Source organism: Dendrobates tinctorius, unplaced genomic scaffold, assembly GCF_039654945.1.
Source record: "Dendrobates tinctorius isolate UK_male_01 unplaced genomic scaffold, ASM3965494v1 ptg000196l, whole genome shotgun sequence".
NCBI lineage: Eukaryota > Metazoa > Chordata > Amphibia > Anura > Dendrobatidae > Dendrobates > Dendrobates tinctorius.
The window spans coordinates 6,769,976-6,914,154 of NW_027361863.1; the positions used below are offsets into that span (position 1 = coordinate 6,769,976).

The 144,179-nt window shown below is 43.2% G+C and overlaps 1 protein-coding gene across 1 annotated transcript; it reads left to right on the forward strand.

Annotated features, from left to right (window-relative positions):
• The first annotated feature begins 10,582 nt into the window (after positions 1-10,582).
• SFRP5 (secreted frizzled related protein 5) lies at positions 10,583-114,412 on the forward strand. The gene is made up of 3 exons (XM_073552844.1): positions 10,583-11,395; positions 57,051-57,128; positions 109,581-114,412. Exons 1-3 carry the CDS (start codon positions 10,888-10,890, stop codon positions 109,925-109,927), a joined length of 933 nt encoding a protein of 310 aa, XP_073408945.1. The 5' UTR covers positions 10,583-10,887; the 3' UTR covers positions 109,928-114,412.
• Positions 114,413-144,179: the final 29,767 nt, after the last annotated feature.

Here is a 144,179-nt window from a genome sequence, read left to right on the forward strand (position 1 = left end):
AAAACCTTCTCTAATGTCTTTGTCAGACAAACACATTCAGGGCATGGAGGTAATACAAGAGAGAAACTTATCTATGGAGAATGATTACAACAGATAGACCGCTCTCATGAATAAGTATCTACTAAGTATCTCATGATAAGTAAGGTCCTGGCCAAAGCTTTCTGCAAGGAGTTATGTCTGGATAACCTGTAGATGTTGGTGAGATCATCTGACTATCTACTGTTCAGGGATGCATAATGCTGGAGGTCTCTCAGGAGCTCCTTTTTATCAAAGCTTGTCCAAAAAAGGTTCACAAGTTGGAGGTTTGTAGGTACTGTACATAAATGCAAAGAAAACCTTCATTAGAAAATTTATATACATAGTAACATAGTTAGTAAGGCCGAAAAAAGACATTAGTCCATCCAGTTCAGCCTATAAAATTCTGGCAGAATAAATCCTCAGATCTACGTCCTTCTAAAGAACCTAACAATAACTGTAAGATACAATATTGTTACGCTCCAGGAAGACATCCAGGCCTCTCTTGAACCCTTCGACTGGGTTCGCCATCACCACTTCCTCAGGCAGGGAATTCCAGATTCTCACTGCCCTAACTGTAAAGAATCCTCTTCTATGTTGGTGTAAAACCTTTTCTCCTCCAGACGCAGAGAATGCCCCCTTGTGACCGTCACCTTCCTTGGTATAAACAGATCCTCAGAGAGATATTTGTATTGTGCCCTTATATACTTATACATGGTTATTAGATCGCCCCTCAGTCGTCTTTTTTCTAGACTAAATAATCCTAATTTTGCTATTCTGAGTATTTTAGTTCCTCCATCCCCTTTATTAATTTTGTTGCCCTCCTTTGTACCCGCTCTAGTTCCATTATATCCTTCCTGAGCCCCGGTGCCCAAAACTGTACACAGTACTCCATGTGCGGTCTAACCAGAGATTTGTACAGAGGCAGTATAATGCTCTCTTCATGTGTATCCAGATGATAGATCTATGTGGATCTTTGTCTGGAAGAGAAAATTTGAGTTCATTTTGACTTTTTAGAGGTGGAGAGGCAACAAAGAGTTACCAGTTCATAATGATGAGGAATTATTAAGAGGTGAATTGCAGTAAAGTCGGCCATACACACTACATAGCTGTCAGCTGAATGATGCTTTGGCTGATCATTTGGTCGACAGTCAACTCAGCCGACATTCTTGCTCAGCCAAGCGCTCCAGTGTTCTCTGTTAGAAACATTTGGAGAACAATGTAATCGGTTGTCCAAAATCGGAAATGCGTGCTCTACTTCTCTCCCCGCAATCAGCCATGGTGACTTGAACATATTTTTCGAGCACGCCGAAGACACACTGTTAGCCACCGAGCATGTGGATAGCACCTTATCCGAGCATGTTCACTCATCACTAGTAGCGATGTGTAGCTGATAGATCTAGTCACTTTGGTTGGAGATGATTGTGTTCATCTCCAAATCTACAGTGGGCTAAAATTTTATTCCACCTTGCTACCTACCGCTTAAAGGTCTCCGACACATGGTGCGTCCTGTCATCTCTATGTCAGCCTGGAATAGAGCCAAAGTCTGCTTAGCTGGGACCTTCATTCCAATACAGGAGTCTCTCTCTCAGGCCCCCCGTTTGGCAGCTACCAGTCCAGCTCTGTCGTTAGACTTCCCAAAATGCTCCATTCAGACCTGTCAGGCCTCTTGACTAGGGATGAGCGAATATACTCGTTATGATTCCGTACTCGGAGAGTAATGCGGTACTCCCAGTACTCGAATCTTAACGAGTAAATTTCACTATTCGCCTCACAATATTCGGATCTCCCGCCCGGCATGTGTTAGCCAATCACAGTAAAGCCGCCACCTTCTTTGTTGTGGCATTACTGTGATTGGCTGGCCATGCAGCGTCACTGTATCCCTGGAGAGATCAGTCGCATCATCTGATGCGGCTGCTTTCCACGGGAGATCGACGTGGGACCCTCATTATTAATGGGATTACGGCGGAAAGGTGAGTATAGGTTGCTTTATTATTTTAATTTTTTTTTACAGGTGATCGATGGCTTCAGGGAATTAGGTGTGTGCGGTGAGTATGTACTCTATGTTATGTGTTGTATGTTATGTGTATGTACTGTATGTTTTGTGTTGCATGTTCTGAATGTCTTTTTTTTAATTATTTTTTTACATTCACAACATTAGCCGGATGATGGGAATACTGCTTTCCCATCATCCGCTAATGCTGTCACTGTATCAGACATGGCCGGATGGGACATTTAGTCCCATCGGACAATGCCTGCACAGGCCACACAGCGCTGGTACAGTCCGCACAGGCCCAGCACAGAGCCCGCACACAGTCCGTCACAGGCCCTGCACAGCCCGGCACAGTCCCGCACAGCCCTGTACAGGCCCCGCACAGCTCTGCACAAGCCCGCACAGCCCCACATGGGCCCGCATAGGCCCCGCACAGCACCGGCAGAGGTTGACACAGCACCACACAGGTCTGGCAGAGCCAGCAGAGCCCGACACACCCCCACACACACAGCCCCACAGACCCCTGCCCACATTCTCGGCACACATTCTCCACGCACACATAGTCTCCGCCCACACACATTCTCTGCCCATTACTCGCCTTTCCCATAGACTTACATTGGACTTGCTACTCGTTACGAGTGCCTGAGTATTAGGAGCTACTCGTAACGATTACAGTGAGTCCAAGTATTTCACTACTCGCTCAACCCTACTCTTGACCCGTGCCACTGTAGGTTGTACGTGTCAGAGACACCGCACTACACTTGCTCATAGAGCTAGTGCGCGTGTCCTGAGTACAGAAGCAGTGCTAAGAGTTACCTGGGGAGCAGGGCAGCAGAGGTGACAATGCGTGCTACAAGCTAATAGTGTCAGGGTCCAGTCAGCGCTGGAAAGTAAAGAGGCACGGGACCTGCGGACACTGAAAATGAGCAAGCTTGCACGGGACCTATGGTCATGTGACTGCAAGGGGGCGGGGCTTAGCATCCTGCTTTCAGATATGACAGTACAACTCAGAGTTAGGCAAAACGGAGGTCACAACAGTACGGGCAAACGGAGTACAGGAGGGACAAACAGACGGGAGGTCAGACAAAGCCAAAGGTCATACACAGGATCACAGTACAGTACCAGGGATGAGACAGAGCGGATAATCAGGCCCAAGCAGAGATCAAAACCAAACAGACATAGGAGGTACCAGGCAGAATCCAAAGCGATATCCAGAGTCCAGAGAACAGACCGAGTCATACACAGAGAATCAAGCAACCAGAACACAGCACAAACACACTCAGGGGTCACCACACAATGCCAAGGGCAAGAGTATAACTGACAGGGATGGGAGCGTCCTGAAGCTATAAGAAGCCTCCCCAGAACCAGGGAGAGGCCACAATCATAGCCCCAGGTGTGCAGGTAAGCCTGCATCAGGATCACAACCTTTAACCCCAGAAATGCCAGTCATCAGCACTGGTTCCAAACATTAACCCCACGTGTGCGAGTCAAACCCGCACTGAGATCATGACAGTACGCTAACTGCAGACGATATATACTATAGGGATTTAGCTCATTAGTTAATGGCAGTGTTCACACAGGCACACAGTTTATTGTCCAAACAGGAAGGTTTATTAACTCCATAAACTTCCAGCAGAAAGTAACAGCAAAACAAAGCGTCCATGCAGTATGAGAACACAGCTGTTCAGCTGCTCAATATTCACAGTCCAATACTTGGCCTCCTGCAGAGTCTGAGCAACTTACACAGGTCCGCCACCTTACATACACAGACCCGAATACCAGAGGTGTTTGCACCTCTGCTCATAAACAAGAAATGAACAGTTCAGCTGCCCTTATAAACCAGCTGCACCTCCTGGGTTGGAGGGTGGGAATGACTAGTTCCGCCCATCTCATATAATCATTCCTAACAAAACTGGACCCATATATAGTTCGTATTACCCGTCTCCTATCCAGAATTCTCCCAGCTGCTTGTCTACAATACTTAATCAGGAACATGCACATTGCCAATTTTTATTGTCATTATACCCCTGTATACCAGGTGTCCAGATCCTGCCACATAATGCTGTAATACAACGTCTACAACTTTGCATAGTGGCTCAGGATCTTCTCAATGGATGATCCACGCAAGTGCCAAAACTCCTATGACATTAACAGGGGGCTATTACAGGAGGTTATAACAGGGGGCTATAACAGAAGGTTATAACAGGGGGCTATAACAGAAGGTTATAACAGGGGGCTATAACAGAAGGTTATAACAGGGGGCTATAACTGGGGGCTATAACAGGAGGCTATAACAGGGGGCTATAACAGGAGGCTATAACAGGGGGCTATAACAGGAGGCTATAACAGGGGGCTATAACAGGAGGCTATAACAGGGGGCTATAACAGGAGGCTATAACAGGGGACTATAACAGGGGGCTATAACAGGGGGCTATAACAGGGGGCTATGAAAGGGGGCTATGACACATGGCTATAACAGGGGGCTATAACAGGAGGCTATAACAGGAGGCTATAACAGGGGGCTATGAAAGGGGGCTATGACACGTGGCTATAACAGGGGGCTATAACAGGAGGCTATAACAGGGGGCTATGAAAGGGGGCTATGAAAGGGGGCTATGACACGTGGCTATAACAGGGAGCTATAACAGGAGGCTATAACAGGGGGCTATAACAGGGGGCTATGAAAGGGGGCTATGACACGTGGCTATAACAGGGGGCTATAACAGGAGACTATAACAGTGGGCTATAACAGGGGGCTATAACAGGGGGCTATGAAAGGGGGCTATAACAGGGGGCTATAACAGGAGGCTATAACAGGGGGCTATAACAGGGGGCTATAACATGAGGCTATAACACGAAGCTATAACAGGAGGCGATAACAGGAGGATATAATAGGAGGCTATAACAGGGGGCTATAACAGGAGGCTATAACAGGGAACTATAACAGGAGGCTATAACAGGGGGCTATAACAGGGGGCTATAACAGGGAACTATAACAGGAGGCTATAACAGGGGGCTATAACAGGGGGCTATAATTAGGGGTCTATAACAGGGGGCTATAACAGGGGTCTATAACAAGAGGCTATAACACGAAGCTATAACAGGAGGCGATAACAGGAGGATATAATAGGAGGCTATAACAGGGGGCTATAACAGGGGGCTATGAAAGGGGGCTATGACACGTGGCTATAACAGGGGGCTATAACAGGAGACTATAACAGTGGGCTATAACAGGGGGCTATAACAGGGGGCTATGAAAGGGGGCTATAACAGGGGGCTATAACAGGAGGCTATAACAGGGGGCTATAACAGGGGGCTATAACATGAGGCTATAACACGAAGCTATAACAGGAGGCGATAACAGGAGGATATAATAGGAGGCTATAACAGGGGGCTATAACAGGAGGCTATAACAGGGAACTATAACAGGAGGCTATAACAGGGGGCTATAACAGGGGGCTATAACAGGGAACTATAACAGGAGGCTATAACAGGGGGCTATAACAGGGGGCTATAATTAGGGGTCTATAACAGGGGGCTATAACAGGGGTCTATAACAAGAGGCTATAACAGGGGGCTATAACAGGAGGTTATAAAAGGGGGCTATGAAAGGGGGCTATGACACGTGGCTATAACAGGGGGCTATAACAGGAGGCTATAACAGGGGGCTATAACAGGAAGTTATAAAAGGGGGCTATGAAAGGGGGCTATGACACATGGCTATAACAGAGGGCTATAACAGGGGGCTATAACAGGGGGTTACAACAGGGGGCTATAACAGGAGGCTATAACAGGAGGCGTCATGATTCAGTTCCCCAGTTGAACTCCATTTTTATACAGTAAAGTACTGTTACAATTAACAGGGAAACGCACATCACATATACATATACAATATTTTTGGGACAACACAAAAAAGCCTAAACTCCCCTGATACCCAATAGACAAGTAGTTTTTGGAGTACATGGGACCAGTATAGATAGAATATCAGTGATCAGGCTCCAGAAGTGTGCGATTCTACACCGAGTGCAAGTTTGCACCTGGGTCTTGGCATCCACATTACGCTGAGTCAGAGAACATTTTGTATTGATTGTCATCACAATATGGCAAAACTCAAAGTCTGGAATCAGTGATGGAATTAAAAAACAAAAGCCCTGATGTGGGTTTCAGTAATTACTGCTCTCCCTCCCATCTGAGCTAATCATTACCCAACAGAGGACCTGCTCCTCCACCTCTACTCTCATCAGAGTCCTCTCACATAGTGTGCACAAGCCCAAGATTAAAGGTGGAAGAATATATACCGTATATTTTCTAGACACATGCACATGTATTTAAAGGAAAGCTATCATTAGATTCATGTTTTACCCAGTGCAAATGCCGCTGTTCTCCTGAATCCGACGTTGTTTTTCTTTCATTTCTGCACCCCTCCGTTCCTGAGATATGGCCCCTTCGTCTTTTTCTATAAATCAAGTTTTCTCATTTGTGTTTTCTAAGTGGGCGTGGTCATCTACTCTTCTTTGTGGGCGCCTTCCTGAAGACCACGCCCAGTTGTCTAGCAAGACTAAATTTATATACAGAGATAGAAGGCAATATCTCAGGAACAGAGAGGCGTGAGAAGAAAAGAAAAACAACGCCGGATTCAGCAGAACAGCGGTGTTTACACCAGATAAATCTATTACATATTTATAGCAAGTGATGTATACTCTTTAAAGTGCTTTTGTCATTTTATTTTTATTGTACAGATGTGTTGGGGACATGAATTTGAGCATTGATTTATACTTATTACATTTTCTCTTTCCTCACAGACTGCACTGCTCTCCTCTTCTCAAAATGACAGCTGGTGGAGGAGCACGTGACCAGACCTGTCAATCAACCTCCATCAACAGTGCACATGGGAAAGCGGTTTTTCAATTGGAGGAGGTTGATGGACAGCTCTGATAAGATGCTTCTATATCAACAGCCATTTTCCATGTGCCATCTATTTTACCGGTGTCTTCTTATGTGGCAGAGGCGTTGTTGGGCCCCCTTAGGTACCAAAGACGAAATTCAACTTCAAGTCCTACATTCCCTTTAACTACAACCAAGTGACTATGACCCAAACTTGGCAACTTTAACGGAAGGAGGAGACCTTTCAGACTATTGGAAAATCTCACAGGTCTTGGTGAAAATATCCGGAAATTCACTGAATCCAGAGATTTTGGAAGGGTATCTCAGGAATGCAGGGACTAAGATGTAAAAGAACAGGAAAAGTTGTGAAAAGGGGCATCATAAAGACAAAAATAATCATCCACCTACCACTCAACCAATCACTATGTAAGCGAGCCAGGCTTAGGGAGTTTGATTTTCCAGCATGGCTTTTTACTATTATCTTAGTTGTATTTGTAAATGCATTAAATGACAATATGTAAGGAAACTGGTTAGAATGCACTTCCATAATACCCAAGGGAAGGTTCACCTAGGGTGAGCCATGCTCTGTCCTGATAGATATACTTTACATTAAGCCTAACTGTAATCTCACAGACGCTAATAGCTGATTAAGTCGTTCAGTTATTTCATTTGCACAGTCAATATCTGTAGGGAGAATTGTTTACATTACTGTCAATTACAGGAATCTCTGGTAACGGGAACACAAGGCGCCCTATGATGTCGGCCATTACTGACTGTTCACTAACACAGCAGGAGGCCTGGTAAACATTAACAGGATTTATTAAAAAGTGCATATTAATCCATAGGATGAGTAATATGAGCCTAAAAGTACTAGTGTCAAGCATAAGCCGCGTACCTGTTACCGGGGTTAGACGGAGACCTCAGATGTGCGCTGTCTCAAGTACTAATAATTTATAATCCTGGGGTGCATGAGTGTTAAGATATGTGCACCCCACAGTTGGTACAGCGAACTGTGGGGTGCACCAGCTCAGTGCCTTCATGCAGCATTTAACAAAGTCGTGCAAAATTATCATTGCTTGACTCAAGTGTATTAACACTGTGAATAAGGGAGTCAGGCGCCCCAAAAATGCCTTTTAGACTAACTATACAGGAGTATAGTGAACGTTACCCCTTTAAAAATCATGCTAGCATTGTACGTGTTACTTGCACAGATGTTTTAATCCATAGGCAAATGAGGGGGTTTTGTTGCACCCATGGCGGGACCATGAGCTGAGAGCACCATTACTCCCCTTCTATTTGCATTTTGGGCTTGGATGAAGATCACTCACTCCTCGAGCTAAAACTGCCCTGCATGTGTGCAAATGTGCACTGATACTGGCCGTGCACCCAGCTAATGATCATGCTATGGGTGCACCAAGGACCCTTATATCACTGTATAGTTATTCAAAAAGGTGAAAGGTTCCCTTAAAGAAAAATTTCAGAGCTAATCCCAAATTAAGCATCTGAGTCTATGTGCATGCAGAGTTCTTCGAGAAGTTTTTTGGAGCAGAAACTGAGCAGGAAGTCTTCGAATCTCAAAACTCTTCAAAAACTTGTTTGCTCTCAGTTTCCACAAAAAGAAAAAACACAGCAGAAAGACTCCATGTGTACATACTCTTAAAAAGAGTCTGTCAGACCAACAGGGCTGTTCAAACCAAGCACAGTCACTCGGTGCTCCCTAGGTGTGACCGAGCAGCTCAGTGCACATTCATACCAACTTGTTTTGCATTCATTTATGCCATCCTCTTGCTAAGATTGTAGCTATCCATCAAGGAAGAGGGGGTAGAGATAGATGAAAAAGAAGTAGGTAGGAAGGTGGACTGAACTGTTTGGCCACACCAAGGGTGCACCAAGCGAATGAGCTTTTTTTGAAAAGTAATTTTATACTGCCAGACACCCCCAAAACAATAAACAACTTGTGCCAGCACAACATTTCAGTGGAACTAGCAGATTATCGTATGCGTATTGGGTCATGTTGAATTTCGATCCTTTCGTTCGCTAAAGAGATAAGCCTTCGACAAACAGAATGTCGGCCAGCAACTTACTCCAATCCATCTGTTGAAAACACATGCATGCTCAGTAGAGATGAGTGTCCATGTTTGCTAATACCACTTTCAACTTTATTTGCATCCTCAGGTCCAAGAATTGCCCTGAGAATCGAAGGACTGTAGTTACTTATGCCCAAGTTTTTCATATATGCTGATGTCGTGTGTCACAAGTGACATATGATGCATTGATGTCTATGCTTTCACCTTGTAGAGGGACACAAACTACAATGACCTGACTGTGCCTCTCCCTCCTATTTTGCTTAAAGTCTCTCCCATTGCTCTCTTCTGCCTCTATGACATCTCAGGAAAATAAAGAAATTATTATTGTTCTGGCTTTCATATCAATTCTTTGGATACAAAATAATAAAAGCACTCCTGAATAACGCCGAGCAGATGTATGGAACAAACTATTCTGACATTACCAGGTACAATCTATGGATTTATCAAGGACAATGGACAATAGGAAAGAAGGCATATTTATACCACAGCCTACATCGGGATATGTTGGATGGATCTCCTGATGATTCCTCCCACAGAAGGCTCGATAGATAGATAGATAGATAGATAATGGATAGATAGATAGAAATTAGATAGATAGATAGATAGATAGATAGAAATTAGATAGACAGATGATAGATAGATAATAGATAATAGATAGAATCATAGAATGGTAGAGTTGGAAGGGACCTCCTGGGCCATCTTGTCCAACCCCCTGCTCAAAGCAGGATTCGCTAAATCATCCCAGTCAGATGTCTGTCCAGCCTCTGTTTGAAGACTTCCATTGAAGGAGAACTCACCACTTCTCGTGGCAGCCTGTTCCACTCATTGATCACTCTGTCAAAAAGTTTTTTCTAATATCTAATCTGTGTCTCCTCCCATTCAGTTTCATCCCATTGCTTCTAGTCTTCCCTTGTGCAAATGAGAATAAAGTTGATCCTTCTACAATGTGACAGCCCTTGAGATATTTGTAGATATTAGATAGATGATAGATAGATTGATAGATAGATAATAGATATATGACAGATACATGATAGATAATTGATAGATATATATTAGATAGATAGATAGATAATAGATTGATAAATACATAGATATTAGTTAAATAGATGATGGATAGATAAATAATAGATAATAGATAGATGATAGATATAAGATAGATAGGCAGATATTAGATAGATTGATATATAGATAATAAATAGATAATAGATAGATCGATAATAGATAGATCGATGATAGATAGATAATCGATAGATAATAGCTTGTGCAGTAGAGAATGTCCGGGCAGAAGATTAGATACACTGCAGTTCCCAGCACTACAATGGCGGAGGACATATAGGGAGCACGGTGCCTATAGGTGAAAGTCCCCAGAGGAGTAGAGGCTTCCGCGCTCCCTATCGTATCCGTATTCTGCAGCTGCACAGAAGGAGCCGCCGGTAGGACCGTCACCAGAGTCCAGGCAGCAGGCGGAGGCTTGGCCACTGTACACTGGCTGCTGGCTAATCCTTCAGGGCTCACTTAAAAGATTAGAGGTGGGTGGTGCTAAGATTCCCTGAACTGGGTAAGGATTTTGGAAGCAGGCAAACAAGCGCAGACTTTTAATTCACTTCTGGAGCAGCCTACAAGCTCCAGCTGTCTCTCTCGCTCTCTCTCTCTCTTTCTCCCCCTCACTCTTTTTCTTTCTCTACCTTTTTCTATTTGCAGCTGCACAGAACCTGGCAAAGAAGAAAGTCACCGAGCAAGAACAGAAAGAAAAGTGTTTCCGACTAAGAAAAGAAGAACTTTTACTTTTTTGTTTTCTTTTTCGTACTTAATGTACTTTTAATCGAAGAAAGTTGAAGAGAAGGTAAAGTGTCTTGGGGCGTTTCATGAATAAGTCTTGAAGGACCTTTGGCCACTCGTGGTGCAGTTATGCATTTCCATTGGAACGTTGTGGCCCTTCTAAACTTTGGATTCATCCTCTGGAGTTCTGCGGAAGAATATGATTATTACAGCTGGCAATCGGACAATTTCCAAAATGGACGATTCTACACCAAGCAGAGCAAATGTGTGGACATTCCCCAAGATCTTCATCTCTGCCATAATGTTGGCTATAAGAAGATGAGGCTTCCTAATCTACTGGATCACGAGACCATGCCTGAAGTAAAGCAACAAGCCAGTAGTTGGGTTCCCTTGTTGGCAAAGAGATGTCATAGAGATACCCAACTCTTCTTGTGCTCCCTATTTGCACCAATTTGCTTGGAGAGACCCATTTATCCATGCCGGTCGCTGTGCGAGGTTGTGCGTGATAGTTGCGCACCAGTCATGGAGTCGTATGGTTTTCCTTGGCCAGAGATGCTGAACTGTAATAAATTTCCTCTCGATAATGACCTCTGTATCACTGTGCAATATGGCACCAAGCAAGTGACTCAACCATCAGGTAAGGCATATATCTTACCAATGCTGTATGTGACAACACTGTGCAAAATTTTCCCTAAACTTTCCTCTTGAGCATTCTTTATGGCCTATGTTATGTGAAGCCAATAACCTAATCACATTGTGGTTGGAAATTGGAGTAACCAGATGAAACCAATGGGAATAATATGTTAAAATCGGGCAACGTTGTGTCTAGTAATTACAAATTTTAATTTGGCGGTAACATCTATGAAGGACTGAAACTTATACTAAAAAAAACATTTTTTAGTAGTTTCTTAGGATTGTGTTAGAGGCCTTGTACTTTTTGTATGGCCGACTAAGCTATTCTTAACATCAAAAATACCAAAATGGCCAATCGAGACCGTCAAGGAGGTTCAAAACCTTATAAAAATTAGTGTCTTTTTCTTTCATCGGAATCAAAATTGTGACCTCTGTTTAACTCAAACTTGGGGCACAAGTTGATCTTGTGGATAGGTGATGACAGTTTTTGGGATACCCCCGATAAAGGTATATCTTCACTGAATGAACTCACCTTTCACCTTGAACCCTTGATACCTTCTTTAAAAAGTAACATTTATTCTATATCTAACTAGCAAAAACTATAAAAATGCAACAACAAAAAGTTATGATCAGATTTGAATTCTGGATTAAGCCCGTCATACACATTCGATGGCTGTCAGCTGGAATGGTGGTTCAGATGATCGTTCATCTTGGCAGCCACCTCGGTTGACTCTCCCGTGCACAGGAGCGCTCGTTCGCCGGCTTAGCTATGGGAGACAATGTGATCACGTGTCCAAAAACGGACATGCTGGATCGATAGAATAAATTGTCCAAGGCTCCCATTCACATTAGACCATCGTCTGAACCCGTTTATCTCCGACATTAGTCTTATGTGTTGGTGGGGATTTATCATGTCCATGTTGACTATCACTACTGGAATTGCTGCCAAAGGTGGGATATAGTCCATTGGGTCAATATCTGATACAACTTATCACCAATGGAAAAATGGTGGTAAGAAAGGTGTCCTGGAGAAACATTCAAAAATGTTATTATCACCATTGTTCTTTTTTTTTCGACAGCTAAAATTATCCAAGTCTACTTTGTCATGTGTATTTGTAGGGGTACGTGGGGCATAAAAAGTGAACTGCCCTATGAATACTCCCAAAATCAGGGGTGAGATGGTGTCTTTGTAATCCCCTAAAACGTTTCCTTTGCCAAGGTTCCAATAATTTATGTATGTTAAGTGGTGCCCAACCTATGGCTCACGCATTGCGGAAGTTCCGCAACAGCTGAGAAGCCACAGGTCTGAGTCCATGTAAGTAGATGATTACCGGTAGTTGTTGAGCTCCAGGATCATAGAAGCCACAGACAAATAAGAAATTATGCCAGCATTTACCACTAGCTTGGGCTCATACCCAATGGAAATCATTTCCATCAATGTTTAGTCCTTATAACCTTAAGTATTTACCCTAGAATTTCCCACAGGCAATGCAAAATATTCATTTTTTTTGCCAAATCAGAAACAATTTTAAACAGACAACAATATATACCATATATATTTTAATAATTGAATATAAATCTATATTGTTTATATAATTATTTACAAGGACATTACTGTGTAGTAAGGATTACATATGGTTAAAACTTAAAAAAAATAAAAAATAAATATTTTTTAATTTTTTTTTTTTTTACAAGAAGGACAGTACTATGTAGTAAGGATTACATATGGTTAAAACTTAATAAAAACATTGAAAAAATTAAAAATATATATTTTAATTATTTTTTTACTCTTTTGCAAAAAGGGTAATACTAAGTAGTAGGGATTAAATATGGTTAAAACTTAAAAAAAAACAACAAATAATTGAAAATTGAGAAATATATATCTTTAGTTTGTTTTTTTTTACTTTTTTTTGCAAGAAGGACAGTACTGTGTAGTTGGGGGTACGTACGATTAAAAATTAAAAATATAGTACCGCAATAAATTAAAAATATATATTTTTAGTTATTTTTACTTTTTTACAAGAAGGATAGTATTATGTACTAAGGGTTACATATGGTTAAAACTTTAAAAAAAATCAAAATTAAAAATATATAATTTTAGTTATTTTTTCCCAGAAGAACAGTACTATGTAGTATGGATTACATATGGTTAAAACTTAAAAAAATATATATATAAAAATGTAAAACATATATATTTTATTTATTTTTTACTTTTGTTTACAAGAAGGATAGTACTATGTACTTGGGATAAAATATGGTTAAAACTTTAAAAAAAAAACATAAAAAAGTTAAAAATATATCATTTTAGTTATTTTTTTTTCCAAGAGGAACAGTACTATGTAGTAAGGATTACATATGGTTAAAACTTAAAAAAAAATATATATAAAAATTTTAAAAAATATATATTTTAGTTAATTTTTTACTTTTGTTTACAAGAAGGATAGTACTATGTACTTGGGATAAAATATGATTAAAACTTAAGAAAAAAATTAAAAAAATTAAAAATATATAATTTTTGTTATTTTTTTTTCCAAGAAGAACAGAAGAACAGTACTATGCAGTAAGGAATACATATGGTTAAAACTTAAAAAAATAGAAAAATTTAAAATTGTATATTTTTAGTTATTTTTTTTTTTACCTTTTTTTTACCTAATAAGAAGGACAATGCTATGTGGTAAGAATTACATATGGTTAAAACTTAAAAAAATCACTGAAAAATGTGAAAAAAAAAAAAAAAAACCTGCATTCCGGTGTTGGTATTATTTGCTGGACAGATAAGAACGCAGACAGTTCCCAGGAGACTCGTGTGAGTAGAATATATTGGAGTTTTACAGAATGAGAACACAAGAGTCAAAATTGTAAATATGAGCAATTCTTGTAGTGACTTCATACTCCCCCAAAATGTTGGAAAGATCATAGGAAAAATAAATAAAGTAAAGATCTGACATTGAAAACGAATTACACGAATTTTAAATACTTTTTAAAATACAAAAAAAAATGTATTTCAGAATTAAAGAAAATATGAAATATAGGGGATAGAGAAGATAGAAAAGATCAAAGATACATTGGGTCCTATGCTCAAAGCTCACATTCTAAGGATGGGTGAGAAAGGGCATTTTGGGGGTTGACTTTTTTTGGTGTATAGATAGATGATGGCTATGACCCAAATGAGAGAGTGTGATTTTCCTTTCCTTTCCTTTAAAAAAAAAAAAGTCTTGGAAATGGAATTTTAGTGATTTTTTTAGGTGATGAAAATTTTTGCATTTAATTTATTTTTTAAATTTTTTTTAAAACTAAATAATTGATTTTGCAGTGAAGATTTAGAATTGGCAGTTCTTTTTTGCATTCACCTTGTGATGACTTTTTTTTTATTTTTACGATTTTTTTTTTCTCCATTGAGAAAAAAATGTATTGGAAAAAAAAACAACGACATGCAACAAAATGTATGGGATATTACACGGAGTATCCCAGAAATGATCTAGGACCATGTTATAGAACTTTAAATTAAGGATAACTTTCCTCTTGTTTTGGTAAAATGTAATTTTTTGTGTTTTTTTTGTGATAGTAATAGGGGTTACTCACCCCCACTTTTTCCATTTATGGGCCACATGTATAAATGATGCCCAGGGGTACATGCACACATGTAGGTTTTTTTTTTTGTCTTAGATTTTTGTAGGTTTTCAGCACAATATATATATAAAATGATTGTCATTTTTACTAAAAAATACAGAAAAATATCTACATTAGACCACGTCGCCAATTTTTCCAACTGCGTTTTTCTGCAGCAAAATAAGCAACAAAAATCTGCTCTGATTATTAGCTTTTTTGCTGTTTTATTTTGCTTTATTTTCCCCCTTTTAGATAACTTTTTCTTGGAGATTGGATATAGCATCTTTTAAGAGAATTTTCTAAATGCATAAATGCTGGGATTCGGCACTTAGCGCAATTGCATTTTTTTTACGTAGAGATTTGTTTGGAAAAAAACGCTCCAAAAAAATTCAGAGTTCATCAGTCTTTAAGCACATAGTGGGCATGAGTTTTCATGTAATGCCATCCCTTTGCTTTACTTGTTAAATGCAGGAGATTTTATGCTCAAAATAAATGGCAGGAAAAAAAAAACGCAGCATGCAGGTTTCATGGGAACATGGGCTTAAAATAAAAAAAAAAATAAAAAAATACATGAAGACATACATGTGTAAGGTGATCTTCTCTATAATTGTGGGTATATTTAATAATCACCAATATTTACTTTTAATTTTTATCAAAATCAATTTCCAGATTCTATAGAATTAATTCTTTTAGCAACTATTTTACTTACTTGTATATTTTTTTTTACAGTTTTAAAAAGATTTATCGCAGCTAAATGAAAACGAGATCAACAATAAAGACAACTACTAAAGTGACAAAGAAAAAACAAATAATATAATAAAATAAAAATAATCCAATGTGGAAATGAGATAATTCATGTTGATATCAAAATTAGGTATTTTACATAGGACTGCACAGTTTTGATACACATTAAGCTCTACTGCATCGGGGCAATAACTACTGTACATCTCAGATTCTGGAGGGGGCAGATGATGCTTATTTTACTTGCTGTAGTGTTGACTATATAAATTACTGAAAGATTTTAGATAAACAGATGTACAGTACCATCGATCAATCAAATGATCAAACAATCCTTAAATGTTGATCTCGAAATGTCTTGCTATGTAATCCGAGAGCAGCATGATGTTGGGACAGAGATCCCGATTCCAGCGATGTATCACTTACTGGCCTGCTTGCTGTAGTTTGGATGTAATCACAGTTTTCTCTACTGAGGATGCAGCAGTGCTCAAATGCTGAGCCCTGTATAACCCCGCCCACACAATTGGCAGCTTTCTGTGTACACTGTCTTGAAGCTGCTAATCAGTGTTGGGGGCAGGGTTACACAGATTAGCTGGACTAGCCTGCCCAAAACACCTAGTCCTGTAGTGATAATCTAATGCTGATATAATACTAATTGCATTGAAACTGCATCACCCAGTTCAGTAACTGACACATCCCTGGAATCAGGGTATCTGCCTCATGCTGCTATTAGATTACATAGCTAAATCCTCCTTGATAGATTCTCTTTAACAGGACCTCAGCTCTACTGCATCTGTAGTACATGTTCCTTCAGCTCTGCAACATCTGTAGCACATGTTCTTACAGCTCTGCTACATCTGCAGCACATGTTCCTTCAGCTCTGTTCCAGCTCTGCAACATCGGTAGCACAATGAGCATCCAGCTCTGCAACATCTGCTGCACATGTTCCTCCAGCTCTGCTGAACCAGTAGCACATGTTCCTCCAGCTCTGCTACATCTACAGCACATGTCCCTCCAGCTCTGCTACATCTACAGCACATGTCCCTCCAGCTCTACTACATTTGCAGCACATGTTCCTCCAGCTCAGCTACATCTGTAGCACATGTCCCTCCAGCTCTGCAACATCTGTAGCACATGTTCCTCCAGCTCTACAACATCTGTAGCACATGTTCCTTCAGCTCTGTTCCAGCTCTGCAATGTCTGTAGACCAAGGTTCCTCCAGCTCTGCAATATCTGTAGCATATGTTCCTCCAGCTCTGCAACATCTGTAGCACATGTTGCCCCAGCTCTGTTGCAATGGTAGCACATGTTCCTCCAGCTCTGCAACATCTGCAGCACCTGTTCCTCCAGCTCTGCTACATCTGCAGCACATGTTCCTCCAGGTCTGCAGCATCTGTAGCACATGTCCCTCCAGCTCTGCTACATTTGTAGCACACGTCTCCCCAGCTCTAGCTACATGTGTAGAACATGTTCCTCCAGTTCTGCTACATCTGTGGGACATGTTCCTTCAGGTCTGCAGCATCTGTAACCCATGTTCCACCAGCTCTGCTACATCTGTAGCACATGTATCTCCAGCTCTAGATATATCTGTAGCACATATTTCTCAAGGTCTGCAGCATCTGTAGCCCATTTTCTTCCAGCTCTGCAACATCGGTAGTCCATGTTCCTCCAGCTCTGCTACATCTGTAGCATGTTCCTCAAGGTCTGCAGCATTTGTAGAAAACTCTTCCAGTTCTGCTACATTTATAGAACATTTTCCTCCAGGTCTGAAGCATCTGTAGCCCATGTTCCTTCAGCTCTGCTTCATATGTAGCCCATGTTCCTTCATCTGTAGCACATATCCCTCCAGTTCTGCTACATTTGTAGTACATGTTCCGCCAAGTCTGCAGCATCTGTAGCCCATGTTCCTCCAGCTCTGCTACATATGTAGCCCATGTTCCTCCAGCTCTGCTACATCTGTAGCACATGTTCCACCTTATTCACTGTATAATTTGTGAACACTAAATAATATGTTTCTTTATTGGGTGGCAGATCCTGTACAATTATATTCTTTAGAGGGGTATCGCCAATATAAACCTCACACATGAAGTTCAAGTTATAGCATCAGATTTAATCTGGGCCGTCTGTCTATAGGGTCGCTACCCTTACATATGAGTTTTCTACTTATACTTTCCTAATGCTGTTCGATAATCTAGAATATTTCCAGAATATATCCAGAATAATCCTACATATATAAGGGCTCATTAAAGGGTTTTTTTCCTCATCATCTAAAATGGATGCAATTGCATCAAGCAAATTTGCAATTTTTCTCTTATTGAGAAAATCTTATTGATTTTTTATTCTTTAATGTACTACTCATTACCTAAATTAACGGCCATAGGTTTCCTTAACAACCTACAAATGGGTTTTCCCGGTTTCCTTATCCCGTAGGGTGCAGTCAGACGGTGGTATAAATCGGACGGAGATCGGAACACAGTGCACGGACTGGCCGGCGGCTCTACCAAGCCGAGCGTGACAGCTGCATAGAGATACATGAAGCTGTCACGGTTGGATCGGGAGACCCGCCGCCCAGTCCGAACATTGTGGTCCAATTTATACAGCCATCTGACTGCACCCCTAAAGGGAAGACATAGTGCTAGTACATGCCCTCCTTTATGATTTTGATGATCCAATATTTGGGACAATGCAGACCATAAAAAGGGAACGGATTAGTCTTTTGCCACCTACGTTTTTGCTGCACAGCGGCGGCATAGCTAACTGCCCTTCAAAGCCGGAAGCGTTGTGCAAGATAAACAGTGTATGCCACACCAGTGCAGGATCCATTAAAGGGGTACCACCAACAATAAAAGATATCCAAGGGATAGATGATAACTAGTGGATAGGTGGGTGTTCGGTCATTGGGACCCCCACTAATCCTGCAGTATGATAAAACCTAATTTCCCACAAGTTTGTGGAGTTGAGCACTCGTCGCAGAACAGAAAATAGGTCCACATGTTCTGCAAATGCTCCCCGGGATCACGAGAGTCAGACAGCACGGTAAGGGTCATGTATTCACTCAAAAACCATGGCACACAAAGCGCCAAAGATGACAGATGATGAAATACAGGAGTGGTCACAAAGATACAAACTGTTGCATCACAAGGCAGTCAGGCAATATGTAATAACAGAAATCCATATAGACCAGACAGACGTTGGAAGGTCCAGTCTTATATGATCTGTTTACACCCAACATGCGGCATTAATGACTGCCGATCGCATGCGCACTGAACGATACGTAAAAGATCAGTGCACTTAGGCTGCCATTGTTCTCAGTAGGACAAGAACTGTTTACACAAGACAATGTGCTGCCGAGGACGAAGATCGTGCAGCACAAAAGTATTTTGCCCAAATCATCACATCCACACAAAAAATAAGCATTTTGCTGAAAAGAAAGAAAAGAAAAAGAAAAATAATAAAGATCGGTGGATAGATAGATAGATAGATAGATAGATACAGTTGTGCTCAAAAGTTTACATACCCAGTGAGAATCTTTGCTTTCTTGGCCTTTTTTCAGAGAATGATAACACCAAACCTTTTTCTCCGCTCATGGTTAGTGGTTGGGCGAAGCCATTTATTGTCAAACTACTGTGTTTTCTCTTTTTAAATCATAATGACAACCAAAAACATCCAAATGACCCTCATCAAAAGTTTACATACCGTGGTGATTTTGACTTGATAACATGCACAGAAGTTGACACAAATAGGTTTGAATGGCTACTAAAGGTAACATCCTCACCTGTGACCTGTTGACTTGCAATCAGTGTGTGTGCATAAAAGCTGAGTGAGTTTCTGGGATCCAGACAGACTCTTTAATCTTTCATCCTGCCACTGTTGTTTCTGGATTGTGAGTCATGGGGAAAGCAAAAGAATTGTCAACGTATCTATGGGAAAGGGTAGTTGAACTGTATAAAACGGGAAAGGGATACAAAAAGATATCCAAGGAATTGATAATGCCAGTCAGCAGCATTCAAACTGTGATCCTCCCAGTGGATGGCCATGGAACAAGGAGGTGGAATAAGATTCTGCAGGTGAACAACTGGCTACGTCGATGGTGCCGTCAGCAACGATTTGGATTTCTGGATCACGGAGTGAACTACTTATACGATGGACTACTTGCTAGAGATGGGGTGCACCTTACGAAGACTGGAAAGCATGTATTTGGAAGTCGCCTTGCTACACTTGTAAGGAGAGCTTTAAACTAGAACAACATGGGAAGGGAAGCAAAAGACCAGAAAAAGCCATACACCTGACAAATGCTATTGAGAACTCTGCTATTAGAAGTGGAAAGGAAGAACAAAGACGAAAGAATCTAATTAATAAAAATATTGGAGAAAGAGAAACCAATCACAAACTAAAATGTTTCTATACTGATGCACAAAGCATGGGCAACAAACAAGGAGAATTGGAACTACTAACACAGGAACAGAAATATGATGTAATTGGAATTACTGAAACTTGGTGGGACAATACACATGATTGGAATACAAGAGTAGAAGGATACAACTTATTTGCAAGAAACAGACTTGATAAACGAGGAGGAGGCGTCGCATTGTATGTTAGAAACGCGTATATCTGCACAGAGATTGAAGCTTCAGAGACTGGGAGTTCTGTGGAAACTGTTTGGGTAAGAATACAAGGACAGAACAATGGAAAGGACACCATTGTAGGCATTTACTACAGGCCGCCTGTGTAAGCCGAATATATAGATGAACTCTTTATGCATCAGATGGCCAAGTTCTCCAAAAAATATGACATAGTTGTCATGGGAGATTTCAACTATCCAGACATTTGTTGGGAATCTCTCTCAGGCAAAACTAACAGGTCAAGGAAATTCTTATCCTCTCTTGCTGACAACTTTATCTTCCAAAAGGTAAGGGAGAAAACAAGGGGAACTGCTACCTTGGATCTAATCCTTATAAACAGGGAGGAAATGGTTGAGGAGGTAAAAGTGGCTGGGACCCTAGGAGGTAGCGACCATGCTATTTTAGAATTTTGGATTACTAGAGGTGGAAGACCTGTGAAGACTCAGACGTCAAGGTTAGATTTCAGAAAGGCAGATTTTAAGGGATTCAGAAAGAGAATTGGAGGGATCCAATGGCTGGATATCCTTAAAGACAAAAATGTCCAGGAAGGATGGGAAATCTTGAAAAATGAAATTCTCAAAGCACAGTTGTTAACAATTCCGAAAAGAGGGAAGAATAGGAAGCATTTAAGGAAACCAGGATGGATGAACACAGAACTTAAGCACATGCTAAAAAGGAAGAAAAAAATGTTTATAAAATGGAAAGAGGGAGGCATATCTAAAGAAGAATATAATGCTGTCTGCAGAACCTGCAGGGCACAAATCAGATTAGCTAAAGCTGAAAATGAACTGAGGCTTGCAAGAGATGTCAAAAGCAATAATAAAGGATTTTGGGGATATGTCAAAAGTAAAAGAAAAGTCAAAGATGCTATAGGATTTTTACAGGATGAAAATGATGAAATGGTAAGACAGGATGTTGAGAAGGCTGAACTTTTAAATTCCTATTTTGCATCTGTTTTCTCTCAGAAAGGAAATGCAACATCAACTGTTATTCACTGTCCTATTAAGGGAATAGAAGAATCCAGGATATCTATAAACAGAAAGATAGTGAGGAAACACTTAGCTAACCTAAATGAATTCAAGTCTCCAGGTCCAGATGAATTACACCCCAGAGTACTGAAGGAGATAGCAGAAGAAATTTTTGAACCCCTCTCCATAATCTTTGAAAATTCTTGGAGAACAGGAGAAGTGCCAGAAGACTGGAGAAGAGCAAATGTTGTTCCTATCTTCAAAAAGGGGAAGAAGGTGGACCCAGGCAACTATAGGCCGGTGAGTCTGACTTCTATACCAGGAAAGATCTTTGAACAAATTATTAAACAACATGTATGTCAATACCTGGATAAGAATGAAGTGATTAAACAGAGTCAGCATGGGTTTCTAACTAATAAGTCATGTCAGACTAACTTAATTTCCTTCTATGACGGTATCACTGATTGGGTGGATCAAGGAAATGCTGTAGATATAGTATATCTTGACTTCAGCAAAGCATTTGACAAAGTCTCTCATACAATCCTTATTGAAAAAATGACTAAGTATGGAATGGACAAGGCAACTGTTAGGTGGATTCATAACTGGCTTAGGCTAGTTTCACACTTGCTTTTTTTTGCAGCGCGTTTTTCCCGCAAAAAAACGCATTGAAAAAACGCATACAAAAGCATACAACTGCTGCGTTTTTTTCAAGCATTTTTATGAGCATGCATGAAAAAAACGCAGCGTTTTTATGCGTTTGTATGCGTTTTTAGTGCGTTTTTACCACGTTTGCGTTTTTTTCCAACATTAGGTGGCCCCTCACACTAACCCAAACCATGACTTTACTAACCCTAACCCTGACCCTAACCCTAACCCTAACCCTGACCCTAACCCTAACCCTAACCCTGACCCTAACCCTTAACCAAATCATACTTAACCCTAACCCAAACCCTAAACCCAAACTAACCCTAACCCTAACCCTAACCCTGACCCTAACCCTAACCCTAACCCTGACCCTAACCCTTAACAAAACCATACTTAACCCTAACCCTGACCCTAACCCTAACCCTGACCATAACCCTAACCCTAACCCTGACCCTAACCCTAACCCTAACCCTGACCCTAACCCTTAACAAAACCATACTTAACCCTAACCCTGACCCTAACCCTAACCCTGACCATAACCCTAACCCTAACCCTGACCCTAACCCTAACCCTGACCCTAACCCTTAACCAAACCATACTTAACCCTAATCCTGACCCTAACCCTGACCCTAACCCTTAACAAAACCATACTTAACCCTAACCCTGACCCTAACCCTAACCCTAACCCTAACCCTGACCCTAACCCTAACCCTAACCCTGACCCTAACCCTTAACCAAACCATACTTAACCCTAATCCTGACCCTAACCCTGACCCTAACCCTTAACCAAACCATACTTAACCCTAACCCTGACCCAAACCCCAACCCTAACCCTGACCCTGACCCTAACCCTAACCCTAAACCCCCTTAACTAACCCTAACTCTAACCCAAACCCCTAAATTCCATGGTTAAAAAAAAAAACGCATATGCAAAAAAACGCATACATGAGCATGCTAGTGCGCACATATGCGCATCCATAGGCTATAATGGCCATTTTTAGCGCAAAACGTGCGCATATGTGCGCATGCGCTTTTTTGCAGGGCCAAAAAATGCAACATGCTGCGTCTGGAAAATACAAACGCACACCCCAAAAAAACGCAGCGCATGAAAATCGCATACATGCGCTTACAAGCGCGCAGGTATGCGCACCCATGTTAAATATAGGGGAAAAAATGCATGCGCACATATGCGTTTTTTTCCAGCGCTAAAAAACGCAAATGTGAAACCAGCCTTAGTGATCGGACCCAAAGAGTGGTCGTAAATGGCTGCACATCCAGTTGGAAGAATGTCTCAAGTGGGGTACCACAGGGCTCTGTCCTGGGCCCTGTATTGTTCAACATCTTTATCAACGATTTAGATGAAGGAATTGAGGGTAAACTGATTAAATTTGCTGATGACACAAAGCTAGGAGGGATAGCTAATACTAGAGAAGAGAGAGAGAGGATTCAAAAAGATTTAAATAAACTGGAGAAGTGGGCAGCAACTAACAGAATGGTTTTTAACAGGGAGAAATGCAAAGTACTACATCTGGGCAATAAAAATGAAAAAAGCATATATAGAATAGGAGGAATAGGGCTAAGTGACAGCACATGTGAAAAAGACTTGGGTATACTAATAGATCACAGACTGAATATGAGTCAACAGTGTGATGCAGCAGCAAAAAAGGCAAATGCAATTCTAGGATGTATTAACAGAAGCATACAGTCTAGATCACGTGAAGTCATTATTTCCCTCTACTCCTCTTTGGTCAGACCTCATCTGGAATATTGTGTCCAGTTTTGGGCACCACATTTTAAAAAAGACATCAACAAACTGGAGCAAGTTCAGAAAAGAGCGACCAGAATGGTGACCGGTCTGCAAACCCTGTCTTATGAGGAAAGGTTGCAGGATTTGGGAATGTTTAGTTTGCAAAAGAGAAGACTGAGAGGAGACTTAATAGCTGTCTACAAATATCTAAAGGGCTGTCACATTGTAGAAGGATCAACTTTATTCTCATTTGCACAAGGAAAGACTAGAAGCAATGGGATGAAACTGAATGGGAAGAGACACAGATTAGATATTAGAAAAAACTTTTTGACAGTTAGAGTGATCAATGAGTGGAACAGGCTGCCACGAGAAGTGGTGAGTTCTCCTTCAATGGAAGTCTTCAAACAGAGGCTGGACAGACATCTGACTGGGATGATTTAGCGAATCCTGCTTTGAGCAGGGGGTTGGACCAGATGGCCCAGGAGGTCCCTTCCAACTCTACGATTCTATGATTCTATGATTAACAAATAGAAAATCAGGGGCTCTGGAAAAAGAAAACCACAGTCAGGAAGACCAGCAAAAATGTCGTCCACAACTGCCAGGAAAATTGTTCGGGATGCAAAGAAAAACCCACAAATAACATCAGCTGAAATACTGGACTCTCTGAAAACTAGCGGTGTGGCTATTTCAAGATGCACAATAAGGAGGCACTTGAGGAAAAATGGGCTGTATGGTCGAGTCGCCAGAAGAAAGCCATTACTGGGAAAATGCCACAAAGTATCTCGTCTACAATATGCAAAACAACACAGAGACAAACTTCAAAACTTCTGGAACAAGGCAATTTGGAGTGATGAGACCAAAATTGAATTTTTTGGCCACAACTATAAAGGTTACATTTGGAGAGAGGTCAACAAGGCCTATGATGAAAAGTACACCATTCCTACTGTAAAGCATGGAGGTGGATCGCTGATGTTTTGGAGATGTGAGCTACAAAGGCACAGGAAACTTGGTCAAAGTTGAAGGAAAGATGAATGGAGCACGTTATCAGCAAATACTGGAGGCAAATTTGCGCTTATCAGCCCGGAAGCTGCGCATGGAGCAAACTTGGATGTTTCAACATGACAAGGATCCAAAACACAAGGCCAAGTCGACCTGTCATTGGCTACAGCAAAACAAAGTGAAGGTTCTGGAGTGGCCATCTCAGTCTCCTGACCTCAATATCATTGAGCCATTCTGGGGAGATCTCAAGCGTGCAGTTCATGATAGACAGCCCAGGAATTTACAGGAACTGGAGGCTTTTTCCCAAGAAGAGTGGGCAGCTTTACCATCTGAGAAAATAAAGAACCTCATCCACAACTACCACAAAAAACTTCAAGCTGTCATTGATGTTAGAGGGGCAATACACGGTATTAAGAAATGGGGTGTGTGAACTTTTGATCAGGGTCATTTGGGTGTTTTGGGTTGTCATTATGATTTAAAAAGAGAAAATGCAGTAGACTGACAACAAATGGTTTCACCCAACCACTAACCATGAGTGGAGAAAAGTTTTGGTGTTATCATTCATATTCTCTGAAAAAAGGCCAAGAAAGCAAAAATTCTGCTGGGGTATGTAAACTTTTGAGCACAACTGTAGATAGATAGATAGATAGATAATAGATAGATAATACATAGATATATAGATAAATAATAGATAGATCAAGTAGAAGCTCAATTAAAGGTAAAAGTTTCTCCATTATGAAAGCTCTGCAGGTTGTGCACAGATCGTGGCGGTGGCAGCAGAGCCGACACTTTAGAATGACAGCTCGTCAGCATCAGGAGTTCACATTAGAGATGTTCAGCCCTCAGGGAGATTTCGGGGAGTTCGCATTATATTGCTCTGTGTGCCTGGAGAACATGTAAGAACTTCCTCGGCCTCTTGGAGAATCCAGTTCTCCCTTTATTAGCAACAGATAAATATTTTCGGATGTTCCCCATGGAAGCAGCTTTACCTCCCTATCTGTATTCGTCTTCCTAAACATCCGACCTCTGGGAGCGCGGGTGAGATGTAAAGGATGCTGCCGCAGGTCCCCAGTGTCAGGGGGAATCTGACAAGCCTTGGATATTTACACGTTTATTGCTAATGTGCCTGAATCGTGCATTTTTTACTCATCCGGAGAGACCTTTGCTGCAAGCGTAATATATACACAGATAAAGTACAATAACAAATATATCATGACATGTCTTACATTTCCTCCACCCCAGCAGAACAGAACATTCCCTATAGATCAACTCATAGAAATTTTATATACGTCAATTAAATAATCATATAGGCTCCAGTGAACGGTGAGCGGTTTTGCCAAGAGATTCGCATCGGCGCAGCTTACTCTTTCCGGCTTCCATCAGACCGCCAGTTTATACTATATACTGCAATGCTGTCCTTTATGATATAAAGGATCGGACAATTGGTCTTTAGAGACTAAAGAATAAAGTTAAAAAATAAAGTTTTCAAAAAATAAAAAAAAGAGTTCAAATCAAGCTCACCTTTCCCCCCCATTGAAAATAAAGAAATTAAAAATATAAACTTATTTGGTATTTCCATGTTCATAAAAGTCTGATCTATCAAAATTTTAAATTAATTAACCTGATTGCTAAAAATATCGCAACATGAAAAAAAAATCTAAATGCGACAAATTTGGTTTATTTTGCTCACTACTCTTCCCTAAATAAAATGCAATAAAAAAAAATTCTTTACTTAAATAAAATAAAAAAAGATTCAGGTTTTATATGGCTGTAATCGTACTGACCTGGAGAATCAGGATTCAGAGTAACTTATATCTCAATATGTACATGATAAAAACAAAACCCAAAAACTACGACAATCTTGCATTTTTTTCCCAATTTCACCACACTTGGATTTTTTTTAATTCCCCCCCCCATTTTCAGTACATTGAATGGTAATATGAATGGCGTCATTCAAAACTACAACTCGTCCCACAAAAAACAACCTGTTATCGACGACGTAGATGGAACAACAAAAAAAGTTGTGGCTCATGAAAGAAGGGGATGGGGAAAAAAAAGTGCAAAAATGTAAATTAGCTAAGGAGGGAAGGGGATAAAGGGTCACTAAACTTAAAAAGTTTAGAAATGCTGTAGCTATGGTGAGGCAGTGACCCCTGTTACAGCTAGGGGGCGCTGTATGTTCTCAGGATACACACGGAGACGTAACTGTGATGGTGAGACAGTGACCGGCGTTATTGTAAATGGCCGGTATATGTTTGCAGAGGAGGTTATCTGCGCTGTAAGCCAGTAATGTTGCTCTGGGACCTGTAGTCCTACGAGCCTTGTTTGTTTAGTTTATAAGGGGGGCTTACAGTCAGAGAGCTGGGCGGGACTGGCTAACCACACACACCTCCTACCTACAGAGGTGGCTACAGCTACATAAAGTGACTGAGGTCTGGTCACATGGTCTGTAATGTAAGGTCCTGGAAGGCCTGTGTGTTGGAAGGTCCTAAATTCCTGAAGAGCACATGGTGAGGCCATGGACCTGGATGGGTCGTGTTTTAAGGTCCTGCAAGACAGGACAGGCCTGTGTGCTGGAAGGTCCTAGGAGTGGACTTCCTGAAGAGCACATGAAGAGGCCGTGTATGTGCAGAGCCTGTGATGGCGTTGCGTTGGGGAAGCTACTGTCCTTCTGAGGGTCTGGACTGTCAGAAGTGCCCTGGGCCCAAGGACGGTGATCCCTGTAAGGCAGCTTCCCCAGGAGAGAGGACTGACAAGGAGTCATCATGTGGAGCAGGAGCTCCAGGAAGCTATCTCCAGATAAAGGGGGTTTAATAATGACAGACAAGTATCTGCCATTGGAACAGACTCTTGGTGCTTGTTGTGTTCCATGGACGTTAGTGAACTGTTCAGCATGCAGTAACCCAGGGTAACGGGATGAAGTGAGAAGTCCGGTGTATTTAGTGACTGCGAGTTAAGTCTTGAACTTTGAAATGCTATGGACTATGTGTTAGGTCTGTGAAGTGTAACATGGCCTACGGTGTGGTTTATGATACCTAAATAAACCAAATAGACCATTTTGTGAGAAAAACATGCCTGTGTGCCTTCATCCCATTGCCAAGCAAGTGTCCCCCAACACATGCAGTAAATGCTGTCTTATACCATTGCTTTGTAGTTTTTCTGGGTGGTGATCTTACTGATTAGACCACCACTGAACACTTAAAAAAGGGGCAGATTATTCTCAAGCTTGTGTAAAGCGGTGAAGGAGCTTAGTTTACTGGTCCCCTTGTCTTTAAAGATATAGGCTTTCTAAAACATTTGATAGCTGAAAACCTGAAGATCGTTTGCCCACCAGGCATCTCACTTGGCTCCTCCATACACAGTTACATTCGTCTTGGCCGAGATCTCATGTGTTCTGTATGAGAGAGTCATTGTGAGACTCCTCTGGCAATGGTTTATCTTCCGAAAAAAGAATTGGTCTTTGGAAACCCAACAGGTAAGATCTTACTCTCTATTATCGTCATTTATCCAGGGAGTCAAGAGGACCCCATACAAATTAAGCTGGCCATACACATTAGACTTATGTCAGTCAAACCCACCAAAATCAATGGGCTGGGCCAACAGTCTAATATGTAGGAGGGCAAAAGATGATGATGGTCGGGAGAGATGTCGATCAGGCATGTCTGATTTCAGACTACCGACCACAAGTTCTCCATGAGATAAGTCGCTGGCCGATAGGTCATATGGTGGCTTTCACATGGAGAACACAGGAACGCTCAGCTGAACGATTGCGCCTGTGTATTGGAGAGTCGGTTGAGATGGCTGTCAGCCGAAGGATCTTTGTGCATAGCCGGCCCTGGACTGATGGACAATCCCAACCATATCCAGCCCACTTTAGTATAATGTTGTAAGTTGAACACATCAGCCCCTTTCTTCGAGAGATCAGGAGGGTCTCATGACCTTGTTCCCTACTGGTCAGCACTACTAATTAAAGGCTATTTATGAAAACTTTTCTTAAACTTTTTTTTAAAGTTTAGGTAGTTACCCTTTAAGAATAAAATGGTAGGAATTGGTGCTATCTCTCATTTGTTGCAACCGATGGGCATCGGTCGATCACAGATGTCGTCCCAATGGTATCGCTGATATGCCACCAGTTGTGTGAAGCGGTTAAAATTCTGCAAACTTTAATATAAAGTCTACCCACATTAACCACAGTGAGCATTGCCAAGTCATTATTCAATCACTCCACTTCCCCGTCCTTCACTAATTAAGGTGATTAGACTTAAATTAAACAATGTGAAGCTCCAGGAAGCTGAAATCACAGAAGTTAAAGGGAAGATCAATCCCATCAACAGTTAGTTATTCTCCATGCACTAATTGTCATTAGCGACATCATTGCACGTAGAATAAAAGCCTCTCTGAATAGCTCCCACTGCGTTTCGGTGACTCATAGGAAGTTAATTGGTGATACAATAATAGAAGAATCCACCAAATTCCGGCTCATAACAGAAAGAGAAACAATGACTTCACCATACAAACAATACAAGACGAAGACCTGAAAGTAGGAACCTCGGGGGCATCTATTTGTCACCCTGATGTGTCTCCTAGTCATTAGTGTCCAGTGAATCGTTCGCCTACAATGACTTCTTATCTGCAGTTAATGATGGCCTTTTGTATGTAGATGCGACACAATAGCAACGAATCCATTTTTTGTTTCTTAAAGGAAATCACTTTTGACATAAAAATGTACAACCTTTCAAGATTTAAAGTAGTAAAAGTGCTATTATTTTTCTACTTTTCCTTTTTCTTCTTCATTTACATTCAAAGCTGAATTCGGAGTTCTGCTAGGAAATTTACAGTAATTCGAAAAAGAATAAATTCAACATATATAAATAATAAAAGGAACCTGACAGCAGGTGTAAGCTGCACGAACCACGGGCAGCATGAATCAGACATTGCCTGTGTTATTACAGCTGGAAGTGTTTAAAGCTGAAAACACTTTGGCTTTTTGGAGAAAATTATCCCTTGAGAATCCGGCTGGGGACCATGTTTTTCAAATGGCTGATCTGGATCAGAAAATCAAGTCAAGGCTATTTGAATTTACCTCGGATTTTACCAGAAGTTCAAATTTTCCTGAATCTAAATTTTTTGTGATTTGGTTTGTGTAAATTCAGCAAAAAAGGTTTCCGCAAGCAAATTTTCTAATTTGAAGAAGATCCAAAAAAGAAGCGATAAAAAAAAACAAAAAAAAACCCCTCACCTCACTTCGCCCTTCCCACAGTCACAGCTTCCCATCCGGTCCTCCGTGGAGTCCTCCAGCACTGTGCCATGCAAGTCCTCTTTGGCAATTGGGGGGGTATTCACTTGGTGCTGTATGCATCTATTCTCATGACGTGCTTTGAGAGAGGAGCTGGATGATGATGGCATCCCAACACCGGGTTAAGATGTTGGAAAAACCGAAGAGGACTTTGGAGTCCCAATACTGCAGGAAGCTGCACAGAGGACCAGACGGGGGGCTCTGGCAGCATTACTGCTCGGTGGTAATATTTTTTTTTAACCTATGTTTATTATGCTCTAGAGAGACCCCAGACTATAAGGAACATTTGATTTGCATTGGATAACTTTGGTGCTAATTAACTTTCCTGACTAAACATGTACATGTGTTGTTTCCTGAAACCATAAGAAGTTATAATCTAAAAAAAAACCCAGTGAAAGTTGCAAGATTTCTGCTCATCTCTAATGACTAGTCCAAGAGGCAAGTTCCTTCTCTCCCCATCTCTCCTACACTGACATGCCTACCCTTACATACACATAAGGAGAGACCTGTCAGTCTAAGAGAGCGGGGCAGGAAGTAGTCACCGGAAACCAACCTCTGGAACTTGTCATCTGAGTTGCATGGTTCCTGTGTGAGGAGACTGCAGGCACATAGGATGCAGTAACGGACTGTACACAGACCAAGGGTGAAAGGGGATTATTATACAGTAGAAACTCCATTCAGGGAGAAAACAGAGGGAAAATATTCCCTAATACAGCAAAAGGCTAATGGGGATAACTTAAGCTACAAGGACAAGTAAAGCCGACAATACAATAAAATATAACTTATCACTCAGGCACCAGTCATGGTTGAACTTCTCTCTGTGGGTGGTGCTACCTAAATTGCGTCACACTGGGGGTCTGTCACAACACCTGAGGTAAATGATGTAGTATCTTTTGACGTTGGCGGTTTCCTCCCGTGGTCCTGACGATGGCGGCGAATCCTGGGGACCTTGATGCGGGTCTTGGGTCCAGCAGATGAGGTGATGAAGAGGGAAACGTCCTTATCCTCAGCGGTGAGTGTCCCAACACTACGGCAGCCCGGTTCACTGTGCTGAATCGACACATGCCTAAGTCCCATTCACAGACCTTGTCTCTCACGGTCAGTACTGTCAGCGGGGGCGGCTGTGACAGCGTTGTCGGCTGTGTCAGCGGTCTCAGCGAGGGCAGTGATGTCGGCTGGGACAGCGGTGTCTGAGCGGTACTCCGTCGACGGTCTCCTGTCAAAGCGCTCTGCCGTCCCAGGCTCTGCTCTGCTCTGCCCAGATGCCTCTCAGCTGATTTTACCTCACAGGAGTCCCGTGCGCCCGAAGTTCCCGCCCAAACTGTCTGGTCACTCGCGTGCTGCAGCTCTGTCCACTTAGCCACGCCCCCTTTTCTCAAACACAGAGTACGGTCTGGAGTCTCAAGCTTTCTACCCCGCAATACAGGTGACAGCCCCGACGGTTCCGGACCCTTCACGGAGGAAACATGCCTAGTTAGTTCCTTCCCCTTACACCTGTAGTTTTAATAGTTTTTACTGACTTACCACAGCGTATCAGAGTAAATCATACACGACTGCAATAACGCAGCCACACTCTGAGTTATGGTGTTCGTGGTTTGGGCAAACTGAATCTGTTGTCAGATTTACTTTAACTCCAAAAACATCATCTTCTTCTCTGGAAGACCCACAATGGTCATGTATTACAAATGCAACCCATTGATTTTAATAGGGAATGTGTAATACTTCATTTCTCCTGTGGCGGTGCTGCAGGGAAATTGAATAGTTGTTGCTGTGATCCCCTATAACTGATCACTAGATCTGATGGGCTCATCACAGAGGGATCATTTTTTCAACTAGGGATAACTAAGGGATAGCAAATATGGCACTGTCCTCGGTAAAAGTCTTCTCGATGCATTTTATGGAAGAAAAAAAACAGCATAATTTTCTTATTTCAATCTTTATTAAAAAAAAAACCAAACATAAAAACTAAATTAGTAATCTTGTAATTTTTAAATTAGCTACCAGGGCTTTTTTAGACTCGTACTTTCTGTACTTTCAATAGTTTACAGCACTCTTCTTATCATCAGAGGCCAGATAATAATGACAGATAAAACGTCAATACCCAGCTGGTAACACAGAATCAACAAATCACAAAAGGTGATATCACAGCTCACCTCCTCCACATGTAAAATGACTTATTACACCTCTATACACAGCTGATAACGCAGGGACAACCAATCACAAAAGGTGATATCACAGCTCACCTCCTCCTCCTGTAAAATGACTTACTACACCTCTATACACAGCTGATAACACAGGGACAACCAATCACAAATTGTGACGTCACAGCTCACCTCCTTTTGTACAATGAATGATAATACATCTTTATAGAGTACATAATACAGCATCCACCATTCACATTAGGTGATGTCACAGCTCACCCCCTCCTCAATTTACAATGACCTTTTCACATGCTTATTAACACTTTAATACAAAAAGAAGGGTTGGGGTCTGACCATTGTGGCTGATGTAAGTATGTTGTTTCTTGAAGCTATAAGAAGTTAGAATCTAAAAAAAATAACCAATGAAAGTTTTAAGATTTCTATTTCTGATTAGTAATACCGACTTTTATATGAATAAAACACATTACCAAAAAGAAATAAATACATTTAAAACAAAAATATGATTTAAACAAGAAGTAATTTTCTGACAATGACTTCCCTTTAGCCGAGTTCTACACATCGGTGTAATGTTAAGTTGTGAAGAGGTTGCAGTTGCACCTCAGTCCTGATGCCTATTAGGGGTCGAAAGGTCCTTCTACCACGGAAGGTTAGCACAACATCTAGACTTTTGGAGCTAAGACATTTTTCAAACCTTGAAGGGGTATTCACATCTTGGGCATTTATAGCTTATCCACAGGCTAGGACATGAATGTCCAATTTGAAGCCGACCCGACCTCTGGGACAAAACCTATATTGTGAACGGAGGTCCGTCAGCCTGTCTGTGCAGAGTTTCTGGCACATGTGCGACTCTTACCATTGACTTCTGTGAATAGTGGATCAACTAAAAAAATCGCTTCAACAGAGCAAATTACTCGACTTGAGCAATATCTGCAGATTATGCATGAGCACTGATGCGGAAATTACCTGTTCTGGAGAACCCTGCTAATGACTCCATGCTTTTACTAAACCAGGTCACTGTCCTAGTCTTGTATCTAATGACCCTGGCCAAGGTGAAGCCAATTATTAGTGCCCCTCTTAGTGGGCAGAAAGTACTGTGTGTGCCTGCCAGACCCCTACACCCCTGTTCATGCCGAGATTCCAGGCTAGAACAGTCCAGATTTGCAGCAACATATTTACTGAGCGTAGACGCCATATACTGAGTGTAGACTCAATATATTGAGCATAGACTCCTAATTACTAGTGATGAGTGAGTATACTCGTTGTTCGGGCTTTCCCGAGCATGCTCGGGTGTCCTCTGAGTATTTTGGCGTGCTCGGAGATTTAGTTTGTGTCGAAGCATCTGCATGATTTGCAGCTGCTGGACAGGCTGAATACATGTGAGGAATGCCTGTTTTTTAGGGAATCCCCACATGCAATCAGGCTGTCTAGCAGCCGCAAATCATGCAGATGCTTCGACACAAACTAAATCTTCGAGCATGCCAAAATACTTGGTGGGGACACCCGAGCAACGAGTATACTCGCTCATCACTACTAATTACTAGTGTGACCATGAAAGGAGCCTTGCTGGGGGAGTGAATAATAACAAATTGCGGGTGAATTATTGGTCTGCTTTAACATATTTACTGAGTGTAGACTCCATATACTGAGTGTAGTCTCCATATACTGAGCGCAGATACCTAATTACTAGTGTGGCCATGAAAGGAGACTTGCTGGAAGTAATAACACTTTTCGGTGAATTTGTGGTTTGCTGTAATATATACACTGAGAGTAGACTCTGTATACTGAGCGTAAACTCATTGTTACTAGTGTGGCCGTGAAATCAGCCTTCCAGGGAGTGAGTAATAACACTTTTCGGTGAATTGATGGTCTGCTGTAACATATATAATGAGCGTAGACTCCATATACTGAGCATAGACTCCATATACTGAAAGTAGACTCCATATACAAAGCGTAGATTCCTAATTACTAGTGCGGCCATGAAAGGAGGCCTGCTGGGAGCGAGTAATAACGCTTTGGGTGTGAATTATTGGTCTGTTGTAACATATATAATGAGCGCAGACTTCATATACTGAGAGTAGACTCCGTATACTGGGTGTAGACTCCTTATACTGAGCGTAGACTCCATATACTGAGCGCAGACTCCATATACTGAGAGTTGACTCCTTATACTGAGCGCAGGCTCCATATACTGAGAGTAGAATCTATATACTGAGTGTGGACTCCATATACTGAGTGTAGACTCCATATACTGAGCGTGGACTCCATATACTGAGCGCAGACTCTATATAATGAGCGTAGACTCCATATACTGAACATAGACTCCTTATACTGATGGCAGGCTCCATATACTGAGAGTAGAATCCATATACTGAGCGAATACTCCATATACTGAGCGTAGACTCCATATACTGAGGGTGGACTCCATATACTGAGCGTAGACTCCATATACTGAGCGCAGACTCCATATACTGAGCGTAGGCTCCATATACTGAGCGTAGACTCCATATACTGAGCACAGACTCCATATAATGAGCGTAGACTCCATATACTGAGCGTAGACACCTTATACTGAGCGCAGACTCCATATAATGAGCGCAGACTCCATATACTGAGCGTAGACTCCATATACTGAGCGCAGACTCCATATACTGAGCATAGACTCCATATAATGAGCGTAGACTCCATATAATGAGCGTAGACTCCATATACTGAACGTAGACTCCTTATACTGAGCGCAGGCTCCATATACTGAGAGTAGAATCCATTTACTGAGTGCAGACTCCATATACTGAGCGTAGACTCCATATACTGAGCGTAGACTCCTTATTCTGAGTGCAGGCTCCATATACTAAGAGTAGAATCCATATACTGAGTGTGGACTCCATATACTGAGCGTAGACTCCATATACTGAGCGTAGACTCCATATACTGAGCGTGGACTCTATATACTGAGCGCAGACTCCATATACTGAGTGTAGGCTCCATATACTGAGCGTAGACTCCATATACTGAGCGCAGACTCCATATACTGAGCGTAGACTCCATATACTGAGCGCAGACTCCATATACTGAGCATAGACTCCACATACTGATCGTAGACTCCATATACTGAGCGTAGACTCCATATACTATGCGCAGACGCCATATAATGAGCATAGACTCCATATACTGAGCGTAGACTCCATATACTGAGCGTGGACTCCATATACTGAGCGTGGACTCCATATACTGAGCGTGGACTCCTTATACTGAGTGCAGACTCCATATAATGAGCGTAGACTCCATATACTGAGCGCAGACTCCATATACTGAGCGTAGACTCCATATACTGAGCGTAGACTCCTTATTCTGAGTGCAGGCTCCATATACTAAGAGTAGAATCCATATACTGAGTGTGGACTCCATATACTGAGCGTAGACTCCATATACTGAGCGTGGACTCTATATACTGAGCGCAGACTCCATATACTGAGCGTAGGCTCCATATACTGAGCATAGACTCCATATACTGAGCGCAGACTCCATATACTGAGCGTAGACTCCTTATACTGAGCGTAGACTCCTTATACTGAGCGCAGGCTCCATATACTGAGCGCAGACTCCATATACTGAGCGTAGACTCCATATACTGAGCATAGACTCCATATACTGATCGTAGACTCCATATACTGAGCGTAGACTCCTTATACTGAGCGCAGGCTCCATATACTGAGAGTAGAATACATATACTGAGCGCAGACTCCATATACTGAGCATAGACTCCATATACTGATCGTAGACTCCATATACTGAGCATAGACTCCATATACTGATCGTAGACTCCATATACTGAGCATAGACTCCTTATACTGAGCGCAGGCTCCATATACTGAGAGTAGAATCCATATACTGAGCGCAGACTCCATATACTGAGCGTAGACTCCATATACTGAGCGTAGACTCCTTACACTGAGCGCAGGCTCCATATACTGAGAGTAGAATCCATATACTGAGCGTGGACTCCATATACTGAGAGCGTAGACGCCATATACTGAGCGTACACTCCATATACTGAGCGTAGACTCCATATACTGAGCGTACACTCCATATACTGAATGTAGACGCCTAATTACTAGTGCAGCCATGAAAGGAGGCCTGCTGGGAGCGAGTAATAACACTTAGCGGGTGAATTAATGGTCTGGTGAAAGTCTTTACTGTAAATTATTTTCACAACTCTGCAGGTTCCTCAGATAAGTGTGCAGACATTAAACAGACATTTATCAAAAGTTTCCCCATGCGGTCACATCTTTCACCAAGTAACTCCGGAGGTAGAAAGATAAAGCTGCGCTGCTGAGGCACAAGTCTGAGTCGCGCCGCGACGTGCGCCAGTAATCCTGGGTAGCTGAAGCAAATATTAGGAAGAGTGGAAAAATAAAAAAGGGCATTGCGGAATTTTCAAAATGGCTTAAAATAATAACTTTACTTCCACGATCCAGCACCATCGCTACGGTAGCCCCTTTCTTTCCTTCAGTAATGATTTCATGTCCATCATTCACGTCACTACTGCAGCCAATCACTGGCCTCAGAGGTGCTATGTGTTACCACCGACGCCAGTGATTGGCTGCAGCAGTCACGAGAATGATGTATGTGAGGCGCTCAGAATGGTAGATAACAGTAATATAACTGGGAAGATGATTTTTCTGCTCCAGTCACATTGCCTTTTAGGAAATGGACTGGGGTATATTAGGTTGGAAAATAAAGGAATCAGCTTTTTTACTGCCAGAAACAGCGCCACTCTTGTCCATTGGCTTCATCTGGTATTGCAGCTCAGCACCATTAATCCTGAAAATGGTATTGCAGGATAAATAGTGCTGAGCTGCAATACCAGGTTCAGCCATTGGACAAGAGTGGTGCTGTAGAATAAAAAATTGAATATTTCCTCTAACCTCATTCAACTTCTTGTAGTTGTTCAGAGTAAAGTTTGGTGGGTACCCTGATGTTCCTATCCCTCAGGAAAGGGCGAAGAGGGGCAGACTACCCGACATGTTGATAACTTTGCTGACCTTTCAGCACTCGGCAGACACCACATTCCAGTATCCAGCTAAAGCCTTCTTCAGGGTGGGAGACATTTCACAGCAATGTTCCGGCTTATCAGCACAGACAGATTAGGACTTGTTCGTACATACAGTAGATATTGCGCCCAGGAGAGAGCGATGAATGAAATGTTACCGACGAGCAGCAAAAATTGGTTAAATTCTTTGCCAATGTTAATATCTCTGCTTGCTGTTAAACCCATATAGTTTTTGAAAAGAGCAGAATAAAAGGATTTAAATGAGACTAGGACAAAAGGATCCGCTTTTTCTTCATCTCTAGCACCACTCTTCTCCACTGGTTGAGTCTGGTATTGCAGCTTATTCACAGTGAAGTGGAGCGAGCTTCAATACCAGATATAGTCAGCGGAAAGATAGAAAAAAACAGACTAGTCATTTTTTTTATAACATAAAACCCCTTTACAGGGATTCTCTCATGATCAGTCTTCAGGAGCACACCGCTCCTCTGCCTCCCGACTTCCTGCTTGCTGGGGAGCTGTGTGCTCCTGATCGACAATTTACCCTGAACTGTGCAGAAGCATCCTTGTCTCGGTATCATCGAAGGAGTGATAGAAATTAGCGCTTACAACAATCTCTATTGGAAAGATCTTGCCTCGATAACTGGCTACCACTGAGAGACTGCAGAGGTGGACAGTAACCGAGCCGATGAGCAGTAAACTATAAAATTTAGAATCCTTCCATTTTTGAAAATAGTGAGGATTTTTAAGTATCAAGTAAATTTGCTTGGTTTTACAAGCCCTTAACAATTTTCCTAGAGAAAGATTCTGTGAATCCCTTGAGTGTCAGAAGTATAAGATTGGAATTATGAAGTTGTTGATGTAGCATCTATTGGTGGGTGACACTAGAGGTTCCCTTCATTCTCGAGCTATGGTTACAAGTTTATGGACACCTGATCTTCACCCCACCGTTTGACATTGCCTCCAAAAGTTAAGAATCGTTGAACCTCAACTGAATAATTTGGAGGGTTATCCACATACCCTTGTCCTTAGGCTGGTTTCACACTTGCATTTTTTTGCGCTGTTATTTAGCGCTAAAAAGCGCATGCGTTTTTTTCCTATATTTTGCATGGGATGCACTTATGTGCGCTTACCCATGCGTTTTTGTGCGCATGCGGTTTTTTGCAGTGTGCGCTCGGGCGCACAAAATGCAACTTGTTGCATTTTTTGTGCGTCCGACTTGCCCCCAAAAAATGCATGCACACGCTATGCGTTTTTTTACAGCAAGACACCCATTGTAAGTCTACGGGTGCGCATATGTGCGCATTGGCATGCACATGTATGCGTTTTCTTGCGCATGCGTTTTTTTGTTGTGCACTGGTTAGACAATGGTTATGGTAAGGGTTAGGGTGAGTTAGGGTTAGTAGAGTCAGGGTTTAGGGTTAGGGTTAGGTTAAGGGTTAGGGGTTAGGGTTAGTTAGGGGTTAGGGTTTGGGTTAGGTTAAGGTTTAGGGGTTAGGGTTAAGGGTTAGGGATAGGGTTAGGTTAAGGGTTAGGGTTAAGGGGTAGGGTTAGTGTTAGGGTTAGGGGTTAGTAGGGTTAGGGTTAGGTTAAGGGTTAGGGGTTAGGGTTAGTTAGGGTTTAGGGTTAGGGTTAGGAGTTAGGGTTAGTAGAGTCAGGGTTTAGGGTTAGGGTTAGTACTACTAACCCTAACTAACCCTAACCCCTAACCCTAATAATATCTTGATTTTTTTTGGTAAGGACAATGTTGAAAAAAACGCAAACGCACTAAAAACGCACTAAAAACGCATACAAATGCATAAAAACGCTGCGTTTTTTTCCTGCATATGCTTGAAAAAAATGCAGCACTTGTATGCGTTTGTATGCGTTTTTTCCACGCGTTTTTTGCGCAAAAAACGCGCAGCAAAAAAACGCAAGTGTGAACGTAGCCTCAGGATATGTCCACATGGGGCAGAATTGTTGCAATCACATGGGACGAGTCACGAGACATTGCCAAAGGAGATTGGGCTATACAGAGACCAATGGAAGAGCCTAGGAAGTTGGTAATAGTGATCTTCCTTTACAGAACAAACGTTTTTTAGAAGTTTCAGATTTTGCTGAGTGTGATCCACTACACAATCTGCAACTAAAGGTTTTCATTTCACGAACTAGGAAAAATGTGTAAAAAATCCTCTGAGATGCTACGGTAACATGGTGCAGATTTTCCACCAGGCAAAAAATTCTGTCCCGTGTGAACATACCCATATATTGTACTTTTTTCTATGCAGTATTGTCCTAAAAGCTCAAAACTTGCTGGATCTGCACAAAGAGGATCAGTACCATTGTTATAACCCCATCTGACACAGATGGAAAGAAGATAGTGCTCATCTGACGCAGATGATCGCGCACATACTATTAGAGCAACCAATGGGATGTCAAAAGATTGTCGCTGATGCACAGCCGCACGCATGTGAACGAGCGCTAAAAGTATAGGTGCATTTATTTAATAATCGTTAGTCCTGTGTTGTGCGAGAGGTGAAAATGACTTGGCATCCATCGATGCAAGGAGCAATGCTCATGAACATGGATGGATTAGATGTGCACAATGTTGAGCAAATTAAATGTATATTGAATATAACAAGGCTCACAAAGCATTTGCAAATTGGTTTTCTGTGCTCGGCTGGTTACTTGATGCTTACTTATTTGTACCGGGACTTAACATAAAACTCTGGGGCATAGAAACACCACTTAAGAAGTAGAACCTGGCAGGCCACAGCTAGTAATTTCCTGCACTTTCCAGCACGTGTCTCGTGACCTGTCAGTGCTGTTTAGGGTGATGAGTAGTAGAATCGCTGTCGTGCTCGTTACTAGCCGCCTGGAGGCAAACAGTAGTTGCTATATTATCCACATAAGTGCACAGACCTGATCAAGGTGTAAAATGTTATAAATAGGATACGATGGAGGAGAATTATTATTACTTTCCTAAACTTAGCTCCAAACTAGGTCAGACTCAGACAGGCATTAATTGCGAGGCACGCCATGCCATAGATTGGGCGCATCTTACTAGGCTTGATTGACTCTTTTCCTTTTTACCACCCCTTGACTTAAGTTACATCAATATTTTTTTCAAAAAAAAATATTGGCAACATTTTTGGTGCTTTTTGTCATATTCGAAGACACCCCTTTTTTCTCAAAACTATGAAGGAAGTAGTGGTGGTCACCACAGAAGATCTAGGACCTAACAAAGGTTCCCGAAAGGTTGTAAATGTCTTTAATGGTTGATATGAAGGGTTGGGGGTGTAAACATTACCCTATTAATATTTATGTATACGTGTCTGATGTCCATAATTGTATATAATTCCACATGTTTGCAATATTGACAATTGTTTCCGATTCTAACCAAGGTATTGACACCTACACCACGCTCGAGTAAAAGGAGCTAGGAGAATGTATAGAAGGTTGTGCATTTTGGCGATACTGAGTGGGCAGGGTTAGCGACTTATGTGGGTGGGGATATGAGGAACCTATAAATAGTCGACATGTATTTAATGGGCCATAGCCTACCAAAGTAGGGAAAAATAAGTGCAACCAGAATGGCTGCTTGCTCAAAAACTTCTGTAGGCAGAAAAGCAGAAATAGCCATGCTAGATGTGTGTAGATGAGAAGATCATCCTTGTTATTTTGGTGGCCTGAGAAAAAGAGTAAAAAGAGTTACCTAGTTTTGATATCGAGTGGTTTAAACTGAGTTGTTACTTTGGACACCTCTGTGGTAGGACTCAAAGTTTTTGCCTCAAAGGCGGCTAGTAGTGATGAGCGAGCGTGTTTGGATAAGGTGTTATTTGAGCATGCTCGGGTGCTAACCTAGTGTCTTCAGCATGCTCGAAATATATGTTTGAGTCCTTGCGGCTGCATGTCTCGCGGATGTTCAAAAGCTATAACACATGCAGGCATTGCCTAACAAACAGCCACGAGACATGCAGCCTAACCCAAGCACATTCACTCATCACGAAGAAGCATGATGTGGACTGTCGCCAAGGTGGTAGAGGTTGAGAGCATCATCAAGTCAGTAAAGGGTAAGTTCAAAGGGGCATCAGGTTGAAGACCAAAAAAGTTGGCTCGAACCAGGTAGGAAGAGTTACTGGCATTGAAATAGACCTTATGACTAGTCATAGAGATGGGTATCTAGAAGCTTAAGTGAGCTTGCTAGGTATGATTGGTGTGATTAAAATTGTGAAACTACTCTGGATCTGTTGACCTTTTCTGTGTTGCAGGTTGCTTCCAAGTTACTTTATGCTAAAAGATTAATCCGTATCACCTATTGGATGCTAATATATCAGACCTACTTCTGAGATTGCCAAAGATCATCATAACCAGGGTGTCATGGGGATATAGTGACAGAAAGGTGCCAGAAGATTGTGGCGTCTGGTTGTACAAACCTCTGCACATATTAGAATATGCTTCACATTCCTTTTAGCAGTGCTGGTCTTCCTCGTTCTGTTTTTGCAAGAGTAATCATTTAATCAGCTATGTCTATGTCCTGGACCTCTCCATCATGAATTGCCTCAACTGTTCTGTGTTTGCCACTCCTCTCAGGTATATATGCTCACCTCTTGTACTAGGGATTTACTGGTGATAGTTTACAACTTACTGGTTTGGTGGGGAAGGAGAGTTCTGTATTTGTAGCAGTCGGTTGATATTGTTAACAGGAAATATTTCCTTGGATTTGGTATTGTGTGTTAATCTTATCCTCTATCCTATTTGGTTTGTCCCTCCTAGTATTTCCTTGATTTCTATTTAGTTTTTTTGTGAGTGTTGTGAGGTAGCGCTGTCATTTAAGTAGGGGATCACTCGCTTGACAGCCACAAAATCAGATCCGGCACAGGTTCTCCATAAACCAGTATAGTCCATGCGGTTTATTAAACATCATAAACCATGACCAGCAATATATAAAGGGCATAGCGTCCATTAGCAATGTCCAATATGCAGGCTTTTCAGCCTCACAGTTATATCTCAACCCATCAGGGTTCTCTCATGGTTGCTTCTCCATACTGCAGACATTCATTCCCTCCAGGGAACTCTCAGGCACTTGCAGCCATTACTCACAGCATCCACACGTGCTGTCAGGCAGGAAGCCCCATCTCAGCGGGACCTTCCACACTGGACCAACTGGGTCCAAGCATTCACCACATGTGACCTACCCTGGCCACGTTATATGGTCCATAGCCACGCCCACCGGGTCACATGTCCATGACCTCATCACAGGTCCTTCAACCACTCACACTCTTTACAACAGTGTTCTTTAAACACACCCCCCCTGGGTGGGTTTGTAGGTAACTAGTCCCTGACACATTCAACCAGCACCTGAGCAGTATCACTGCTGATTAACACACACATAAATCTCCATCTCAAGGCCACCCACCTTGAGATACATAATGGCCATTCAGTATCTTGCCATTCATCCACTCTCCTGGGACATCCATACAGCGCCCCCTAGTGGACACAGTGGTCACTACACCACAGTGTGTTTGTATGATTATAGTTTTCTTTTATCCCTGTCTGGTAGGTATGTGTTGTCCTATACACTTCTGTCCCATACCTCCCTGGGTGGGGGAGGAAACAGATCAGCGTGCATATAGGAGCATAACAAGGTATGAGACCCCAGCATCTCCACCATCAGGGGTAATCTGGAGGACAGGGATAGTCTAGGGTCCTCCTAGCTTGAGGGACAGGGAAAAAGCTCATTGCCCCGGGAAATCCCGCTACAGTATTGTGACACAGGGTACACTAGCATACACTAGCATACACTAGGTATTGTGATACGACACTCCGGGATCGCCTTTGCTGGGGTCAAAGGTCACGTGCGTTCAGCATGAAACTCAGGCGCAGAGCTGGGATTCGGGTGTAACTGACACTGGGTCAGGTTTATTAATGGTGAAAGCAATGCATAAAGGAAATAAAACATAAAACAAATCCTTGCCTGTCCGGCACTAACTAAACAAGGTACAACCTAACTACCAACTGGCGGGCTTCTCCCGTCCAGCCAAACCACAGTTGCAGTGGGCACTGCTTTCACTCACGTGTGTCTCTCACACAGACAGGCTCTCTGTGTTCCCAGGCTGAGACACTCACACAACCACCTGGCATCCTTTTATATCCACCTCCCATTATTCATTAGTAACCAGGTGCGATACTGACCAGACTAGGCCACATAGGAAAGGTATCTGGGTGAGATATACCTGCCCTCATCCACTATTCCCACATGATTCTCACATATCACCCCCTCTGCTCAGACCACTCCGGTCGAGCAATGACACCCACCAAACAGTGCACTCGGGACAGGGCATCTGCATTCCCCATCTGTACCCCTGGGCGGTGCTCCACCGTAAAAGTGTAGGCCTGCAGGGCAAGGAACCACTGGGTCACCCGGCTATTCCGTTCCTTGTTCAAGTGCATCCACTTGAGAGGGGCATCATCAGTGATCAGCCTGAACTTTCGGCCCACCAGGTAATATTTGAGGACCTCTAGAGCCCACTTAATGGCTAGGCACTCTTTTTCTATGACTGCATACTTTTGCTCATGTTTGTTCAGCTTCCTGCTGAGATAGAGGACTGGGTGTTCCACTCCGTCCCTCACTTGTGACAGTACGGCCCCGATACCGGTATCAGAGGCATCCGTTTGTACCACAAACTCGCTGCAGAAGTCCGGAGTCACCAGTACTGGTTGAGAGCAAAGTGCCCGTTTTAGGCTATAGAAGGCTTCTTCAGCCGCTAAACTCCATTTAATCATGACGGAGTCTTTCCCTTTTGTAAGATCCGTCAGGGGGGTAGCGATGGCTGCAAAATTGGGTATGAACCGGCGATAATAGCCGGCGATCCCCAGAAAGGCTTGCACCTGCTTCTTGACAGGTTGCGGTCAGTCCTGAACCGCCTGAATCTTATTGAGCTGGGGTTTAACCATACCCCTCCCAATTACATACCTCAAATACTGGGCTTCTTCTAGCCCGATGTGACATTTCTTGGGGTTGGCGGTTAGACTTGCCTCCCACAGGTCGTCAATCACAGCTTGTACTTTCTGGAGATGAGTCTCCCAGTCCAAGCTGTAAATGACAATGTCATCCAAATAGGCCGAAGAGTACCGCCTATGTGGCCTCAGGACTCGATCCATCAGTCTCTGGAAGGTTGCCGGTGCCCCGTGCAGTTCAAATGGCATATACACATACTGAAATAAACCTTCCGGCGTAGCAAATGCCGTCTTTTCTCTGGCAGCCTCAGCCAGAGGGATCTGCCAATACCCCTTTGTTAGATCTAGGGTTGTAATATACCGGGCTTTTCCTAACCGATCTATTAACTCGTCGACCCGGGGCATAGGGTAGGCATCAAATTTTGAGACTGCATTCAGTTTCCTGAAGTCATTGCAGAACCGGATGGTGCCGTCCGGTTTAGGAATTAGCACAATCGGGCTGGACCAAGCACTGTGCGATTCCTCAATGACTCCTAACTCTAACATTGCCTTCACTTCTCGGGAAACGGCTTCACGGTGCGCTTCCGGGATTCGGTAGGGTTTTACGTGAACTGTGACACCAGGTTCCGTTACGATGTCATGTTTCATTAGCGTAGTCTGCCCGGGTTTTTCTGAGAAAAACTTTTGGTTGTGAAGTAGAAACTGCCTGACCTCAGTCTTTGGCCGCTCCGAGAGAGTCTCTGCAACCCGTACCTCCGGTACGGTATGCGAGCAGACGAGACGGGCCAGCTCCACTGACAAGGCAGACCGATCTTTCCAGGGTTTTATCAGATTTACATGATAAATCTGTTCAGGTTTCCGTTTACCTGCCTGGTATACTTTGTAGTTTACTTCACCAACTCTTTCCTTAATCTCAAAGGGGCCCTGCCACTTTGCCAGGAACTTACTGTCCACCGTGGGGACCAGGATCAACACCCTATCTCCGGGTGCAAACGTACGGATCTTGGCGCCCCTATCATAGATTCTTTTTTGGGCTCCTTGAGCCTGCATCATGTGTTCTTTGACGATAGGCATAACAGCCGCAATACGGCCCTGCATCTGTGTGACGTGATCTATCACCGTTTTAAATGGAGTGACCTGACCCTCCCAGGTTTCTTTTGCAACGTCTAACAGTCCGCGAGGACGTCGGGCGTACAATAACTCGAAAGGCGAGAATCCCGTGGAAGACTGGGGTACTTCCCTGTGTCACGTCCGCCATGTCTGCCATGTCTGTTTGTCTCAAGAACTCCTGGAGCAATGTGCATGCGCATGTTTTGTCTGCTGTCCTGCATGTTCCCTAGAGCAGTGTGCACACTCACCTCATGTCTGAGCTGCAGGATGCCTGCGTTTCTGCTCTGCCTTCTGTGATCTTCTCGTCATGTCTGGAGTCCTTGATCATGTGACGTTTCCTAAGATCCTGCACTGTCTGGTTCTGCTATCATCTCGTCATGTCTAGAATCCCAGAAGTGCTCCCCTGGTCCTGACCTGGAGGAGGAGGTGCTATGCCCTATATTTGGCCGATTCTCTTCCTATGCTCAGGGCCTGAGTATTGTGTTGCTTCCCTGCAAGGCTCTGGGTCTGTGGGGTTGCTCCCTCTATTCTGTGCCCTTGCACTCTGCTCTGTAGTGCGTCTCTGCACATGCTCCGTGCTCGTATTCCGCCTCTTGTCTTGTGCCATGTCTTGTGTTGTCTCTCATGCCATGTTTGTCTTTGCCTTGCTTTACCTTGTAGTCCTTCTGCTGTTCTCTGTCTTGGTCTGTTTTGCTATGTCTCGCCTTAGCTATGCTTTGACTTGTAGTCCTTCCTCTGTTCTCTGCCTCGCCTGTTTTGCCATGTCTTGCTTTAGCTATGCTTTGACTTGTAGTCCTTTCTGTGTTCTCTGCCTTGCCTGTTTTGCTATGTCTTGCTTTTGCTATGCTTTGACTTGTAGTCCTCCCTGTGTTTTCTGCCTTGCTATTCCTTGCCTTGAGTTCCTCCCTATGGTCTCTCTTCGCTTGCTCCGCCTCGCTCTCTCCTATGGTGCTCTGTAGTGCTCCCTGGCACATGCACCATTTCTCCTCTCCTTAGTGCTCTTTTCTATGTCTAGTCCCAAGGTCTTCCCTTGGCCCGGCTCTGGGCTTCTGCCTACGCTCCGCTGCTAGACTCTGTCCTCGCTCTGACCTGGCTCTGTTTCTGCTTGTGTTCCCTGCCTTGTCCTTGCATTGAACCCCGGCGTGGGTTCCCCTTGGCCGTCTCCTGTGCCGTGGTAAGTGCCACGTGTTTGTGTACAGCCGTGTGCACTGGCAGTGTGGCGTGCCCCCTGCGTGGCTCCTAGCACGCAGCCCTTCTTTGTGCCCTGGCGTGGCTCCTAGCACGCACCCTGCCTTGAACCCTGGCGTCGCTCCTAGCACGCACCCTGCCTTGAACCTTGGCGTGTCTCTACACGCACTCTGTCTGGTACCTTGGACCCTGGCGTGTCTCTACACGCACCCTGTCTTGTGCCTTGGCGTGTCTCTACACACACTCTGTCTTGTACCTTGTACCTTGGCGTGTCTCTACACGCACTCTGTCTTGTACCTTGTGCTTTGGCGTGTCTCTACACGCACTCTCTTATCTTATGCTTTGGCGTGGCTCTACACACGCACCCTGTCTCGTTTGTGAACCTTGGCGTGTCCCCTACACACGCACCTCGCTTTGAACCCTGGCGTGTCCCCTACACACGCACCTTGCCTTGCACTTAGCCTTGACCCCTGGCGTGTCCCCTACACGCGCACCTAGCCTTGGACCTTGGCGTGTTCCCTAACACGGGCCCTGCCTGGATATCTTCATGCCTCCTTGCCTGGACCCTGGTTTGCCTGCCGGATGCCTGGAACCTGTCGATCGCTGCCAGAGATCACGAGCTGGATGACTGCGGCCTGACCTCCGGAGCTGATGTCCGCAGCCTGATGCCTTGATGATGTCGATCGTTGCCAGCAGTCCGGAGTCTGATGCCATCATGCCATTACCTGTACCTAGGCGTGCCACCTGGCACGTACCATGTTATGGACCTTGGCGTGCACACGCGCGCACCTTGCACGTTTTGCTTGTTTACACTGTATGTGATCCTGAGTTATTCTAATGAAGTTACCTTGCACCTACGTCTAGTCTCGTCTTGCTTCCTGCTCGTCCTTGTCGTCAGACATTCGTCTAGTGTCCCCTGAGCCGGCCGTCTGGTCCCAGCAGTCGTGGTGGCTCACCCCCTTGGTCTTGCCCCTGACACTCCCTGTATAGGGGGTGGATTCTCACAAGGTCAGCTCGCCCTCGGTGGGTGGGTGCCATGACCCAGAGGGTCCACTCAAAAAATGGGCTCAGCAGGAGCTGAGTCCGTCACACCCTGATGGCAGAAAGCAAATACGCTTCAGAGTTTTATTGAACCGTTCGACCAACCCGTCTGTTTGAGGGTGATACACGGATGTGCGTAACAGTTCGATTTGTAACAATCGGCACAGCTCCTTCATTACCCTGGACATAAAGGGGGTCCCCTGGTCGGTGAGTATCTGTTTTGGTATACCGACCCGACTAGACACATGCACCAGTTCCTTGGCAATCGTCTTGGTGGCCGTGTTACGCAAAGGGATGGCCTCCGGGTAACGAGTGGCATAATCCAAGATGACCGGGATATGTTGGTGTCCACGTGCAGACCGTGGAAGGGGCCCAACTAAATCCATCCCAATCCTCTCAAACGGGACTACAATAATAGGTAGGGGTACCAAAGGGCTACAGAATCGGGGCTTAGGTGCAGAGGCTTGGCAGTCAGGACAAGACTCACAATATACACGAATATCGTGATGCATGCCTGGCCAAACAAAACAGTGTAATATCCTTTCGGTGGTTTTCTGGACTCCCAGGTGACCTCCCATCACATGTCCGTGGGCCAGGTCCAGGGTTTTGGCACGACAAATAGTTGCACCGTGTCTTCCCCCTTTTTCTCTATCTGATAGAGTAAATCATTCTCCAGAACCATGTAAGGATATGCCAGCCTAGAGCCAGGTTCTACGAGTACCCCATTTATCACTTTTACGTTTGTCCTAGCCTGAGAAAGGGTAGGATCCTTTATTTGCTCGCTTTGGAAGTCATCTTTCTGAACTTCTATATCTGGCAAACGGGGAGGTGGACGGCTGTCGGCCTCCTCTTCCCCGGTCTCCTCCGTATCACCCGCCATGACTGAAAACGGGAACTGCAGGTCATTTCCAGCAGACTCTTCCCCCCGAGTCTTCTGGGGAGACCTCGTCCAGGGGTTCGGGACCCACACGCGCCCTGGGAGAAGAATCATGTACACTATTACCCTGGGGAATCATCTGATTCTCCCACAATTGCCAGAAGTGGGGAAAATCCCGGCCCAGGATAACATCATGCAATAACGCCGGGACGAGTCCCACTTTATGTTGCACAGACCCATGCACACACGTTACAGAAAATTTGTCTGATGGTCCAGTCGGGGCTGACACCAGACTGGCCTTCACCAGAGTCACCACACTTCCCGAGTCTAACAATGCCACCACATTTTTTCCATCAACAGTTAAATCACACAAGTGTTTTTCCACATCATTTTGACCAGCATTCACACTCACTACCCGTGCAACCATAGACATGCGGGTTTTAGAGTCTGTGACGTCGCACTGCATGGGTACAGGAGTGAGCGGACAGTTCGCAACAATGTGTCCCATCTCTTGGCAGCGGAAACACCTAACGGGTCCCTTGCTTAGACCATAGTTCGTTACTCTCGGCCTCGCAGTGCGGGCAGTCCCGTTTTCCTCCCCCACTGTCTTAGGGATTTTTCCTTCTCCCCTACTCCCTGGAACAGTCTTATCGGTTCCACGTGGAGATGATGAAGAACGAGGTGGGGTAGCGTCGTCTCTGAGTCCTTCCGCCGCTGAGTAACGTTCAACCAGAACCACCAGTTGATCTGCCGTCGTAGGATTTCCATGGCTTACCGACTTCCTCAGGGCTGGCGGTAGAGCTATCAGGTACTTGTCCATGATGACTCTCTGGATTATCTCTGGCGCTGTCAACACCTCAGGTTGTAGCCACTTCTTCGTCACGTGGATCAGGTCGAACATCTGTGACCGCGGTGGTTTATCCGGCTGATAAGTCCATTGATGCACTCTCTGTGCACGGACAGCGGTCGTCACTCCCAGCCGGGCCAAGATCTCGGCTTTCAGTTTGTCAAAGTCCTGCGCAGCTTCAGGCTCTAAGTCATAATAAGCCTTTTGGGCCTCACCGGAAAGAAACGGGGCAATCAGGTCGGCCCATCGTGCCTTCGGCCTTTTTTCTCGCACCGCCGTCCGTTCAAACGTGGTCAGGTATGCCTCGACGTCATCTTCGGTCGTCATCTTCTGCCAGTACCGACTCACGTGAATCACTCTCGACTCTGCTTCCAGGTTAACCTCAGGTAAGCTTGCCAGGCGCTGCGCCACCAGCTGGAGAAGCGAACGATCGGTAGCTGTCATGTCCACCAACTCCTTCAGCTGGGCCATCATCACCCAATTAGCTTCTTGCTGGACGGCGGTGGACTGTACCAGCGCTTTCAACATGTCCTCCATGCTCATGCTTCCAACGTGATGCCCGCGTTCTCCACCACAATGTGATACGACACTCCGGGATCGCCTTTGCTGGGGTCAAAGGTCACGTGCGTTCAGCATGAAACTCAGGCGCAGAGCTGGGATTCGGGTGTAACTGACACTGGGTCAGGTTTATTAACGGTGAAAGCAATGCATAAAGGAAATAAAACATAAAACAAATCCTTGCCTGTCCGGCACTAACTAAACAAGGTACAACCTAACTACCAACTGGCGGGCTTCTCCCATCCAGACAAACCACAGTTGCAGTGGGCACTGCTTTCACTCACGTGTGTCTCTCACACAGACAGGCTCTCTGTGTTCCCAGGCTGAGACACTTACACAACCACCTGGCATCCTTTTATATCCGCCTCCCATTATTCATTAGTAACCAGGTGCGATACTGACCAGACTAGGCCACATAGGAAAGGTATCTGGGCGAGATATACCTGCCCTCATCCACCTTTCCCACATGATTCTCACAGTATATTATGCCACCGAACACCATAATCACAAGTGTAGGAACGGTTTGACATTTCCTTGTGAAGGCCTCTTCATGCCGCTACCCACCTGGTCTCCAGACTAATCTCTCACTTTCAGTGACTCCAAGACAAAAGCAAGACTCAACACTGATGAGGATAAACCTCCATTTCAGCCTCCAGTGTCATGTCACCTTTGAGAGAACAGGTGTGAGTTCAATGTAACCTGTAGCTGAACTTCGGCTCATAGATCAATTCCGTTCCAACCCTTTTTGATAATACTGTGTGACGCCTTAAGCTTGTTATGTGATGTCCAATTTCATTTAAAGTACAGAAGGGATTAATCGTGGAACCAGTGGTGCGGCCATTTCTTCAAAGTGTCCGCCGCTTTTCAACACAACAATGCCAGGCCGCATATTGCTCATGCTACTGTGAGCAGCCTGCGTGGCCTAATTGAGTTACCATGATTGCAGCATCTCCGGACATCTGGAACATCATTGATCAGCAAGTACAAAAGTAGCTGCCAGCAGCGGATCTTGGTGATTGGCCTGAGCACATTCGGTGGCAGGACATTCCTCAGACGACCATTAACAACCTCATTGATAGAAGCCAAGGCTGTAAGTGTCGGGATTTCTGTGCCTGGTGCTCATATTTGAGTAAATCGAAATGCTTTGCAAATTTATTTTCCATTTTTTTTATCATATTAAGCCTATGATTCTCATCATTCCATGACTTTTTCATCTTGGTGTTTCCATTTCAATGTTGAGGAGTATATATCGGGAGAAAGAGATAGAAATGAGAGCAGAATATTAATTCACATCCATAACATAACATTCCCTATAAAATAACTTATGCTGAAATATGTAAATACTCTCCGTGCCAATACCTGTGATAAAGCTGCAGAATTTGCATTTCAAAGTCTTCTGAAATCTTATTATGAAGCTCTGAACGCTGCCGCTTTGTTTCTAAAATGTCCTTTTATTGCTTGGATAGAAATGCAAAAGAACTGGCAGATAAACAACTGTACAATGAAATTACCGCTGACTCCGATCCCCAGAAATGGCTGCAATTATACAAGATATTCTGTGCATATACGTGAAGCAATATTTAACCCCTTAACGGGTCATTTTCATCTTCACAGATGGATATTGTTGGATAGAAAAAAAAAAGCACTTTTGCAATTTCGGTTGTTAAAATTTGTAGCCGTTTTTGAGATATCATATTATCACTTTTTTTATTCTTTTGTTGCTTAGGACACCGACCACCGCTGCTGTCTAGCTGGTAAGCACTGGCAGGATTAGAAGGTAACAGCGCCCCAGCGACCTCGGCCGACTTCAAAACCGTGCTTGAAAGCGCAATCGAAAAAAAACTTGCATGTTCTGATTGTCTAGCAGCGGTGGTCGGTCTCCAAGGCGATGATTTGTAAATAAAAAACAGCTGAAAAATGTACTAAACAGTAAAAATTGTTCACTTCACATCAAAGGAGATCCGAGAAGATATGTGTCATTGATAAAAAATGACCTGACGACATGATTCTTTGGTTCGGTGCAGTTATACTGATGTCAAACTTGTAAAGTTGTTTTCTTTTTTTTACTATTTTAGTGTTTTAAAAAGTTCAGAACTTTGTAAAAAAAAATAATAATAATTCTGTTTGTGTTGTCATTTTCTGAGACCCATAACTATTACTTTTTTTGTCCATAGAGCTATGTGGCAGCTTATTTTTTACATGCAGAGTTGTAGTTTTTAATGGTACCATTTTGCGTCATACTTTTTACAGACGGTACGTCGAACAAAAGCAGCAATTCTGGCTTTTCCATTTTTCTTCTTTTCTTTTACAAGGTTTTCAGCATCAGCAAACATTTGTATTGCACTTTTCTCCCATTAAACTCCACCGCAATGGTTAAATAATGTTATATTTTGATAAATTAGACTATTTCGGGCATGGTAATATCGAATAAGTTTACTTTTTTTTTTTTTACAATTCTCTGATTTTAATTGCGGAAAAGAGGAGGTGTTACAAATGCTTATTTTTTTATTTTATTTTTTAAGTTTTTTTTTTAAATGCCTATAGGGGGACTTAAACCAGTGATCATTTGATCGCTTGTTCTATATACTCCAATCCCACGACTAGATAGACTTTTGGACATTGCATTTATAGGCATAAAAAGACAAATACAGTGGATGACATTTTTGTCTTTTCTGCTGAGCAGAGATTCCCCCTGTCCTAGATTAGATTTCCAAGGACACCTGTGCCAAATGGAGTTTCTGCAAACCCCTCCAAATACTGGATGTTCATGGTGCTTATCCAGTGCCTCCTATGGAGGTGACCAGTGCTGTTAGCGTTACATTGACGATGTCTTCCCAGATTTCATGCAATACTTCCTATTCTAATTAAAAAGACAGGTGCACATGACCCACCCACACTTGGCATACAGCTCCAAATGCGGAAGAGAGAGGTGCTAAGTCACTCAGGATGTCCATCATTTTGTAAATGCATGTATTTTGGTTTAAAAAATTGCTTTTACAATCGGATTTCATTAATAATTTTATTTTGATTAATTCTTTATTTTTCTGCACATTCAACTTTGATGTGGTCTGTGGTGATAAATCAGCTGAGTGGGGCTCAGAAAAATTTAGATAAAAGATTTACAATTTCTCCTGTCAGATCGTCAAAGTAAAATCACTGATGGATCATCAGTTTACTCACCCTGCAGCCGGCAATAGACAGTGCAACAGAGAATGTAAATTATGCAAAATTCTTTGTGAAACACAATTTTTGTTTAAAAAGTGTTCCTGAAAGTTGTAGACCCTCTATAACCCCCAATCTGCAACTACAGCTCTGGCAAAAATTAAGAGGTCACTGCACAGTTTTCTAAAAATCAGCTTCTCTCCGTGTCTGACAGCCATTCCATTCCAGTGTCAGTTGAATTCCAACCAGAGTACACCTCATTCTACTTAATGTGCTTCTGATTAGGTGATCACCTGAACCAAATCTTATTTAATGACGGAAAGTATAAAAACCCTGCTCTGGTGTTCACAATCCTCCTGCAATAGGACAAGCTGGATGGCAAAACAAGTGCTAGTAATATCCCAAAAGTAATAGGAATGAAAAAATAACTTTTAACCATGCCAAAGGAGTTGGAAAGAAAAGTCTTGAGAAAAGAAGGGCTCAATTCTGGCTTTACTAGCAGAGGGATACAGTGAGCGTCATGTTGCCTCCATCCTTAAAATTTCTAAGACAGCAGTCCATTACAACAAGGTCAAGCAACAGACATTTGGGACAACAAAGTTACAGACCAGCAGAGGGCAAAAATGGCCGGGATGACTGTCATCTTATTCAAATGTCACTCAGCAACCACAGGATGACATCAAGTGACCTACAAAAGGACTGGAAAATGGCAGGTAGGGTGAAGTGCATGAGAAGAACAGTTCGTAACAGGCTCCTACAGGCAGAGCTCAAGTCATGTAAAGGTAGAAAAAAGCCTTTCATCAATGAGAAGCAAAGGAGAAACAGGCTGAAGTTTGCCAAAGACCATAAGGATTGGACCATAGAGGACTGGAGTAAGGTAATCTTCTCTGAGTCTAATTTTCAGCTTTGCCCAACACCTGGTTGTCTAATGGTTAGACGGAGACCTGGAGAAGCGTACAAGCCACAGTGTCTTGCACTCACTGTGAAATTTGGAGGAGGATTGGTGATGATCTGGGGATGCTTCAGCAAGGCTGGAATTGGGCAGGTTAATCTATGCGAAGGACGTATGAATCAAGCCACATGCAAGGTTTTACTGGAATAACAGTTGATTCCTTCTGCTCAGACAATGTTCCCAAAACTCAGGGGACTGTTTTTTCCAGCAGGACAATGCACCATGCCACACAGCTAGGTCAATCAATGTGTGGAAGAAGGACCATCACATCAAATCCCTGTCATGGCCAGCCCAATCTCCAGACCTGAACCCCATTGAAAACCTCTGGAATGTAATCAAGAGGAAGATGGATAGTCACAAGCCATCAAACAAAGAAGAACTGCTTACATTTTTGCACCAGAAGCAGTGTGAAAGACTGGTGGAAAGTATGCCAAGATGCCTGAAAGCTGTGATTAAAAATCATGGTTATTCCACAAAATATTGATTTCTGAACTCTTCCTGAGTTAAAACATTAGTATTGTTGTTTCTAAATGATTATGAACTTGTTTTCTTAGCATTATTTGAGGTCTGCATTTTTTGTTATTTTGACCATTTCTCATTTTCTGAAAATAAATACAAAATTTAGTGCTTGGAAATTCGTAGACATGTTGTCAGTAGTTTATAGAATAAAAGAGCAATTTACATTTTACTCACAAATATCCCTATAAAGAGAAAAATCAGACAAACTGAAAAATTTGCCGTGGTCTCTAAATTTTTGACAGAGCTGTACATAATTGACAATGCCACTGCTTTTGTACAGCAATGTTGAGGTTTAAGCCTTCCTGTTAATTGAGGTGAAGGAAATTATAAAGTAAAATTTTTACCGTTTTGTACCGTTTAAAATATTACCCCCACTGATTTTTGAGGTCCATGAGGATTTGGTTGCAACAATTGCGTCTCTGTAAAAGAATCACTTTTTGAACCTTTGACTACAATGAAACAATGAGCACTTAACATAGAAACTCCCAGATCTGTAATAAGATTCTGCGAGATGTTACAAAATGATTTTCAGATGAATTTGCTCCAAAAGTCATGCACTTAAAACGCCGGCTGATTGACCTTTTATTTGGCACGGCTTTTCTCCTCTGCAAACGCATTAAGCAAATTGCTATACAATGGCCGTGCTGGGAGCGTGTAGCACAATCCGTGCCATGCAATCTGTGTAAATGACTGCTAATATAGTAAGCGGCCAGCCAACAGAACTGTGCCAACTCTGACATGCACCAGAAACCTACAGCGAAAATCTGGCATCAGTGGACCACAGAGCAGGTCTCGTGGAGGAAACTACATAAATATGGAATAATATTCATATTAGACCAGTTTTCTAAAAGTAGCAAATCTTTTTTTTTTTTCTTAGATACAGCGCCACTCATCACTTACAGGCTCTTTCTGGTATTGCAGTATTAAAGTGAAGAAGGCTGAGCTCTAATAACAGACATGGACATCAAAAAGATGTTTAAAAAAAAAAACATGTCTGATTTGGGTTTTTTTTTAGCCCCCAAATATCTGAACTCAGGTTTTGTCATATAAAATATCTCCTGAAATAAATTATTTCCTGAAAGTGCTTATCTAGATATAAACTCATATGTTTGATATTGAAAAGCGTAAGACACAAAACTAACAAAATAATAAAAAAAAAAAATTATTATGAAAAAAATACAAAATTGAAGCCTATGATAATAACGCATGATTAATGGCTTCCATTGCGTAGTTTGAAACAAATAATGGCAAACTAACCTCTCATTTGTCCTTGCCTTGTAAAAGCAAACTAGGAACACTAATATCACCAAGCACAAGCAGTCTAAAAGGTAGAGGGGTTAGGGGAGAGGTAGAAAGTTAGAGCTGTTCATGCTGATAGTATAGATGAATCCTTTGCTGTAATTACAAAGCAGTGGATGACGATATTGCAGCTGACAAAGGGAAAAACAAGGGGACTTTAATTCCAGCACAATCAACTGGATAAAAACTAGAAGTTTATTGAATCAAGTTAAAAGTCCATAAAAGTGAAAAAGCTCAACACCTGACGCGTTTCTGGCATACTAAGATGCCCTTAGTCATAGGAGTCTAAAAGGCACAAAACTATTTCCAAAGCGAAAACCTTGGCATCCCGGTTTTAATAGCTTAGAAAGTCATCAGGAAGTTTACTACTTAGTCAAGAACCTTCCAGAATGCGGAGGAAAATTGATGCGAGAACACTATGACAGTTAACTTGAATTGTTGTAAAGAAACCATAAAGAAACCACCTAAAGAAGTTTTTGTTAGGCTGGAGAAATTTGGAATAAAGGTTTTATTCCACATCATACGCAGAACGCCGAACAAAGCGGGGATCTATGGGCAAAGGAATAATAAAGAAAGGCGCTAAACAGAGTAACTAAACTTTGCAACTAGCTACAACTGTATGGGTCAGTAAATTAAAGTAAAATACAAAAGGAAAGAATAAAAAATTAAAAATCCTTTAGGAATAAAAAAAGATATATATTATGAATTTGAAAAGCGAAATAGTAAAGAAAAAAATAAAAAAGCAAAAACACAATAATAAGTTTCCAATTCAGGATGACATACTAAAAACAAGTGTGTTATCCTCACCATTGCAATGACAAGTACAGTAAATGTGAAGCATCATTTATAAGTTAGGCATCAATACAAAACATGTAGCAAAGTTTCTTGGTGCCTTTAGTTCTCTTTAGGAATCATAAAGGTGATAATGAAACGTACCTGTTGATTCAAGTGATTTTTAAGAAAAAAGATGTCTAGTGTTAACTATATTTCTAGCCATTTTTCACCAATTCTCCCCATTTCCGGTGCAAACTGTCTTTAATTTTCAGTTCTCTCTGAGCTAGTGGGTAGAGACTACCTGCTATGATGTCTTTCATAAAGAGCACACCCAGACATGTGGGATTCCTGCTCTCCTGTCTCTATGTAGTACATGTTAAGAAGCAGCAGCAGCAGTATGGAGGACATTATACAGCAGAACTGAGCAGTGTAGCTGTGCATCCTTATATTTACTTGTACTGTTTATATTTGTTTAGGTTGTTGATATCACAGTATCTATTTAGTTAAGCAATGATACACAGCGACTGAAATCCAACTTTCCTTTTTTCGTTTGTTTGCAGGAACCAAGATTTGCACACAGTGTGAAATTGAACAAAAATCTGAAACCATGAGGGTTCAATATTGTGCAAGTGATTTTGGTGAGTAACGCCCCCTATAGCCCAGTACAGTAATGCTAATTGATGGCTGCAAAGAGACATAACCGCAAATGATTGACTTACTTGGCCAAAGTATGAATTTCATGTAAGAATTAGCACATTGTGAATATTCAGCCAATTCTTTCTGAAGTCCAATTGCTGCAACACAAGAAACATAATTAGTCACATGAAGAAAGCAACCAAAGCAATGGAGGATTTATTAGTTATAAGAATGAGCTAATTACATAGTAACACATTACAGACCATTTCAAATCATAGAATAACATGACATAGTAATAATAATTAATAATAGAAATGCAGCACGAGCAAAGCTGCAGTTTAAAGCATAGAGGAGAAACAGCACATCCACCTAAGCCACTGATCAGACAAGGGGTACATTTTATTTTACTTTAATTAAAAGTATTTTTTTTTTATTTAGTTCACAGTTTAGCATTTTTCTATCTTTGCTCTACTAGAAATAAGATCTGTTACTTTTTTTTCAATATCATTGGAAGTGTAAAGAATGGGGGAGGGATCGAGCAGTACGAAGCGGTACACTCCTAAAAGATGATCGATTAAGATCATGCTCAGCCTGGACATAGGTTTTGGGCAGACTGTTAATAACTCTACAGCAGTGATCTAGAGAAGATTGTAGAGGTGCTCTACAGAAATGGCTAAAGGGAATGTGTACATTGAATATAAAAAAGAAACAATATCTAGTTATTTTCACACTGGTCACTAAGCTGATATCAGACTCACAGCTCCTGTTCTGTGAATGAATGATATTCAGGCTGTGGGCACACGTAGCGTATTAAAACGCTCACTAAAAACCGCACTCCTTCCCAGAAATCGCGCGGTTTTTTTCCGCGCAATTTCACCGCGATTTTGCCGCGATTTTCGCGTGCGATATTCAAGCACTTTCCAAGCGATTTGAAGCATCGCTTGGAAAGTGATTGACAGGTTGGTCACACTCGTCAAACATAGTGTTTGACAAGTGTGACCAGGTTTTTACTATTGAGGCCGCCTATGCAGCATCAATAGTAAAGATAGGATGTTAAAATGCTAAAAAAAATAAAAAAATCGCTGTATATTTACCTTCCGACGTCCCGCGCTGCCATCCCGGGCCTCAGCGTTCCCAGTAATGCCTTGCGAGACCTGTGATGACGTAGTCTCGCGTTGCTATAGCGATCTCGCGAGACCGCTGGAGTCACGCGAGACTACGTCATTACAGGGCCTTGCCGCAAGGCATTACTGGGAACGCTGAGGCCGGGAATGCAGCGCGGGACGCCGGAAGGTAAATATATCCCGATTTTTTATGTTTTATTCTTTTTTTTACAGGGGTATGGTACCCAGGGCCTGGAGGACAGTCTCCTCTCCTCCACACCGTGGGTACCAACCGCACATGAGACGCTTAACTTCCCGCATGGTGGGCATAGCCACATGCGGGAAGTAAGCGATTCTCATGCATTCCTATGGGTGCGGAATCGCGGCAATTCTTTGCGATTCCGCACAAAAGAATGAGCATGCTGCGATTTTTTCCGCGATGCGATTCTGCCACGGAAAAAAGCGCAGCATTAGCACAGCATGTGCGGAATGCCATAGGAATGCATGGGGTGCATTCTGTACACGATTTTTAAGCGTTTTCGCGCCGAAAATCACGGCAAAAACGCTTAAAAATCGCTACGTGTACACACAGCCTTAAGCAATCTCTTTATCACCACAGGCAGGATAGCAATAACAGATAACACCTCTATATACAGTAGAAAACACAGGATCCACCATTCACAATAGGTGGTCACAGCTCACCTCCTCCTCCTGTACAGTGACGGATAACACCTCTATATGCAGTAGATAACACAAGATCCACCATTCACAATAGGTGATGTCACAGCTCACCTCCTTCTCCTGTGCAATGACTGATAACACCTCTATACACAGTAGATAACACAAGATCCACCATTCACAATAGGTAATGTCACAGCTCACCTCCTCCTCCTGTACAATGATGGATAACACCTCTATACACAGTAGATAGCACAAGATCCACCATTCAAAATAGGTGATGTCACAGCTCACCTCCTCCTCCTGTACAATGATGGATAACACCTCTATACACAGTAGATAGCACAAGATCCACCATTCAAAATAGGTGATGTCACAGCTCACCTCCTCCTCCTGTACAATGACGGATAACACCTCTATATACAGTAGATAGCACAGGATCCACCATTCACAATAGGTGATGTCACAGCTCACCTCCTCCTCCTGTACAGTGGCTGATAACACCTCTCTATACAGTAGATAACATAAGATCCACCCTTCACAATTGGTGATGTACTACTGAGAGTGTCGCTCTTATCCCAAGTTAATACCGTGTATTGCCTCCTCTAACATCATTGACAGCTTGTAGTCTTTTGTGGTAGTTGTGGATGAGGTTCTTTATTTTCTCAAATGGTAAAGCTGCCAACTCTTCTTGGTAAAAAGCCTCCAGTTCCTGTAAATTCCTGGGCTTTCTAGCATGAACTGTGCGCTTGAGATCTCCCCAGAGTGGCTATGTAAACTTTTGAGCACAGCTGTACCTGCTCACAGCTCGTGCAACCCAACATGTAGCCATAGACGTGACATCACTGGCCGCACAATAGTTACTGATTTGGCAGGTATCTGTATGCAACATCATTGACCGCAGCCATGTCCAGATGAGCAGAAATAGATTCAATCCCATTATGACAAAATCCTGTCTTTCTGTGGTCACTATCAAGAAAGGGTTTATAAACTTACTGTATTTTATTTATTAAGCTTAAAAGGAATCTGTCAGCAGGTTATTGCTATGAACAGTCATCTGAGGGCAGCATGAGGTAGGGACTGAGACACTGATTTCAGAGATGTGTCACTTATTAAGCTGTGTTCTGTTCCAATACAATAAGTATTTTATCAACAAGAGATGATCACTACAGGACTACAGCTCATGTGCCTCCTGGTGCAGCTTCGCCCCACCACTGATTAGCAGCTTACTATGGATATACTGTGTGCACAAAAAGCAGCCAATCAGGGGTGTGGGCGGGGTTAGCTTTCTCAGCTCTGCTACGTGGTACATCTAAAAACTCTGATTGTATCACAACTGCTGCACCCAATAAACTATGTGAAATGTCCCTGGAATCAGGGTCTCTTCTCCTACATTATGCTGCTCTCAGATGAAATGGCAAAAAGCAAGTGACAGAGTACCTTTAAACGAAACCTCTGACTTTATCCTATCTAGAGGTAGTGTTTTATAGAGCCGGAGGAGCTGAGCAGTTTGATTTATATTTTTTTTTAGAATTTTTTTTAGCAGAACTTGACATTTATTTCTTTAAATCCCTGGTGTTTCTGTCACGATCCATGTTTGGATCTGTGGCAGATCTGGGCTCATATATAACCTTTTTTTTCTTTCAAGCCTCTGGCTTAATGTTAGTTTTGCCCCTGGTGGCCGCCGGTGTTATTACAACCTAAGTTGCTGCTAATGGGTTTTTGCCCCCAGTGGCCACTGGGGTTACTACACGTTTAAATTAGCCAGCAGGTGTTATCACCCCCGCACCTTCCTATAAAAGGTTCTCAGGTGCTCTGGATCGCTGTTGGTGATACTGGTCATTTCCTAACCTACCTTGGAGGAGAGAGGTAGTACTTAGGAGCAGTGCTGTGCAGTTCATCTGAGAGCCTTGGTGTTTCAGCTTAAGCTGTGTCCGGGTGCCATACTCTGTTGCCTCAGGAGCATTGGCAACAGAGAAAGCTAAGTTGTTTGTTTTTCCCTGTTTGTTATTTTTCCTGGTGTTATATTAGTACAGCGGTGGGACCAGTGTCCGCACTAGCCAGTTCCCTAGTAAGGGATAGGTGCAGGGCTAGTGAGGGACTAAGGTATCCTGGTCGGCGACAGGTTGAAAGAACCTGTATAGGGAAAGTGAGGAGTGTTCAGGGAAACAGCCTCAGGAGAGCGCAGGAGGTGTCCACGTCCCCGTTCCCTATTGTAGGGCCCACCGTTGTAATTGTGTCCCCGGTGTCCCCTTGTTTGTCTTGTCGTTTTAGTTACCGACCGGCTGGTCGTGTCACACAAGGAAAGTCACATCGTGACATTATCACCAACCATACCTATTATTCCTGGTGAGCCATGATCCAAATACAGGCCGTTGCCCAACTGCTTCAGCCCCTCAGTGATGAGCTTAGGGTGCTGTGTGGTGAGGTGGTGCAGCAACTGCAGCTGTTGGTGGGCTTTGGGGGCTTGGTTCAGGAGCAGGCTCAACCAGAACCCAAGGTATCGCTCGCTGACAGGTTTTCTGGAGGGAGAGATAAATTCTTGGTTTTTCAGGAGGCCTGCAAGTTATACTTCATGCTCTGTCCTCGTTCATCAGGGAGTGAGGAACAACGGGTGGGAATCATTATGTCTCTTCTTAAGGGTGATCCCCAATCCTGGACCTTCTCCCTACCGGTCAATTCACCATCCCTGCGATCAGTGGACGAGTTTTTTCCGGCATTAGCGCTGGTGTATGGAGATCCTGATGGCATCTCCCTGGCGGAAACCCGACTCCATAAGATCAAGCAGGGAGGCCGGCCTGCTGAGGAGTACTGCTCAGAGTTCACGAGGTGGGCCACTGACACGCAGTGGAATGACCCTGCACTTTTGAATCATTTTGTGCAGGGTCTGTCTCCAAAGTTGCAGGATACTCTGGTGCAGTACGCCGCCCCCAGGTCGCTGGAGGCCACCATGTCCCTTGCCATCCAGGTGGATAGACGCCTCAGGGAGAGACATACACCATATGTGCTCCCTATAGTCCTTGCTAGGGAGGAGGACACATCAGTGCGGATGGAGGAACCCACGCAGCTCGGAGAGTAGTTGATGCTAAAAAGGGGTTGCCTGCGGGTCACCGTGGTGTGGGGGCATGTTTTTTCTGTGAGCAGACTGGCCATTTTATAGGAGCCTGCCCAGTGCGTGCCAAGCCTTCGGATGAAACCATGCAAGTAGGAGGAGCTAGTTTCCAAACAGTGTCATCTACGGTTCGTGGAGTGGTGGGGGCATGTTTTTACTGTGGGCAGACGATCATTTCCTCAAGGCCCGCCCTGGGCGCGGCACATCATCTGTACCAGCTAAGAAGCCTTGTTCCCCTGGTCGTGTGGAGGGAGATGACCAGGGAGTGTATATTTCCTCCATTTCGCCCTCTCAGAGTACTTTATCAGCTGAAGTGGTGGTTGGCGGGGTACCTGAGGGCATACCGGTGATTGTAGACAGTGGAGAAGGAGTCAATTTGGTGGACGCCCACTTTGCCCAGACTCATGGCCTGAAGTGTAGGATGCTAGCCAAGCCCCTAAGTGCCCAGGCCATTGACTGTATCCCACTGAGCAAGGGGAGGTTGACCCAAGTCGTGGATAACATACATCTGCGTATAGGGACTCATCATGAAGAGTCCCTGTCATGCTACGTCTTGGGGGAATTCCATCACCTATCGTTTTAAGCCTCCCTTGGTTGAAAAAACACAACCCGGTAATTGATTGGCGGTCTAGGGAAGTAGTCGGCTGAGGTCAGTCGTGTGAGGGCTGCTGCCTGGGGGCTACTGTCTCTGCCGTCATTCTACAACCGTCCCCTTCTTCTCCAGTGGGGGCAGCAGAGGTGCTGCCAAGGAGTAGGGGCAAGTCTCAACCCTTGCCATTAGCCAACCCTGAGAGGCGGAGTCCTCCTGGGAGGAGGGTGGTGGTTTCCTCTGTGAATTGCGAGGGTGTGAGTGTGGTGACACAGGGGGACGCCTCTGTTGTCAGTCCCGTAAAGAGTTCACCGTCTTGTGGCAAACGTGTGTGTGGCAATTAACGTTCAGGTCCGGACCTGTGTGTGAACGAGTATGTATGGGTGGCCACCAAAAACATCCAGTGGAAGTGTGTTGATGGGGTCTGGAGTTCTCGGGTGATTGGGCTGTATCGGGTGTCGGCCATCCTCGGCCCGGGGACATACCAGCTGGAGTTACCCCCAAATATGCCCATACACAACTCATTCCCCAGGTCAGCGCTCTGGAGATTTGTGGTGCCTCCGGAGCATACATGGCCACTTCCATCTGCCCACGTTTGCCATAAACCTGAGAGTCAAGTAGTTGCTGAAGTGAACCCTGGTGGATCTGGGCATCCTCACTGTAGGTGGTTTTCCAGTGAGGTGCGGTGTTGAGGGTCCAGAGGCCCCTCATTGAAGGGGGGTACTGTCACGATCCATGTTTGGATCTGTGGCAGATCTGGGCTCATATATAACCTTTTTTTTCTTTCAAGCCTCTGGCTTAATGTTACCCCCGGTGGCCGCCAGTGTTATTACAACCTTAGTTGCTGCTAATGGGTTTTTGCCCCCGGTGGCCGTTTGGGTTACTACACGTTCAAATTAGCCAGCAGGTGTTATCACCCCCGCTCCTTCCTATAAAAGGTTGTCAGGTGCTCTGGATCACTGTTGGTGATACTGGTCGTTTCCTAACCAACCTTGGAGGAGAGAGGTGCTACTTAGGAGCAGTGCTGTGCAGCTCATCTGAGAGCCTTGGTGTTTCAGCTTAAGCTGTGTCCGGGTGCCATACTCTGTTGCCTCAGGAGCATTGGCAACAGAGAAAGCTAAGTTGTTTGTTTTTCCCTGTTTGTTATTTTCCCCGGTGTTATATTAGTACAGCGGTGGGACCAGTGTCCGCACTAGCCAGTTCCCTAGTAAGGGATAGGTGCAGGGCTAGTGAGGGACTTAGGTATCCTGGTCGGCGACAGGTTGAAAGAACCTGCATAGGGAACGTGAGGAGTGTTCAGGGACACAGCCTCAGGAGAGCGCAGGAGGTGTCCACGTCCCCATTCCCTATTGTAGGGTCCACCGTTGTAATTGTGTCCCCGGTGTCTCCTTGTTTGTCTTGTCGTTTTAGTTACCGACCGGCTGGTCGTGTCACACAGGGCAAGTCACACAGTGACAGTTTCTATGTTTAGGAGTGCAGTAGGCGGTCTCATTGACAGTCAATCTAAGTAGGTCCGCCCACTGGACTCTGACTCTATAAACAGTACTGTATTAAAGCACCGCTCCAGCGTTTTTCAAGGATACTTCTTATATACTATAGTTAGTCGTGTTTGCCAGGTCATAGAAAAAAATCTTTAGAGCGACTCGTGTGTTCCTACTTTCCAATTTGCCTCTTATCAAGAATCACAGGAAAATTGGTTGCAAAAGTCTAAATACTTTCCTTTTCAGCCCCACCCAATGCTGAACATGGAGTTTTGAGATGGAGTTTTACTTTATTCTTACCTAGGGATAAACTTTCAGTCTTTAGGTAGTTCTTGCTTTGGAAATATGTTTGTTGTTTTCTTTTAATTGCTCCATAATTCTTCTGATAGAAAAAAAATCTCCTATTTATTTAGTCAGTCTCACATCCTCTCCAAAGTTCACTATCCGAAAATCTAAAGCAAATATACTGAATTTTTATTCCAGGGCGGCTTTGGTTTTAATTTTGCGATTTTTTTGTGCATTGTGAAACGCTGCGGGCGATCGCTGTCTCTGATTAATACGGCCGATAATGTATTTGGTATAAAGGAGACGGAGTTATCAGGCTCGGTTCATTATGACATTTTGGCAACGAAGGATCAAACAGTTATAATTTGTTTTGTTTCTTGCGATGTAGAACAACATCATACATTTATGAACAGAGAGCGTTTGTGTACGTAGTGTAAGTGAAATAACGTACCTTCATTTACCACAAAAGTTTATGCAAGTGCGGAGCAATTCCTAATAAGTGATTTATATACATACATAAAGTTAATCGGTAATAAAGATAAATCCAGTGACATTCTTTTTGAGCGTAGTCATTAATTTTACTTGTTGTTCTCCATACGGCCCGGACCACCATGATGACTTTTTCTATCTATGTCTTCAAAATGCATAAATGTTTGGCTCATCACTTTTCTGATATCCTCATCACATTTACCCACCTCTAAGCAGGTCCGTATTTGCCACTAGGCACTTGAGGGCACGTGCATGGGCGCCAGGATGCAGGGGTGCAGCACCTGAGCAAGGTTGCAAGTTTTTTTTTTTTTTAAATCCGGGGTCGGCCCGCCTACCCACCTCAGTCTTCTGGCTGCTGCAGTGGTTTTCCAGGCTAAATATACCTTATTCATCGTCCTCTTCACAGCATCAGCACAGGCGCCATAAGACCGCGTCCCTGGTGCCTGTGACAACTGTGCGTCACTTCCGGTCCTGCGTACTTGATCGGCCGTTCACTACCAAACACGCATGCCCTGCCGGCGCAAGGCCATTCCTCTATCCAGCCGGGCTACTGCTGAGACCTGCATGGGGCATGAGCTAACCCCAACACTGCCCGGGACATTGGGGGCACCGGGGAGAGAGAGGCTGCAGCACCCGGACATCTGCTGCTGCGTGCATCTGCCTCCTGGCTGTAAGTACAGCGGTACCACTCATCCGCCTCCATTGTGTGCCATGTATACAGAGCCGGCCCCATCACACTGTGCAGCTGTGTACCGGTCACCTATAGGAGATGATGATGCTGCTGCAGAACCTCTTTGTGGGCTTCTCAGGCTACAGAGCTCTATGCTATTGGAATTTACATTAATGACTTATGGCTATTCTAAGAGGTTCCGCAGCAGTTTATACAGCTTGTAAGATCTTCTGTGCAATGTACAGCTATTCCAAGAGGTTCTGCAGCAGCATATAAGAATTTTTAGAGGTTCTGCAAAGTGTATGAGAATGCCAAGAGGTTCTGCAGCAGTATTTGGCAATGTCAAGAGGTTCTGCAGCAGTGCACGAGAATACCAAGAGGTTCTGCAGCAGTGCACGGGAATACCAAGAGGTTCTGCAGCAGCATATAAGAATTTTAAGAGGTTCTGCAGAGTATATGAGGTTGGTTGGCTGTGTGATCTGTTACACGGTAGATGTGGAAAAACTGCCAGAATGGCAAGAATCGCTCATGTGAAAGTAGCCTAAGTCACTGCCAACAGTGTCTGCATTAGTCATACTCACCAATGGGGGAGGCAGCACTAAAAGTGCCTAGGGCAGCAAAAACTCGAAATACGGCCCTGACTGTAAGTAAACTCCATAGAGGCCTATATAGTAATAATTCCACCCCCCAATGCCATACACTAGTTTTGTTTATTCCATAACTAACAGTGCACCTCTTGCACCTCCACACAATTATATAGTGCCCCTCTAGGTCTCCACACAGTAATAGGTTCTCCTTTGCTCCTCAAGAAGAAGTTTCGTTCTCTTTGCAATGTTCCCCTTTTCAACTCTACACAATAATACTGTGCCTTTGTATCTCCGTACAATAATAATGTCCCTTTGTGCCTCCATACAATGATAATGTCCCTTTGTGCCTCCATACAATAATAATGTCCCTTTGTGCCTCCATACAATGATAATGCCCCTTTGTATCTCCATACAATAATAATGCCCCTTTGTATCTCCATACAATAATAATGTCCCTTTGTGCTGTCCCTTTGTGCCTCCATACAATAATAATGTCCCTTTGTGCTGTCCCTTTGTGCCTCCATACAATAATAATGCCCCTTTGTATCTCCATACTATAATAATGCCCCTTTGTATCTCCATACAATAATAATGTCCCTTTGTGCTGTCCCTTTGTGCCTCCATACAATAATAATGTCCCTTTGTGCTGTCCCTTTGTGCCTCCATACAATAATAATGTCCCTTTTTTTGACTCCATACAATGATAATGTCCCTTTGTGCCTCCATACAATAATAATGCCCCTTTGTATCTCCATACAATAATAATGCCCCTTTGTATCTCCATGCAATAATAATGTCCCTTTGTGCTGTCCCTTTGTGCCTCCATACAATAATAATGTCCCTTTTTTGACTCCATACAATGATAATGTCCCTTTGTGCCTCCATACAATAATAATGTCCCTTTGTGCCTCCTTCCAATGATAATGTCCCTTTGTATCTCCATACAACAATAATGTCCCTTTGTATCTCCATACAATAATAATGTCCCTTTGTATCTCCATACAATAATAATGTCCCTTTGTATCTCCATACAATAATAATGTCCCTTTGTATCTCCATACAATAATAATGTCCCTTTGTATCTCCATACAATAATAATGTCCCTTTGTATCTCCATACAATAATAATGTCCCTTTGTATCTCCATACAATAATAATGTCCCTTTGTGCCTCCATACAATAATAATGTCCCTTTGTATCTCCATACAATAATAATGTCCCTTTGTGCCTCCATACAATAATAATGTCCCTTTGTATCTCCATACTATAATAATGTCCCTTTGTATCTCCATACAATAATAATGTCCCTTTGTATCTCCATACAATAATAATGTCCCTTTGTATCTCCATACAATAATAATGTCCCTTTGTGCCTCCATACAATAATAATGTCCCTTTGTATCTCCATACAATAATAATGTCCCTTTGTATCTCCATACAATAATAATGTCCCTTTGTGCCTCCATACAATAATAATGTCCCTTTGTGCCTCCATACAATAATAATGTCCCTTTGTATCTCCATACACTAATAATGTCCCTTTGTATCTCCATACAATAATAATGTCCCTTTGTATCTCCATACAATAATAATGTCCCTTTGTATCTCCATACAATAATACTGTGCCTTTGTATCTCCATACAATAATAATGTCCCTTTGTGCCTCCATACAATAATAATGTCCCTTTGTATCTCCATACAATAATAATGTCCCTTTGTGCCTCCATACAATAATAATGTCCCTTTGTATCTCCATACAATAATAATGTCCCTTTGTATCTCCATACAATAATAATGTCCCTTTGTATCTCCATACAATAATAATGTCCCTTTGTATCTCCATACAATAATAATGTCCCTTTGTGCCTCCATACAATAATAATGTCCCTTTGTATCTCCATACAATAATAATGTCCCTTTGTATCTCCATACAATAATAATGTCCCTTTGTGCCTCCATACAATAATAATGTCCCTTTGTGCCTCCATACAATAATAATGTCCCTTTGTATCTCCATACACTAATAATGTCCCTTTGTATCTCCATACAATAATAATGTCCCTTTGTATCTCCATACAATAATAATGTCCCTTTGTATCTCCATACAATAATAATGTCCCTTTGTATCTCCATACAATAATAATGTCCCTTTGTGCCTCCATACAATAATAATGTCCCTTTGTATCTCCATACAATAATAATGTCCCTTTGTATCTCCATACAATAATAATGTCCCTTTGTGCCTCCATACAATAATAATGTCCCTTTGTGCCTCCATACAATAATAATGTCCCTTTGTATCTCCATACACTAATAATGTCCCTTTGTATCTCCATACACTAATAATGTCCCTTTGTATCTCCATACAATAATAATGTCCCTTTGTGCCTCCATACAATAATAATGTCCCTTTGTATCTCCATACAATAATACTGTGCCTTTGTGCCTCCGTACAATAATAATACCCTTTGTAAACCCATACAAGAGTAATGTCTCCTGTTTAAGGTCCCCCATTCTGCTCCCACACACTAATGATGTCGCTCTTTGAGATCTCCTATTCTCCTATTTTCAATTAAAAAAAACTGAAGTCAAACTCATCGCCTACCCTCTTCCCAAGAGGAATGATCAGATATGAAATCCTCCCTGCACTCTCAACTTCTGGCAGGCTGCAAAGATAAAGCAGCTGATGTTATTGCAGAGCAGAGAGCCAAAGGCTCTCTGCTCCACCAGCTATTAATTGTATCTCCATCTTGAAAATGCAGATACAACTAAAAGTACTGTCTGTCCGGGGATCAGGATGGACCCACTTCTTCCCTGAACCTGATCGAGGCCACACACCCCACTACTACAATCGTAATGGCACTGTTATTTGGTATATAAATAGTACATTTATTTGAGTGTGCACATACTACTAGCCCATATTATACCACCACATAATGGTTAGTTCGTACCTTCATACAATGTTCACATGCTACACATACAGCCAACATAATGCTAACATTTAATGCATAAATAATACCTCCATACAATGCCAACATAGTATTACATATACTGCCTGTATAATATCACCATATAATTCATAAACAATACCTCCATACAGTGCCAACATAGTACTACTTATACATTCTGTGTAATATCACCATATAAGGACTAAATAATACCTCCATAAAGTCCTTATATAGCACTACATATACAGCCCACATTATACCAACATACAACACCTAAATAACACCTTCATACACTTACAAAATGCTACACATACAGCCAACATAACACCTCCATACAGTGCCAACATAGTACAACATATTAATCTTGCATAATACCATAATACAGTCATATGTAAAAGTTTGGGCACCAATATTAATGTTAACCTTTTTTCTTCATAACAATTTTTGTTTTTGCAACAGCTATTTCAGTTTCATATATCTAATAACTGATGGACTCAGTTATATTTCTGGACTCAAATGAGGTTTATTGTACTAACAGAAAATGTGCAATCTGCATTTAAACAAAATTTGACTGGTGCAAAAGTATGGGCACCCTTATCATTTTCTTGATTTGAACACTCCTAACTACTTTTTACTGACTTCCTGAAGCACTAAATTGGTTTTGTAACCTCATTGAGCTTTGAACTTCATAGCCAGGTGTATCAAATCATGAGAAAAGGTATTTAAGGTGGCCACTTGCAAGTAGTTCCCCTATTTGATTCTCCTATGAAGAGTGGCATCATGGGCTCCTCAAAACAACTCTCAAATGATCTGAAAACAAAGATTATTCAACATAGCTTTTCAGGGGAAGGATACAAAAAGTTGTCTCAGAGATTTAACCTGTCAGTTTCCATTTTGAGGAACATAGTAAAGAAATGGAAGAACACAGGTACAGTTCTTGTTAAGCCCAGAAGTGGCAGGCCAAGAAAAATATCAGAAAGGCAGAGAAGAAGAATGGTGAGAACAGTCAAGGACAATCCACAGACCACCTCCAAAGACCTGCAGCATCATCTTGCTGCAGATGGTGTCACTGTGCATCGGTCAACAATACAGTGCACTTTGCACAAGGAGAAGCTGTATGGGAGAGTGATGCGAAAGAAGCCGTTTCTGCAAGCACGCCACAAACAGAGTCGCCTGAGGTATGCAAAAGCACATTGGGACAAGCCAGTTACATTTTGGAAGAAGGTCCTGTGGACTGATGAAACAAAGATTGAGTTGTTTGGTCATACAAAAAGGCGTTATGCATGGAGGCTAAAAAACACAGCATTCCAAGAAAAACACTTGCTACCCACAGTAAAATTTGGTGGAGGTTCCATCATGCTTTGGGGCTGTGTGGCCAATGCCGGCACCGGGAATCTTGCTAAAGTTGAGGGTCGCATGGATTCAACTCAGTATCAGCAGATTCTTGACAATAATGTGCAAGAATCAGTGACGAAGTTGAAGTTAAGCAGGAGATGGATATTTCAGCAAGACAATGATCCAAAACACCGCTCCAATTCATGCAGAGGAACAATTACAATGTTCTGGAATGGCCATCCCAGTCCCCAGACCTGAATATCATTGAACATCTGTGGGATGATTTAAAGCGGGCTGTCCATGCTCGGCAACCATCAAACTTAACTGAACTGGAATTGTTTTGTAAACAGGAATGGTCACAAATACCTTCATCCAGGATCCAGGAACTCATTAATAGCTACAGGAAGCGACTAGAGGCTGTTATTTTTGCAAAAGGAGGATCTACGAAATATTAATGTCACTTTTATGTTGAGGTGCCCATACTTTTGCACCGGTCAAATTTTGTTAAAATGCAGATTGCACGTTTTCTGTTAGTACAATAAACCTCATCCAGAAATATAACTGAGTCCATCAGTTATTAGATATATGAAACTGAAACAGCTGTTGCAAAAACCAAAATTGTTATAAAGAAAAAAGGTTAACATTAATAGGGGTGCCCAAACTTTAACATATGACTGTATATTGTCTAAATAATGGCTCTACAGTTTCCACATAATGCTACATACTGGTTTGAGCTTATATAATGCCTTCATACGGTGTCCATATAATACTACACATACAGCCCACCTAATACCACCACATAATGCATATAGAATACCCCCAAACAATGACTATATAGCACTACTTATACTATTTACCCCATATAATACCACCATGAAATGTCTAAGCAATACTTCCACACAGTGTCCACATAAAACTACATATACTATACACCCCATATATAGACATGGCCCAAAGTGTTGGTACTCTTGAAATTGTTCCAGAAAATTAAGTATTTCTCCCAGAAAATTATTGCAATTACACATGTTTTGTTATACCCATGTTTATTTTTATTGTGTGTATTGAAGCAACACAAAAATACATTTGAAAAAAACGGCAAATTGGACATAATGTCACCCAAAATTCTTGGCACTTTCCAAAATTGTGGTTAAATAACTTTGTTTCAAGCATGTGATGCTCGTTGAAACTCACCTGTGGCAAGTAACAGGTGTGGGCAATATGAAAATCACACCTGAAGCCAGACAAAAAGGTGAAAAGTTGATTCAATCTTGTGTGTTTGTGTGTCCCACACTAAACATGGAGAACAGAAAGAGGAGAAGAGAACTGTCTGAACACTTGAGTACCAAAATTGTTGAAAAATATTAACAATCTCAGTGATCTTCATGTTCCTTTGTCCATGGTGCGCAACATAATAAAGAAGTTTACAACCCATGGCACTGTAGTTAATCTCCCTGGCAGAGTAAAATTGATGAAAGTTTGCAACGCAGGATAGTCAGGATGGTGGATAACCAGCCCCAATCAAGTTCCAAAGAAATTCAAGCTGTCCTGCAGGCTCAAGGTGAATCAGTGTCAGTGCAAACTATCAGTCAACGTTTGAATGAAATTAAACGCTATGGCAGGAGACCCAGAAGGACCTCACCTGACACAGGGACATAAAAATCCTTCTGCGAAAGAGTCTTGTGGATAGATGAGACCAAGATAGCGCTTTTTGGTAATGCACATCATTCCACTGTTTACCGAAAACAGAATGAGCCCTATAAAGACAAGGACATAGTACCTACAGTCAAATATGGTGGAGGTACAAAGATGTTTTTGGGTTGTTTTGCTGCCTTTGGCACTGGTTGCCTTGACTTTTGTGCAAGGCACCATGAAATCCGAAGATTATCAATGGATTTTGGGTCACAATGTAGTGCCCAGTGACAGAAAGCTGGGTTTGTGTCCTAGGTCATGGGTCTTCCAGCAGGACAATGACAGCAAACATTCTTTAAGAAGCACCCAGAAATGGATGAAAACAAAGCTCTGGTGAGTTCTGAAGTGGCCAGCAATGAGTCCGGACCTATATCCCATTGATCACCTGTGGATCTTTAACTTGTTGTTGGGAGAAGACGCCTTCAAATATGATTTGACATGGATCAGATTGCAAGAGAAGAGTGTTCCAAAATTCCAGTTGAGAGGTGAAGGAAGCATACTGATGATTATAGGAAGCGATTGATTGCAGTTATTTATTCCAAAGGGTGTACAACCAAATATGAACCCCTTTCTTCCATTAGACGTACTATCCCGTCCATGTGCCCTGGGACTTAATTCCACAGGACGGGATAGTACGTCTAATGCGATCAGCGGCGCCCACGTGGTGAGCGCCGGTGATCGCGGCCGGGTGTCAGCTGATTATCACAGCTGACACCTGGCACAATGTGTCAGGGGCGGTCACGGACCGCCCCCGACACGTTAACCCCTTGTACACCACGATCAAACCGGGGGTTAAAGGGAAGCATCGGCAGGGAGGGGGCTCCCTCCGTGCTTCCCTGAGCCCCCCACGGCAGCGCAATGTGCAGCGCTGCTGTGGGGGACTCCTTCCCTACAGGCCCCCGGATCCAAGAGGTCGACGGGGGCCTTCTGGGACCTGTAGGGAGCTGACTTCCTCACTGCCTGCAAAGCGCAGGCATGAGGAAGTCTGCAGAACTGCCTGTGACAGATTGCCTGTCACTGTGATCTGTGATGTGACGGATCAGCGATCTGTCATGGGACAGTGATGTCCCTCCTGGGACTATGTAATAAAGTAAAAAAAAAAGTGTAAAAATAATTTTAAAAAAATCGCTAAATAAATTAGTAAAAAAAAAAAAAAAATTCCCCAATAAATTCATTTTTTGAAAATAAAAAAAACCAAAACAATAAAAGTACACATATTTGGTATCGCCGCGTCCGTAGTGACCCGCCCTATAAAACTGCCCCATTAGTTAACCCCTTTAGCGAACCCCTTAAAAAATAAAAAACGAAGCAAAAAATAATGATTTATTATCATACCACCAAACAAAAAGTGCAATAACGCGCGATCAAAAAGACGCATATAAATATCCATGGTACTGCTGAAAACGTCATCTTGTCCCGCAAAAAACGAGCCACCACACAGCATCATCTGCAAAAATATAAAAAAGTTATAGCTCGCAGAATAAAGCGATGCAAAAATAATTATTTTTTATATAAAATTGTTTTCAATGCAAAAAACCGACAAAACATAAAAAAACGACATAAATGAGGTATCGCTGTAACCGTACTGACCCGAAGAATAAAACAGCTTTATCTATTTTACCGCACGCGGGACGGTGTAAACGCACCCCCCCAAAAGAAATTCATGAAACGCTGGTTTTTGTTCATTCTGCGTCCCAAAAATCGGAATAAAAAGCGATAAAAAAATTTCACATGCCCGAAAATGGTATCAATAAAAATATCAACTCGTCCCGCAAAGAATAAGACCTCACATGACTCGGTGGGTCAAAATACGGAAAAATTATAGCTCTCAATATGTGGTGATGCAAAAACTATTTTTACAATAAAAAGCGTCTTTTAGCGTGTGACAGCCGCCAAACATAAAAACCACCATAAATAGTAAATCAAACCCCCCATTATCAACCCCTTAGGGAAAAATGATAAAATTTAAAAAATGTATTTATTTCCATTTTCCCATTAGGGCTAGGGCTAGGGTTAGGGTTAGGGCTAGGGTTAGGGCTTGGGTTAGGGTTAGGGGTGTGTTGGGGTTAGGGTTGGAGTTAGAATTGGGGGCTTTCCACTGTTTGGGCACATCAGGGGCTCTCCAAATGCAACATGGCATCTAATCTCAATTCCAGCCAATTCTGCGTTGAAAAAGTCAAATGGTGCTTCTTCCCTTCAAAGCTCTGCCATGCGCCCAAACGGTGTTTTACCCCCACATATAGGGTATCAGCATACTCAGGAGAAATTGCAAAACAACTTTTGGGGTCCAATTTCTCCTGTTACCCTTAGGAAAATAAAAAATTGGGGGCAAAAATATCATTTTTGTGGAAAAAAATGATTTTTTATTTTCACGCCCAGGCGTTATAAACTTCTGTGAAGCACTTGGGGGTTCAAAGTGCTCACCACACATCTAGATAAGTTCCGTGGGGGGTCTAGTTTCCAAAATGGGGTCACTTGTGGGAAGTTTCAATAGTTTAGGTACATCAGGGGCTCTCCAAACGCACATGACACCCGCAGACCAATCCATCAAAGTCTGCATTCCAAAACGTCACTACTTCCCTTCCAAGCCCCGACGTGTGCCCATACAGTAGTTTTCTCCCACATATGAGGTATCAGCGTACTCAGGACAAATTGGACAACAACTTTTGGGGTCCAATTTCTCCTGTTACCCTTGGGAAAATAAAAAAATTGGAGACTAATTGATCTTGTTTGTGGAAAAAATATGAATTTTTTATTTTCACGCCTGGGCGTTATAAACTTCTGTGAAGCACTGGGGGGTTCAAAGTGCTCACCACACAACTAGATAAGTTCCTTGGGAGGTTTAGTTTCTAAAATGGTGTCATTTGTGGGGGGTTTCCACTGTTTTGGTACATTAGGGGTTTTCCAATCGCGATATGGTGTCCGATCTCAATTCCAGCCAAAAACGTCAAATGGCGCTGCTTCCCTTCAGAGCTCTGCCATGCGCCCAAATAGTGGTTTACCCCCACATGTGGGGTATCAGCGTACTGAGGACAAATTGCACAATAACTTTAATGGTCCTGTTAACCATGGGAAAATAAAAATTGGGGGTGAAAAGATCATTTTTGTGGAAAAAATATGATTTTTTAATTGTACCGCTGTACGTTATAAACTTCTATGAAGCCCTTGTGGGTTCAAAGTTCTCACCACATATCTAGATAAGTTCCTTGGGGGTCTAGTTTCCAAAATGGGGTCACTTGTGGGGGGTTTCCACTGTTTAAGTACATCAGGGGCTCTCCAAACGTGACATTGCGTCCGATCTGAATTCCAGCCAATTTTGCATTGAAAAAGTCAAACGGTGCTCCTTCCCTTCTGCCATGCACCGAAACAGTGGTTCCCGCCACATATCAGGTATCAGCGTACTCAAGACAAACTGCACAATAACTTTTGCAGTCCAATTTCTCCTGGTACCCTTGGGAAAATGAAAAAATTGGTGACTAAAAGATCATGTTTGTGGAAAAAATACGATTTTTTTATTTTCACGCCCGGTCTTTATAAACTTCTGTGAAGCACTGGGTGGTTCAAAGTGCTCACCACACATCTAGATAAGTTCCTTGGGGGGTCTATTTTCCAAAATGGTGTCATTTGTGGGGGGTTTCTACTGTTTTGGTACATCAGGGGCTTTCCAAACGCGACATGGTGTCCGATCTCAATTCCAGCCAAAAATGTCAAATGGCGCTGCTTCCCTTCCGAGCTCTGCCATGCGCCTAAATAGTGGTTTACCCCCACATGTGGGGTATTATCGCACTCAGGACAAATTGCACAATATCTTTTAGGGTCCTGTTACCCTTGGAAAAATAAGAATTGAGGGTGAAAAGATCATTTTTGTGGAAAAAATATGATTTTTTAATTGTACGGCTGTATGTTATAAACTTCTGTGAAGCCCTTGGGGGTTCAAAGTTCTCACCACATATCTAGATAAGTTCCTTGGTCGGTCTAGTTTCCAAAATGGTGTCATTTGTGGGGGGTTTCCACTGTTTAGGTACATCAGGGTCTCTCCAAACGCGACATGGAGTCCGATCTGAATTCCAGCCAATTTTGCATTGAAAAAGTCAAACGGCGCTCCTTCCCTGCTGAGGTCTGCCATGCGCCGAAACAGTGGTTCCCCCCCACATATCAGGTATCAGCGTACTCAGGACAAATTGCACAATAACTTTTGCAGTCCAATTTCTCCTGTTACCCTTGGTAAAATAAAAAAAATTGAACCTGAAGTTTTTTTTAGTGAAAAAAAGTTAAATGTTCATTTTTTTTTTAAATATTCAAAAAATTCTTGTGATGCACCAAAAGGGTTAATAAACTTCTTGAATGTGGTTTTGAGCACCTTAAGGGGTGCAGTTTTTAGAATGGTGTCACTTTTGGGTATTTTATATCATATAGATCCCTCAAAGTGGCTTCAAATGTGATGTGGTCCGTAAAAATAAAATGGTGTTGCAAAAATGAGAAATCGCTGGTCAATGTTTAACCCTTATAACTTCCTAACAAAAAAAAATTTTGGTTCCAAAATTGTGCTGATGTAAAGTAAACATGTGGGAAATGTTAATTATCAAGTATTTTGTGTGCCATATCTCTGTGATTTAAGGGCATAAAAATTCAAAGTTGGAAAATTGCGAAATTTTCAAAATTTTCGCTAAATTTACATTTTTTTCACAAATAAACGCAAGTTATTTGAATGAAATTTTACCACTAACATGAAGTACAATATGTCACGAGAAAACAGTGTCAGAATCACCGGGATCCATGGAAGCGTTCCAGAGTTATGACCTCATAAAGGTACAGTGGTCAGAATTGTAAAAATTGGCCCGGTCATGAACGTGCAAACCACCCTTGGGGGTGAAGGGGTTAAATTGAAGGTGCCAACAATTTTGTTCCACCTATTTTTGGGGTTTTGTGTGAAATTATGTCCAATTTAGCTTTTTTTCTCTGTTTTTCTGTTGTTCCAATACACACAAGAAATAAAATAAACCTGTGTATCACAAAACGTGCAATTGCAATAATTTCTTGGGAGAAATACTTCATTTTCTGTAACAATTGCAAGGGTGCCAACACTTTTGGCCATGACTGTAATACCACCATAAAATGTCTAAGTTATACCTCCATACAGTGTCCACATAACACTACACATACACCCCACAGTATTATAGTGCCTATATAACAACTTCATACACATGTATGAAAGGAAAGGGAATTAGTTTGATGATCATGGAAATGACATGGAGGGAAAAACTCTTCTATCCATGGTGGCATAAACCTGGTGCCACGATGATGAGGCCATTTTGACCTTTACATAGGCCCGGTTGCTCTTTTACAGAAGTATCCTCCACTAACTTTCCAGAAACTTCATTAACGACTACAATTTCTCATGCTACGAATTGAATGCAATATTAAGACTTGCTAGAAAAACCCTCACCAGGCTGTAATTCTCATCACATAGACACAACTACGGTGAAGAGAAAAAGGTAACTAACAATGTCTTGAACCTTGGACCTTCAGGTTCCATATTTCACCATCCATTAATGCTTCAAACGTGGGACTGCCATCATTTTATAGACCATCATCTCGGCTATCTCATACATAAATTTGACTTGCAGCTAATTAGTATATGATTAGTTATGCAGATTCTTGTCATCTCACTGCATTGTTACTGTTTTTCTCCTTGTGGTGGAAAAAACTTTTTCTTCTTGAATATTACAAAATACAACCTGTTCTCACATGCCATAATAACTCAGTGGTTTATTAGATTGATTCCCAAGCGACAGGTCACTGGCTCGAATCGAGGAGAAGCCATGAAGAAGATTTCCCAAGAAAAGAGAAACCGTATCATCCAGCTCATCGATAGCGGTCTCTTGGCCAAGAAAATTGACACACTACATCATGTGAGTGGCATGACATTTGGAAGATTGTGAAATAAAGTCTGTCCATGCAGAAGCCGAAAGGTGGACGTCCAGGCAAAATATCGGAGTCAACAAATCGCCTCATCACAAGGTCTATCAGTTCTGGCGTGACAAACAGGTGGAGGTGGCTCGTATGCTTTGTAATAGTGAGATCACAGACATCGATACCAGCACCATGCGACGCACATTACTTAAGTCTGGAATGGTGGCCCGAAAAATGGTGAAGAAGCCTCAACTTCAATATCGTCATAAGAAGCGTAGGTTCGACTTTGCAAACAAGTATGAAAAGTGGACAATAGAAGATTAGAAACGGTAGATTTGGAGCGATAACACAAAAGTCAATAGACTAGGCTGTGATAGGTGCAAATGGGTCTGAAAGAAACAAGAAAAAGAGGGGGTAAAGGATCGAGAAATTGAATTTCGGTGGAGGAAGCCTAATGATATAGGATTGTTTCATAGCCAAAGGCATTGGATACTTGACCAAGATCGATGGTGGTCTCAATGCTGAGCTATATGTGAGTATCATACAAGAAGAGTTACTTCGTAACTCTTTCTTCATACTTTCTTCATACACTCAAAGAAGAAAAGTACGACATAGTGTTCACGAAGCATCTGTCGACATTGGCGGATAAATGGTTCAACAACAAGGTGCTGGATTGTCCACTGTCCCCAGACCTCAATCCAGTCCAACACTTGTGGGTAGAATTAAAGAAATAACTGTATACATACCCAAGTGAGTTGACCAGCATGCACCAACTCTGGGAATGTGTATAAGAGACCTGAGATGAAATTTCAGATGACACATGTTTGAATCTGACTGAAAGTATGACCAGAAGGATTCAGGCAGTGTTGAAAGCCAAAAGGTGGATTTACAAAATACTGTAACAATGCAGTGACATGACCATAATCTGCATAACTAATCGTATGCTAAATAGCTGCAAGCAAAATTTAACTATGCGATAGCCAAGATGATTGTCTAGAAAATTATGGCAGTGTCACGATCAAAGCAGAGGTGGATGGTGAGATATGGAGCCTGAAAGTCAAAAGTTCCAAGCATTGCTACACTTTTGTTCTTCACTGTAGCATAACATCTCCTGACAGAATATCAATAAATCATGTTTTTTTTTCTAATCTGGTCATATCACATACACCAAGAGAAAAAGTAAGGAAGAACTTTGTATATACGCCATATTAGGAATATGAATCTATAGGCTTCTATGGGTGCAGTATGACAGCTCTGTAGTCATAACCTTTAAGGAAATCCTAAGTATCTGTTTCATTTTTCTGCTTGTGTCACTGTTCACAAATCAAAGCAATGGTTCCACTCTATCGTTCCCCGTAATTGCCTTCATTAGGTGAAGCGTGTAGCTTGCTTTCATACAACAGCTGAGGCTCACGCATTTCACAACCCCCCCTTCACCAGATCACAAATCACTGGTGCATAGTCTGAATAGGGATAGGCTTTAATTAAAATCCATTAACACAATATAAATAAAGGAGTTGTCAGGGTTTACTGACTTCTCTCCCTCTCTCATTCACCCTCTGCATCTGTCTTCCCAAATTGTGTTACTTCATAAATCTCAGAGAGCAACGTGAAGGAAAACAGTTCGGGAGGCCGGTTGATTTTTTGGCAGGAAAGTGAGGAAAAATGGATCTAGTTAAAAAGAAGGTTGCGGGGGTGGGGGTGTTGTATAATGAGTGGATGGTAATAAATATATCTTTTCATTGCACTGTTCATCATTAGCTCTGGACACCTCATTATTTAACCTTCGAAAGAAAGACTTGTCATTGCGCCATCACCAGAAGATAGTTACCAAGTTACCATAGAGCGTGAAGTAGAGAAATCCATCTCTCAACTTGGCACCAATTAGCTAATTGATTACCAGGGTCTTGGAAATATGTCAACCAAAATGACGGCTTTTTTTGCTCCACTGATGACAAAGTATTGTTCAGATCTGTCCAGTGAAAATGTGGAAGAGAGATAAAAACTAGGTAAAAAATTGTAGCATTGGCCAAAGATGGGAATTAAAATATGTAGTATTCTTCTGACGTTCAATACCGGTTAAAAGTTTGGACACGCCATGCTATGGTTTTTCCTTCTTCTTATTGGAATGTGCACCCTCTAGATTCAGACCAAAGACAGCAAAACCATGAAGGGACAAATAGGAAAACAAGTAGTAAAGAAACAGGTATGATGCAAACCAAAATATGGGTTACACCTTATATTCCTCAAAGTATCCCACTTTAACTCTGATGACGGCAGCTTATACCTCCTTGGCATTCTATCCAAGAGCTTCATTAGGTAGTCACCTGGAATGGCTTCCAGCAGTCTTGAAGACGCTCCCACTGTTGCTGAGTAGTTGGCTGCTTTGCCTTCACAACTCATCCCAAACTATCTCAATAGGGTTGAGGACAAGTGATTATCAAGGCCATGTAATCTGAGGTAGCCTCCATCCATCTCTTGCTTGGTCACAAAGCCCTTGCATAGCCTGAAGGTGATTTGGGTCATTGCCCTGTTGCACCACAAATGCTGGATCGTGGTCATTCCAGAACTTCATGGTAGTCATGCTGGATAGGTGTGCCTTGCACATTTGTAATCATCAACAGTGTCACCTGTAGGCTACCCCCCTATCATCACACCTCACCCTCCATGCTTCACATTGGAGACAACCTATGTGGCAACTATCTGATCACATTTTCTGATTTTCACAAAAACATGGTAGTTTGCACCAAAAATCTCTAATTTTGGCTTATTAGCCCACAGTACCGATTTCAACTAATGTCCAATCCTGGTGCTGCTTGGCCCCAAAGAAGGCTTTTTTCTTGTTTGTGGTCCTCAGTAGTGGCTTTTTGCACCAATTTGACTATAAAGACTGCTATTCGCAGATTCTGACAGTTGATGTTTATATATATCTGTTACTTGATGTCTGTTCCTCATTTGTTATCTGAGGTGTTGTCAATTTGCATTTTTTGAGGCTGGTAACTATGATGAACTTATCCTCTGCTGCAGAGGTCAATAACATTATTGATCTTCCTTGCCTTCATGAAAAGAGTTTCATCATAGCAATTAATGGACTGACCTTCATGTCTTAAAGTGATGATGGACTGTCATTTCTTATTACTCAGTTGAGTAGTTGAGTGCTTTCTACCATATTCTGGCTTAGAATACTTGTAGAATAGGGCTCAACACTGTCTGAAGCAGTGTACCAACATTTCCTCTGTAAAACACAGCTGATGGTCGCAAACACTTTCTGAACGAACTCTTGGTGAGGCATACCTGTCCATTGGAAGTCATTTCACTTTTCGACCTGATAAAACTGCTTGAGAGAATGCTAAGGTTGTGTTCAGCTGTCATCAAGTGAAAAGGCGTTTACTTTAAGGAATCTAAGGCTTAACACATATTCTGGCTTTTTTTACTACTTGTTTCCCTATGTGTCTCATTGTGTTTGTGCTGCCTGTCTGAATCTACAACATGCACATTCCAATAAGAAGGAAAATCATTGCATGAATAGGTGGTCTTTTGACTGGTACGGTAAGTCTCAGAGCGTTGGTTATTTGTTATTGGCTATTTCTCGTAACCACAGGCCACAATAGTGATGAGCCTACTCTACACACAAACACTGCACAGCAAGCTGTCAATCAAAGTTCCAGGACTGATTAAAGCCATGCTCAATGTATAGTGAGTGGTGACTAATACATTCCCCTGCACCACTCAGATCAAAGTCAGAGAGCGGCTGCAGGGAAGATCAAGCTTAATTTTCTTCTTGTAGCCTTTCTCCCAGTAAATCAGCCTAAGGTTTAAACAGTTTTCCACTATATTTGCAGGTAAAAAAAATTCTTGTAGGTGACAGATTCCCAGATCAGAGGTGAGTAACCTTTTTTTTTTTCCAGGGGCCATATTTATTCCATCACTCGTGGGCCATACAAAATCATCAACATGAAATTTATCTTGCTCTATTTGTTCAAACATTTAATTAACTTCCCCCTAATGTAATGGTCGCAGCTGCTTCTCCTTGATGCACCTGTTATGTAACATGGTATGGATGATGTTGCTACTCGCATGTCACAATCCATTTTTGGATCCATGGCAGATCTGGATTCTCACATTAAAACTTTTTTCCTTTCAGGCCATCGGGGGTTAATATCAGTTTTTTCGCCCGGTGGCCGCTATTGTAATTACATTGTTGCTGGGTTTGCTGATGTCTGTGGTGACCACTCCCACCTTCCTTTATAAGGTCACCTGGGGCGTCAGCTAACCGTCGGTGTTAGAGGTCATTCTGCAGCGACTAAGCTGGGAGAAGGAGCTTGCTGGGAGCAGTGGTGCCTCAGCTGTTTATGGTGTATCTGGTGTTGTGATCCTGCTGTGCGGTGCTATACAACAGAAAGCTAAGTTTTTATTATTTTTGTAGAATTGTATACCTTACCGCGCTATACTGAGCAGGTGTATGGGACCAACAAGGTCTATAATAGACAAAATACCAGAGGGGGGGAGAAAGGGTGGAGATTATAGACCAATACCTACTGTTAAATGGAGTATTAATAACATATTCTTAGTGATTTTAAGGCGTTTATCTAGCAGATGCCTCGCTTTCTGCCTTCTTTCTGTAAAAGTTGGGCAGTATGCATTAGTTAACCCTCCATATTCCACTTCCCATAACCCTTGCCCACCAGGCTGCTGCAGTGTAAGGCAAGGAGGGTTAGCTAATGCATACCGCCCAACTTTTACAGAAAGAAGTGTCACTGACTACTACAAGAAATTACGAATACAACATCACGGGCGAGGCATCTGCTAGATAAACGCCTTAAAATCACTAAGAATATGTTATTAATACTCCATTTAACAGTAAGTATTGGTCTATAATCTCCACCCTTTCTCCCCCCCTCTGGTATTTTGTCTACTATAGACCTTGTTGGTCCCATACACCTGCTCAGTATAGCGCAGTAAGGTATACAATTCTACAGTTTTTAGTTTCAAACAGGAACCGACACAGCCCTGTCTCCCTACCTGCTGCATCTGAGCTATTTTTTATAGCTAGGTAGCGCCCGTGTATATTGTAATTTATTTTTTTTATTTTTGTTACCCTGTTCCTTTTGCTGTCTGTCTATCCTTACCTTCCCTTTGTGTTGTATTAGTGCAGCGGTGGGACCAGTGTTCACACTTTCCAATTCCCTATTCAGGGATTAGCACTGGGCAAGGCAGGGCTAAGGTATCCTACTCGGTGACGGTTTGAAAGAAACCATATAGGGACGTCAGGGAGATCAGGACACATCCTTAGGAGAGTGCAGGAGGTGTCCATGTTCCCACTCCCTTTCTCAGGGCCCACCATTGTAATTGTGTCCCTGGTGTTCCCTTGATTGTTTGCTGTTGGTGACCGACCTACCGGTGGGTCGTTTCATACTGGGTCAGTCACTTTCGAGACATTGCAACTGCTTTGTGGATTTGTGTCGGTCTGGAACACAAGATACTCTTGGTGATGAGTTTTGAAAAGATCTCGCAACTCGCACATACATTACAAGAAATGTTGAGGTACATACAGTGGCTTGCGAAAGTATTCACTGCCTTGGCTTTTTACCTATTTTGCTACATTGCAACCTGTGCTTAAATATTTTTGTAATCCGATTTGTGTGTTATGCACTAAATGGTCTAAATTGGTGAAGTGAAGTGAGAAAAATATAGGCATAAATTAAATTTATGGGCTCAAATAGCTAAAAATTGTCATGTGCTTATGTATTCACCCCTTTTGCTTTGAAGTCCCGAAAAATTTTGGGGAAAGCAATTACCTTCATAAGTCCCATGCTTAGTGGCAGGTGTCCACCTGTGTCCAATCCAAATGTCACATGTCAGTATATACAATTTACCTTTTATGAAAGGCCACAGAGGCTGCAACACCATTAACAAGAGGCACCACTGACCAAACAACATGAAGACCAGTGGGATCTCCAAACAAGTCAGGGACAAAGTTGTCCCAATCTCTGTTGATCTCCCAGAGCACCATCAAATCCATTATCATCAAATGGAAAGAACATGGCACCACAACAAACCTGCCAAGAGAGGGCCGCCCACTAAAACTCTCAGCCCGGGCAAGGAGGGCATTAATCAGAGAGGCAGCACAGAGACCAAAGGTAACTGTGGAGGAGCTGCAGAATTCCCAGGCAGAGACTGGAGTATCTGTCCATACAACCACAATGAGCCGTGCACTCCATAGAGGTGGCCTTTATGCAAGAGTGGCCAGAAAACATCCTTTACTTACACACAAATATTGTAAAGCTCATTTTGTGTTTGCCAAAAGACGTGAGAGACTCCCCAAATGTATGGAGGAAAGTGTTGTGGTCAGAAGAGACCAAAATTGAATTTTTTGGCCACCAAGGTAACCGCTATGTCTGGTGCCAAGCCAGTGCAGCTCATGACTCCAGGAACACCATCCCCACAGTGAAATGTGGTGGTGGCAGCATCATTCAGTGAGGATGTTTTTTCAGCAGCAGGGATAGGGAAAATGGTCCGAGTCGAGGGGAAGATGGATGGTGCGAAATACAGGGATATTCTTGAGCAAAACCTGTTTCAGTCTGTCAGTGATTTGAGACTGGGATGGAGGTTCACCTTGCAACAAGACAATGTCCCAAAGCATACTGCTAAAGCAACACTTGAGTGGTTTAAGGGGAAATGTGTAAATGTTTTGGAGTGGCTTAGTCAAAGCCCTGACCTTAATCCACTGGAGAATCTGTAGTCAGACATGAAGATTGCTGTTCACCAGAAGAAACCATTTAATTTGAAGGAGCTGGAGCAGTTTTGCCTTGAGGAATGAGCAACAATCCCAGTGGCAAGATGTGGAAAGTTCATAGAGACTATCCAAGGTGATTTGCAACTGTAATTGCTGAAAAAGGAGGCTCGAAAAAGTACGTCAGGGGCTGAATAGTTATGAACACTGAAGTTTGTTATTTTGCCCTCTTTGTTGTTTGTGTCTCAATAAAAAGAAAGCCAAATGTTCAAAGTTGTAGGCAATGTATTTATATGAACTGATGCAAACCCTCAAAAAAACTGTGAAATTCCATTGTGAATATTTTTGCAAGCGATTGTACATCACATGAGATGCTGAGACATATACATCACAGGAGATGCTGGGGCATATACCTCACAAGAGGGGCTGGGGCAGATACATCACATGAGATGCCAAAACATATACATAACAGGAGGGACTGGAGACACATCACAGACCGGTCTGGGAGAACATACATCACATGGGACACTGGGGCACATACATCACAGGAGGGACTGGGGGTATATACATGACAGGAAGGGCTGGGGCATATACATCACAGGAGGGTTTGAGGGAACATAGATCACATGAGACGCTGGGGCACATATGTAAGGAGCTAGACCGGACCGCGGGTGCCTGAATACCGGGTCTGGAACTGAGAGGGCTGCATCCTCTGTTCCCGGGGGAAGCCTGAGAGGGGTGGACCTTCCCCTGAAGCCTGGGGGAAGCCCTAGACAGACGGAGCTTCCTGCTGACAGGAGGGGGCGGGAAGAGCCAGAAAAGGGCGCGCAGCAGCCGGCAGAAAAAAGGAGAAAGCGCGCCAAAAGAGTCAGTCTGGTGTCGGTGCAGAGCAATGCAGAGGGCAGCGTGCAGACTGGTGAGCAGCACGCTCTGCTTCCCCATCAGAGTGTCCCGGTGTGGCAACGGGCCATATAGAAGGAGACCCCATTGCCTGCAGAGCCGTGCAGAGCCTCGTCAGCAGAACAGAGCGCTGCAGAGCCGTGCAGAGCAGAGCCGAGCCGTGAACATCGAGCGGAGCTGAGCCAGCCGTGTAACCACCAGAGAGAGAGTGTTAGGCGTCAGGTTTCTGCATCTGCTCTGCAGGAATCTAGAGCCTCACATTCTGCGGTCTCCTGCTGTCTTTCTACTACAGAGGAGATTACTTTGCAGCAGACCGCTCCAGAGACTAAGTCCTTCTGTGCTCCTACTGGGCATGCTCACGAGACGATCTCCCATTGAGATCGGGAGTCATGTGCCCAGGTCCTGTTCCAGATCTCATTGGTCCATCTCGGAGATCTGGAAGGTCCCGCACGGTTCTAAAAAGACTATACTGCTATGTGTGAATGGTGACGGATGTATGACTCAGCCCCCCTTGGTGCTCGCAGTAGCGACCCCGCACACACGGTAGGTCTAGAAGGACGCAGCTCCTCTGTCTTAGGGCCGGCTCTTGTGACCAGATACCGTGTGTGCATTTTAACTGAACTCTGTGACACTAACAGGTTCAGTGTTCTTTGAGTTTTTGTGTTGCGGCGTCTCTGTGTGTGAACAGAGCCCGCTCTGCGCACTACGGGTGAAGTTGAACCCGTGCACATTATACCGCCATATTGCTCCTGCCATCACTCAGCAGCAGTTGTAACACCTTCTGCACGGTGGACCCCGAGCAGCGAACGCACTTTTATTATCATTTTTATTTAGTGCGTTCCGCCGTTCCTAACAGAGAGAGACAGGCAGTGTGTGCCCGGTGACCAACATAAAGCCAGGTGCCAGACACGTCAGGATCATGAGTGCCGCTTGAAAGAGACTGGGAGCGTGACCGTCAGCTACACCCTGACTGTGTTAGTTAATAACGGCCCAAACACGTGTGACAAGACTTACCAAGGGGGTTATAGTTTGAGAGCTTCTGAGCTTCACTACCAAGGACTTGCTACACCGCGTAGTGAAGTCCCGTTCCGGCGGTTCCACCCATTGGACTCAGTACCGCGCGTTGGAACCCTGAGACCCTACAAGCAAGATGACTACAGACTGATAAGTTTTTCTACCTTTTTGTTTCCTATCGAACTATCGTTCGTCCCTACCCACTCCGTCACACTCCCAGTTTTGCCCCCACTCCATACCTCACCCCTTATGCCCTTCACCTCCCTGCGTGGAGTATATATCTGTTAATAAACCTGTTAACCCTTGCTCTGCCTGCGTCCCGTCACTGCATCCCGCGTTCCTGCTCGTACTTACACATACATCACAGGAGAGGCTGGAGGCATATACATGACAGGAAGGGCTAGGGGCATATACATCACAGGAAGAGCTGGGAGCATATACATCTCAGGAGGGGCTGGAGGCTTATATGACAGAAAGGGCTAGGGGCATGTAAATGACAGGAATAGCTGGGGCATATACATCACAGGAAGAGCTGGGAGCATATACATCTCAGGAGGGGCTGGAGGCTTATATGACAGAAAGGGCTAGGGGCATGTAAATGACAGGAATAGCTGGGGCATATACATCACAGGAAGGGCTGGGTGCATATACATCTCAGGAGGGGCTTGGAGCATATACATTACTGGAAGGGCAGTGGGTTTATACATCACAGGAGGGGCTGGGGGCATATACATCACAGGAGGGGCTTGGAGCATATACATCACAGGAGGGGCTGTGGGCATATACATCTCAGGAGGGGCTTGGAGCATATACATTACTGGAAGGGCAGTGGGTTTATACATCACAGGAGGGGCTTGGAGCATATGCATCACAGGAGGGGCTTCTGTTGTCATTGGTGGGACTGGAGTGCGGAGCACAGAGTGTGATGACTCTACCCACAAAGTATGACCTAACGCAGGAGGTAATCCTTTACTCCATGTGCTGCAGCGTTTAGTAGTGAAGAGCAAGTTGCGTGCGCACCACAATTGCCCGGGGGCCAGAAGAAAAGACTTAAATGGTCCATGGGACGGAGGTTCCCCACCTGCCTTAAATAGTGGGCAGGGAAGTAGCTACGAATAATAAAAGTATTCTTGCAGCATAGACTAAAATGAATTGAATTTTTTTTTATAAACAATAAAACAAACGTATAAAGACATCCTGAGGACAAGGCATGAAGCTGCACCCTGACCGGATCCTCATGTGTCAGCTTTTATTTTATTTTGATACATTGGCTTCCTCCCCATCTCTTTTATAAGTCAGAGGATAAGAACAAGTTGATAATATGCAGATCCCTCTAGGATTTTTTTTTTTCCAGAAAAATCAGAAGATAAAAAAGAAATGCAATGTGTACTTACACTCCTCCTCTTACATGTATAGGAGGCAAAAAGGATGTTAGGGGCTCATCTGGTAAAGTGGGTTGTCTAAGGAGTAGGCCAGTGTGATGAGCACAGACTGGAGGCAAAGTGGCAGCAGATTTGGGCTGAGAAGCTGGCACATGCAGGGTGCAGCAGGTTATACAGGACAGTGGATTATCTAAGCCTCTAAGGGAAGCTGGAAGCACTAGATGCAGCTGAGCAAGCTGTGCAGATTGTTCAGGTGTTGCACAGCTTCTGGATATCCACAGTTGCAGTAGAAAGATCACAGAGCAGATTACATGGGATAACAAGCTTTTACTTCTCAGAACATGAGGTAAAGGAAAAATGCACAGTCATTCAGTGCTGCACCAGGAAGAAGTAAACAAAACTGAAAGTACAAGAGAGACCTTTTCTTTTACACATAAACAAAGAAGTCCACAACTGTTGCATATACCAACATCAAGAATAGCAGACATGTGTGACTAACTGGTACCTTGCTTGCAAAAACATGATTATTACGCACTACAAAGTCTCCAACTTGGGTCTTTATCAGTATGGATCTTCTCATAAGCGCCATCTTAGGTTGCACTTTTAATTCTGCCCCTGAGTAAGAGGATACCAGTGTGACAAAGTGCAAAAAAAGTTAGGAGTCTCGCTTGCATTTTTTGCATTGGGGCTCGAGAACCTCAAGTTATTCCTTTTGGCGTTACTTTCAGGGGTATTCCTGCCCCTTTCTTTTTACATTGCAGAACTGTGTTCTTTTTCTGCTCGGTATGCACGGCCACACAGGCTCGTCAATGTTCTCTATTAAAATGATTTTTCCAACCTTTTGCCGACTATATAATTTTTAAAAGACGAGATCTACGTAGCTGGACTATTTTGCATTTTGAACATATGAATTTCATTTTACCAGTGAAATATCTGTAAATACAAAATAGTGCCAGGAATCCTCAGCTGCCAAGCTGTGCTGTCAACAGTCTGGTGACTGTGAAATATGGAGCAACTTACCATCAATCTCAAGAATGGACGCTGAGGGCAAAAAAAAAAAAAATATATATAGTCAGTTCAAATCAATATCTCCCTCTAGTCTACCCCTGCTTTTCGTACGCCTATTCCTCTGCGAGAGGGGAACAATCTGTTTTGGAGATCTCGGGATCATGTCTGGAGGTAGTCCTCCTGAATTCTGTCACATTTAGACAAGGCCGGCTATTAATCCAGTCCACATGTTACATGCAATCTTTAATCATACAACACCGAACTTATGTTACAGGGGTGTCGGACCTTTGAGGGAGAATTGTTTTAATTTATTAAAGGGAACGTCCACGGGGTTCATGGTATCCTTCAGAAGTTTCTAAGTGGATACAAACGAGATTACTACTCTTGGGGCAAACGAAAAAAAAATAAATCATAGAATGGGCCACCACTAGGGGAGGCTAGTTAGCCTACTAGAATTATAAGGGTGGTCTCATCTTCTTATAAACAAGCAACTTTGCAATTTACTTTTTATTAAAAATCAACTCGTATCTCAAGAATGGAGACACCAATAATTCTCTAACCATTCCTGCAGACTATCCTAGGCTCTGCACTTACAAGCACTTTGCTAGAGAGTTTGTAAGTGCCTCTCTGAAGCTGCCCGGATCTTGGTATCTCTCCTCCGATGCTACAGAGGCAAAGGTGTCTGTGCTACCGGCATCGGAAAGTGCGAAGGCTTGGACGAGCGGTGCATCTATGCAGCTGGTCCGAACTGTCAGTCATCACGTTGCTCCTCCTCTCGGCAAGTAATTAATCAGGAGGCAGAGCAGTGGTGCGCTCTTGAAGAAAGAAGATCTGACAATCTCTTTTTTTTCTAGGAATTGTCCAGGACAATGACGATGACTTTTCCTTATGATAGGTCACCAATATCGGATCGGTGGGAGTCAGACGTTTCGGCACTGCCACCAATTAGTTGTTTGCCGCTCGTGCTGCACCCAAAGAACGTTACATGGCCATTGTTGTGTGCTGCAGCTCAGCTCCAATATCTAAGAATTGCCACTACATGGAGCTGTACTGTTGCAGCTCTATATACTATACATGCCTACTGCAGAAATCCTGGACATTCTCTTTAAATTTTATTCCCATTTTCGTAAGTGATGGGATTTACATCATCAGCGCAACAGTTTATCAGTAAGCTCAATGGCACTGAACGGTGCAATCCCTTTACACGCTGAGCTCACTGATTGGCTGCCGCATTGTAAAGGTGATGTCAGCTCTGCAGCCAATGGCAGACACAGGGAACAGCGTTCGAGACTCGCAAGTGGATCCGGGGAAGGTGAGGGATTTTTTTTAAGGCAAACTACAGCCAGAGGGGAGATTAAAGAAAGAGAAAAGCCACTTTAAAGATCGCTGGGTGCCTGACCTTTAGGACCCTCACAAATTCTAAGAATAAACATACTGCAAAGATGTAATTTATACTTGACCCCCTTCCACTGCAGCTAGATAGCAGTAACATGGACTGCCGCTATAATAGGTGCACCACCGCCCCATAGTGTGTCCTGCCACTATGACGGATGTACCACCGCCTCATAGCATGTCCTGCCGCTATGATGGGTGCACCACTGCCCCATAGTATGTCCTGCCGCAATGATGGGTGCACCACTGCCCCATAGCATGTCCTGCCGCTATGATGGGTGCACCACTGCCCCATAGCATGTCCTGCCGCTATGATGGCTGCACCACCGCCTCATAGCATGTCCTGCCGCTATGATGGGTGCACCACTGCCCCATAGTATGTCCTGCCGCAATGATGGGTGCACCACTGCCCCATAGCATGTCCTGCCGCTATGAAGGCTGCACCACCGCCTCATAGCATGTCCTGCCGCTATGATGGGTGCACCACCGCCCCATAGCATGTCCTGCCGCTAGAATGGGTGCACCACCGCCCCATAGCATGTCCTGCCGCTATGATGGCTGCACCACTGCCCCATAGCATGTCCTGCCGCTATGATGGGTGCACCACTGCCCCATAGCATGTCCTGCCGCTATGATGGCTGCACCACTGCCCCATAGCATGTCCTGCCGCTATGATGGCTGCACCACCGCCTCATAGCATGTCCTGCCGCTATGATGGGTGCACCACTGCCCCATAGTATGTCCTGCCGCAATGATGGGTGCACCACTGCCCCATAGCATGTCCTGCCGCTATGAAGGCTGCACCACCGCCTCATAGCATGTCCTGCCGCTATGATGGGTGCACCACCGCCCCATAGCATGTCCTGCCGCTAGAATGGGTGCACCACCGCCCCATAGCATGTCCTGCCGCTATGATGGCTGCACCACTGCCCCATAGCATGTCCTGCCGCTATGATGGCTGCACCACCGCCCCATAGAATACCCTTTTAGTATAGTGGCTACACCAAGGCCAAGATGGTTTACCCCTTTCCGAAAAATCTATACCTACATTTTAGGACACATTATAAGTTCTATTAGGTAGGGTCCTATTAGAAAACATTTTTGAATATTGGGTAGACTATAATGAAGAAAACCATGTGGCTTCTTTACCTGCCCATGAGTGCTGATACAGGACCCTGGTCTCCTGATATTCTACAGAGAGGAGACTAATGTGCCCTAGTTTCTATTAAGGAGATTTAGATGAAGTAAGCAGTCTCACTGGCAAAGGTCTGTGGGAAATATTCTGCTCATTAGTTTATGTCTTAGAAGGAAGACGCCTGTGTCTCTAGTGTCCAGGTCGGTCATGTTTCAAGACTCAAAAAACGCTCTAAAATTGACTTTATGGGACTAGTTAATACAGCTTCCTTCCTTCTGGTGGGGTTCTAATTTTAATAGAGAGAAAAGAAAAAATATAATTTTGTGAATGAGTCATATAGTAAAAACAAATCACCAAAAGTAAAGGGAGTGCTAAAAAAAAGATAAAAAAAATCATCTACATGACATAATAGAAAATCACGAAAACTCAGTGGTGTGCGTTTGCAAAATGAAAACTGATTACTGGAAGTATAACAGCGGCGTAAATTCAGCTAAGATCGTTTGTGCGGCATGAGTCTGTGTATGATTTTATTTGCACTAGGAATGGCAAATCTTAAAGGGAAAATTGAAAATAGCAGTTGTCTAACAAAATAGGGTGGGCAACCTGTGTGTGGTTACATATGACCTTGCTAAATGGGAGTCTTATACGACCTGGTACCCTAGGCTGCCATCCACAAAAAAATCTTAAAAGGGTACTTTGATCATAATGAACTATGTATTGAATAGATGTGGGTCCCCGATTCTTGGCACCTCCACTGATCAGCTGTTACTAGTGATGGATGGATGTAAACAGTATAAGAGCCGGTACAGCACAACCCTGTGTACTGTGTAGTGGCCATTCACTTGAATAGGAGCTGAGCTGTAGTATGCGAGAGTGGTCATTACCCATCGTACGGAGGTGTAATATGCGTAGAGGTCCTGGTTGTCGTTCTCCCATCTATCCTATGGATTGGTCATCATCAATATCAATCAGTAGTGAAAAACTCCCTCAATATTATTTAGACCATGGATGGCATTTTTAATGGGGTAGGGTGCTACTTCCTATAAGTAGGTGGCAAAGTGGCGGTGGTTAGGTATGTAAATAAGATTTGCTCCAGAATTGCGACTTTTGAAAGTTGAAACATAGAGATTTTCAGATGGGGTAATCCTGCCTGCTCAGCTTACACATGGGTCATCTGACATCTGTTGTCCACATCCAAACTGAAGTATAGGAGCTCCGGTGGGTTTGGGTCATGTAATGTACGCCAGAATGAATTTGACCACTGGTCAACCAATCCAACCATGGTCAGAGCTCTCATCTCGAAGACTGAAGTATATACCATAAATTTAACTCTTTCTTACCTCTTTATGCCCTATGTTTGGAGTATGGGATTAAGAAAAATTAATATAAGCTATAAAAATAACTGAATCTTTTGAAATTTGAATTCGACAACTTTGACAAATTTTTCTAAAATTTTCATTTGCAACAAATTGATTTGCTACAAATCCCAACTACTGGAAAGCCTCCAATTGCCCTGAAAAGATTAACTGTCTAACACTCTGAGGTGTCCATGGACTCTATCCAACCCCTTTCGTAAACATAGCCTTAGTAATGTCAAAGTGACCTCAACATATATGGCTATGGGTAAATGGATGGTAGCTGTTATTCACTGCTGTGCTGTCGCACACTATCTGTAATGTTTAATCAGTGTTCTATATCTAGCTCTATTGGTATGTTGGGAGCTGTGACGTTGTATCCAGATTCCCTACAAAGCAGCTGCTTCATTCCCTACCGTGTTTTTTTATACTGGCTCTAATAGTCCTTCCTGTTTCACTGTGCTATTCCATGTGATATGATAGCTACAGAGCCTTATGGGAAAACCCACGCAGCTGAGGTCAAGTGAGCCTTTTCTGGCTGATGCAATATTTTGCTTTGTGTATAACAGCAGTGCTGACCTTTTTTTTGGTAATTTCATAGAATCATAGAGTTGGAAGAGACCTCCAGGGTCATCATGTCCAACACCCTGCTCAATGTAGGATTCACTAAACCATCTCAGACAGATGTCTGTCCAGTGTCCAGGCTCTGTTTAAAGACTTCCATTGGAGGAGAACTCACCACCTTATCTAGATCATTATAAAAATGTTGAACAACACTGAGGCCAGGACAAAGCATTGTGGTACTCCAACTTGAAACACTCTTCCATTTGGATGTGCAACCATTTATTGCCACTCTTTCAGTATGATCACTGAGCCAGTTATGAATCCACCTAACTGTAGCCTTTGTCAATCCCATAATTGGTCATTTTTCCAATAAGGATATTATGAGATGCTTTATCAAATGCTTTGCTGAAGTAAAGATATACTATATCTACCACATTTCCCTGATCCACCCAGTCAGTGATTCCATCACATAGGGAAATTATATTAGTCTGGAATGACTTGTTTGCTGCAAACCCATAGTGGCTCTGGATAATTACTGTATTTTTATCCAAGTACTTGTATACATGCCGTTTATTAATTTGTTCACCGATCTTTTCTGGCATAGAAGTAAGGCTCACTGGCCTGTAATTTCCTGGCTCCGTCTTCTTTCCATTTTTGGAAAAAAAGGACAACATTTGCCCTTCTCTAATCTTCTGGGACTTCTGTTCTCCAGGATTTTTCAAAGGTTCTGACTAGTGGTTCTGCAATTTCCTCTGCTAACGCTTTCAGTACCCTAGGATGTAATTCATCTCAACCAGGAGATTTAAATTAATATAAATTAGCTAACTGTTTCCTATCTATCTCTCTATTTATAGATAGTGTGGATTCTTTTATTCATTTGTTGGCACCGTGAAGATCATTTGGAATTACGTATGCTTTCTTAGAGAGCACAAATGCAAAATAGCAATTTAAAAGTTCGGCCTTCTCAACATCATTTTTGACCACTTCACCCTTTTAATCCTGTAAAAATCCTATATCATCTTTGACTTTTCTTTTGCTTTTGACTTACCTCCAAAATCCTTTTTTATTGCTTTTGGCCTTCCTTACAAGCCTCACTTCATTATTGGCTTTAGCTCTTCTAACTCTTGCCCTGCATTCCCTGCAGACAGCATTAAAATTCTTCTTTAAATCTGTCCCCCTCTTTCCATTTAATATTCATTTCTTTTTTTCCTTTTAACAAGAGATTGAGTTCTGTGTTCATCCATCCTGGTCTCTTTAAATGCTTGCAATTCTTCCTTCTTCTCGGGATTGTTACTGATTAGTTCATTTGCATGAATATAATCACAAGTTGTTGTTCAAATTCACTGGATCCAAAGAATTTACTAACATTCGTCATGAATTTGATTTGAAACCAATCAATTTGCTGATCTCTAGTAAACTCCATTTGTGATTACAGTACATTTACCGCAGTCCAAAATCACAATATGTATTGAGTAGTTTCCTCGCTTTCATTGTTCGTCAAAATCCCGTTAGTCTCCTCTCCTCGACAAGTTATTGGCACGCGGTGTAAAGTGACGACTTCGCTTCTGCCTTCAATGACGTGATGACCTTCTTATACCTCAATTAGTCCTATTATAAAGGGAGGCACATGGCTTGCAACCTAACAAATTGACGTCGAAGTGCTGCCTCCTATCAGCTTGACAGGCCCGGTCTGCTTCCAGGGACTGAGAAGGATAACTTTTGTTCCATTAAAACCTCACTTAGGCTCTCGTTAGAGGCATCGCAGAAGTCTCTGGTGGATTCTGTTAGCTTAAAGCAAAACGAAATGGTCGCTCAATTATTTAACGCTATGAGATAATTACAGGGCGAGTTTGATAGCTCTGAACAGAAATAAAGTATGTTCTTATGTTCCATAAGATAAAGAATGTAGCGAAATCAACACTTTTCCCTCCACCAACTGCCTCTCCATTTGTTTGAGATCTCGTCAGTTCTTCCAGATCTCGGCTTCAGGAGGAACAGGCACTATGATGTTAAAGGGAATCTGTCACCCCATTTTCGGCCTATAAGCTGCGGCCACAGCCATCAGGGTCTTATCTACAGCATTCTGCAATGCTGTAGATAAGCCCCCGATGTAACCTGAAACATAAGAAAAATGAGTTATATTATACTCACCCAGGGGCGCTCTGGGTCCGGTTTTGGTCCGGAGGGAGTCGCGGTCCGGTCCGACGCCTCCCATCTTCTAGCTGTGACGTCCTCTTCTTTGCTTCCCGTTGTGGCTACTGCGCAGGTGCACTGCTCTGCCCTGTTGAGGGCAGAGCAGAGTTCTGCAGTGCGCAGATGCCAGAGCTCTCCCTGCGCCTGCGCACTGCAGTACTCTGCTCTGCCCTCAACAGGGCAGAGCAATGCGCCTGCGCCGGGAAGCAAAGAAAAGGACGTCATCGCTACAAGATGGGAGGCACCGGACCGGACCACAACACCCTCAGGACCAAAACCGGACCCAGACCGCCCCTTCAGGTTACATCGGGGGCTTATCTGCGATATCCTCAATATCAGAACAGCCTACACTATTACTATTTATGGAGCAGAAACAGCACTATATAGTGGCCATTATTGAGTACTGCGTCTTAGCTCCTATTCACTCCTATTCACTTTGATGCTTTATAGCGAATCTGGATAGTGATAAGACGTCACAACTCACTACAATAGAAGCTGAGCTACATTACTACAGAAGGGCCACTACAAGCTGTGGTGGTGATCTGTATGCTGTGTAATTCCGACATCTAAGGGACCTGATAACAGTTGATTGGTTGGGGTGCCCTGTTATGATTGAGTCACCGCAGGAGGCAAAAACAGAAATGCAAGCTAAGTCCAGAAAACCAGAGAGGTTGGCAGCTATCGGATTGCAGACCCCTGAACCTATCAACACAACTAGCAGTAGCCGTGGGGGGTTCCTACGATGCCCTAGACCCCTCGATCACAGTCGGAGGACTAGATAGCCTAAAGACAGAAAGGGAAATCTAAACTGCCCCAGAGCAGACCCCAAAGCAAAAGGCAGCCCCCCACATATAATGACGGTGAAGCAAGAAGAAAGAACACAACACAGACAAAAAGATAGCTTGGGCCCCGTCTTTGCTCAGTCTAACTAGATAGGAAAGGACAGGAAGGCTGCTGTCTGCAATCCGTGAAAAACCCTATGAAAATAAGAGCCAACAGACTGACAGTGAAAAAGGCCCTAAAGACGCTAGGCTTCAAAAGACTATGTCAGTACTCAGGAATATTCTGAAGACAGAGCAACAGGCAAAAGGAGATTCAGCTCACCCCAGCAGGGGATGGCAGAATCCAGAAAAGCAAGGCAAAAAACAAAACACAAATGCAAAAAGGCAAAGCAGAAAACTTAGCTTTAGAGGAGCAGGAATCAGACTGGTGTCCTAGAAGTCCACAGAGAAATCACCCGCAGGGCAGAAGGGCGTCGGCAGCCTTATATCCAGTCAGTGACTCCACTCAGCCAGTCATCATCATTAGGCTCAGGTGCCTGATAATCAGGCTCACTACCTTCCCTCACCAGAATAGGGAGTTCACCAGACCTCAGTGACGAAGGGGAAAATGAACTCACAACAGTGCCCGATGTTTGACTCCCATGTCATCTGATATTGATGAACTATCCTAAGAATAGATCATAAGTATCATAGCCATGTACAACCACCTTGACTAGAAGATTCTATAATTACTACTGTGATCAATTATCTCCTCCTAAATATTATGTGAGAACTGAAAAACCAGGTTTCTGCTATGTAATCTGAGAGCACCATGATGTAGGGGAAGAGATCCTGATTCCAGCGATGTGTCACTTACTAGGCTGTGTCTTGCTGCGTCGATATAATCAGCATTTTATCAGCAGATTATCACTACAGGACTAGGTGCCTTGGGCCTTCTAGTCCAACCACGCCGACATCACTGATTAGCAGCTTTTTGTCAATGTGCAGTGTACACACAAAGCAGCCAATCAGTGGTGTGGGCGGGGTTATATAGGGTTCAGCTCTGCTAAATCTGCAGCAGAGAAAACTGTGATTCTACCATTACTACCGCAACCAGTAACCTAAGTGCTACATCACTGGAATCAGGGTCTCTGTCCCTACTTCATACTGCTCTCAGATTACATAGCAAAACCTTCTGACAGATTTCCTTTAAAAAAAGGGTACTTGTTTACATGTGAGAGCAGGTAGGTCTCTTTCTCTATCTGCAGTTCTTCTCTGTGTGATTCTGTATGATCCATTAGTGGGACATAAAGCTTCTATATATTTTTTGATTCATAACTGATCTGCTTTTCCAGTTGTGCAGAGATCGTGAGTGGCTAAAGATACTACTTTACAGAGGGATAGGGGAAAAAAGTGTCTGAGAAGTGGAGAAAAAAGGATATTAATATTATATATAAGTATTAAAGCAATTGAACATTTCCCCGCCAGTGCCCCCACTGGGAAAATGAAGCATTACATGGTGCATAGATATGATGGATCCTCCAGAGGTCTGAGGGGTAACATATCCTTGTTAAAAGTGACATGCCTGACATGCCAGTGTAAGGAGACTTATAGGACATGCAATGCTTTTCTAGGAAATTAAATATGCAAATTACTTCTTTAAAAAGGAAGAGGACTTGAATTCTAGTGCCTTCTATTGGAAGTAGAGATCCTAAAAATCAATATCGACCCTTTAACGAGCCATGCCACATGAATTAGGATAAAAGCCAAACCAGAATCTCAATTTGCTGACATGTGTTTCGGCATGTTACCCCTCATCAGTGCAAAGCAAGAGATCTTATTTGGCTGTATGAGAGACTGACTGGCAATGTTTCTTCTTGTGGAGAGTGACATCGAGTGTAATATACAGTACATGATTATAAATTTACTCTCTGCTCTGATGAAGTTCTGGAGAGGTCAAGAAAGCAACCTTCATCTATCAGAATTCACAACTAGCTATTTAAAAATGGGTGTTATGATTCAGATAGCCCCTTTAAGTTTTAAATAACCTTTCAATATTAATGTAACTGTGTTCATAATCCTAATTTCATAGGTAACATCAACTGTCCAAGATGGACCATAAGTCAACGATACAGTAAAAACCCATTTGAGATGATCTGCGACCACTAAGGTTTTGGGATGTGGCTTACAGATGGTGTTGAGCAGTCTGACATATTTCGAGTATGTTGTAGAAATAACTTATCTCCTGAAAGCCTGATACCCTGGTGCAGCTACCTTTGAAGCTCTGACCACTGGCGAGTTCCAGACCATCATTCCTGCCCGGTTATATCAATGAATTTCATTGCAAAGAACTGATAACCCGTAACCACCGTGTAACAACATAGGGAGAAAATTGTGGAATTTTAAGTCATCCTTCCTAACCTTGTAGTTTCTTATCTGCTGATACATGCTGTTATGTGATTTTATTCTGACAGCTGGCAAAGGAGAAAGTTTATAACCATTCATTAGGAGTCTCCAACCTATTCACGAAAGGACATCTTAGCATAAGCTGTGATTTGTAGTTTTCCAACAACAGGAGACCTACAAATTGTTGAATTACTAAAACTATAAACATTTTGCAAAGCAGACTATCGGCTGTATATCTTAAACTAGTGGAACTTTGCTTATAATAAAACAAAGATAATAAGAAAGTGACTTTACAGTTACTTGCTCCCAATCACTACTGTTCCTTTCATCCACAGACGTACATGTTTGAAAATGGCTCTTCTGCACTAATATTTGCATTTTTGTATATTCTTGCCCCGTCTAGAGTCAAAGTATAACAATGCAGACTCTGTGGAAGATATTTTTGTTAGATCAAGTACTGAGTCAACTATCAATCCGTATATTACAAATTAATGGAGCTTTGCTTTTAATGAACGAAAGATAATAAGAAAGGGCCTTTACAGTTCCTTGCTACCTATCACTATGTCTCCTTTTATCCATAGAACTATGTGTTTGACATAGTTACACTAATATTAGCATTTTTGAATAATATTGCCCACATCTAGTGTCAAAGTATACCGGTACAGACTCTATACAAGATATTGAAATTGCCTATTCCACCTCCTCTACACTTATATTTGCATCTTTGTAAACTTTTGCCCATATCTAGAGTCAAAGTAGAGTCAAAGTTTACCAGTACAGACTCCGTACAAGATATATATTTTAGATCAAGTTAAAAGTATATACTGTGAACACAATGAAAAGCCAACTATCATCTGTAGATCATCAGTTAGTGGAACGTTGCTTTTGATACACTAAAGATAATAAGAAAGTGACTTTACAGTTACTTGCTACCTATCATTATTTTTTTCCTTTTATGCACAGAAATATATATTTGATATTGGCTCTTCTACCCTAATATATGCATTTTTGTAGACTATTGCCCACATCTAGCGTCGATGTATACCAGTTAAAAATACTTTGTCTTTAGCTATAGCTAAAAAATTGGGAAAAGACATCAGATATACATCACATTGCTTTACTTTCATGCTTTTTTTCACATGCATCTGCTATTTACTATGTATACAACCACAATGTAAGACATGAATAACAGGTTCCAACCAACTGTCCCGTGATGCTACCAGGATTAGTTAATTTATTAAGAGTCTTTAGATTTGACAAATATGGTTTTATCTAATCCCCTATTCCAGGGTCTAAATGTAAAATAGAAAATAGTCACAAAGTTTCCGGATAACATGTCAAATACAAATATGTAGGGTTCTATAGGGAGCGAGGAGTCTTCAACCTTCATTTCATATCACAGAAACTCATTCTACAGCCTTCATCAAAAGATCCCATGGATATTAACAAATGGGGGTCTAAATGGGGGAAAGCATTATCAATTCCTAATGATCTCAGAAGGGGAGATGGAGCCTATTACAATAATGCTCCTAAAGGAAAAATGAAGCAACTTCTCATACAGTGTTCATTCAAATTTTTCTACTCTTTTCAGTCTACAGCTCCTATGCCAACCTATGTATCTCCATGGTAACAGACTACAAACAAGCCTTGTGTGTTCTAGCCCTGCAGTCATACTCCTTTGCTCCTGTCCCCTACTTCTTCATGATAATTAACTTGTCCTAGGTTAGCATGAAATAGTAGATAGAAGAAAACTCGTGTAGCTGCAGGATCAGACTACACTTCATTTCTTTGTAGTCTGTTGCCACGGAGATGCAAAGATCTGTATTAGAGCTGAGGATAAAAAACAATGGGACTTTTCTTTTTTATTGCTCTTTATTTTCCTTTTAGATACATGAGAAAAATATCCCTCTATTTCCCAGTGTCCCAAACGTGAAACATATCAATATATTCCTTGAACTGGTGCACAGAGGTGGACAACGGAGACGGTCATACTATTGGTGCAACTTGCGCAGGCGCTCCAGGGTAGAAGACGTAAGAGGGCCCACTACTACCCCCAAATCAATACTACCTCCAAATACATGAGCTGCAGTATTGCTGCAAATGTTAAAAACGTAAAGGTCTCATTTAGCGTATCCCTCTATGTGCCAAAACGGTTCCATGTGAATGGAGAGTGAAAAGGAAACTAGGCATTGGGTAGTTCACATCGGGGGTTTGTCCCCTTCCAGGTCCAGCACTCTTATCCCCCCTAATTTTCCCACATAAGGTTTTAATTGCGAGCTACGCCTGGTTTTCTTTTCACTCCCGATTCACATGAGGCTGTTTTGGCATATAGCTAAGACAGTTAGTGTTTAGGGACCATCCATATTAAAAGTTCACCTTGACGTGGTTGGAGGTTTTTGCGCTTTTTGATCAAAACCCGCTAACAAAGACCTTTACATTTTTAATGTTTGCAGAAATATTGGAGTTCATGATTTTATTAGTCGGACATACAAGCCGCCAACCTTGTCCAACCAGTAGCGTTGTGTGTGTCTCCTGTAAGCCAATGTCTACAAAAATGTAGACCACTAAAAGGCAAGTATGACTTCACAAATTCACAGATGATACAGTAGCTCTCAGACCACCTCTACAATGTTGAGAGTGGTTATTTAGAGGGCGCAAAGAGCATTCAGTACGGGAGGTCTTTCGGGAGCTTGGCACGTAACATACGAAGACCTTTCTAAATTCAGCTACTTGGAATATGAGGGTTACTTGCCATTTTTCGGCATTCGAAGCCTCGGGAAATTATCACCTTCCTTTTGGAACTAAGGGTTTTGGCCAATGGACTATTTGTGTTGTGAACCCAGACAAGGTTACTTTTAGTGTTCACCTAGGACAGGAGGGCAGCCATTAATAATATCAGCTGGAAAATTGGACCTTGGCTCGGTCTTTTGGCAGAAGACTAAGAAGGCAAGGACCATGTTCGGCGGTAACAGACCACACAGTTATTTTTCTCCTTTACGCCACCAAGATGGATGAATATTAGTTAGAGTGTAATGAATTGGAAGGCGAATAAGTAAGAAGCTGTCACTCCTGGATGTGTCCAGCTGGGCGACTTCAGTCTGGAGGCTCACAATAGCACAAGTGTATTGCCTTGTCAGCGCCAAAGATCAGCTTGTTCAAGATGTAGGTAATGAAAGCGAGACTTTATGAAGCGCTGACCCGTGAACGTAAATTTGCTTATTTAAATAAAAGGGTGCACGGAGCATGTGAGAGCGCTAAGCCATATCAGGCAGACACCTGGATTTCATTAACTCATCCAAATCCATTTTTTTTTTTTAGATATTATGCAGGCACGATAGTATGTGCAGGCCTTTTAGGATTAAAATTGCAATATTTTTATATAAAAAAAAATAAGGGTGAAAATGTATACATATCAGTGTAGAAACAAAAAGTAAATAATCATCTAAATAAATAAATTTTAAATAAATGCAAAATAAATAATAATAGTAATATTTAACAAAATATGTAAAAAAAAATCACCCTCAAAGTCAAATAAATAAATAATAATCTAAATACATAAGTTTAAATAAAATATAAATAATATGTATAATAATAATATTTAAATATATATATATAAAAGATGAACCTTTAAATCAACTAATTAAATAATAATCTAAATAAATATGTTTAAATAAATAAAATATAAACAATATGTAAAAATAATATTTAAAAATATATATATATTAAAAATATTAGCCCTCAAAATCAACTAAATAAATAATAATAATCTAAATACATAAGTTTACATAAAATATAAATAATATGTATAATATATTTATAAAAAATATATATTCAAAATATTAACACTTAACATCAACTAATTAAATAAATATTAATAGAAATAAATATGTTTAAATAAATAAAATATAAATAATATATAATAATATTGTTTCACAATATTAACCCTCAAAATCAACTAATTTAAAAAAAACGTATTATTACATGCAAAATAGCACTCTTCTAAAACGAAAAGATCTGTCTCGCTAGTGCCACCTACTGGAGATAATTATCTAAAGGCCAGCGTCACACTACCGTAGAATACGGATGAGTGCTATGCGAGAAAACATTGCATAGCACTGAGCCCAGTGTTAATCTATGGGGCAGCTCACATCACCTTTTATTTTCTTTGGCGTATTCAGCATGTGTGTAAAATTGCAGCATGTTGCGATTGGCACCAAGAGTCGGTCTAGACTCATCAATGCAAGCATATGGGTGCGAGAAACAAATCTCAGCGCACTTGGACCATGCGAGTGCTGTCCGAGTTTTACGTACCGGTGTCCTTTGAAAAGCTGGCAATTCATGTGCCGCGTACAGTAAAATCCCACTGACAGGTTGGAATAGAATAGATAGAATAGATATATACACCTAGAATAAATAGATATTTAGATATCAGTGACACATATGTATTTTTATTACATAGATAGATAGAAGAAGAGCCGGCAATTCATCTGCCGTGTGCTGTAAAATCACTGCAGGAACTGACAGGATAGAAGAGATGGATTACATACAGTAAATACACATAGGATAGGTAGATATATAGATGTCAGTGACAAATACAATTAGTAGAGTGTGTGTGCAAATTGCTGGACATGGATTTAATAAAAGATTATTTTTCAGAAAAAAATGTCGTTGGTTCCCACACAATTTTCGTAACCAGCAGAGGGAAAGCCAACGGCTGGGGGCATATATTTCTAGCCTGGGAAGTGGTAATACCCATGGAGCTTCCCAGGCTATTAATATCAGCTCACAGCTGTATACTTAGCCTTTACTGGCTATTAAAATGGGGGACCCTAAAAAATGATGTTGGGTCCCCCTATAATTAATAACCAGCAAAGGCTATGCAGACAGCTGTGGGCTGATATTTATAGCCTAGAAAGGGGCCATGGATACTGCCCCCCCCTGGCTAAAAAACATCAGCTCTCAGCCTTCCCAGAAAAGGCACATCTCTAAGATGCTCCAATTCTGGCACTTAGCCTCGCTCTTCCCACTTGCCCTGTAGCGGTGGCAAGTGGGGTGATAGTTAGGGGGATTGATGTCACCTTTGTACTGTCAGGTGACATCAAGTCCAGAGGTTAGTAATGGAGAGGCGTCAATAAAATGCCCCCATTACTAATCCCATAGTCACATTGTAAGAAAACACAGACGGCCATAAAAAGTCCTTTAATTGAAAGACAGACACAGACTCATTTAATATTCTTAATTAAACCATACTTACGACCTCGCCTATTCCCCCGATGCCCTCATAATCTGTAAAAGAGGTAAGAAAAACAAACAACAGTATTCCTCACCTTTCCACAGAGATGCTTTTAATCCATTTGTCCAATGACGGGTCTAGCTCTGCTACATCTAGATGGCAGGCTGCATGGATGCAAGATGCCACCATGAAGCCTATCATCCAGTAGACAATGAGCACCATGTGTTAGGCAGCAGTAAATAGTCCTGGATAATCCCTTTAAGGAGAGACAGTTCCCACCAAAAAGCCTATAAGAGTGTATGAAGGCGCTGAGCATTTTTGGGAGAATTTTCTACACCATAAACCAGAGTGTTGGCGGGAAAAATTCAGAGTAAAATGTGCTCATTTTTGCGATTTTGAAGCATTTTTACTAGCATTTTGATGTTATCTTACCTGCATTTTTTTTCTCCATTGGGGAACAGTGCTGCAAAAACGAAGAAAGAATTGACAATGCAATTTGACTTAATTAAAAATTTTGCACTCATTTGATTTTAAAGGCTTCTATTCACATTCAGCTTTAATGTGGTCCGTGGTCATTAATCAGCCGAGAGGATGCTGATGAGTGCAACATTTTTAATGAAACCCAATTGCAATAAAAAAAAAAGTGATCCAAAAATACGTGCATTTTTGTGAGAAAAAAAAAAACACCCAAAGATGGACAACCCCTTTAATAAAAAAAATGGTTTATGGCTATGTTTCAATTGTAATGAACACATTAGAAATTTACTGTGAGTTGTAAAATGAGAATTTTCAGTTATAATAATCCGTATGATGTTCTTAGGGGGGACGTCAACTTTTTGCTTTATGGGAAATAGGAAAAAGTTTTCTATTTTTACGGAACGTCATGGAATTTACAGACAATTTTTAGCTCTGGTTCCAACATAATGTGACGTCTCACTATAGACTAATACATCCAAGACATGAGTAGAATATGTAAGATCTCTCGCTCTGAGTGCCGCCATGTTTTCATTTTGTTTTTAGATTTAAGGTATAAGGACTTTCTGTAAGTGCAAATTCAAGAAAAAAAGACAAGCGATACAATTCATGGGATTAAACTGGGACTTCCTCCAAAATTGTGGCCAATGTTTAAGTGGGATCTACTATTATTTTCCCATAAATCCTTGGTATAACATGGATCGGACCACACACCACAGAAATGTTACAGGAGACGTACTGCTGGGTTTTTTTTCACTTTCATCCTTCTGTAAGGGGATTTTCCAAAATGACAATATTGATTTAGGGTTTTCCATTAGTGATGAGTGCATGTTTGTGCGGCAATCCCTGCATGTGTTGTGGCTGTCAAACAGCCGCAAGCAATGCAGCCGCGGGGACTCAAACATATTTTTCGAGCACGCCGAAGTCACTCGGTTAGCCTCCCAAGTATGGTCAGATAACACCGTATCTGAGCACATCCGGTCACCACTATGTACCATCAATACCAGCTACATGGTGGTGATGATGATGCAACTCAGGCCACTCCTGCAAATCTGCTGGAAGAAGGGGCAGCTGTCATGATCCAGTGTCAGAATTTGTTTTCTGCTGTCTTCTCTTTGGACTAGTCATGCAGGGGTTAATCCCCTCTGCCTCGTTCTGGAGCTGGCTGGGCTATTTCAGTCCTCTGCAGCCTGCGGGCCAGCGTCAGCTATACTGCAAGCTTTCAAGCTAGTGCCTCTGACCTGTATTCCTTTAGTGTTCCTTCTGCCCCTGATTACCTGGACTTGTTTATGACTCAGCTTGATCTCTGAACTCTGCTTCTGGTTTTTCCGTTTCTGATACCACACTTTCCGACTGGCTTTTGACCCTCTGGCTTGTACCCTGACAATGGCTTATGTCTTACGTTTCTGATACCACGTTGCTGGTAGGTCCTGACTTCTTGCTCGTCCCTGACTATGCACTTGCTGTCTCTCTTGGTACTTCTGCTCCTGACAGTTGCTGACTTCGGCTATATTCTGACCACTCTTTCATTACCCGTGACACCTATGCTGTTGCTCTGTGTTACTATGCTGTGTGTGCAACCTCTCTTCTCTCATCATTACCCCCTGGTGGTGGTTGTGCTGTACTGCACTGCAGAAGCACGTTACAGCAGACTTTGTGCCCTGACGGACCACCACAATTTAATGTTGATGGTGTCATGGTCACGTGTGTCTGGACGCAGATGATACCGCAAGGCGGACCCATAACACACGTGACCCTGGATACAGCGCCTCCAGTGGCGAATTTAAATAATAATACGTGCAGATGGACACACCGCCTCCACCCGGCGAATTTAGGTATTACACGTTAATATAAATTCTGGAAACTCCGCCTCCAGTACGGCGAATTTCAATAATAAGGGGGAACCTGGGAAACATTAACAATGGTGGGCCCTGCAATAGGGAAAAGGGAAGTGGAGACCTCCTGACCTCCCCTGAGCCAGTGTCCCTGCACTCCTAACGTTCCCTATGCCGGTTCCGCACCGGGCGCCACACGCGTACCTCAAAGCCCTTGCTCGCCCTGACCCTAAACCCTCACTAGGGAATTGGGCGGTGCGGAAACTAATCCCACCACTGCACTAACAACACACATGAGGAAAGAAGACAATACAGGGGGACACCACTTAGCTTTATGCTCTGTGCTTATGCTCCTGCAACAGAGCCCTCCACCTGCGTGCGTCTTCTCCTCCACCCGGATCCATCACCATAACAGGATCCTTCACCATAGTGCAGCCTTGGAGCAGAGTCCACCACCAGTTGCTGCTGCTTAGTAACAGAGTCCCAAAGACGAGTTCAGCTTCTGCCACGAAGGCAAGCATGCTTGAGTCCAGCTCAGCAGCCAAGTCCCACATGGTGAGTGCCACTCTCCATAGTCGCCACTCCACCAGTCCATGCAGACACTTCCTGCCGACACCATCACTGCGACCCCACCACGCCATGCCAGCCCTACGTCCAGACACCATAGCTGACACACGTCCCCCCTGGCTAAGCTGCGCCAGACTCCTCCTCAGCTCCATCCTTCCACCAGGCTCTCACCAACTCAGAATCAAATCAAATCAATGAATGAATGAATCAATATCACCACCGTGATTGCACACCCTGAGACTCATTTATAGAGCCCCACACCTGAATCATAATTACAGAGAACTTTAAACTGAAAACCTAAGGTGCGATACCACTAACCACCACCGGGGACAGTCAAGTCACCTTGGCAACTTGCCAAAAGGAAAAAAAAGTTCACTCTGTGCTTTTAAAACTGTCAGATCACTTCAGATCATGACAGATGGCCAATCCTTAGCATAAACTATCAGTTTGTAACTATAGGATTCTCCGTCTCATACCGGTAAGGAAACATTGAGGAGAGAACATGAAGCTCTTGTTAAGTGTAAAGTTTAGTTTTTTAAAATATTTGTTTCAAGGGGTTTGTAGAACTTGTTGGAGTTTAACTTTACAATAATTTTGATGACGTTTCCTAAGCCTGAATATCATTTTATAGGAATGAAATATTTACTTTTGGGTTTTTAATGAAACTTAATGATCCCCAAACTTCGGTAACTTTCTTTCTCCAGACTATTTTAAGGGGTTGTTGATCACAAAAAGCTCCACTGCTGGGATCCCCCGTAATCAGCTGTAATCTGTTAGAAAAAATCCCAGCAAGTGTTCCATTTCTCTGCATTGCCACCACAAGGGGGAAAAAAAGTATTACACACTGTCCATTCAAATCAGTGGGCTGCCTTTTTTAACAACAGACACCATTTTCAACCACTTTCCACTCTGATCAACAGGTAAGGAGACCCCTATGCTATAGGCGTTTCCCAAATATAAGGTATTGATGTCCTTTCCCAGGGATAGATCATTAACAGCAGATCAGTCAGGGTCCGACATCTGACCCCACTGCCGACCAGGTCCCATAGGAACCAGGTGTAAACAGTGAATGAATGGAGCGGAAACAGCACGGCTTCATTCATTGTGTAGTGGCCATTCTCAGGTACTACCGCTTTCAGTGCTAAAAAATATGAGATCGGTGGAGGTGTCGAGCGTTTGACACCCTCCGATCAGTCTCTCGGGATAGGTCATCACGAGAGTTGAGCGACTTTGGTCGGATCGGGTTTCATGAAACAAAATTTGTTTCAGATGAAACTGGTCCGACTAGGGCAAAAAAAGTCGGAGTTTCGTCCGAAACCCGACCCCAAAGCAAGTCAATGGGAAAAAAAGTCGGCATTGAGGGGATGACATTCATCCACTCAATGCCGACTTTTATTCCCCATTGACTTGCATTGAGGTCAGGTTTCGGACGAAACTCTGACTTTTTTTGCCCTAGTCGGACCAGTTTCATCTGAAACAAATTTTGTTTCATGAAACCCGATCCGACCAAAGTCGCTCAACTCTAGTCATCACGAGAGATGAGCCGATGAGGCAAAATTTGAATTCTCCTGTTTGTGCGGATAGTCCCACGAAATTCGATTTGCAGAGAAGTTGTTCTTTGCAAATTGAATGCCCCTTGTTATCCTCTCTGTCTTCTGTCTCTGTCCAGACCCCAAAACATAATAAACATAAAATGATAAAGAATACTTATACTTACCTCCCGGCCCCACCGCTCTTTGCAATTTCAGATTGACAGTGCTCACATTGAAATCCCGCTACCCGGACTTCAAGGTCTGATGAGGCCCAAGGGTCATAGCATCAGGACTTCATAGCATACGCCATGACTTCGCATGTATGTGTGCAGAACCTTCCCAGACCTTATCAAACCTGGAAACCCGAGTCCAACGCAAGAGTTTTATGGAATTCAACGTGAGCAATCGCAATCTGAAGAAGTGATGAGGATGGGTGATGATGAGGAGCAGATGGTCTGGAGAAGTGAGCAGTAAAGTGAGAATAAGTATTTTTTTTACATCTTGATGGCCTTTTTACGATTCAGAAAAATGGAGGACAACAGACACCATTTTGATGAATCTGTGAGGAAGTGAATTAAAATAATCCACATTTTGGCAAATTTATTATCTCATCTGTGGTCATGACATCAATATGTTAAGTCTGGAAACAAAACCTTAATTCATAAGTGTGGTGAAGCAATTCTAGATGCTTCTCGTTACCTTCCAAAGAGCTGAAAAATTAACAAAAAAACACATGATAGGGCTTGGCTACAATATACTTTTATTCAGATCAAGGTTATATCTCACCAAATACATCAGAAAGTCAAATCTCTTCCCAACGACTACAAAAAAGTCTCCTAATCCAGAAGTACAGGGAACAATAGGGAACGTACACCACCAGTGGCTTCACGCTAACCATTATGTAATATTTTGGCACGTTGACCGTAGCTTACAAAGTACTTTGTTTTTTCTTCTCTTTTTTACTTCTTTAACTTAAAACAGTATGACTTACTTTCAAGAAAAGGAAAATAGACAACAACTCAAACGCTTGGTGACGTATGCACTTAAGTTTCCAGTGAGACTGACTTATTTATTTTCTTGAATTCATTCCAGTTCTACGGATGCGAATCAAAGAGGTGAAGATTGAGAACGGAGATCTGAAGCTCATAGCGGCCCAAAAGAAGAAGAAGGTTCTAAAAGCTGGAAAACTCAAGAGGAAGGAGTTTCGCAAACTCGTATTGTACATTAAAAACGCAGTGGAATGTCAATGTCCTCAACTGGACAACTTGAGCGGGAGCTTTCTAATTATGGGCCGAAAGGTAGAAAATAAGCTATTGCTTACCGCCATCTACAAGTGGGACAAGAAGAGCAAAGACATGAAGTACGCGGTGAACTTCATGTTCTCCTATCCGTGTTCCGAGTCCCTTTCTCACGGCGCACACATAGGTTCCTTTCGCTAAAGGATCGATATCTGGAGAATTTTTTATTTTTTTTTGTGATGCCTTCACCTTGCCTTACCAAATGGATTTTATATTTTTAGCAATAGCAGTAACATAGCATACTCAGCTTCGAATAAAATAAAATATGAGTTACTAGGGTGGTCATACTGAATGATATGGCTGAGAGGGTGAAGAATGTGATCATTGCAAGACAGACTCGGTAAATGGGGAAAGAATGGACTTTGAATGCAGAAATTCGATTGGAAACACAATGTACAAGGCTTAGGAAAATACCTGGAACAATAGGTTTATGCCTCCACAAATCAGCAATTTATCATTCCCTAAGGCAAAATGCATTAAGACTTAAGCCGACAAAAGCAAAATATAGTATTTACAGGAAAGTGGCGGAGTCGTGACTGGGCAAACGCTTTGTAATAAATCATAGTCTGACGTCAGATTCTTATTCCAGGAAACTTCACTACATGAATATATATTCACTGATAACAGATGTGAACATGGCCATTAATATTATTTTTTTCACTGGCAATGAATAGTTTCAACCTAGAGCTGGGGACATGGGCATATCTACGGGACAGAAGAGTTTTTGTGGGAATTAGCAGGATTAGGGAGCCCACATCTGCTAAGAGTAAGGTGGTGCAATTTGCCACAGTCCTGACCAAAAGGGGAAATCGCTCAGGCTCTTCATCATCTTTGGCCACCAACCACCCACCCAAACAGAAGTTTATAGAGGTTTTTCAGCCTATGAAAACTATGTTTCGAAGAGCTTTGACCAGTCAACAATAATAAAAGGATCCTACACATGTCCCATTCTGGAGCTCTTCTGGTCCAAAATGTGACCCTTGACTCTGTTTCCTGATCCAATACTTTGCACACCGGAAATGGCCAGAAATGCCCATTTAGCCAATTAGTGGCCACAGTGGTGATCCACCTCAGTAGACCTTTCTAGTCATTGCCCCAGGGAAGTTGAGGAGTCGGAGTCAAGAGTCGTAGTCGGTGGTTTCGCTTATCGACTCCACAGCCTTGCGTGTGACAAAGAATGGTCCAGATAACAAAGACCAGCTGGGATCCGGTAAGGAGCGACATCTGCAGAGGACCCCTTCTTTTATTATTTTTAACTGTTATAAGACACTTTTAATAATTATTTTCATTGCCTTGTAAGACCCTTTAGTTAAAAGAAATAGAGTGGTTGATGCTTATCTACTCCTATAAGGACAGGGGTGTAAGCAGCTGGCACATACATTTGGCAACACTCGACTCTTGGTTGATCAACTGGACAAAGCACCTTATTGCGAACCACATTTTCAGAACAGAAAGGTCCAGTGCTTGTTCATAGCCCTGTCCTCACACCTTCTAAAAGAAAAGCCTGTATGATTTGCTAACATTGCAGTAACTGCGGAGAAGGGTCTGATTCCCCAATGGTCTGTAGACCTCCATTATGAAACTAACAAAGATTTAGGGGCAAATGAATTTTTACTACTTGTTTCCTCGATAGCACTTGGCATGAAGAAGCAAAATACATCTACAACACAGGTTAGCAAATTCCTACACCAAAATTTGGGCAAAAAATGGTATTAAGGTTGTGTTATGCTGGACTGTGGGGTCATTTATAGGAACTCTAGGAAGCCAAATATTAAGGTCTACACCCAATGGTCAAATTCTACATGAACGATGTAGCTGATTTGGATTTCTGGCCTGATTGGACTAACAAGTTAAAAATGGAAATGCAGAGCTGTCTATTAACATTGTCCATGGATGCCACCATTGTGGTCACGATCTGCTAAAGAACGGTTTTGGGTGAACAAATTAATTCATAAATATGGAACTTGGCCATATTTGATTTTCACCTGGTTTGATGACCTCCGTATGAATTATTAGGGATGCTGATCAAGCTGTTAAATTAATGGGTGGATGTGAGTAATATCTGCTGGGTAGAGATGAGCCAATCTGGGGTCCTGAGTAAATTTGAATTTGGCAGATTTGCTCTAAATCAGCTGGGAAACTTGATTTGCATTGAACAAATTTGATGTCTGTCACAAATGTCAACTTTCTTCAGCCCTCCCTACACCTCTCCTGCAGCTGTCGATCCTCCAGTTAGCTCCTCTGTCTTCACTCTCACTCTTTGGTCTCCTTATCTTCTTTCTGGGTCTCCAAGGCTGACGTTCTTCTGTAGGCACCACGTTGTTACTTGGTTCAAGTCATGCCACTGACGTTAATGGCATGTTAATGAAAATTACACCCGGTCGCACCCGGTCACGTGGAGCATGGCTAACACATCATTGTAAATGACATAGTACAGTGAGGGCCCAGTGGAGAATGGCAGCACCGGAGGTTCAGAAAGTAGAAGATAGAAGACAGAGGAGGACCGTCAGTGGTGGGAGAGGTATGGTGAGAACTTTGGAGAAGTGACTATAAGGTTTTTTTAATCAACCCCTTCCAAGAACCTCAGAATTTACACAATTAAATTGCAGCAAAATTCGAATTCTGGCAAATGGTAATGTTTTGGTAGGAAATCAATTTTCTCTTCTCTTGCTGGATGAAACAACTGTAGGTAAGCAGATCCCAAAACAGTAGGGAAGGCAGAAGAAGCTGAGGACCAGCAAGACTATTTTGAAATTGATAAGTATTCAGCAAATCCCAGGAAAAAAATTATTTTTGTACCAACCAGAAAAGGCTTAAATTGTGATCTTTTTAGAAAGTTGAGTTTTGCTTTCATACATGGGACTATTTTTGCAAAAAAAAATAGTTAATTTTGTCCATGAGAAGATAAAAAACTGTGATTTTATCCATGAGCAAATCCACCACCTTATAACCAAGTACAATAATAATGGGCGATACATAACATTTCATTACTTTTTAGTTACAAAACAGAAATTTTTGGTTTTGGAGCTGAAAACGAAGACAAAGAACAGAACAAATTAACCCTACTGCACCCAAGAAACAAAACTCCAAACATTATAAAAAAGATATGTTTAGCAATTCATTGTAGTTTTCTCTATATTACATACAGTTCTTGCATTTTGCAAAAAGTTTTGCTCAAATTTGATACGAAAAACCGAGTGGAAACTCTCCAAATCCTCTTTAAAAAAAAAAAAAAAAAAAACTCTTTATAAACTTGGACATACTGTTTACTTTTCACTCCAAAGATTCAATGAAAAGTTAGTGTTCACATACCATTGAAATTTCTTCAAGTAGTTACAAATAGAAAATGAACCCCGTAACCAAATTTGAGATGAGGCGCCTACTGGGTAATTTTTTAGGCTATATTTCCTATGTGGATGTGGATCTGACTCTTGATCCTGACTTTTGTAGGAATAGAGGGAGCCATGAACCTCGAACCTTTCCACTTTTTTGAGGTCCACAACCCTAACAGCAGGTGTTATAGGGTCAGTTTTAGCTGGAACCCCTCTTCCCCGACTCATACACCAGTGTAACCAAGTTGTTGCCTCGATTGTATGAGCCATGAACTATTTCAAGAAACCTTCTACTCTACTTTTTGAAAAAACTTCATGTTTTAAAGTAAAAGGAAACTACGTCTTGAAGAAAAGCCAAATTATCTTATGTCTGCACCTAACATCCATTGGGTTGAGATCTTCCTCTTCATCGCCAATGCCTCTTTCCCTTGTGACTCCACAGTGACGGTGTGGCATCGGTATAGAACATAATCATAAGAGTCTATATTTCCACGATGTGATTGGTTTGTGATGAATGTAATTATTTAAAAGGGTAATAATGTATCAGATATTGTAATTAATTTGTTTTCTAAGGCTTTTTGATTGTACCCAATGCTTGAAACCGTATTTAATTTGTGATTTAAGGTCAATAATTGATTGGTAAAATCTCTAAAAACTTTAGTAACATTCACAGAAAATTAGTGGAGTCTATAGTAGTAGCCAAAATGTGTCCCCCAAAATGAAGCCTGGTTTTTCCACTCAAGACTAAAGGATCTGGTGTTTCCAGGCCCTTTCTATAACTCTTGGACCTGTTTATTCTTCCTGGTCAGCTCCTCGGGGGCGGAGCTTCTTGTCCAGGCTCTCATCACCCCATAATAAAAAATGCTATTGATAAACCAGGGCTTGGCTTCTCTTTCCTTGGACCCCCTAGTAGCTGCTCGGTTTGTCTACTGTGGATGCCCCGGGCCTAATGCCAATATTTCAGGCCAATACTAATCCATTATTTTTGGATAATTATGCCCTACAAGTGCGGTTCTTATATGTAAATGTTTATATTCAGATGTTTTATTAAGAATATCTTTATGTATCTAATACGTTGAGATGTGAGGTTCACTCCATACAGAACACGAGCAGCGATCTCTCATCAGCTGTAACCTCAGGTCCCATGCATGTTCACCTCCACAATGGTACTACTATGTAAAGTCTGCATTGTACTTCACAACTGACTCTGTCCCTTACAAAGTAATTTTAATCATGTAATATTGTGTGACTTTATCAAGTTTTAAAGTAAATTATTTCATTTGCTAAAACATAATGTGATCTGTCGTTACTTGGCGCAATGCTGATGATTAATTATGTCTCATCAATGAACTTATGGTAGACTGGAAGAAAATGCTGGAATAGATGGGACCAAATGGAGGTATTCAAAGGAGGAAATTTATGTTTCCGGGGTCCAAAAACAAAATATGTAACAGGTATGAGCCAATAATAGTACATAACCTGGTGACTGGTTCCTCAAAATTAGATAGATAGATAGATAGATAGATAGATAGATAGATAGATAGATAGATAATAGATAGATAATGTAAGGCAGCGCTTACTGCATGTGTTGGGGGACACTCGCTTGGCAATGGGATGAAGGCACACAGGCACATTTATTCCCACACAGTCTATTTGGTTTATTTAGGCATCATAAACCGCACTGTAGGCCATGTTACCCTTCACATACCTAACACATACTCCATAGTAGCACTTCATAATATACGGCTTTAACTCGCAGCTCCTAAACACGCCAGATTTCTTTGTCCAGTTACTGTGGGCGACCGCACGCCGAACAGTTCATTAATGTCCACGGAACACAACAGGCACCAACAGACGACATTAAGTTGCAGTCTCTAAACATGCTGGACCTTACTCCTTCCTGTTACCATGGGTGACCGCACTGTTCATAAACATCCATGGAACATCATAGGCACTAACAGTGTGTTTCAATGGCAGATACATGTCTGCTCATAACCTCCTTGTCTGGAGTTACCTTACAGGAGCTCCTGCTCCACACGCTAACTCCTTGTCAGTCCTTTTCTCCCAGCGAAACTGCCTTACTGGGATCACCAGGGCACTCCCAACAGTTCCAGACCCTCAGAAGGTCGGTAGCTTCCCCCACGCAGTGCTGTCACAGACTATGCACAAACATGATCTCAGCCTGTGCTCTTCAGGAATCCAATCCCCATGTGGGATCTTCCAAACTGCCGCCATGCAGGTAAGCGGCCCCTCGGTGTGCTATTCAGGATGTCCGTCTCCTCATAGGACCGCCCAACACACAGGCCTTCAGGTCCATGGCCTCTCCATGTGCTCTTCAGGAATCCAGTCCTACTCCCAAGGACCTTCCAACACACAGGCCATCCAGGACCTTACACATTGACCATGTGACCCAAACCATGGTCACATTATGTAGCTGAAACCACCTCTATAGATGGGAGGTGTGTGTGGTTAGCCAGTCCCACCCAGCTCACCGACTAACCCTCTAAGCTCCCCTTATAACTAAACAAACACTTGTGGGACTACAGGTCCCAGAGCAACAACATTTCGGGCTGGCAGCGCAGAGGACATCCTCCATCACTAAGACACATACCGGCCGTTCACAATGGCGCCAGTCAGGAGAACATACAGAGCCCCCTAGCTGTTACAGGGGTCACTGTCTCACAATAGATAGATAGATAGATAGATAGATAGCTGGAGAGATAGATAGATAGATAGATAGATAATAGTATGAATATAATAGATACATAGATAATAGATAGATAATACATGGATAATAGACAGATAGATAGATAACAGATAGATAAATAGATAATAGATAGATAATGGATAGATTACAGTTTCCATACTGATGTTACACCTATCACCATCGTTAGTCACTGTTCCTTATTACATCAGTGATCACTTACCACAAGTCTTTTATGTGCTAGATGTTAAAAAAATTCCAGTTTACTTCTTCCATTGGTCACTTCTAGAAGCTTCCGCAAGTAAATGAATATTAGATCACGTAATAGAACAGGATGTGCCCTGACACAGGATAAATATAGGCTGGGTCTCTAACGTGCGGCTGCTAAAAATACCACCGTCTCCAGGAACAAATAAAATATGTATTTCCTTTATTTGTAATTACTATTATACATTCCGCACATATTTACACATCGAATCAATCCACATTAAAACACGAGTTGTCTTGCGCTTATCCTGTGTTGCTGCGTCAATTAAAGACCATAGCTGCTTTTATAATTTTGCAGGCTTCAGAGCTGAAATCACTGTGGTTTGCCTTCTGGGAATAATAATGTTGCATCAGAGACTCTGCAGTCATCTGATGTAGGAAAGTTAACTGTCCCCATAATATTTAGTATAGAGATGAGCGTAGATATTTCCAGGACCCTGGTACAGCAGGGATGTCGTGTGTGTGGAGTGTCCTCATCCAGGGCTATTGGGATACTCGTTACCGGGCCGCTTTCTTAAAGGGACAGTGTCACAGCGGTGGTGACCCGGTCCGTGGCCCTGGGGCTCCAATGGAAGGGGAGTATTTACAGGGAAATGAGAAGTAAAGAGTTTTGGTATAAGAGTTTGTGACGCCACCTGTGGTATCTGGTCCCATGCAGTGCAGATCCTCTGGGACTGCTGGTAGGTTGCAGCAGTGTTGGAATAGCTCTCCACAGGCAGAGCTGTAGTCCCATGGCCATTGTAGTAGATGTTGAGGTGGATAGTGTAGTGTTTAGGCAAAGGGATGTAGAAGTGCTGAAAGGGTGACGCAGGAATAAGACAGAAGATCCAGCTGAATGCAGTTCCAAAGCTTTACTCACTTTTCTGGTGCGCACAGATGCCCACTTCAGTGCCACGTCCTCCAGGTGAGGGATCCAGCCAACTTCCAGGCAGATGAAGCACACCTTTTCCATCACTCCCTGTCAGTGTATGCCTTCCTTGGACATCTCACTGTGTTGATTTCTCGCCTCTCCTTACGCAACACCTCACAGCCAGTGTCACAGGCTAGCTGCCGTGGATCCTGTCGGATAACGTGCACAGTTCGTTACCTTGATCCTATATGGCTGCCTTTATGGCGAAGATAACTGTGGCTAGTGGCTGTGGCCTCTAAAGTTGTCACATCTGTCGGCTTGCTAGCTGAATCCTGATATCCATTCTGAGACCCTTCTGCTACCTTGATTCTCCCCCACCTGACGTCCATCAGGGAGCACTCTGGGAGAACCCCTTTTACCTCCAGGGAACTTCCTTCTCAAGCCACTCCATCCAGCAGCTCCTCCTGACTAGGAGCTGCTGCAGACATGTACTCTCACTTCCTCCCCCGGGGAACTGTCCTAACTTCCTACAGTTCTGCTCCGAACCTGAGCTCCACCCACCTCCCAACACCCTTCATGAACCAAGCAGGGGCCATATAGGGTGCTCTGATGTTCTAAGTGTATGTGGAATGCAGGTGTGTGAGTGTGGTCAGGTGTCTCCATCTTACCTGAAAGGTGGGATACCATACCTCTGATTGAGGTGCAGTACCTCTGTGGCGACTGAACCCTCAGGGGCACCACATGTGCGTCTCCAAATACATGACATTGTGACAGAACAGGTAAGAGTGTAGCTCTGGAGTATAATACAGGATGTAACTCAGGATCAGTAATGTAATGTATGTACACAGTGACTGCACCAGCAGAATAGTGAGTGCAGCTCTGGAGTATAATACAGGATGTAACTCAGGATCAGTAATGTAACGTATGTACACAGTGACTGCACCAGCAGAATAATGATTGCAGCACTGGAGTATAATACAGGATTTAACTCAGGATCAGTAATGTAATGTATGTACACAGTGACTGCTCCAGCAGAATAGTGAGTGCAGCTCTGGAGTATAATACAGTATGTAACTCAGGATCAGTACAGGATCAGTAATGTAATGTATGTACACAGTTAATACACCAGCAGAATAGTGAGTGCAGCTCTGGAGTATAATACAGGATGTAGCTCAGGATCAGTACAGGATCAGTAATGTAATGTATGTACACAGTGACTGCACCAGCAGAATAGTGAGTGCAGCTCTGCTTAGCTGCTGCTCATTGTGGTGATTTGTGCGGTCGACACTGATCCTGCTGTGTGTTCCTGAGCTCCAGAGAACCAACACCTCTCCACCCGGAGACCTGCTCTCTCTCCTCCCCAGGGAGGGAGTGGGATTCCTGGGATGTGTGAAGGAGCCAAGTCCCAGGCTTCTGTTTCCCGGGCCAGGCCGGCGCGGGGAAGAAGAAACCAGCAACAGGCTTGCACATCAGAGGACTCGGGGGTGAGATACTTCACCAGGAATGTGGCTCCTACTCCCCCCAGGTCTGCAGAGACCCAGAGAAACCACAAGGCTTCCAACAAGGAGAAGCCTGCTAGCAGCGTGTGAGATGGCGGATCTTCCAGAGGAAAGCTGAGTGCTCACAGAGGTGAGGCTGACCTCACTGAGGAAGGTTGGGGGCTGCAGAAACCCAAGGAGTCTGTGTCCACCTATGTCTCCCGGGTCATGAGCCACCTCCATGAGTATGAAGAAGCAAGTAAGACCATCAGGAGGCTTCGGGAGGAGCTGCGCTGCACAAGCGCCAAAGCTGCAGGTTCCTCCAAACCCAGGAAGACCCAACTCCAGGCGGAGGTAAAGCAACTGAAGCTTGAAATTAATGAGCTGAAAGTGAGAAAAGCTTTTATTAGAGAAAAAAAGTGGACCATTTAGAGAAAAACTGCTGAATGAACAGATTTAGAGAAATGGCTGATAACAGAGAGCAAAGGCAGATGGGGCTGCAGCCTGAGAACCAGGAGGATGATGATGATGAGGTTGAAGAAGATGAGCAGAAAGCCCCACCTGGCAGCCTGCAAAGTCACCGCAGGCCACGTGCAGTGATCTCCCTGCAGGACAGGTGACATTGGCATCTGGTCACAGTTCTGCTGGCTCTGGGGAGGACAGTGATAACAGCGGCCAGGGAGTGGCACTAATGGTGGAGATCAAGCTCCTGGAGTCCACAGTGTGCCTTCAGAATTTCCATCTTGGTGACAATTTACCAGAGGAGGCACTTGGGGGCCAGAATAAAAAGGCAAAGAAGACCAAGCCAAAGCCAAAGGAAGTGGTGAGCTATGTGTATGCCCCCCTCCCTGTACCCCCTGAGTCAGCTGCAGGGTCAGCTCGCTGTATAAGCCCCGTTGCCCAGCCCAGCCCGGGTTCTGCTGTGGATTCGGTGCAAAGGCGCGGGGAGAGTACAGAGCACGGTAGTGAGGCGCAGAGCTCTGTCTCTTCTTTGTAGTAGCGGGGATGTAGCAGCAGGTGCATCAGCCGAGAGGCTGGACAGTGAGGGCGGCCCGGCGGTGGGCATACGGTTAGGCCACAATACTGTGGTGCACTCCTCAGTGGGAGGGGGGAGCGGCCTAGTGTCGGGGCAGCTCCGGTAGCCTCGGCGCCCCTAAATGCTGTTGCCGCTGATCACTTATTTGAGAAGCGACAACAGTGTGAAGAGGTTGTCGGGGCTGGGCGTTCTGATCCTTCCAAAGTCCTGTTCTGCATTGGCACCGCTGGTCAGCCAAGATCTTGATATAAAGGATCAGCGGCGCCTCACAGCGGCTAAGGATCAGCGGCACCTGATATCAACAATAAAGCAGCGGAAAATATCAACTGATGATGCAAAGGGCAAACATTAGACCAGGGATGAGGTTGCTTACAGTTCTGTGGAGGAGACTGAGCCCCTTGTGCCTGATGATGTGGAGGTCAAAATGTCACCCCCTGTTGTCACTGGTCCAGCAGGAGTGAATGTGGTGGGGGGTATGAATGTGGAATATTCTTTGTCTAGTGGTGTGGTTGCTGGTTTGGTGGAGAGTGAGAGTGTTATGGAGGTGGGTAATAGTGATACTGTTGGTGTTGATGTTGGTGGCAGAAGCCGTCAGGAGTTATGCCGCTGTCACCTCCGGGGGAAATAGGGCATCCTCCTCGTCTCCGGGTTCTGTGGACGGCATGTTGCAGCGGCGTCTCCTGGAGGCTCTAAAGAAGGGGGAGATGTCAATAATGGTAGAGGGTCGAGAGGTTGATCTATCCTTCTGGATAGAGAGCAAAACAGCAAAATAGGGAAAAATACAGTGTGGTCCCTCCCGACAGCTGGGCCAGGTAGTGTGCGTAGGAATGTGGTCTGTCTTCGGTGGAGGGTCAGTGATGTGTGTCCTCCAAGGTCTAAGGTTGTGGATCTCCTGCTGAAGATGGGCTTCAAGGCTATTGACATCTACGCCTTGATACATCCCTATTCCACACCTAAGTTTGATGTCAGCTTTGTTTAACCAGAGGGGCTTGAGCTCTTCTGGTCGAATTATGAGTTGGCAAAAAATGAGCCCAGCTGGCGAGACTTTGCCATTCAGGTGGTGTCTCGCCAAAATCAAGCAAAGAAAGTGACCGTGATGATTTGTAATGTGTCCCTTTCTTGTTATGACATCTTGACATGGCTTTGCCGATATGGAGAGGTGGTGGAGATGCTGAAGAAAAACCATGATGAGTTTGGTATCTGGCCAGCGGCCTGGACATTTATGGTAAAACTTAAACGTTTAGGCCTCTTTCACACTTCAGTCTTTTGACGTCAGTCAAAATCCACCATTTTTAGAAAAAAACGCATCCGTTTTTTTGGCGGAATCTGTTTTTTTCTCATAGACTTGCATTAGTGACGAATTGCGACAGATACCTGTCTGTTGCATCTGTCATTTGATGGATCCGTCAGAATTTCAGCGTCCGTCGTCTGGATACAATGGACATAATAACTTTTTTGTCTATGTTGAAAAGAAGGATGGTGACGGATCCGTCGCCGTCCGTTGTCTGCTATAATGGACGCCTATGGGCAGCGGATCTGTCACAGCACGTCACATGACGGAATCCAGTGACAGATTCCGTTTTTTTAAACTGAACAGGCCCAGACGAATTTCCATTCATTTCATTTAACCCCAAAAGCCACAGAAAAATCTCTCTCTCTCTCTTGCTCTCTCTCGTGCCACCTGTGTGGTGATTTAGGTCACTCATTCAGCCGTTGTCTTCGCTCCTTCGCTAATGCAGTCGTGACCCTGGTGGGAGAAAGCCGTGAGGCTGATTATTCTGGAGAAGGGACTAGCAGGGGTGAGGGAGCTGAGGGGCCAATGTGGAAAAGCAATAAAAACACGGCTGCCCAGCTGAGTCGTCTAGACAAGCGCAGACAGGAGAGGGAGCTGGGCGAGCCCCGGGTTATTGAGGTGGCCCCTGTCCTGAACGCCAGTCTTGCTACTGAGGCCCTGAGCGATGATGAGTTAGATGAGGTGGTCAGGAGGATCCACAGGGAGGAATGCGCCACTGCCTCTGATTCCTCCCATTATGAAAGTATGGATGAGGATAACAGGCAGTGGCTAGAGAACAAGCGTAAGCTCGGGACCAAAAAGAAGAGAAAGAAGGGAGATAAAACATCTTCTCCCGCTCTGACCAAGGTACCTAAGGAAGGAAAAACTGACTCCCCTCTGGTTGGTCTTTCTAACCGGTTCCAAGCTCTTGAGAACATCTCTTCCTCTGAGGAGGAAGCTGAGGGTGAGGTTCCGGCTTCGGCAGGGCTTACAGAGGGTGCCAAGTCTCCTTCTTCTGGGAATGTAAGGTCCTTGGAAGGAGGGACTGGCCCAGAGTTTGGAGACGAGGATGATAAAAATAAAAAACACGTGGGAATGGACACCTCCGTGTCATTAAAGAGGGGGAAGGATTCCTCCTCTGAGGCAGAGAATAGGGGGAGTGGGAAGAGGAAAGCAATTTAACTCAATCACCAATGATGGCGGTACCCACTCCGTTGATGCTAGACTTGACAGATTTGCGGCCTTTGATTTTCTCAGCCAGGTTGAAGCTGACATTTTCTTTTTGCAAGAGACCAGGCTGCCAAATATAACAGATGTGTTTAAAGCTAAGAGAGAGTGGAGACTCGGGCCCTCCTATTGGTCTCTTGCGGCCGAGCCGCATAGCGGAGTGGCGGTCCTTTTTACAGCACTGATAGAATGCCGACGGGTTATTGAGTTAGAAATGGGAAGGTGCCTGATCTTAGATGTCCTTCAGAAGGGATAAGACCTCAGGCTCATTAACATCTATGGTCCCCAATCTAAGTGGGACCAAAAGTGTCTCTTTATGAGGATCAAGCCCTACCTTTTTACACGTCGGCAGGTTGTCTTTGGAAGGGACTTCAATATTGTCATGAAGCTCCGAGATAGAGGAGGTTCCAGAGACAAGCTGACTTATGATAGCGTCGCCCTTAATAGTATAGCTAGTGAGGCTCACCTGGTGGATGTCCATATTCGGCAGACCCCAGGCCACGAAGGGTTCCCTTATCATAGAGGTAACAGTAGGTCCAGAATAGAGAGGTTTTATTTAAAGGAAGAAGCTGTCTCTTCAGCAGTGTCTGTTGAGGTAGAGTTCTCCGACCACTGTTTAATTTTGTTTTCTCTGAATGTTACAGAGACCCTCTGGATGGGAAAAGGCTTTTGGAGGCTCAATTTGTCTCTCTTGGAACAAGCGGAGATAAGACAGTCCTTTGAGGATTTTCTTCAGAGCCAGGTACCCTTACTGGATCTTTGTAGTAGTAAGTCAGAGTGGTGGGAGATGTTCAAGAAAAGGATGGTGAGATTCTTCCACCAGCTCATGAGCCTCAGGATTCTGAGCAGGTGTCACCTGTATCAGGGTCTGAGGAGGAAACTTGAGCATCTTGTCTCAACTGGAGGTAGCCGTGAGGAGATCTCCAGACTGAAATCTTTGCTTATGAGGTGTCAGTACGATAGACACACATCTTTGGTTTTTGAGAGGGATTACGGGAAGTACCGCTCACCCGACCCTTACAGAAACTGTAAGATGTCAGTGAATAGTAAAGTGGTTACAGGGCTGGTCGACACTACGGGGTCCCTGAGGCGATCCAGATCAGGGATCCTGGAGGTTGTCAGATTCTTCTACTCGCACTTCTTGGGTAAGAGGGATCTTGATTCGTATGAGATGTCGGCTTTCCTGGCTGAAGCCATTCCTGAACCAGGGGTAAACCCCTCTCTTGATGTTTTGACAGAGATGATCAGGGAAGAGGAAGTTAAGTTGGCGATTGAAGGGCTTGCCCAAAAAAAATCGCCCGGTCCAGATGACTTAACATCTGAGTTCTATAAGACCTTTAAGGACGCTTTGGTTCCCCTCTTGACTTAGGTTTTCTATGAGTGCCTTTCCTCGGGCACTCTGCCAAAGTCAACGAGGAGGTCTGCCCTGATCATCTTGACAAAGGGTAAAGACCCATCTTGCATTGAGAATTCGGGTCCCATAGCGCTTCTCAATGCAGACAGGAAGGTTCTGGCAAAGCTGCTGTTTAATCGGCTGGTGAAATTTGCACCCCGACTCCTTTCGGAGGCCCAGCATTGCTCTGTTCCAGGTCGCAGCTGTGCTCGGTGTCCAGGAAGTGGTGAAGCTGTTTAAGGCTGGTCACTGGAAGGGGTACAAGCTGTCACTGGACCAGGCAAAAGCATTTGATCAGGTGAATTACGAGTACCTCTGGTCTGTCCTTCTGAGATATGGCCTGCCGGGCGTTTGTTGATTGACTTAAAACCTTGTACGGTGGGGCAGAGAGTTTCCCGCTTGTGAACGGTTGGATTGGCAGCTCTTTTGAGATTGGATCTGGTGTTCACCAGGGTTGTCCCTTGAGCCCGCTGCTGTACGTGTTTGCGATTGACCCACTTCTTAGGAGGATGGAACGTGGAGCATTGGCACTGGAAACCACTCTGACGGTAGTCGTGTATGCCGATGATGTCACTGTTTTTGCTTCCTCTCATGAGGAGGCAGAGTGGCTAATGCCAGAGGTAGATCGCTACTCGGAGGCATCCGTGTCCAAAATCAACTGGGATAAGTGTGAGAGTCTCTGGCTGGGAGGAGGAGAGCCTGGTTTTTGATCTCCTGGACACCCTTCCAGGACCCAAAGTCTCTGCAAAAGTCCTTGGCATTGAATTTGGCCAGGGGGATTACCCCAAACAAAATAGGGACAGTGGGCTAGAGATCGCCACTCAGAAGATGAACCGATGGAAGGGTTGGTCTTTAACCCTAAGGGAAAGGGTAAACCTGATCAAAACTTACCTGCTTCCTTTACTAATTTATCTGGGCAGTGTGTGCATCTTGCCAGAGTCTCTCTGGACTCTGGTCTGCAGTTTATTCTTCCAACTGTTATGGGGGAATAGACTGAACCTGGTCAAAAGGGAGATTACTTACCTTACGAGGAGACTAGGAGGGTTGGGTATGGTCAGCCCTGTGGTATTCCTTGTGGATACCTTCATTAAGATCAATATTGCAAACCTCTGGAAAGAGAAGGCTCCTCCGTGGGTATTCTCCTGTAGGGGATGGTTTCAGCCTTTCTTCCAGGAATGGGAGCCAGGGGGGCAAGTGAAGGATTTTCGCACACCGCATGGACACCTTCCGGCTTACGCTACCTTGGTTCTGAAGGTAATTCGCCAGTGGGGTCTGAGAATGTGGGAGATCAGGAATCTCCTTGACAATAGGATTCTGTTGACTCATTTTCAGAGGTCTCTGGTGCTCAGGGATTGCCCAAGTTGGGATCTTGTGGTGGGTTTGCATCTTTTCAATTCTATCAGGATCCCCTCGAAGTTTTGGGACTTGGCTAGGCGCTGCTTCCATGGGAAACTGTGTGTGAGGGACAATCTGAAGTGTAGGAGCTCTGAGGACAGGAACTGTCATTGGGAGTATTGTGGTACCATGCTGGAAAGCATGGACCATTTCCTGCTTCATTGACCCTTCAACACAGAAGTGTACAACAGGGTGAGTGCCTCCATTGGCTGGTCTCGGTTGGCCGGTCTCTCCTATGCAGAATGGGCCTATGGAGAATTCGGAGACCTTGGTGGTCGGGACCGCTGCACCTTATTTCTAGTTAGGACAGTGGTTAGGTATCACACATGGAACGCACGGTGCTTAGTATCGACACAACGGAAAATCCTCCCAGTAGACGATTTGTTAGGACCATACTCGGTGACCTGGTGAAGGTACGCTCTCTGGAGTATGGGAGACTGGGCACACATAGGGCCGCGCTCCTCTGGAGGGGCTTTTCTTTTAGTGTGCCCTAGTTTGGTCATCTCCTTTCCTGGTGGTGGGCTGCTGCTGACACTGTAGATTTTTTTTTTGTGATCGGTATACAGTGATGTAGGGCTGCAGGTGCCGAACTTGGGCTTTGTGATTTGTGGGTATTGTAGCGTTTGTTTCTGTATATATTGTATATAGGGATATAGATTTGGGTGCAGGTGTTAGGTTGGGTGGTGGGAAAAGGGGGGAGGTGAGTTTATCTTGTGGGACTATGGGACACTGGGGTGTTTGGGGGAAACACTGGCACTGCATGATCTGGCCTATAGACGTTTGACATGGACTGAGGCGTGAGATGCAGGACCAGCTCTCATGTCAATGCGGGGGTTGGGAATAGTGGGCTTGAGCGTGGGGTGGTGATTAGTTTAGTATTGTATATTTTTGTATAGTTTGTGGTTATTTTATTTTAAAAAAAATTTAAAAAAATGTATGTATATGGTTTTCGTTTGCTATTGTTTATTTTATTTGTTTGTTATTAGTTTGTTGGTGACCGGACCAGAAGGTTTAAGTACTTAATATTAGTTATTATTCTGTATATACGTATAATATGTGTGAGAGGAGAGAATGAGCGGTTGGACCAGTGTTCAATATACGGATTATTTTCTGGCTGATATTCTTGTTATTTCTGTTATTATTATGTTTTTCATTTTTATAATAAAAGATCTACAGGAGGTAATTATAATGGAAAGTCATTGATGCATGTGTGTTGTGCTACCTGATAAAGTCCAAGGCAGTTTTATTAGATGATACAGTTGTATGATTACTCTTCAAGATGTGTGACATAAGATGACAAATTTTGAGAAAAATACTTAGTTTTGCGATACTCTGTTGGGAGATGTTTATTCTGTATGTGTCTATCTGTGGCCACTCAGTGATTGTGATTAGAGTTGTAACCTGTCAAGGATTTTGTTAGCAGGTCGCGATAATGAGTTGTATTTTCAGGACAGGCCACTTCTTTTCTGAGGCAGGTGTATATGAGGCTCATGGTGACCTAAACTCCAGATGAGCAAAAGGACAAACTCAGCTCTTCTACATCTGTACATGATCCGACTCATTGGTCATAATTGGCAGAGTAAAATGCTATTTCATAGCTTAAAAGTCATAAGAAGACAAAATTAGTAACAGTGATGGCTCTGTGGTCGGTGGCTTCTTCATTTTCGATTAAGAACGCACTTCTAGTAATTATCCGGTCCTCGTGTCTTTAGTTCTTTCTGCTCTTCTACATGTTGTACAATGGTCACTGTAAGAGCCAAGCTGGGTGGAAAACACCTGTGTGCGCTGTGGTAGACCACAGACATGTTTTCATCGGCCTCTTAAGCTTTAAAACATTGAAAACATTGTGTACTTTTCCTGTACACAAGGCCGACACCGAGTCCAAACCACAAGTTCTTAGCTCGGAATTCTCCAGACAGTTTTTTCCAGCAGCGACGGAAGCTCTAGTTACACTGGAGACTCGGAGATATCGGGAGATGAGCACATGAAGAAGACATGTAATATCAGACAACCTGCTCATGTCTATCTGTGATCACAGGAGCAAGACCAGAATCTGGAATCACTGAGAACACAACGCACAAAGTGCAGCCAAAACTCCAGTTAGGTAAAAGTACATGCCTCCTTTTTTAGATTTTCTCTAGCATTTTATGTAAATATAAAAATATGTGAAAATACGATAATAGGCAAGAGGAGTATTTGTCTGGTGAAAACTAGTTATCAACCATCCGCAGGTGAAGGTCCGACTGCTTGGACACAAATGGCAAAACAGGTAATTCTTATCCCTGCTGGGGAACTTTTATCCTCGTCTCAAAGTGGAGCGTCCGTTCCAAGACTGAATCATCCCTCTATTCTCTCTGGGGCCGCTGGAAAAAGCCAAGCGCAGCATTCGGCATCCCCATAGGAGGTAAATGGTGTGACTGTCAAGCGTGTGCTTGTTCTCAGGGCTGATAAGGTGCCGCCGGAGTGGTCTGCTATTGGCTTAATCTCCTGACAAATGGACACTTGGGTGAGTTTGCATGTGTTGAAGTGTAGATATTGAGGGTGTGTGGACACCTTTAAAGGGGATTTCTCATCTTACTAAATGGGTAAAATTGCCAACCAATTGTAAACGCAAGCAACTTTCTGATTTACTACTTATTAAATATCCTCTCCATTCACATCGGGTGGATTTTTAATTCTTACAATTTACTGCTCATTACCTTGGGTTATGGTCACCTCTGTTGTCCATAAGAAATGGCCAGTCTCCAAGATAATGCTCTTGCAAGCTGTTTGCTATTTAGCTTGTAAGAGCTGCTCTGAAGCTGTCCAGATCACTGGATTCAGTGTCCCCGGCCTCCTCCAATGTTACGGCTGCAAAGTTGCCTCTACTTCCAGCAGAAGAGAGGACGCAGTTCGGAATAACGGCTCAGTTATGTCACTGGTCCAACCAGTTAAACATCCGGAGCACAGCACTCAGTGTGGAATCAGTCTATCAGTGGTGTCTGTCCAGTCTTCTGGAGCACACTGCTCTGCGGCCTCCCAGCTCCTATGCGGGTGGTAGGAACCAGTTCAGTCCTGCATGATTACCATTTAGCTTCAGACTAGCGGCATCACCAGATCGCTGGCCCGAACTGTGCACTCTCAGATGCTGCAATCAAAGGAAGTTGTACAGAGTGTAGAGGCACTAACACTGTGCCCCAACCAGCTTCAGAGCAGCGCTTACAAGCTGCATAGCAAAAAGTTTGTAATCACTGTACTCCTCGCCTAGGAGACTGGCCAACGCTCATAGACTGCAGTGGTGGCCAATAACCAAGGCATAGGGCACTAGACAAAAAAAATTACATTTTTTAATAATAACAAGTAAATTGCAACATTGCTTGTTTTTATAAGAACACTAGCTGAAGAGACCGGCGCTGCCCAGGCATAGTAACAAAATACGATTAGTTATAACAAATTATAATGATTATATCTATATATATAAAGCTGAGTGTATAGCCCCGCCCACTCCGCATAGCCACATTCACTATAATATCCCACATCATTTCGTCAGTCAGAGCCACCGGATTACTACCCCTAATATCCCACATCATCCCATCAGCCAGAGCCACCGGACTACTACCCCTAATATCCCACATCATCCCGTCAGCCAGAGCCACCGGAATACTACCCCTAATATCCCACATCATCCCATCAGCCAGAGCTACCGGACTACTACCCCTAATATCCCACATCATCCCATCAGCCAGAGCCACCGGACTACTACCCCTAATATCCCACATCATCCCATCACAGCCACCGGACTACTACCCCTAATATCCCACATCATCCCGTCAGCTAGAGCTACCAGACTACTACCCCTAATATCCCACATCATCCTGCCAGCCAGAGCCACCATACTACTACCCCTAATATCCCACATCATCCCATCAGGCAGAGCCACCGGACTACTACCCCTAATATCCCACATCATCCCATCAGCCAGAGCCACCGGACTACTACCCCTAATATCCCACATCATCCCGTCAGCCAGAGCCATCGGACTACAGTCATGGCCAAAAGTTTTGAGAATGACACAAATATTAATTTTTACAAAGTCTACTGCTTCATTAATTCTAATGGCAATTTGCATATACTCCAGAATGTTATAAAGAGTGATCTGTTGTGAGTTCATTTTCCCCTTCGTCACTGAGGTCTGGTGAACTCCCTATTCTGGTAAAGGAAGGTAATGAGCCTGATTATCAGGCACCTGAGTCTAATGAGGATGACTGGCTGAGTGGAGTCACGGACTGGATATAAGGCTGCTGACGCCCTTCTGCCCTGCGGGTTATTTCTCTGTGGACTTCTAGGACACCAGTCTGATTCCTGCTCATCTAAAGCTAAGTTTTCGGTTTTGCCTGCTAGCTTTTTTGTTTTGTTTTTTGTTTTCCTTGCTTTTCTGTATTCTGCCATTCCCTTCTGGGGTGAGCTGAATCTCCTTTTGCCTGTAGCTCTGTCTTCAGAATATTCCTGAGTACTGACATAGCTTTTTTGAAGCCTAGCGTCTTCAGGGCCTTTTTCACTGTCAGTCTGTTGGCTCTTATTTTCATAGGGTTTTTCACGGATTGCAGACAGCAGCCTTCCTGTCCTTTTCTATCTATGTTAGCTTGGGCCCAGTCTTTGCTCAGTCTATCTTTCTGTCTGTGTTAGTATTTTCATCTTTCTTCACCGTCATTATATGTTGGGGGCTGCCTATTGCTTTGGGGTCTGCTCTGGGGCAGTTTAGATTTCCCCTTTCTTTCTTTAGGCCTATTTAATTCTCCGGCTGTGATCAAGGGGTCTAGGGCATCGTAGGAAACCCCCACGGCTACTGCTAGTTGTGTTGATAGGTTCAGGGGTCTGCAATCCGATAGCTGCCAACTTCTCTGGTTTTCTGGACTTAGCTAGCATTTCTGTTTTTGCCTCCTACGGTGACTCAATCATAACAGAATAACCCGCCCTACCGCAGATCCTAGGGTACTCAATAGCAGGAAAGAATTGTGTTTAAAAAAAAAAAAAAAAAAAAAGGTGTGTGTATATTCTTTCCTCTATATCTCTGAGGCCGTAGGGGGAATTTTTTTTTTTCTCTCTCAATGGAGATAAAGCAATTGTCTGATCGTGTGGAGCAGCTCGCTGCGGAAGTGCGGGGAATTTCCGCCTACCTTGCTCGTTCGCATACTGTTGAACCAAAGATCCCTACACCTGATGTATTTTTTGGGGATCGATCTAAATTTTTGAGTTTCAAAAATAATTGTAAATTATTTTTTGCCTTGAAGCCTAACTCGTCAGGGAGCTCCGCACAGGAGGTTAAAATTGTCATCTCTTTGCTGCGTGGCGATCCCCAGGATTGGGCATTTTCTTTGAAACCAGATGATCCTATTCTGACTAATGTGAACGCATTCTTTCAAGCTTTGGGGTTGTTGTATGACGAACCTAATGCTATTGATCAGGCTGAAAAGACCCTGTTGGCATTGAACCAGGGTCGAGATTCTGCAGAGTTGTACTGTCAAAAGTTCCGAAAGTGGGCAGTCCTTACTACCTGGAATGATAATGCCTTGGCTGCTCTCTTTCGGAAGGGTTTGTCAGAAGCCGTAAAAGATACTATGGTGGGATTTCCTGTTCCCTCTGGTCTGGATGATTCTATGTCATTAGCCATTCAGGTTGATCGGCGTTTCCGTGAACGCAGGATTGCACGAGAGGTGTTGCCACCGGTTGAACAGACGTCTGAACCTATGCAATGTGATAGAGTTTTGTCTAAGGTGCAACATCAGGAGTTCAGAAGGCGTAATAAGCTTTTTTTTTCTGTGGAGATGCCTCGCATATTATTTCTGTTTGTCCTAAACGAGAGAAACGCTTTGCACACACGTTTTCTGTTGGTGGTGTTTAACCTAAGTTTCTTCTGGCAATTACTCTGATCTTCTCCCTGTCCACATTTTCCGCCAAGGCTTTTGTGGATTCGGGAGCAGCGCTAAACCTAATGGACCTGGATTTTGCTAAACGTTGTGGATTTCTGATGACACCTCTGCAGACGCCTATCCCTTTGAGGGGGATTGATGCTACTCCTTTGGCTAAAAATAAACCTCAGTTTTGGACCCAGGTGGTCATGAGGGTCGCCCCAGACCATCAAGAAAATTGCAGATTTTTGGTATTGCATGGTCTGCATGATGCCGTTGTTCTGGGGTTTCCCTGGTTGCAAATTCAAAATCCAGTTTTGGATTGGAAATCTGTGTCTGTGGTGAGTTGGGGTTGTCGGTGTGCCTTTAGTGAGGCTCCGGTTTTTACCACCTCTCCTCAGTCGCATGATGTTCCTGACTATTTGGCGGACTTTTATGATGTATTTAGTGAGAATGAGTCTGCGTCCTTGCCTCCTCATAGGAGTTATGACTGTTCAATTGAACTAAGCCCAGGGTGTAAATTTCCCAAGGGTCGGCTCTTCTATTTATCTGTACCCGAGCACGAGGCTATGCGGTCCTATATTAAGGAGGCGTTGGAGAAGGGTCATATTAGACCATCCTCTTCACCCTTAGGTGCCGGGTTTTTTTTTGTGGCCAAAAAGGATGGTTTTTAAGGCCTTGTATTGATTATCGTGCCCTCAATAAAATTACTATTAAATATCAGTATCCGTTACCCCTGATTTCGGATCTATTCTCTAGAGTTAGAGGTGCTTGCTGGTTTACCAAGCTTGACCTCAGGGGGCGTATAATCTTATCCGCATTAAGCAGGGGGATGAATGGAAGACGGTGTTTAATACTCCGGAGGGACATTTTGAGTACCTGGTGATGCCTTTGGGGCTCACTAATGCCCCTTCTGTCTTCCAGTGCTTCATGAACGATATTTTCCGAGACTTTGTCGATAAATTTTTGATTATCTATCTGGATGATATTTTGATCTTCTCCAAGGATTGGGATTCTCATGAGGAACATATTCGGACTGTGTTCCGGATCTTGAGGGAGAATTCCCTGTATGTCAAAGGATCGAAATGCCTTTTTGGAGTACAGAGGATTTCATTTTGGGATTTATTTTGTCTCCGTCAACTATTGAAATGGACCCGGCCAAGGTACAGGCCATTTATGATTGGGTTCAGCCCACTTCTTTGAAGGCCCTCCAGAAGTTTTTGGGTTTTGCTAATTTTTATCAGAAATTTATAGCAAAAGTTTCTAGTATTGCCAAGCCATTGACTGATCTGACTAAGAAGGGTGCTGATGTGTTGAATTGGTCTCCTGAGGCTGTTGCTTCCTTTCAGGAGCTGAAGCGAAGATTTACCTCCGCCCCGGTTTTGCGGCAACCTGATGTCTCACTCCCGTTCCAGGTAGAGGTGGATGCTTCTGAGATTGGTGCAGGAGCTGTTTTGTCCCAAAAGGATCCTGTAACATCTAAAATGAATCCCTGTGCTTTCTTTTCCCGAAAGTTCTCTCCATCTGAACGTAACTATGATGTGGGGAATCGGGAACTGTTGGCCATGAAATGGGCATTTGAGGAGTGGAGACATTGGTTGGAGGGAGCTAAACATCAAGTTGTGGTCCTCACTGACCACAAGAATTTGATTTACCTAGAGTCGGCTAAACGCTTGAACCCTAGACAGGCTAGGTGGGCCTTGTTTTTTACACGTTTTGATTTTGCGGTCTCTTTTCTTCCTGGAACTAAGAATGTCAAGGCAGACGCCATCTCTAGGAGTTTCTTTGCTGATTCTCCTGTGGTGACCAAGCCTGCTACCATCTTAGGCGAAGGGGTAGTTCTTTCTGCCATCTCGCCCGATTTGAGACTTGCTCTGCAAGAGTTCCAGGAGGACAAACCTGAGCGTTGTCCCAGTGGAAAGTTGTATGTTCCTGACCAGTGGAAGAAGAGAGTGATGTCTGAAGTTCATTGCTCTGCATTGGCTGGTCATCCAGGTATTTTTGGTACTAGAGATCTGGTGAGTCGCTCTTTTTGGTGGCCCACCTTGTCTCATGATGCCAGGAATTTTGTGCAGTCCTGTGGGACTTGCTCCCGGTCTAAATCTTGTTCTCGCTCTAGTGGGTTGTTGATGCCTTTGCCGGTCCCCAGGAGGCCATGGACCCATATTTCAATGGATTTCACCTCTGATATGCCGGTCTCTCAAAGAATGACTGTTATTTGGGTGATTTGTGATAGGTTCTCTAAGATGGTTCATCTTGTACCACTCCCTAAGTTGCCATCTTCCTCTGAGTTGGTGCCCCTGTTTTTGCAACAGGTGGTTCGCTTACACGGGATTCCTGAGAACATTGTATCTGACAGAGGAGTTCAGTTTGTGTCTAAATTTTGGAGGACCTTCTGTTCCAAGCTGGGAATTCAGTTGTCCTTCTCCTCTGCTTTTCACCCTCAGACCAATGGGCAGACAGAGAGAACAAACCAGACCTTGGAGTCGCATTTGAGATGTTTTATTTCCGCTGATCAGGATGATTGGGTTTCCTTTTTGCCCTTGGCCGAATTTGCTTTAAATAATAGAGCTAGTTCTGCCACTTTGATGTCACCTTTTTTTTGTAACTTTGGGTTTCATCCTCGATTTTCTTCAGGGCAGGTGGAGCCTTCTGGCTGCCCAGGTGTTGACACTGTGGTGGAGAGAATGCACCAGATCTGGGACCAAGTGGTGGATAAGTTATCTCTCTCCCAGGAAAAGGCCCAGCGGTTTTCCAATCGACATAGGACCATTGGTCCCCAGTTTAAGATTGGTGATATGGTGTGGTTATTATCAAAAAATATTGCTATGAAGGTGGCTTCTCCTAAGTTTAAGCCTAGATTTATTGGACCTTACAAGATTTTGGAGATTATTAATCCGGTCTCTTTTCGTTTGGCTCTTCCTGTCACATTTAAAATCCATAATGTGTTCCATAAGTCCTTGTTGAAGAGGTTTGTTGAACCAGTTGTTCCTGGGGTGGCACCTCCTGACCCTGTATTGGTTGAAGGTAACATGGAATATCAGGTAGAGAAAATACTGGATTCCCGTCTGGCTAGACGGAGACTCCAGTATTTGGTTAAGTGGAAGGGTTATGGTCAGGAGGATAATTCCTGGGTCTCTGCCTCTGATATTCATGCCAAAAGATTGGTACGTGCATTTCATCGGGCTCACCCTGATCGCCCTGGTGGCGTGGTTGAGGGTTCGGTGACCCCTCCTCAAGGGGGAGGTACTGTTGTGAGTTCATTTTCCCCTTCGTCACTGAGGTCTGGTGAACTCCCTATTCTGGTAAAGGAAGGTAATGAGCCTGATTATCAGGCACCTGAGTCTAATGAGGATGACTGGCTGAGTGGAGTCACGGACTGGATATAAGGCTGCCGACGCCCTTCTGCCCTGCGGGTTATTTCTCTGTGGACTTCTAGGACTCCAGTCTGATTCCTGCTCATCTAAAGCTAAGTTTTCTGTTTTGCCTGTTAGCTTTTTTGTTTTTTTTTTTGTTTTCCTTGCTTTTCTGTATTCTGCCATTCCCTTCTGGGGTGAGCTGAATCTCCTTTTGCCTGTAGCTCTGTCTTCAGAATATTCCTGAGTACTGACATAGCTTTTTTGAAGCCTAGCGTCTTCAGGGCCTTTTTCACTGTCAGTCTGTTGGCTCTTATTTTCATAGGGTTTTTCACGGATTGCAGACAGCAGCCTTCCTGTCCTTTTCTATCTAAGTTAGCTTGGGCCCCGTCTTTGCTCAGTCTATCTTTCTGTCTGTGTTAGTATTTTCATCTTTCTTCACCGTCATTATATGTTGGGGGCTGCCTATTGCTTTGGGGTCTGCTCTGGGGCAGTTTAGATTTCCCCTTTCTTTCTTTAGGCCTATTTAATTCTCCGGCTGTGATAGAGGGGTCTAGGGCATCGTAGGAACCCCCCACGGCTACTGCTAGTTGTGTTGATAGGTTCAGGGGTCTGCAATCCGATAGCTGCCAACTTCTCTGGTTTTCTGGACTTAGCTAGCATTTATGTTTTTGCCTCCTACTGTGACTCAATCATAACAGTGATCAGCTTAACAGCAATTACTTGCAAAGTCAATATATGCCTAGAAAATGAACTTTATCCCCCAAAACACATTTCAACATCATTGCAGCCCTGCCTTAAAAGGACCAGCTAGCATCGTTTCAGTGATTGCTCCATTAACACAGGTGTGGGTGTTGATGAGGACAGGGCTGGAGATCAATCTGTCATGATTAAGTAAGAATGACACCACTGGACACTTTAAAAGGAGGCTGGTGCTTGGCATCATTGTTTCTCTTCCGTTAACCATGGTTATCTCTAAAGAAACACGTGAAGTCATCATTGCACTTCAAAAAATGGCCTAACAGGGAAGAGTATCGCAGCTAGAAAGATTGCACCTCAGTCAACAATCTATCGCATCATCAAGAACTTCAAGGAGAGAGGTTCCCTTGTTGCCAAAAAGGCTCCAGGGCGCCCAAAAAGACCAGCAAGCGCCAGGACCGTCTCTTAAAAGTGTTTCAGCTCTGGGATCAGCCACCAGTAGTGCAGAGCTTGCTCAGGAATGGCAGCAGGCAGGTGTGAGTGCATCTGCACGCACTGTGAGGCGGAGACTCTTGGAGCAAGGCCTGGTCTCAAGGAGGGCAGCAAAGAAGCCACTTCTCTCCAGGAAAAACATCATGGTCAGACTGATATTCTGCAAGAGGTACAGGGAGTGGACTGCTGAGGACTGGGGTAAAGTCATTTTCTCTGATGAATCCCCTTTTCGATTGTTTGGGACATCTGGAAAACGGCTTATTCGGAGAAGACCAGATGAGCGCTACCACCAGTCTTGTCTCATGCCAACTGTCAAGCATCCTGAAACCATACATGTGTGGGGTTGCTTCTCAGCCAAGGGAATGGGCTCTCTCAGTCTTGCCTAAAAACACAGCCATGAATAAAGAATGGTACCAGAATGTCCTCCAAGAGCAACTTCTCCCAACCGTCCAAGAGCAGTTTGGCGATCAACAATGCCTTTTTCAACATGATGGAGCACCTTGCCATAAAGCAAAGGTGATAACTAAATGGCTCAGGGAACAAAACATAGAGATTTTGGGACCATGGCCTGGAAACTCCCCAGATCTTAGTCCCATTGAGAACTTGTGGTCAATCATCAAGAGACGGGTGGACAAACAAAAACCTTCAAATTCAGACAAAATAAAAGCATTGATTTTGCAAGACTGGACTGCTATCAGTCAGGATTTGATCCAGAAGTTGATTGAGAGCATGCCAGGGAGAATTGCTGAGGTCCTGAAGAAGAAGGGTCAACACTGCAAATATTGACTTGCTGCATTAACTCATTCTAACTGTCAATATAACCTTTTGCTACTCATAATATAATTGCAATTATATTTCTGTATGTGATAAAAACATCTGACAAACACACATAAAAACCAGAGGCCAGCAGATCATGTGAAAATATAATATTTGTGTCATTCTCAAAACTTTTGGCCATGACTGTACTACCCCTAATATCCCACATCATCCCATCAGCCAGAGCCACCGGACTACTACCCCTAATATCCCACATCATTCCATCAGCCAGAGCCACCGGACTACTACCCCTAATATCCCACATCATCCCATCAGCCAGAGCCACCGGACTACGACCCCAAATATCCCACATCATCCCATCACAGCCACCGGACTACTACCCCTAATATCCCACATCATCCAGTCAGTCAGAGCCACCGGACAACTACCCCTAGTATCCCACATCATTCCATCAGCCAGGCATCAGAACCAAAGCGCTGAGTGGATTTGCCCTCACTTCCATACCGGGGATCCCTTTAAGAGGGGCCTGGGGTCAGAACCAGAGCACTGAGTGGAATTGCCCTAACTTCCATACCAATGATCCCTTTAAGAAAGACTGGGGTCAGAACCACAGCGCTGAGTAGATTTGCCCTGACTTGCATACCAATGATCCCTTTAATAGAATCCTGGGGTCAGAACCACAGCGCTAAGTGGAACGGTCCTAACTTCCATACCGGGGATCTCTTTAAGAGAGACCTGGGGTCAGAACCAGAACTCTGAGTGGAATTGCCCAAACTTCGATACCGGGGATCCCTTTAAGAGAGGCCTAGGGTCAGAACCAAAGCGCAGGATGGATTTGCCCTGACTTCCATACCAATGATCCCTTTAATAGAAGCCTGGGGTCAGAATCAGAGCGCTGAGGGATTTGCCCTATCTTCCATACCGGAGATCCCTTTAAGAGAGGCCTGGGGTCAGTACCAAAGCACAGAGTGGATTTGCCCTCACTCCGTACTGGGGATCCCTTTAAGAGACCCTGGCGTCAGAACCAGAGCGCTGAGTGGAATTGCCCTAACTTCCATACCAATGATTCCTTTAAGAGAGGCATGGGGTCAAAACCAAAGCGCTGGATGGATTTGCCCTAACTTCCATACCAGAGATCCCTTTAAGAGGGAAGATGTGCCTATGGGATGGAGGATGTGTAATGGGAATATGGGCACAGGAGAGGGTGATTTATTTCTATGAAGTGCTCTCTGCTGCATTCTGGGGGGAAGACAATGGCTGGGAGCTTATGTTCCCAGGGATGCTAGATTTCTCCCACCCGGTCAGTGTCTGCTGAGGTGTTATCGAGTGGGAAAACTGTTGCTCATAGCAACCAATCACAGCTCAGCTTCTTTTAAACAGCTCTGGTGAAATGAAAGATGCATCGTGATTGGTTGGTGATACACACATACATACATACACACACACATACATTCAATTATATATATATATAGATTGCAATTTTTATAATTTATTATGTTGAGGTCTCCATGTGTATCAGATTAAAGTCACCTGAAAAATAGGGCAGTATGAGCTGACCATCTAATGTGTATGAAGTCCATCTGACACTCACATAATGTGAACATATGGATTGGGCAGTTTGATGTCAACAGTTTGTTCTGACAATGGTGAAAGTTATTAGCTTACTCCTCCCTCCCCATGGAAAACACTTGATGTTCATGCGTATGGAGGAGTTGGGAGACACAGGCGATCACTGTGGGAAAGCGGGACACCCAAAACAAATGTCATACCCACCAAATTCCGAAATGCCATACATTGTGATAGATTGTGCTACACACCCAACCCTGGCTATCCTGGGCTCTGCTTCCTTCACCAGGGTCCGCTGCCCATGTTGTGCTCCATGTCAGGTTTTGCAGGTTGCCTGGCATGGCCCAGTGATGTCATCTTTCTAACCCTATTGAAGGCCCATTAGGACACACATCTGTGTCTTAGGTGTGAGACTCTAGATTTCTGTTTGGTGTGCTCCACCATGTGTTTGTGCTTGCATTCATCCCTGCTGTCTTCCACTTCATCTACCCTGCGGCTATAGAGATTCTTGAAGGTTCCAAATCCTTTGCTTCCCATGTGCCTTCTCACTTGTCGCACCAACGCCTGGGGTCCGTGTGCATACCTGGACCTAGGATTTAGAGGATCCATCTCTCCAGGTGAGTCTAAACAGAATGAGAGTCAACACAACCCATTCATTCTTACATCATCAGAGACCTCAGTAATTGTTCATCCACTATATGAAATTAAGGCACCTCTTTGGAAATTCCCTTTAATTTCCCATGATGCTCAGGTTCACCTCCTTATGTGTAGGCTCAGTTTCTCTGTAAACTATCGCCCTTCCTCAGGAATGTCTATAATGTGCAATACTTTCGATATCCCGGCAGACACATACAACACAACCCAACTCACGGATTTTAAATAGAAACATTCTCAAGAGAGAACTTAAGAAGTTATTTCTTATAAACAACTTAATTCTGGGCTGATAAGAGCCGATTCTGCCTGAATACGGCCGGCCGCTCCAACATATTTTACTGATAGACATTTTTTAATTGTTGGATGAAATATAACAGATTGTGTCGGGATGCCAGGAGGGACGAACAAAGGAATATTTTAAGATAAAGTTATCGACTTGGCGCTCGTGAGCGGTGTCATGTAACAGCTCTGGACTCGAAGGCTACCAGGCGCTTGTGTCAGAATTCACTCCGCTCTTTATCAGTGTAACTTGGGGTTACAGAATTTCCAAACCTCCTAACATCGCATTATAAAAAACTTTTACTTTTTATTTCAGGATATTTTTGCTTTTTGTTTTCTCTGGTTAATGGTCATGTGTTAATATGCACTTACATTGTGCATACACATTAATTTACTTTCTCAGTTCAGACTCCAGTTTTTTATTCATTTCATTGTGCATTCAGTGCATATAAGGGTGTGACCGCCCTCTTTCTGAGCTTGGAAAACCATCCTGTCTGGCCTAAGCTTTTACTAGTGGTTCAGTCGCTCGATCCTTGTTCACATTCACGCCACTTGGCAAGTGAAAAGGTTTTAAATACTAGAGTAGGACTGTCCCACAAGGGTTGCCGTGATGTGGCGGGATGGCTTGTACATTATTTTGATCAAAATTATGTTTACTAAATACCCTTATTATTATTATTATTATTATTATTACTCTTATGCATTATTTGCAGTTTATTTTTTACTTTTTATTTCAGGATATTTTTGCTTTTTGTAACATCGCATAATGCAGAACTAATTTTATACCGGATGAAATTTTATTTCTAAAGTGGCTATATATAAAAATTTTGAAAAATTTTTAATTACTGTGTTGGAGCCACCCAACTAGAACATATCTATCGAAAAGAAACCATTAAGCTAAAAGGGTTTTCTAGGGCACAAGGTATTTCTTAGTAAGTTCTAAGAACACTTTTGTTTTCACCCTTGTGGTTTCCCGCTCCTTGGCATAGTAACTTACGAGTTCTACTCTTAAGGAATCGAGCAACTATAAAAAACTTGCTCAGAACTTCCACATTTTACCTAAACAACAAGGTCTACTTATTTCTGGTGATTTTTGATGGTGGCCTTAATTGCAGAGAACTCTAGGTTGCGGCCAATGATAATCTACTGGTCAGTGGATCAAATTGAGCTTAGAATGATCAACCGGTTGGGTAAGTAGCAAATTAATGGGGGAAATGACAAATACGAAGATGAAAACGAAGTCAGGTGAACTGCCGTGCCCACGGATATACTGAAGATATGAAGCAGAAGGGTGATTGAGCACTCCAGGATCGAATCGAGAAGGACTTCTCAAGGGTTGGCAGAGCAGTTTAGGTACAAGAGACGAGTCAGAATACACGCTTCGATTCATCAAAGTGATTACCCAAGAATTCTGGTGTAAATTGCTTTGAAACATCAGAAATGTTTTGCACAAAAATTTTGCAACTTTTGCCAGTTTCTGCCAGACCTACGAAAACGGGCAGAGCTAAGCTGGAACAGGGCACGATGCTATGGCGTGTTTTGTGTTTTTGCGTAACGTAGGCGCACATCACTTGTCTGATGCTCTTGATTCATTAACAGGCATGTGCCTCTCATCAAGACCGACCTGAACATCTCCAGTCTTGATGAGTCTGTTCCTTTGTGGCAATCCAAATAGTAGCACATCAAACGCAGAGAACCATAGCTTGTCAGTCAGCCGGTGAGGGGAACAGTAGAGTCAGACGTAGTGTAGGCTTGGTGGCAGTAATCTTACCAATTATGTCATTACAGCACGCCGTTGTGCTGAGATGTATGGCGCTTCACACCACACGCTCATGATCATCGTGTGGAACGAGGAGAAGTGAGGTGAGTATTGTATTTTTTTTTTCTTTTAAATCAGTGGCTGGTTGCCATAATAATGTATAGAGGACCATGGGGAGTTCATTAAATTCTTTGGAGGACCATGGGGAGTGCATTATATTCTATGGAGGACCATGGGGGTGCATTATATTCTATGGAGGACCATGGGGAGTGCATTAAATTCTATGGAGGACCATGGGGAGTGCTTTAAATTCTATGGAGGACCATGGGGAGTGCATTAAATTCTACGGAGGACCATGAGGAGTGCTTTAAATTCTACGGAGGACCATGGGGAGTGCAATAAATCCTATGGAGGACCATGGGGGGGGTGCATTATATTCTATGGAGGACCATGGGGGGTGCATTATATTCTATGGAGGACCATGGGAGTGTACATTATATTCTATGAAGGACCATGGAGAGTGCATTATATTCTATGGAGGACCATGGGGGTGCATTATATTCTATGGAGGACCATGGGGGTGCATTATATTCTATGGAGGACCATGAGGGTGCATTATATTCTATGGTGGACCATGGGGGGTGCATTATATTCTATGGAGGACCATGGGAGGGTACATTATATTCTATGAAGGACCATGGAGAGTGCATTATATTCTATGGAGGACCATGGGGGTGCATTATATTCTATGGAGGACCATGGGGGTGCATTATATTCTATGGAGGACCATGAGGGTGCATTATATTCTATGGAGGACCATGGAGAGTGCATTATATTCTATGGATGACCATGGGGGTGCATTATATTCTATGGAGGACCATGGGGAGTGCATTGTATTCTATGGAGGACCATGGGGAGTGCATTATATTCTATGGAGGACCATGGGGAGTGCATTATACTATATGGAGGACTATGGGAAGTGTATTATACTATATGAAGGTCCATGGGGAGTGAAATATATTCTATGGAGAACCATGGGGAGTGCATTATATTCTATGGAGGACCATGGAGTGCATTATACTTTATGGAGGACTATGGGAAGTGTATTATACTATATGAAGGACCATGGGGAGTGCATTATATTCTATGGAGGACCATGGGGAGTGCATTATATTCTATGGAGGACCATGGGGAGTGCATTATATTCTATGGAGGACCATGGGGAGTGCATTATATTCTATGGAGAACCATGGGGAGTGCATTATATTCTATGGAGGACCATGGGGAGTGCATTATATTCTATGGAGGACCATGGGGAGTGCATTATATTCTATGGAGGACCATGGGAGTGCATTAAATTCTATGGAGGACCATAGGGAGTGCATTATACTATATGGAGGGCCATGGGGGTCATTATATTCTATGGAGGATCATGGGGAGTGCATTATACTATATGGAGGACAATGGGAAGTGTATTATACTATATGGAGGACTATGGGGAGTGCATTATACTATATAAGGGACTATAGGTTGTTCATTATATGGAAGACTATGGGGAGTGTGTTATACTATAAGGAGGACTATGGGACATGCAGAATACTATATTAAGGACTATTTGGAGTGCATTATACTATATGGAGAATTATTGGGGCACATTATATTACATAAAAGACTACGGGGGTCCATTATACTATATGGAAGACTATATGGGAAAATTATAATGTTTGTAGGGCTATGTGAGGAACATTATACTGAATGCAAGCAATTATACAGTGTGAAGGTTTGTGTGGAGTGCATCATAGTGTGTGGAGAGCTGTGTGTGGGCCATTATATTGAATGGAGGTCTAGTGGGGGCCATTGTACAGTGTGGAGAGGTATGGTGCCATTATATTGCATGGAGGGCTGTGTGGGTGTCACGGAGGATCATACTGTGTTGCGGTCACCATACTTTGCCTTGGAAGTTGAAGGGGCTATAGTAAGGTCACTATGCGGTGTATGTGGAGGCTAATGTGGAGTAATTCACCATACTGTGTTTGGGGGGTACTTTTGTTGGCATCATACTTTAGGGGGGCAATGAAAGAGGAAACTAGGACTTCAACTGCGTAAAATCACTTTGTAAAGGCTGGAAAATTGTGAAATATGCTCTCCTGTGACCCAGACAAGTTTTGTATTTTTGAGGGGACCAATTAGAAAATCTGCTATGGGTCCCCATGATTTCTATGTACGCCCCTGATTTGCACTATCTCTAATAAAAGTTAAAAAAAAAAATGTACTCCATAGTAGTCAAATAAACACATCAACCTGCTCTAAAAAATATATAGAAAGTTATTATCCTCAGGATGTAGCTCCCAAAAATGATTTTTTTTCCATAACACCTTGTTTTCATGCAAAAGTGAAAAAAAAAACTTATTTTGTATGAATATATTCCTACTGACCCTGGAAATACGGTTAGAAGAAGTTTCTTACCCATCAATTGAAAAGATATAATAGTGTTAGATCGGTGTGGGTCCCAATCCAGAAACCCCCACTATAGCCTTAAAAGGTGATTTATTTCCTTTTATTGTTTTTTTTAAAAAAACAATTTTTTGTAACATTTTGTCCTACATAGAAAGTTGAAAAACTTCCCAAAATAACTTTTATTAGGGGATTTTTCTTCATTGCTGTTAAAAAAATGCATGTAATGGCTAGTTCAGGTTGATTAAACACTGACCCCCAAAAAATGCACATAAGTGGCTTCCTCACCACAGTTTTTCCCCAGTGTACTTCAGTCACAGTGATATCAGTATGTACTCATTTGGAGTACAGATGATGGCAGTGATGGGTGGGTCAGTTCAGCTTCTGTTTTTCAGTAACACTTGGAGGAGGAGACAGGGGCTGACCCATCACTGCCATCATCTGTACTCCAAATGAGTATGTACTGATATCAATGCAGCTGAAGGCTGAAAATACTGTAGACTGGGGAAAAGTCATTTTTTCGAAGATTTCTACAGAAATTAAGACAAATCGCCTAAAAAAGCGAATTACAAAGTGTCAAAACTTTCCATGCTGGACAAAATGATTCACTGTAAACATTCCTTCATTCCCTCTTCTTGAAGATAGATGCTATCCAGCCTCCTATAGAAGCACCAGCCAACAATAACTCGGAGATGAAAGTTTACTTTGTCATTGACTTTGCCTGATTAAGATGTTTCGCTAACCAAAACGATCTGCAACCTTGCAATTATTCTTACAGAATCCACGCGGATGTGCGAGACGCCTGTCCGCTCGATGTAATCTCTTCCAGAGCCGTCTCCTAAGTGGATGCATTTCAGAAAAAGGAAAACCTCAGCCAAGTCCCGTCCCGATCTCATGGTGAATGCCCAATTAATACTAGAAATAACATATTGATTGAGCCGGTGCATGTGAGCCGTGGAGACAGATCAAGAGATATTTACAAGACGGGGAACACGACAGAGTCCGGGATGAAGGAACTGATCAACAACTATGATCAAAACCAGCCTAAACTAACACAAATTAACTCTACGCGGACGGTACGGGAACCCCATATGGCTATACATTTCCTTTTAAACCAGTGCATTATATTTACAGCTATAGACTATAGCTAAAATTGAGGCTGATCATGTATTTTTTGCAGGTTTTTCCTAAATAGGTGAAAAGGTTTAAACGCCTTATATATGCACTTGTGGATGAAAATGCTATGACTTAAAAAGATTGTTCAACTTTGGCGACAATATTTTTTTTTCTAAGAATCATTTTTGCAATTTAGTTTTATTAACAATTTTGTTCCGTTTTCCTTCTATGCCCTCTGTGTCTGTTTTTTCTCCTTTTTGTTATTGCGTTGTCCACCCAGGTACTATGTTCCCCACTCAAAAAGTGACCACTAAGGGATGCTGTAATGCCCTAACCAGGTGCATCTAAAAACCAAATGGGAACATGAATGTATTCTTTACGTGACGCGCGTCGCAGCC

Excerpts from the sequence above, each read along its gene's own strand:
- SFRP5 (XM_073552844.1), top strand. The coding sequence starts at position 10,888 with ATGCATTTCCATTGGAACGTTGTGGCCCTTCTAAACTTTGGATTCATC. Across the intron at positions 11,396-57,050 it reads GCAAGTGACTCAACCATCAG|GAACCAAGATTTGCACACAG; the intron begins GTAAGGCATATA and ends GTTTGTTTGCAG. Across the intron at positions 57,129-109,580 it reads ATATTGTGCAAGTGATTTTG|TTCTACGGATGCGAATCAAA; the intron begins GTGAGTAACGCC and ends AATTCATTCCAG.